Source organism: Bos indicus x Bos taurus, chromosome 13 (genome assembly GCF_003369695.1).
Source record: "Bos indicus x Bos taurus breed Angus x Brahman F1 hybrid chromosome 13, Bos_hybrid_MaternalHap_v2.0, whole genome shotgun sequence".
Taxonomy (NCBI): domain Eukaryota; kingdom Metazoa; phylum Chordata; class Mammalia; order Artiodactyla; family Bovidae; genus Bos; species Bos indicus x Bos taurus.
The window spans coordinates 19,794,116-19,935,976 of NC_040088.1; the positions used below are offsets into that span (position 1 = coordinate 19,794,116).

Below are 141,861 nucleotides of genomic sequence, written 5' to 3' on the forward strand. Positions count from 1 at the left end.
CTGCACAATTGCACTCATCTCACATGCTAGTAAAGTAATGCTCAAAATTCTCCAAGCCAGGCTTCAGCAATACGTGAACCATGAACTTCCTGATGTTCAAGCTGGTTTTAGAAAAGGCAGAGGAACCAGAGATCAAATTGCCAACATCTGCTGGATCGTGGAAAAAACAAGAGAGTTCCAGAAAAACATCTATTTCTGCTTTATTGACTATGCCAAAGCCTTTGACTGTGTGGATCACAATCAACTGTGGAAAATTCTGAAAGAGATGGGCATACCAGACCACCTGACCTGCCTCTTGAGAAATCTGTATGCAGGTCAGGAAGCAACAGTTAGAACTGGCCATGGACCAACAGACTGGTTCCAAACAGGAAAAGGAGTACGTCAAGGCTGTATATTGTCACCCTGCTTATTTAACTTCTATGCAGAGTACATCATGAGAAACGCTGGACTGGAAGAAACATAAGCTGGAATCAAGATTGCCGGGAGAAATATCAATAACCTCAGATATGCAGATGACAGCACCCTTATGGCAGAAAGTGAAGAGGAACTAAAAAGCCTCTTGATGAAATTGAAAGTGGAGAGTGAAAAACTTGGCTTAAAGGTCAACATTCAGAAAACGAAGATCATGGCATCTGGTCCCATCACTTCATGGGAAATAGATGGGGAAACAGTGGGAACAGTGTCAGACTTTATTTTTTGGAGCTCCAAAATCACTGCAGATGGTGACTGCAGCCATGAAATTAAAAGACGCTTACTCCTTGGAAGGAAGGTTATGACCAACCTAGATAGCATATTCAAAAGCAGAGACATTACTTTGCCAACAAAGGTTCGTCTAGTCAAGGCTGTGGTTTTTCCTGTGGTCATGTATGGATGTGAGAGTTGGACTGTGAAGAAGGCTGAGCGCCGAAGAATTGATGCTTTTGAAGTGTGGTGTTGGAGAAGACTCTTGAGAGTCCCTTGGACTGCCAGGAGATCCAAACAGTCCATTCTAACGGAGATCAGCCCTGGGATTTCTTTGGAGGGAATGATGCTGAAGCTGAAACTCCAGTACTTTGGCCACCTTATGCGAAGAGTTGACTCATTGGAAAAGATTCTGATGCTGGGAGGGATTGGGGGCAGGAGGAGAAGGGGACGACAGAGGATGAGATGGCTGGATGGCATCACTGACTCAATGGACGTGAGTCTGAGTGAACTCCGGGAGGTGGTGATGGACAGGGAGGCCTGGCGTGCTGCGATTCACGGGGTCGCAAAGAGTTGGACACGACTGAGCGACTGAACTGACTCCTACTCCAAGGAATCATCTTCCCTACCAGGGACCATCAAATCGACGTCTCTTGTGTCTCCTGCATTGGCAGGCGAGTTCTTTACCACAGCGCTGCCTGGGAGGCCCAGTAGTTCCTTAACGGTTGCTTTCTGCCTCCCTGGTTTTGGAGGCAGCTTCGGGTGTCTGGAAGTCCCTGCAGGCTACAGTCCATGGGATTGCAAATAGACGGACACGACTGAGCGACTTTACTTTCTGCCTCCCTGATTTTGGAGGCAGCTTCGGGTGTCCTGGCTCAGCCGGTAAAGCGTCTGTCTGCAATGCAGGAGACCTGGATTCGATCCCTGGGTTGGAAATATCCCCTGGAGAAGGAAATGGCAGCCCACTCCAGTATTCTTGCCTGGAAAATCCCATGAATGGCGGAGCCTGGTAGGCTACTGTCCATGGGGTCGCAAAGAGTCGGACACGACTGAGCGTCTCCACTTCGGGTGTCCCTAGGGTTAAAGGTAGGGGGCAGCACTGTCTCTGGCTGCCAGATCCAGAAAAGCGCTTACCAGGAGTGCAGCCTCAGGGCTAAGTAACCGCGTTTCCCTAGGCCTGGGAGACAGCAGGTGCGCAGCTCGCGTAACTTCTGCGGTGCAGGGGACTAGGCGAAGGGAAAAGATTGGTTCGGGTTCCTTAAAGAAAAAGCCACACATTTTCGAGAAGATTACATGTATTTGGATTTTAGCCCAGCCCTAGCTGAGACTTCCTGAAGCCCCGCCCCAACGTCAATAGCCACGCCCACCCCTTTTTCGGAAGCCCCTCTTACCAGAGCTCTCCCACCCCAGAAAGGGCCCAGGGCCCCGGGAGCCCCGCCCCGCCACCCTGAGGCGCGTTCAGCAGGTGGGGTTGAGCACGCGGCAGGAGCAGGCGCTGCGGAAGAAGCGGCACTGGCAGAAGGCGCACGGGTCGCAGCAGGCGGGCGCTGGAGGCTTGCAGCTGTCGCGGGTGGCCACGCAGGGGGTAGGCGGCGGGGGCCGGGTCCGTGCCACGTTCTTCATCGGAGCCTTTCTCTGCGGGGAAACGCCGGGGCTGCCCGAGCCATCTACGTCCTCCCCACTCGTCCTCACCCCTGCCTGGGAACTCCTCGGACTAGACGTCCCCACCTGCTGTCCACCATGCCCACAGAGCACCCTAGCGGGTCCCAGCCTGCTCCGCCATCAACACTTTACTGGCTCGGGGCTGGCCTCTTCTCTCCCTACGGGATCCCACTCAGCTGCACGGTTTTAAACTACCGTCTCTGTTGTCTTCCCCTTCCAGTGTATCCGCAATCCCTGTTGGTACTGCCTTCACGGTAGGTTCGGAGTCTAGCCACTTCTTCGCTACCGCTGAAACCCTGGGCTTGGCCCCTGTCTGCTGCCCTTGCCCCCTTACTGTCCAGTCTCCAGCGCACAAAGGACTAAGCACGTCCTCCTTCCCCTTACTGGGATCCCTGAGGCCCTCTGTGGTTTGGCCCGCCTACCACTCCCACTGGTCTTAAACACACTGCCCCACCCACTCGCCCTCTGTGCACCGAACACAGCAAATGAGTTCTTGTTGCAGGCGCTTTGTTTTGGGGCTTCCTTTCCTGGGGACATTCTTTGCTATGCTGTCCAGTGCAGGCAGCCACCCACCATATGTGGCTGCTGAGTACTTTAATAAATGTGTCTAGGGCAACTGAGGAACCAAGTTTTCAATTTTTATTTAATTTTAATTAAAATTTAAAGATGAAGTAAAATGTTTCCCATTAAAGACAACTACGTCAAGGCTGTATATTGTCACCCTGCTTATTTAACTTCTATGCAGAGTACCTCATGAGAAACGCTGGGCTGGAGGAAGCACAAGCTGGCATCAAGATTGCTGGGAGAAATCTCAATAACCTCAGATATGCAGATGACAGCACCCTTATGGCAGAAAGTGAAGAGGAACTAAAAAGCCTCTTGATGAAATTGAAAGTGGAGAGTGAAAAACTTGGCTTAAAGGTCAACATTCAGAAAACGAAGATCATGGCAACTGGTCCCATCACTTCATGGGAAATAGATGGGGAAACAGTGGAAACAGTGTCAGACTTTATTTTTGGGGGGCTCCAAAATCACGGCAGATGGTAATTGCAGCCATGAAATTAAAAGATGCTTACTCCTTGGAAGGAAAGTTATGACCAACCTAGATAGCATATTCAAAAGCAGAGATATTACTTTGCCAACAAAAGTCCGTCTAGTCAAGGCTATGGTTTTTCCATTGGCATGTATGGATGTGAGAGTTGGACTGTGAAGAAAGCTGAGCACCGATGCTTTTGAAGTGTGGTGTTGGAGAAGACACTTGAGAGTCCCTTGGACTGCAAGGAGATCCAACCAGTTCATTCTAAAGGAGATCAGTCCTGGGTGTTCTTTGGAAGGACTGATGCTAAAGCTGAAAAACTCCAATACTTCGGCCACCTCATGCAAAGAGTTAACTCATTGGAAAAGACTCTGATGCTGGGAGGGATTGGGGGGAGGAGGAGAAGGGGATGACAGAGGATGAGATGGCTGAATGGCATCATCGACTCGATGGACATGAGTTTGGGTGAACTCCGGGAATTGGTGATGGACAGGGAGGCCTGGAGTGCTGCAATTCATGGGGTCGCAAAGAGTCGGATGCAACTGAACTGAACATTGTTTTGTTAGGACTGTATTTCACTAGTGTTAAAAACTGGGCATTGGAATTGAGAGTGTAAAAGTCAAAGACTTAGCGCAAAAAAAGTAAAATATCAATAACTTTTTATGTTGGTTACATATTAAAATTATAATATTTGGGATCTACTGAGTTAAATAAAATATTAATATTAATTGCACCTGTTTTTTTTTCTTTTAAAAATCTGGCTACTAGAATTTTAATTTATATGTGTCTCACATTGCATTTCCATTGAACACTGTGGCTCAAGATTACAGAGTTTCTCAGTCTTTTAAGTGCTGCCTCCTTCTAGAGAACTTCCCCTGACCACTTTCCCTTTCTTCTGTCTCACTGCCATGCTTTCATTCCTTCACAGTGTTTATCATTATCTGAACGGCACTGGTTAACGTGCTGTTCTGTTTCTCCCAGAAGAGTGTAAACTCCATGAGAGCAGTTATATATCTCTCTGTTCACTACTGTATTCCCAGAATCTAGCATGTAAATAGATTTTACAGTGCTGTCAATCATCTGATCTGCTTGTTCACTTTACAGAAGGCTCAAAGAGAACAGGGAACTTTATTGTGCAAACAGTGCCAGGTCGTGTTCCAATGCCTAGTACAGTATTCTGGCTCTGTTTGCCATGATCTGATCAAATGAGGCACACTAAAATAGGAACACTGTGCATTTCAACAGTGCCTTAATCTAGTATTTCTCCAAGTGTGGGAACCTGTATCATGGTGGTACAATTTTAGGCAGTACATGAATATTAAATGACACTGAATCACACAGTGAGAGAGGATTCTTTTTTCAGTCTCTTTCAAATGGAAAGGCTCAGTTTGATGTCAATATATCCTTAGTGTTTCCCCAACACTTTCTAATCCTTCTTTGTTAATGCAGAGAGCAAGTCTAAGATTTAGAACGTGGCAAGCAACACCAACCGCTAGAACCAATTCGCTAGAATTTGCGAACAAGGTTTTATTTTCATTTTACTTATTTTCATGGTTACTTCCTATTTATGCCAAGTGATACTGGTTTTCTATCATGATTATATAGTTGTTTTTCTTTTAATTTATTTTTGTTTTTGGCTGTCCAGAGTCTTGGTTGCTTCGAGGGCTTTTCTCTAGCTGTGGTTAGTGGGGTCTACTCTCTAGGTGCAGTGTTTGGGCCTCTCGTTGCAGTGGCCTCTCTTGTCGCCTTGCATGGGCCCTAGGGCGCACAGGGTCAGTAGTTAGTTGCAGCTCCCCGGCTCTAGAGCACAGGTTCAATAGTCGGGGCGCACAGGCCTAGTTGCTCCGAGCCGTGTGGTGGTCTTTCCGACCCAAGGATCCAACCCATGTCTTCTGCACTGGCAGGAGGATTCTTTACCATAGAGCCACCAGGGAAGTCCTGTTACATAGTATTTTTGTTTTTAAGTTTTAAACAAATATTAAATAAGTGGAACTCAGATGTGGTAAAAGTTGTAGAAATGGTTCTGAAATGACTGAGGTTTGGGAAACATTGCTTTCATCCAAAAGAATGAATGACAGTGAAATTTCACGCAGGGTTCGAGCTAGTTTAGGAAGTTTGAGCTAGTTATTTTAGGCAAGGTTCAAGCTAGTTTAGTGTAGATAAGCAATTTTACTCAGCATCCTGGACCTCAGCTGTTGGCTGTCTGTTTCAGTGCTTGAGGTCAGGACGGTTTTGGTAGCTTTCAGTTTCTCTGGGGCATGCAACCCTGGAAATCTTTCATTTATTTTCTAGCCAGAGCTTAGGTGTCCTCCCGCTTTAAGTCCAGTCCCATCCCGACAATGTGAACTCCCAGGCCTACCTTGGAAGGTCTTTTCTTCTTTTCCGCTTCATTTCTGCTGATCTTTTTGGATTTCTTGTTCAGCGCTTCAAAGAGAGACAGAAGGAACAAAGCCATTTTCTGAGGGTCCTTAACTTCAGTGAAGTGCAAAGAGCAGAGAGGGCTCTAGGAAGCCCCAGGGTTGGGGAGAGGATGAAGGTTTGTTTGGATAGATCATATCTTGGGACTTAGGCCAGCAGCTTCTGCAGCCTGGCTGCAGACCTGGAGACAGAGACTGAGAGCAAAGAGTTCTCTGAAGGAAAGCAAAAGGGAAAATCCAAGAAGGCCCTGGAAAATGGACTCAGTGTCTCTACAAGGATGGTCTTGTGTTTCCGGTATTCCTATTTCCTATTTCTCAGAGCTTTGGAGCCAGGCAGACCTGATTTGAATCCTGACTGCCACATAACAGCTTTGTGGTTTTGGACAACCTACTTAATCTCCTTAAGACTCAGTTTTCTCATATGCAAGTAGGTACTGTAATACCTACCTTCAAGAGTTGTGAGGATAAATGAGGTATGTTTATATAGTGGAAAATCTGACACAGACCAATGTTAATGTGCTTCAGTCCCTTCCCATATATCTAGAATATCCTCTTTTTGAAGTGAGAGGCAAGTCAGTAAGGAATATTAGTTTTGAGCTTAGATTCTGGAGTTAAACAGAACCTAACCCAGAACCTGGGTGTGTATTCAGTTCAGTCAGTTCAGTTCAGTCGCTCAGTCTTGTCTTACTCTTTGCGACCCGTGGACCGTCTCTGCCAATTACAAACTGTATGTTAATTACTTAACTTTTCTAACTTTTAATTTACTTAGCTGTGGAATAAAATAGGAATAAAAATAGTATTCACTTCAGAGTGCCTATCAGAAAATAAATATATATTTTATTATAATTATTGTCAGATGAATTTAAACCAGAAATTTTCCAATGCTAGGCTCTAATACCCCTGATATTTTCCTCTGAGCAGTCATTTTCAATTCTCAACCCTGGCATGAAAGAACTAGTTTGTCCCAAATTTGGTTATATTCTGCAGCATTTTCTAAAAATTTTACCACTGATAGGAGTTATGTGATTTAGTAAGTTTCAGAAACACCAAGTTAAACCAAATTCACCAAGTGCCTTGACTTTGTGGTTTCTTAGAGCCTCTATCATGCTAAGCTGCATATTAGATTGGTGAGAGGCAGAGCTTTCTTAACCAAATGAGTTAAGGGGCACTTGATTCCTCCAGAATTGTTCTGAGGAATGAGCATAAAGGAGCTCTGACCGATGGCAATGGATCCTGATATCGGCTTGGGGAGTGTTTGACCCCCTGCAGCCCCTTCTCACGGGCCAGAGCCCAGAGGCTGGGCCGCAGGCCAGGCAACTCACCCACGATAGAGACTGAAGGGAAATCCAACAGGTTCATGGAAGAGTTGTTCTTCAGGTTCCTTTCATCTCTGGGCTTTTCCTCAGGTGCCAGGTGGCTGTAGGCAGTGAGGAAGCACAGGCAGACCAGCAAGGTAGCCAGGAGGAGGCGGCTGACATCCATCCCAGGAGGCCTGAGAGTAACAGAGAAGGCAGTCAGGTGGGCCAGGGGTTCTGGCAGATGCATGTGCCCTCCTGCTTTCTTCATGTTTCTTTGGGCTGGTACTCTGACCCCCATCCCACAGCCCAGTGTCCCAGTGGAGCTGGAGGACCAGCAAGGCTTAGGACAGGGAAGGAGAACTCATGAAGGAAAAAGAGAGGAACGGAGAGATGGGAGAGGAAGAAAGACAAGGAAGGGAGGGAGATTGCAAAAAGAAAAAGAATGCATTGCAATTGGTCTCTGCCTTCCAGAGGGTGGGGTGCTGTTTTTGTTTCATTTTATGTCAGTAGCTCCAGGAGATCCAAGGCCTAAGCAGAATTGTTGATAGGTCCCCAGTAATGCCTCACAGTGGCAGAGGTCTTATTAAAGTACAGAGAATAAAGCTCATGAGTTAAGACTCAAGAGAAGGTGCATGGATAAATGACTCCTTTGGATAAATGTGTAGGTCATTGTATATGCTATATTCTGACATCCAGAGGAAATGAATGCGGGTATGTTTTGTGTCAGAAGGATAGGATGGACCTGTTCACATAGGCTAGCTAGATTTACTGATTTATTGCTAGCTGGGTTTTGATGAAGAAGACAGATCCCAGAGTGGGTTTCTTCCCACAAATGTCTGTTTGTCTCAATCAGGGCTCACAGTTTCAGCATCATCTTATCGTCTCTGAATGTGCGATCCCCACTCCTCACCCACCCTGTGCATGTTCTTGCTATCGTATCTGGACTTATTAGTTAGGTGGCACTAGAGGTGAAGAACCTGCCTGCCAATGTAGGAGATGTAGGAGACCTGGGTCGGGAAGATCCCCTGGAGGAGGGCATGGCAACCCACCCCAGTATTCTTGCCTGGAGAATCCCATGGAAAGAGGAGCCTGGAGGGCTCCAGTCCATAGGGTTTCAAACAGTCAGACACGACTGAAGTGACTCAGCACACACTCAAGCCAATATATTCCCTTTATTTTCTTAAGATTTTTTTTTTATGTGAACCATTTTTAAAGCCTTTATTTGTAATAATATTGCTTCTGTTTTATGTTTTGGTTTTGGGCTGTGGAGCATGTAAGATCTTAGCTCAAACTCACACCCCTTGCATTGGAAGGGGGAGTCTTAACCACTGGACCACCAGGGAAGTCCCCCCTTTATTGTTTTAAACTAGTATGAGTGGAGTTTTCTGTTACTCTCAACTCAGGGCATTCTAAAGGATATTTTCCCTTGCAAATAGTCCTGTTGTTACATTTTCAGGTGTAAAGTTAGACTCTAAAGCAAAAATCGCAGAGTACAGTTTCTCTAGCTGGCAAATGATGGAATTTTTTTTTTTAATTTCACACTGGAATAAGTAATTGGCTTGCCTTTAGGGATCATATTGTATGAAAAAAATCTTTTTCTTTGAACACCAGGATCACCATCAGCATAATGAAAGGTTCATACTATGAGAGGTGTACAGGAACTGAGACCAGCTGAGGGAAAAGCATATCCGCAGCTCTCAATTCTGGAGTGGCTGTCTCCTTCTCACAGAACAGGGGCTCTTTGGATAGGAGGTTGATCAGAATCGCCTGCATATTTATTTATTTTTAAAACGTATTTATTTTGGCTGTGCCAGGTTTTCGTTGCTGCACACAGGCTTTCTCTAATTGCGTGAACAGGGGCTACTCTTCCATGTGGTGTGCAGGCTTCTCGTTGCAGTAGCTTCTCTTGTTGCAGAACACATGCTCTAGGCATGTGGGCCCAGTGGTTGTGGTGCATGGGCTTAGTGGCTCCATGGCATGTAGAATCTTCCTGGACCAGGGATCAAACCCATGTCCCCTGCATTGGCAGGTGGATTCTTATCCAATGTGCCAGCAGGGAAGTCCTAGCCTTGCCTCACCTGCATATTTAAATTGTTTCTCTCCCCTCTCTCACCCACTCACTAAGTACATATGGTTGACTTTGCATAAGTTAACTGCGAGCATGATCTGGCTTCACTGTGCTTTCTATCTTTGTCCAATCACCACCCTCCACAGTCAAGAATGTTGGTTTTAATTTTTGACTCTTTCTTCCCTGATCTTTACATCCAATCTCTTACCAAGTTTTACTTTATGCTCTCTTTAAATAATCTCATATTTTCCACTTCCTCTTCACTCCAGCCCATACCTTCTTCTCAGTGGAACCAGTTACACTACTCCTCCATCAGGAGGCCTTTGCTCTGACTTCAACAACATTATCTACCCTGAGCTCCCCCAATCACATTTTATCCTTCCTCCAGGGCCCAGCTCAATGCCAGTGTTGGCACATTTCTCTCTCAGTTTCAGGTCAGCCCCAGTAGTTCTCTCCTTTTTCTGAACTCTTCCAGGTCTTAAACTTAATACCATATCACTTAGTACTTCATTATTCTTTTAAGTGTTCATGTGGGTCATCTCGGAGAAGGCAATGGCACCCCACTCCAGTACTCTTGCCTGGAAAATCCCATTGACAGAGGAGCCTGGTAGGCTGCAGTCCATGGGGTTTCGAAGAGTAGGATACGACTGAGCGACTTCACTTTCACTTTTCATTTTCATGCATTGGAGAAGGAAATGGCAACCCACTCCAGTGTTCTTGCCTGGAGAATCCCAGGGACGTGGGAGCCTGGTGGGCTGCCATCCACTGGGTCACACAGAGTCGGACACAACTGAAGTGACTGCAGCAGCAGCAGCAGTGGGTCATCTCATCAGTTAGACTGGTTCTTTGTTTCAAGAGCCTCATGGTTGCCTTCCAGCTGCTGTAGCTCTGCTGTCATACCCACCTATTCCAATTGGCCTCTCTGCCTGTTTTAGATGCCACTTGAATTCTAAATTCTTGGCCAACCAAAAGGTTCTTCTAGCCAAGTTCAGTCTAACTAGAGCCATCAGGGTTGCCTGGTATGGCTAGTTGGTTAGGACTGAGGAAAACTATATTTGAACGATTTCCTCCATTCCTTCCTTCTCAACTCCTGGACCATCTCTTCATCGTAGGACTCCCTTCTCTCTCTGATGCTGCTGCTGGGCTCTTAGATTGGAGAGCAATTTCCTTCTCTCTTGTTCCCCACATCCAATCAATCAGTCATTTGAGTTCTAGTGATTTTCATTCCTCCCATTTCTCACAACCATTTCTCCCTCCCTTTCCATTCCATCTGTCCCTAGTGGTCTAGTTCCTCCCACTTGGTCTTCCATAAAAGCCTCCTCATTGGCCTTGACTTTAGAACATATAACCAGATTAAGCTTCCTTTTAAATAAAGTCCAATTTCCATTCATTCATACACACATATTCATTCATCTCGTTGACAGATACAGAGTAAAGGGACAAAAGGCTTCCCTGGTAGCTCAGCTGATAAAGAATCTGCCTACAATGCAGGAGACCCCAGTTTGATTCCTGGGTTGGGAATATCCACTAGAGAAGGGATAGTCCACCCACTCCAGTATTCTTGGGGTTCCCTGGTGGCTCAGCTGGTAAAGAATCCACCTGCAATGCAGGAGACCTGGGTTTGATCCCTGGATTGGGAAGATCCCCTGGAAAAGGGAATGTCTACCTACTCCAGTATTCTGACCTGGAGAATTCCAAGCACTGTATAGTCCATGGGGTCACAAAGAGTCAGACACGACTGAGCAACTTTCACAAAGGGACAAAACAGGTCATTAAATAGTTAATCCCACTAGGGGATTGTAAGTAGAAAAAATACGGGAGACCCTTGTATTACTCAGATTAAAAAAACCAATTACTCAGATTAAAAAAAAATCAGGTTTGCTTAACCACAAAACCAAGCGGGCTTGCTTAGCAACAAACCATACAACAGAAGTATGAGATATGCCTACAAACAATAAAACAATGCTGGCATGAGACATCTTGTCCAGTGAGCTCAATAAGTTAATGATTCCCTAGGACATGCTCTCTGCACACATAAAAAACAGTAATTTGTGGACCTAGCTTGGCCACGTAGAACAAGAAAATTCTCTTGTTCAACCTACAGGAGGAGCTGATGATGGAAGGATGACGTCTATTCAAGAAAAAGAAATTTCTTCTCCCTCTCTCTACTTTTACTTTGGTTATAAAACTGCAGCCCACTAAATTCTTGGGGTATGGCACCCTGTCACCCTCTGGCTTGTAAGCCTCACAAGCAGCCTATTCAAATAAATCATTTCTTAATCTATCACTTTGTCTCTTCCTGAACTCTTTCTTTCTGCACTGAAACATAAAGGACTGTGGTACCAGAGCTCTTCGGAACCCCCCAAAATGACACCAAATGCTTTCATAGTGAAAATTATTAGTTAAGTACCTACTATAAATCAGTGCTATGCTAGATTTTTGGGTTACAATAGTGATCAAGATACAAAATGATGCCTGTCCTTACAGAGCTTAGCTACCTCCTGGTCCCAATACAAAGCTCCCCCTTTACCATTTCTTATGCCTGACCACTTCTGACCTAAGCATAGTACTTAGCTTGTTACACAAGCATTTATTTACTTATCACTGAAGCTGAATCTGTGGCCTTTAGTGACTGCAGTATTCATTTTCTTTTTCCATATTTTGTGCAGCATTTGTATGGTCTTCAAGCTAAGAATGGTTTTGACATTTGTAAAATGTTCTATTAAAAAATAAAAAACAACAGGGAATTCCATGATAGTCCAGTGGTTAGGACTCTGTGAAGGCCAGGGTTCAGTCCGTGGTTGGGGAACTAAGATCCTGCAAGCCTTGAGGAGTGGCCAGACAACAACTAGAGACCCTATGTGGTCCATAAAGCATAGAACATTTAGTATCTAGCCTTTCACAGGAAAAGTTTCCTGACCCTGTCTAGAATGTGAGACTCACAAGGGGCTGTCAAGCAAGCATGAAAAATCTCGCATGACACAAAGAAGATCCCATGTGCTGCAACTAAGACCCGACACAGACAAATAAACAAATAAATATTAAAAAAATAATACTGAGAATTCCTGCACTGAAGTGAAAGGAGAGTTGGGAAATGTGAGTCAGAAAAGAAGTGACTGGAGTTTGGGGGAGATGAACTGAGACCCAATGTGCATCACTTCCTCTGAACACCTGATAATGCAGGAATTATCACCAGCACAGCAACCAGCAGTTTAATATACTAGCCATTGCACAACAGGCAGGCAGGAGAAGTCACCAGGTACCATCTCTAGACTAATTCAGATTATAGTGAATTCCAAGGTTTAATTTTTTTGTTTCCTTTGTTGTACAAGCAACTCTTAAGGAATAAACTGAAAATACAGTTTCTTTTATAGTTACAGAATCTATAAAACTAGACTGAGCCTGGGAAGGGTATAGTCTCAGTGAAATCAATCTTATTTATGTATTGGGAGAGGGTAAGAACCAATATTTCTTAAACCAATCCTGTAAGAGACTGTATATTCTAAATATAATATACATCCACAATACCTAGATGTATTGTGATCCTTGGGGTCAATTTTCTTTTTTTTAATTCAGGATTTTGTGGATTTTAGAAAAACAATATCTTCTATATACTATATTAAACCACATATATGGGGTCTAGAAGCACCCATTACAAATATATTGATGCTTCTGAAGCAAAAAGGTGTGAATATACAAAGGATAAACAAAGACTGAGAATTGATTTGCATCAGTTCAGGACAGATTTTGTTGCCAAATGAGTTAGCAAAGAAAAAAAAAACAAACAGTTTTCAGAGTTGGGGGACTTTGCCATTTCAGGCGACGGGTTGGGAACCTATACAAAGCCTGGTGCTATTACTCCTCAACAGGGGACACACACTCCATCTGCTAATACAGGATCATAACACTGACAGCAGTGACCTGTGTAATTGCTTTTCTTAAGAGTAATCTGTCCTTCCACTCCATAGTAGTGAAGAATGTCCTCTGATCGGTGGTATCACTGGTGGTAATTCTTCCTCTTAAGCTCATCATCTGCTTTAAGTTACTGCTTAGGACTTAAGATGAGTTTCTCTTCAGTATGTGGATATAAAGAATCCAGAAAGGGGAGTGAGGTTTCATGGATATACCTGCCATTTAAGAGACTGTGTGCACCCTCAGCTCACCTGGGCCTCTGCTTTCTTATCTGTGAAACAAAAGGAGAGAACCATACAACCCGGTACACATTACAAGGCACAGAGTACAACCTGAATACAGATTTGTTTAATGGATGAAAGAGTGGAAAGACCTATTTTAACATTCAATGAATCCATAACTTCTGATTCCTGCTTCTTGATCTTTGGGGAGGTTAAGTAGTCGCACAAAGAAGGATTTTGTAAAGGCTACTTGTGTACCCTTAAGAGCTGAGGCATTTATAAGTGTATTAGTGGGACTGAATCTGATTAAAGTCTGAAAAAGAGGGCATGAAAAGTCATGGCTAAACGCGAGTAGTTTATACACCTCAGGAGCGTTGATCTGTTTGTGCGTGTGTGTGTGCACGCACGTGAGTACTAATGCGTAAGGGTTGATTGAGGGGCTATGGGAGACTGTGTCCAGAGTATCTCTGTAAGGTAGGGAGATGGTGTATCAGTATTCAGTGGGCACTGAGTGTATGCCACAGACATCCCCTTAGCTATGACACTGGGGATAAGCTGACACCTTCATCCTTTAGGTCAAGGCCTTGGTCCCCAAAGGAAAGGAAAGAATTGTCATGTCCCAGTGATGGGGGATGGCTAACCACCTATTGGGACAGAGGTATAGTGAAAGATGAGAACTGAAGAAGAGGTAAAGGCAGCAGAATCTTCTTGAAGACTGCAAACAATATTAGCTGCTGACCTAACTAGGTGTTTATGAGCTGAAGTCCTGACAGCCTGCTCTGGGCTGTGCTGGTGGCACCTGGGAGGGGAGCCAGGATTTTTTTTTTTAGATGCTTCCTGCATGGTTTGTCTTCTCAGTCATTGTCCATAGGACTCTGAGAAGCTGTAGGAATATGCAGGTGCAGTTGCAATGCCCGGCTTCACCCCCAACATTGTGGAAAGGGATTGCACATCACGCTCCTGTACACCACTTAGAGCCTAGGTAGAGTGACCTCCTGGGGTATCCATACTGGATGTATTTGAATATTTTTACAAGCATGTTATCACTTTGTAATAAGAAACACTTTGATGCTTTCATACTGTGGTGTTGGAGAAGGCTGTTGAGAGTCCCGTGGACAGCAAAGGGATCAAACCAGTCAATTCTAAATGAAATCAATCCAGAATATTCATTGGAAGGACTGATGCTGAAGCTCCAATAATTTGGCCACCTGATGCAAACAACCAATTCACTGGAAAAGACCCTGATGCTGGGAAAGACTGAAGGCAAAAGGAGAAGGGAGTGACAGAGGATGAGATGGTTAGATGGCATTATCAACTCAGTGAACATGAATTTGAGCAAACTTTGGGAGATGGTGAAGGACAGGGAAGCCTGGTGTGGTGCAGCCCATGGTTGCAAAGAATTGAACACAATTGAGTGACTGAACAACAACAAGAAAAAATAAAGGAGGATAGAAATAAAATATTAGAAGCTGTTTGACATAACACCAAAGGATTTTAAGAAGCTGGACAGAGAGTTATATTTGTTGTGTGATAGTGAGCCTGGGGAATTTGCAAGACCCTCCTCCCCTTTTGTACCTTAAATTCAGCATGCAATTTGCTCTCAGTACCTACTGCCTCTGTCAGTAAAATGTAGGGTTTTCTCATGGCATACCTTCCTATTACCTGGGGTTCTTGCTCTGCCCTGGAACACTCTCAAAGCCTGTTACTCTTCTGGCTCATAGCCACAGTTTCTGACATGCCAAAAGCTGGAAGAAGTAACACTTAATTTTTGTTCTGGTTTAGTTTCTCAGCCAAACTAGCTGTACCAAATACTGAGGGTCTGGACCAGAGGAGTAATGTCTCTCATTCACAGTTACCTAGATTCCTCACACCAGATGTTCAGCAGCTGCAGAAGGATCCCGCTGCCTTACACATGTTTCATCCACCTGGGCGGTTGGTGATATGCCTGGCTGGGCTGAGCATGGGAGGCTCCAATGGGGCTACTGACCCATTCCTTAATGTCCACCCAGGCTTATTAGTGATGAAAATTTCTAATTTTCATCACACCAAATTAGAAATTTACCCCACTCTCCTGGGGTAGCAGGAGAGTGACAATATGCTTTACCTACTTAGTTAACAAGAAGAACAGCCAATCAAGCAACAAATACTTTTTGAATGCCATGGGACTTGACATGAATCCCTGTCACTTCTCTCCAGGGAAGTTTAAGTAGTGTCTCCTCCCTAGACACACTGTATTGTAATAATTTGTTCATTTGTCTGTCTTTTCTAGGCTGAAGACTCATTAAGGGCAGAGCCTTTGCCTTACTCATCTCCATGCCCATCGCCTCCCTACTACCCCTAGCCCTAATGCCTAAGCTCAGCACAAAATAAGCCCTCAATAAATGTTTCTCTCAATTGAGTCTATTTACTATATGGTCAATATAAATGAATATGGGAATTCCCTGTCAGTTCAGTGGTTAAGACTCAGTGCTTTCACTGCCATAGGCCTGGGTTCAATCCCTGGTCAGAGGAACTAGGATCCTGAAAGCTTGCATGGTGCACCAAAAAAAAAAAAAAAAACAAAAAAAAAAAACGATGAATAAAGGGTCCCTAGAAAAACAAGTCCCTGACTTTAGATGGCAAACAAACAAATAACTAACAAAAAAAGGAGGAGAGAAGAAGAGCTAGAGTTGAGGTACAAGTGAAATAAATGCCTCAGGTAGGCAGAAAAAAGAGTGTGGTTAAACTGCTCAGGGTCTTGGGTGATTTCATGGATTATTGTTGACCTCTGATTTCCTCAGCCTCCTTCCAGTTTTGGGCTGTAGCTCCTGGAGTGCTCAGACATTCTGTGCTGCTCTTGCCAGTTCTTCCCTCTTTCGCATGGTTCTTTTTAGCACACAGCCTCTGCTGTTCTTTCCCTTTGGCAGTCTCCTTGAATTTCCTGCCCTAGAGGGAGGCTTCCTTTTATAGCCATCAGGCCACTGGTAGCCAAATGTGCACTGCCAAAGCCAATTACTGAGATTTCCATTCTATTTTAATCAATTATTTGGCTAGAGCTTTAAAAAAAAAAATCCTTATTAGAGCATAGTCGCTTTACAATGTTGTGTTATTTAGGTTGGTGCAAAGTAACTGCAGTTTTGCATTGTCGAACTGTGCTGTTTGATATTGGAATACATTCTTAAATAAATGTGATTATGTTACATATCATTTTAATGCACATTTCTTGCTTTTTTTTTGGCTAACGACTTATTACTTGCTGTTTATTTTATTTTTATTTTAGACTAGGGAAATGATGTCTAGATAAAAAGTAAGTTCAAGCGATGTTCTTATTTGAGTTCAAAATGGTGTGTAATGCAGCAGAGACAACTTGCAACATCAACAGTGCTTTTGGCACAGGAATGGTTAACGAACGTACAGTGCAGTGGTGGTTCAAGAAGTTTTGCAAAGGAGACAAGAGCCTTAAAGATGAGGAGTGCAGTGGCTGGCCATCAGAAGTTGACAATGACAACTGAGAGCCATCACTGAAGCTGATCCTCTTACTACAGGAGAACTTGCCAAAGAACTCAACATCAACTGTTTTATGGTCGTTCAGAATTTGAAGCAAATTGGAAACGTGAAAAAGCATGATAAGTGGGTGCCTCATGAACTGACCGAAAATTTTAAAAATCGTCATTTTGAAGTGTCGTCTTCTCTTATTTTATGCAACAATAACGAACCGTTTATTGATTGGGTTGTGACGTGTGACAAAAAGTGGATTTTACATGACAACTGGCAATGACCAGTTCAGTGGTTGGACTGAGGAGAAGCTCCAAAGCACTTCCCAAAGCCAAGCTTGCACCAAAAAAAGGTCACGGCCACTGTTTGGAGATCTGCTGCCTGTCCGATCCACTACAGCTTTCTGAATCCCAGCAAAGTCATTATATCTGAGAAATATACTCAGCAAATCTATGAGACGTATGAAAAACTGCAATGCCTGCAGCCAGCATGGTACAGAAAGGGCCCGATTCTTCTCCACCACACATGGCACAACCAATGATTCAAAAGTTGAATGAATTTAGTTTCTTCCAGGTATAGGCCTAGTAGTGGGATTGCAGGGTCATATGGTGGTTTTATCCCTAGCTTTTTAAAGGAAACTCAATCTGGGTTTCTGTAACAACTTAGAGGGGTGGGATGGGGAGGAAGGTGGGAGGGAGGTTCAAAAAGGAGGGGACATATGTATACCTATGGCTGATTCATGTTAACATTTGGTAGAAACCAACACAATTCTGTAAAGCAATTATCCTTCAATTAAAAAATAAATAAAGATTTTAAAAATTCAAAAGAAACATTGAATACATTGGGCTACAAGTTTTGCCTCATCCGCCATATTCACCTGACCTCTTGCCAACTGACTATCACTTCTTCAAGTATCTGGACAACTTTTTGCAGGGAAAAGGCTTCTACAACCAGCAGGAAGCAGAAAATGCTTTCTAAGAGTTTGTCGAACCCCAACAGATAAATTTTTTATGGTACAAGAATAAACTTTCTCACTGACAAAACTTACTTGTAATCATCCCAATTTTGATTAATAAAGATGTGTTTGAGCCTAGTTAGATTGCTGGGAGAAATATCAATAACCTCAGATATGCAGATGACACCACCCTTATGGCAGAAAGTGAAGAGGAACTCAAAAGCCTCTTGATGAAAGTGAAAGTGGAGAGTGAAAAAGTTGGCTTAAAGCTCAACATTCAGAAAACGAAGATCATGGCATCTGGTCCCATCATTTCATGGGAAATAGATGGGGAAACAGTGGAAACAGTGTCAGACTTTATTTTTCTGGGCTCCAAAATCACTGCAGATGGTGACTGCAGCCACGAAATTAAAAGACACTTACTCCTTGGAAGGAAAGTTATGACCAACCTAGATAGCATATTCAAAAGCAGAGACATTACTTTGCCAACAAACGTTCATCTAGTCAAGGCTATGGTTTTTCCAGTGGTCATGTATGGATGTGAGAGTTGGACTGTGAATAAGGCTGAGCGCCAAAGAATTGATGCTTTTGAAGTGTGGTGTTGGAGAAGACTCTTGAGAGTCCCTTGGACTGCAAGGAGATCCAACCAGTCCATTCTGAAGGAGATCAGCCCTGGGATTTCTTTGGAAGGAATGATGCTAAAGCTGAAACTCCAGTACTTTGGCCACCTTATGTGAAGAGTTGACTCATTGGAAAAGATTCTGATGCTGGGAGGGATTGGGGGCAAGAGGAGAAGGGGACGACAGAGGCTGAGATCGCTGGATGGCATCACTGACTCGATGGACGTGAGTTTCAGTGAACTCCGGGAGTTGGTGATGGACAGGGAGGCCTGGCGTGCTGCGATTCATGGGGTCGCAAAGAGTCGGACACGACTGAGCGACTGATCTGATCTGATAATGATTTAAAATTCATGGTCCAAAACTGAAATTGCTTTCTCAGCAACATAAATGGTTTCCATTGTACAGCAAATGGAAGCAGCCCTACATATACATATATCCCCTCTTTTTTCGATTTCCTTCTTACTCAGGTCATCACAGAGCACTCAGTAGGGTTCTCTGAGTTATACAGTTGGTTCTCATTAGTTATCTATTTTATACATAGTATCAACAATGTATGCATATCAATCCCAATTTCCCAATTAATTCTACTCCCCCTTCCTCCCCTTGTTGTACATGTGTTTGTTCTCCATGTCTGTGCCTCTATTTCTGTTTTTCAAATAAGATCATCCATACCATTTTTCTAGATTCCACATATATGCATTAATATGTGATGTTTGGTTTTCTCTTTCTGACTTACTTCACTTTGTATGACAGTCTCTAGGTTTATCCATGTCTCTACAAATGACCCAATTTTGTTCCTTTTTAAGGGCTGAGTAATATTCCATTATATATATGTCTTGCTCTACTTTATCCATTCCTCTGCTGATGGACATTTAGGTTGCTTAGAGCTTTTCTTAAGAAGCCAAATCGCATAGTGGGAAGATTATTAGGTCCTGCACATCCAAAATAGGTTGGTGGCCTGGGGTTGTGGGAAGTAGTCAGTGATCTGAGTCAGGAGTACAGGTGCGAAGTTCCTGATCCTCTAGGCATTTCATTACAATCTCCTAACAAAATGGGGAGACCATTTTCTTTCTCATTTCTATCTCAGGGGGTGTAAGTTACCAGTATGCTGCCTAATTTGTGGGGTTCTGTGCAAAATGAACATGTGGACCCACTTGCTAAAAAGTTAAGAATTTCAAGGAACACCTTAAACTAAGCAAGCATGAGGCCCTTTGCAATTGCTCACATGAATACTCATGAAGCCATTTCTGGTTATAAGAATGAGAAAGCTGATACTAATAGTGTGACATGTGGCTATAAAGAAGTTTCTGAGGAAAAAATTAAGTTTGTGGATTAGGGGAAACATTAAATTACACTCAACAGTTTCAACAGTAAGTTATATAATGATAAGATTGCTTCTAGATGTTCCCTGCAGCTGTCTGTGCTCCAGGCATGATACATCTTAATGGAGCAGGTTCAAAAATGGACCTAGGTTCTAGGCCTGGCCCTGCCAGGAATTCACTGTGGGACTTCTGGAAAGTTACTTTCTCTCTATGGGCACTTTTTCTTCACCTGTACAAAAAAGGATTTGAATTAGATGGTTAAGGTCTCTTCTAACTCTGACTGTAAGCATCTATGGAGGAGGCCCATTTTGTCTTGTCACTTTGGCAAAGCTATACTGTAACTAACCTTAAGCCAGGCACCACCACCACCATGCTCTACTCATCTCCTGCCCAAGCATACTTTTCACATCTTTTGATCACATAATATCTTCCCTCATCTGTTGATTCTTTCTGTAGATCAAAACACCAGAAATGAAGAATAAGTAATTAACAGATGACCAGACCTCTTTCCCCAGTCTTCCCTTCAGTAATCTCACAAACAAATTATATGAACAAGATATTATCTAAAGAAAGATCACAAGTAGTCAACAAACCTGCACACAGGGGATATGGCGATAAGTGTGGTCCCCTGTCTCAATGATTAACAGATTACTTCCCCTTTTCCCTTAAAAAACTTCCATGGCCTAGCAGAATCTTCAGAGTTGGTTTTTGGGGACATGAGTCCACCTTCTCCCCAGAAAGCTGGCTTTCTGATTAAAAGCAACATTTTCTATTTCTACCAACACTTGCCTCTCAAATATTAATTTCTGAGCAACAAGCAACCAGACCTGAGTTCAGTAACATAACCTGCTGTGATTCCATATGAGCAGCATCCCCTTCAGAGAGGCTGCAACACACTCTGTTGAATATTCCTTTTGATGGTAAGAATTTGCCTTCTGAAAATAAATCTGATTTCAGGAAGCAGACAATGATTTATAGCCAAGTCTAGTAAGGATAGTAATACATGGCCTAAATCAAGAGAATTTATAATTAAAAAACAATTTTCATTTTAAGCTGACATATTGGAAGGACTGATGCTGAAGCTGAAACTCCAATACTTTGGCCACCTGATGTGAAGAACTGACTCATTGGAAAAGACCCTGATGCTGGGAAAGGTTGAAGGTGGGAGAAGGGGACGACAGAGGATGAGATGGTTGGATGGCATCACTGATTCAATGGACATGAGTTTGAGGCCTGGCGTGCAGCAGTCCATGGGGTCGCTAAGAGTCAGACACAACTGAGCGACTGAACTGAAGTTGACACAACCAGAATTAAGATAGCCTGTTAAGTGTTTTTACTCAAAATTGTAATTCTGAGAGGCCATAAATTCATTCTAATGCTGCAAGTTGCTTAAAATATCTTTAGAATTCTAAAGGCAATTTAAAAGTTACACAAGAAGAAGTACCATATAAGTTAATAATCACAACTTTTATCTTGGAATGGAATCCTGTTTCAAATAAGGACCAGATATGCACCCAAAAAGTAATCAAGATCCTTAAAGAAGCCTCCTTTTAAACTGGTCTTCTATTTTGAAAAACATATTTAGAAGAGTGTATAAAATATTAAACTCACTAGGTTTTAGAATTAATGAGAAGAGGGAAATTCCCTGGTGGTCCAGTGGCTAGGACTCTTGTGCTATCACTGATGAATGCAAGGGTTCAATCTCTGGTTGGGGAACTAAAATCCCACAAGCTGCGTGGCATGGTGAAAAAAGAAAAAAAAAAAAAAAGAATTAATGAGAAGAAAATTAAACAGGCGGGGCTTTCCAGGTGGTGCTAGTGGTAAAGAACCCAACTACCAATGCAGTAGACTCAGCAGATTTGGGTTTGATCCCTGGGTTGGAAAGATCCCCTGGAAGAAGACATGGCAACCCACTCCAGTGTTCTTGCCTGGAGAATCCCATGGACAGGAAAACCTGGCAGGCTGCAGTCCATAGGGTTGAAAAGAGTCAGACACGAATGAAGCGACTTAGCATGCAGCACACACAAAATAGTCAGAAAAGGAAAGTGCGGAGGAGAAAGTTAAGTAGGGAGGAAAAGTTGAAGAAATATAAAAGTTATGGGGATTGGAGCAAGAGGGTTAAGTGAAACTCTAACTTTATCTGTAGTTTTTTTTTTGGAAGGATGGAGTCCTAACCACTAGACCTCCAGGGAGTTCCCTCTGTAATTTGTTTTTTTTTTTTTTTTTTTTTTTTTTTTTTCCTCTAATTTTATTTTATTTTTAAACTTTACATAATTGTTTTAGTTTTGCCAAATATCAAAATGAATCCGCCACAGGTATACATGTGTTCCCCATCCCGAACCCTCCTCCCTCCTCCCTCCCCATACCATCCCTCTGGGCCGTCCCAGTGCACCAGCCCCAAGCATCCAGCATCATGCATCGAATCTGGACTGGCAACTCGTTTCCTACATGATATTTTACATGTTTCATTGCCATTCTCCCAAATCTTCCCACCCTCTCCCTCTCCCACAGAGTCCATAAGACTGTTCTATACATCAGTGTCTCTTTTGCTGTCTCGTACACCGGGTTATTGTTACCATCTTTCTAAATTCCATATATATGCGTTAGTATACTGTATTTATGTTTTTCCTTCTGGCTTACTTCACTCTGTATAATAGGCTCCAGTTTCATCCACCTCATTAGAACTGATTCAAATGTATTCTTTTTAATGGCTGAGTAATACTCCATTGTGTATATGTACCACAGCTTTCTTATCCATTCATCTGCTGATGGACATCTAGGTTGCTTCCATGTCTTGGCTATTATAAACAGTGCTGCGATGAACATTGGGGTACACGTGTCTCTTTCCCTTCTGGTTTTCTCAGTGTGTATGCCCAGCAGTGGGATTGCTGGATCATAAGGCAGTTCTATTTCCAGTTTTTTAAGGAATCTCCACACTGTTCTCCATAGTGGCTGTACTAGTTTGCATTCCCACCAACAGTGTAAGAGGGTTCCCTTTTCTCCACACCCTCTCCAGCATTTATTATTTGTAGACTTTTGGATCGAAGCCATTCTGACTGGTGTGAAATGGTACCTCATAGTGGTTTTGATTTGCATTTCTCTGATAATGAGTGATGTTGAGCATCTTTTCATGTGTTTGTTAGCCATCTGTATGTCTTTTTTGGAGAAATGTCTATTTAGTTCTTTGGCCCATTTTTTGATTGGGTCGTTTATTTTTCTGGAGTTGAGCTGTAGGAGTTGCTTGTATATTTTTGAGATTAGTTGTTTGTCGGTTGCTTCATTTGCTATTATTTTCTCCCATTCTGAAGGCTGTCTTTTCACCTTGCTAATAGTTTCCTTTGATGTGCAGAAGCTTTTAAGGTTAATTAGGTCCCATTTGTTTATTTTTGCTTTTATTTCCATTATTCTGGGAGGTGGGTCATAGAGGATCCTGCTGTGATATATGTCGGAGAGTGTTTTGCCTATGTTCTCCTCTAGGAGTTTTATAGTTTCTGGTCTTACGTTTAGATCTTTAATCCATTTTGAGTTTATTTTTGTGTATGGTGTTAGAAAGTGGTCCAGTTTCATTCTTTTACAAGTGGTTGACCAGATTTCCCAGCACCACTTGTTGAAGAGATTGTCTTTAATCCATTGTATATTCTTGCCTCCTTTGTCGAAGATAAGGTGTCCATATGTGCGTGGATTTATCTCTGGGCTTTCTATTTTATTCCATTGATCCATATTTCTGTCTTTGTGCCAGTACCATACTGTCTTGATAACTGTGGCTCTGTAGTAGAGCCTGAAGTCAGGTAGGTTGATTCCTCCAGCTCCATTCTTCTTTCTCAAGATCGCTTTGGCTATTCGAGGTTTTTTGTATTTCCATATAAATTGTGAAATTATTTGTTCTAGCTCTGTGAAGAATACTGTTGGTAGCTTGATAGGGATTGCGTTGAATCTATAAATTGCTTTGGGTAGTATACTCATTTTCACTATATTGATTCTTCCAATCCATGAACATGGTATATTTCTCCATCTATTAGTGTCCTCTTTGATTTCTTTCACCAGTGTTTTATAGTTTTCTAGATATAGGTCTTTAGTTTCTTTAGGTAGATATATTCCTAAGTATTTTATTCTTTCCGTTGCAATGGTGAATGGAATTGTTTCCTTAATTTCTCTTTCTGTTTTCTCATTATTAGTGTATAGGAATGCAAGGGATTTCTGTGTGTTGATTTTATATCCTGCAACTTTACTGTAGTCATTGATTATTTCTAGTAATTTTCTGGTGGAGTCTTTAGGGTTTTCTATGTAGAGGATCATGTCATCTGCAAATAGTGAGAGTTTTACTTCTTCTTTTCCAATTTGGATTCCTTTTATTTCTTTTTCTGCTCTGATTGCTGTGGCCAAAACTTCCAATACTATGTTGAATAGTAATGGTGAAAGTGGGCACCCTTGTCTTGTTCCTGACTTTAGAGGAAATGCTTTCAATTTTTCACCATTGAGGATAATGTTCGCTGTGGGTTTGTCATATATAGCTTTTATTATGTTGAGGTATGTTCCTTCTATTCCTGCTTTCTGGAGAGTTTTTATCATAAATGGATGTTGAATTTTGTCAAAGGCTTTCTCTGCATCTATTGAGATAATCATATGGTTTTTATTTTTCAATTTGTTAATGTGGTGTATTACATTGATTGATTTGCGGATATTGAAGAATCCTTGCATCCCTGGGATAAAGCCCACTTGATCATGGTGTATGATCTTTTTAATGTGTTGTTGGATTCTGATTGCTAGAATTTTGTTAAGGATTTTTGCATCTATGTTCATCAGTGATATTGGCCTGTAGTTTTCTTTTTTTGTGGGATCTTTGTCAGGTTTTGGTATTAGGGTGATGGTGGCCTCATAGAATGAGTTTGGAAGTTTACCTTCCTCTGCAATTTTCTGGAAGAGTTTGAGCAGGATAGGTGTTAGCTCTTCTCTAAATTTTTGGTAGAATTCAGCTGTGAAGCCGTCTGGACCGGGGCTTTTGTTTGCTGAAAGATTTTTGATTACAGTTTCAATTTCCATGGTTGTGATTGGTCTGTTAAGATTTTCTATTTCTTCCTGGTCCAGTTTTGGAAAGTTGTACTTTTCTAAGAATTTGTCCATTTCTTCCACGTTGTCCATTTTATTGGCATATAATTGTTGATAGTAGTCTCTTATGATCCTTTGTATTTCTGTGTTGTCTGTTGTGATCTCTCCATTTTCGTTTCTAATTTTGTTGATTTGATTTTTCTCCCTTTGTTTCTTGATGAGTCTGGCTAATGGTTTGTCAATTTTATTTATCCTTTCAAAGAACCAGCTTTTGGTTTTGTTGATTTTTGCTATGGTCTCTTTTGTTTCTTTTGCATTTATTTCTGCTCTAATTTTTAAGATTTCTTTCCTTCTACTAACCCTGGGGTTCTTCATTTCTTCCTTTTCTAGTTGCTTTAGGTGTAGAGTTAGGTTATTTATTTGACTTTTTTCTTGTTTCTTGAGGTGTGCCTGTATTGCTATGAACTTTCCCCTTAGGACTGCTTTTACCGCATCCCACAGGTTTTGGGTTGTTGTGTTTTCATTTTCATTCGTTTCTATGCAAATTTTGATTTCTTTTTTGATTTCTTCTGTGATTTGTTGGTTATTCAGCAGCGTGTTGTTCAGCCTCCATATGTTGGAATTTTTAATAGTTTTTCTCCTGTAATTGAGATCTAATCTTACTGCATTGTGGTCAGAAAAAATGCTTGGAATGATTTCTATTTTTTTGAATTTACCAAGGCTAGCTTTATGGCCCAGGATGTGATCTATCCTGGAGAAGGTTCCATGTGCGCTTGAGAAAAAGGTGAAATTCATTGTTTTGGGATGAAATGACCTATAGATATCAATTAGGTCTAACTGGTCTATTGTATCGTTTAAAGTTTGTGTTTCCTTGTTAATTTTCTGTTTAGTTGATCTATCCATTGGTGTAAGTGGGGTATTAAAGTCTCCCACTATTATTGTGTTATTGTTAATTTCTCCTTTCATACTTGTTAGCATTTGTCTTACGTACTGTGGTGCTCCCGTGTTGGGTGCATATATATTTATAATTGTTATCTCTTCTTCTTGGATTGATCCTTTGATCATTATGTAGTGACCTTCTTTGTCTCTTTTCACAGCCTTTGTTTTAAAGTCTATTTTATCTGATATGAGTATTGCTACTCCTGCTTTCTTTTGGTCCCTATTTGCATGGAAAATCTTTTTCCAGCCCTTCACTTTCAGTCTGTATGTGTCCCCTGTTTTGAGGTGGGTCTCTTGTAGACAACATATGTAGGGGTCTTGTTTTTGTATCCATTCAGCCAGTCTTTGTCTTTTGGTTGGGGCATTCAACCCATTTACATTTAAGGTAATTACTGATAAGTATGTTCCCGTTGCCATTTACTTTATTGTTTTGGGTTCGAGTTTATACACCGTTTTTGTGTTTCCTGTCTAGAGAATATCCTTTAGTATTTGTTGGAGAGCTGGTTTGGTGGTGCAGAATTCTCTCAGCTTTTGCTTGTCTGAAAAGCTTTTGATTTCTCCTTCATACTTGAATGAGATCCTTGCTGGGTACAATAATCTGGGCTGTAGGTTATTTTCTTTCATCATTTTAAGTATGTCTTGCCATTCCCTCCTGGCTTGAAGAGTTTCTATTGAAAGATCAGCTGTTATCCTTATGGGAATTCCCTTGTGTGTTATTTGTTGTTTTTCCCTTGCTGCTTTTAATATTTGTTCTTTGTGTTTGATCGTTGTTAATTTGATTAATATGTGTCTTGGGGTGTTTCTCCTTGGGTTTATCCTGTTTGGTACTCTCTGGGTTTCTTGGACTTGGGTGATTATTTCCTTCCCCATTTTAGGGAAGTTTTCCACTATTATCTCCTCAAGTATTTTCTCATGGTCTTTCTTTTTGTCTTCTTCTTCTGGAACCCCTATGATTCGAATGTTGTAGCGTTTAATATTGTCCTGGAGGTCTCTGAGATTGTCCTCATTTCTTTTAATTCGTTTTTCTTTTATCCTCTCGGATTCGTTTATTTCTACCATTCTATCTTCTAATTCACTAATCCTGTCTTCTGCCTCTGTTATTCTACTATTTGTTGCCTCCAGAGTGTTTTTAATTTCACTTATTGCATTATTCATTATATATTGACTCTTTTTTATTTCTTCTAGGTCCTTGTTAAACCTTTCTTGCATCTTCTCAATCCTTGTCTCCAGGCTATTTATCTGTGATTCCATTTTAGTTTCAAGATTTTGGATCAATTTCACTATCATTATTCGGAATTCTTTATCAGGTAGATTCCCTATCTCTTCCTCTTTTGTTTGGTTTGGTGGGCATTTATCCTGTTCCTTTATCTGCTGAGTATTCCTCTGTCTCTTCATCTTGTTTAAATTGCTGAGTTTGGGGTGTCCTTTCTGTATTCTGGCAGTTTGTGGAGTTCTCTTTATTGTGGCGTTTCCTCACTGTGTGTGGGTTTGTACAGGTGGCTTGTCAAGGTTTCCTGGTTAGGGAAGCTTGTGTCGGTGTTCTGGTGGGTGGAGCTGTATTTCTTCTCTCTGGAGTGCAATGAAATGTCCAGTAATGAGTTATGAGATGTCTATAGTTTTGGGGTGACTTTGGGCAGCCTGTATCTTGAAGCTCAGGGCTGTGTTCCTTTGTTGCTGGAGAATTTGCTTGGTATGTCTTGCCCTGGAACTTATTGGCCCTTGTATGGTGCTTGGATTCAGTGTCGGTATGGAGGCATTTGATGAGCTCCTGTCAATGAATATTCCTTGGAGTCAGGAGTTCCCTGGAGTCAGGGTTTGGACTTAAGTCTCCTGCTTCCGATTATCGGTCTTATTTTTACAGTAGTTTCAAAACTTTCTCCTTCTATACAGCACCATTGATAAAACATCTACATTAAAGATGATAAGTTTCTCTACAGTGAGGGTCACTCAGAGAGGTTCACAGGGTTACATGGAGAAGAGAAGAGGGAGGAGGGAGTTAGAGGTGACCCAAATGAGATGAGGTAAATCAATAGTGGAGAGAGTGGGCTAGCCAGTAGTCACTTCCTTATGTGCACTCCACAACTGGACCACTCAGAGATGTTCACGGGGTTATACAGAGAAGAGAAGAAGGAGGAAGGTAACAGAGGTGGCCAGAAGGATAAAAGGGGGGAATGAAAAGGAGGGAGACAGTTCCAGCCAGTAATCAGTTCCCTAAGTGTTCTCCACCGTCTGGAACACACAGAAATTCACAGAGTTGGGTAGAGTAGAGAGGGGTTAGGGAGGAGACACAGGCGACCTGGTGGAGAAAAAGGAGGGTCCAAAGGGAGAGAGAGCAGTCAAGCCAGTAATCTCACTCCCTAGTGAAAAATGGGTCCTGAAGATTGGGTCCTTATAGGTACAAAATTGGTAACAAATACATAAAAGCAAAAATTAAAAATCTAGAGTAGAGTTTGGAATTTCAAAAATACGATGTTAAAGAAAAGAAGAAGGAAAAGAAAGAGAGAAAGAATGAACAAACAAAAACAAACAAGGTCGCGAAAATTATAGAGAAAGTACAGGTACAAAATTGATAACTAATACCAGAAAGCGAAAATTAAAAATCTAGAGTAGAGTTTGGAATTTCAAAAATACGATGTTAAAGAAAAGAAGAAGGAAAAGAAAGAGAGAAAAACGAACAAACAAATACGAACAATGTCACAAAAATTATAAAGAAAATACAGGTACAAAATTGATATCAAATACCAAAAAGCATAAATTAAAAATCTAGAGTAAAGTTTGGAATTTCAGATATACAATGTTATATAAAAGAAGAAGAGAAAGAAACAGAGAAGAAGAAAAAAAAAAAAAAGTCACAGAAATTATATAAAAAAAAAACTATAGGTACAAAATTGATAACATATACCAAAAAGCGAAAATTAAAAATCTAGAGTAGATTTTAGAATTTCAAAAATACAATGTTAAAGAAAAGAAGAAAAAAACAAAAACAAACAAAAAAAAACAAGGTCAAAAAGTTATAAAATATATATATATGAAGTTTGCTGAAGAAGAAAAAAATAGGGTCTTTTTTTTTTTTTTTTTGCAAAGTACTAGGATATAAAGGTGAAAATTAAAGGAACAATAGAGGACTTAAAATTTATTTTTTTTTAATTAAAAAAAAAGAAAGAATGATCGTAAAAATAATAAAAATATATCTAGGACTTTTTTTTTTTTTTTTTGTGGGTGTTGTGGGTTCAGTTCATTTTTGGCTAGTTCCTTCGTCAGATTTATATTTCTCAAGATCTATAGGCCCCTTCCTATGTAGTCTGTAGTAACCACAGGGTTTTGATCTATTGCCTGTAGCTTCCAAGGCGTTTCCCTCTGTTATATCTTCTTCTGTTTGCTAGTCTCTTCAGTATCTGGTTTCCGCCCTGACTCAAAGGGCACGGTGGAGGACACTTTTTTTTTTTTTTTTTTTTAGGCTTACTTGTTCAGTCGCGCTGTGGGGAGAGAGGGAGGGATGCTGCAAACAAATAACACTGGCGTGGGCTCGCAGTGCCTCAGCCACCCTGGGTCTGCCCCCGCTCACGGCGCGTGTAGCCTCCCTGTCCACACTGCTCGGACTCTAGGTTGTTCCGCCGGGAACAATCCGAGGCTGGCCCTGGGCTGCATGCACCTCCCAGGTCCAAGCCGCTCAGGTTCAGGCACTCGGGTAGTCCTCAGAGGTGCAGACTCAGTTGGGCCTGCGTTTTGTGCTCTTCCCAGGTCCGAGCGCCAATTTGCTCTTCCCAGGCGAGCGCCAATGCTGCGACTTATCGCCTCCCCACCGCTCGGTTATCTGGATGTAAAACCGGCGCACCTTCTCAGGCAGATGTTGACCGTCCAGACCCCCAAGAAGTTTTAGTTAGCAAAGAAGCCTGCTTACAATTTTATAGATAATGTCTCTCTGGGGCTGCGATTGCCCCCTTCCGGCTCTGGCTGCCTGTCACCGGAGGGGGAAGGTCTGCAGCCGGCTATCTCTGTTCAGTCCTTTGTTCCGTGCGCGGGCCTGGCGGTCTTAGGTTAGGGCTGGCTTTTCGCGTGGTAGGTATCCCACAGTCTGGTTTGCTAGCCCAAATTATTTCGCTCAGATAGCGCTCAGGGTATTCAGGCCAGATTCTTACTCTCAGCGATGCAGCCCGCGCCGCGCCTCCCTGCCCAGCCCCGGTTTGCTAATGGCGGATGCAGGCGTCTGCGCTGCTTCTCTGCTGGGGGAGTTATCGTAGGGCTCGCAATCTGCGAGTTTTAAATTGTTTATTTATTTTTTCTCCCTGTTATGTTGCCCTCTGTGCTTCCAAAGCTCGGCACAGATTCGGCAGTGAGAAGGTTTCCTGATGTTTGGAAACTTCTCTCTTTTTAAGATTCCCTTCCCGGGACGGAACTCCGTCCCTCCCTCTTTTGTCTCTTTTTTTTGTTGTTTTTAATATTTTTTCCTACCTCCTTTCGAAGAGTTGGGTTGCTTTTCTGGGTGCCTGATGTCCTCTGCCGGCATTCAGAAGCTGTTTTGTGGAATTTACTCGACGTTTAAATGCTCTTTTGATGAATTTGTGGGGGAGAAAGTGTTCTCCCCGTCCTACTCCTCCGCCATCTTGGCTCCTCCCCTCCTGTAATTTGTTTTAAATAAAAAGGACTTGAAGCAAATATAGTAAAAAATATGGATGACTCTGGGTGGAGGTTACATGAAATTCTCCATGTTGAAAAATATTCTCACAATACTGAAAAAAAAAAAAAGGAAGAGATAAATTGTACTGTGGTCTGGTCTCTCTCTGTATCTGGTAGATCACAGCCCTTTGAGACGCTGATTAGATTCAGAGCTCTTAGGTCTTAGACTTTCTAAAGAGTGGGGCAATTATTTATAGCCAAGCCGAGATGTTGATTTTGTTTCTCTCTGAATGGGCTGTTTCTCTTTAAAAAGAATAAAGCATGGCTCATCCAACTTACAAGACCAGGGTTGTGACTTAGTGTTGCCTATCCCTAAGAGGACTCCAACTTGCCCAGGTCGGGAGAGAAGAGAAGGAAGGAAAAGTTAGCACCATCAGCATCAATGAGAATCAGTCATTGTCAGATATGGATTTATGCTTGACTTCCAGCTTTTCTCTCTACAACCTTGGGTGAAAAATAGGGAGCAAGTTATGGGGAGAGTTGTGGACTTGTACCTTCTAATCTGAAAACAAGGGCTTCATTCCCCTTGTTTATTTTATGCTATTTCTTTCATTTTTGGCTATGCCACATGACTTGTGGGATTTTTAGTTTCCCGACCAGGGATTGAACCCAAGCCCTCGGGAGTGACAGTACAGATTCCTAACCACTGAATCACCAGGGAATTCCCCCATTCACCTTGTTTAGAATGTCATGGCCATTCATCATCTCCTTCTCCAAATCCTATACTTCCCTTCGGAAGCCTGTTTAAGTCTTGCCTCCTCCAGGCCCGTTGCACTGGCCTGTTTCTGGGTTCTTGCCTTCAGCCAAGCAAGATGGCGCCCTCTACTTGGGGACTGCCTGGATTGTCCTCTCTTAAGATTTCTATGGAAAGCCAGTCCCACCCTCTGTTGCTCTGAATCCCTCTAGCTGATCCAGGCCTCAGGGTCCACAATCAATGGTGTCTCCAGTTAACGTTTTCCTTCAAACAACCTCTGTCAACTAGTCTGAATTCCATGTGAAAACAGAGAGGGATAATTCACAAAACAGAATTTAAGCCACAGTCTTCCTCAAAATATCTTCCCTTAACTAGTCAGATTCCATAGCATGTCTTATGGGCTGTAAGGATCAAATGCAAATGCTGTTGGTCATGGTTAAGTTGGTAGTAATTAGTACTACTGGATTAGTTTTCTACTTTCCTATCTAAGGGCAGACCTCTGAAGAAAGGAAAGGAGAAGCAAAGAAAGAAGGGTTTGAGAGAGTTTTGGGGCACTGTGTTAGGAGGGTAGATTCTGCTGAGGGTGAGTGTGAGACCCTAAAAGAGAAAAAGAAACTTATGAAAAGCACCTGGAGAGCCTTGGTCACAAATTTGGCTCACTTCTCAAGATTGCCTCTTGTGAATGAGTTTGAAGAAAGGTACTTTAGGGACTGAACCCCACCTTCTGAGGTATCCTTTAATCAGCCTCATCTAGACATGTGGGCAAAACATTAGAAAGACAAGGCTAATTGAGCATGAGGAATTCACTAACTTCTTAAGTTGTTTGCTCTTGTTCTCTGTCTTTGGTTAACTGAGTTACCAAAGCTAGGGTAGCTTTGATTAGCAATTCAGCAGATTCTGAACCTCTGGGACTGTTGCCTGGACAACTGTAAATGTCTTTTAATTAACATCCTGTCTTCATTCTTGTCCTGTTTCATCCATTTCCAAAATAGTAGAGAGATTTTTTTTTTTTTTGAGGGGTAGGGAGAGGGGGAATTAAAATCACATATCATCCCCTGCTTAAAGACTTTAATAGTTTCCCATTGCTCTTTAAATAAAATCACAAATTCTTGTAAGGCCCTGTTGTTACTCTCTCTGCCTTCATCTGATAGACTCTCCCACTCAATTACTAGATTTTAGACATATTGTACTCCTTCTACCTTGGCCCTATGTTCATTCCCTGGTCTTGAACTTGATTTTTTTAGTTCTTCACCTGGCTGGATCATTGGCAATCTTTGGATCTCTGTACAAATATTGTTTGTACAAATGGTGGTCCTCCTTTGACCACTCTATCTAAAAAGCATCCTTCCTTGGTATTTATCTGTCTCATCATCCTATTTCTTTCATAGCACTTACCCACAATGTAACAATTAATAGTTGTTAATAATAAATATTTATTTTGTATGGGCTTTCCTTTTCTTATAGAATTTAAACTTCCTGAGGGCAGGGACCTTGCTATCATATTCGTTTTGTTGCTCCCACTACCCAGCAGTACTTGACACAAAGCAAGGCACTCAATAAATATTTGGTAAATGAATGAAGAAAAAATAAAACCAGCAACAGAAAGTCCTCAGATTTGTTGGTTCCTTTGGGCCAACAAGACTAGAGAGATGTGAGATTTCATATCATATCAGATTTCAGTCAGATAGTGGTTTCATATTTTTTTCCTCGGCCTTTGTTCTGTCATACTGGGGCTTAGACAACTCTTAAATTGCATTAGCATCCCTTAGAAACCTGGATTCAACCCCTGGGTTGGGAAGATCCCCTGGAGAAGGGAATGGCTACCCACTCCAGTATTCTTGCCTGCAGAATTCCATAGACAAAGGAGCCTGGCGGGCTACAGTCCATGGGGTCACAAAGAGTCGGACATGACTGAGAGACTAACACTAACACACTATGGCTTTTCTTAATATCTTTGATCTTGCATTTGATCAAGAAAGGGAAAAGAGGGATTTCCTGGCTGTCCAGTGGTAAAGAATCCACCTGCCAAAGCAGGGGACACTGGTTCGATCCCTGGTCTGGGATGATCCCATGTGCCGCGGAACAACTAAACCTGTGTGCCACAACAAAAGAAGCCATCACAATAAGAAGCTGTGCACCACAACCCGAGGAGGCCCGTGCACAGCAACCAAGACCCAGCACTGCCAAAAGTAAAATAACTAAACAAAAAATTTAAAAAGAAATAATCTAATTTGTGGACAAAAATGACTAAGTGAAAAGTGAAGTCGCTCAGTCGTGTCTGACTCTGCAACCCCATGGACTGGAGCCCACCAGGCTCCTCAGTCCATGGAATTTTCCAGGCAAGAGTACTAAGGGGACCTGAAATGAGGATTTAAGAACCACAGTGCTTTCGCACTGAAAGAGATCTTAGGAATCATCTTGTCCAGGAAACTTAAACCTGGCTGTGCATTAGGGTTGTTAGGAGAACATTTTGCTCCTTTGCTAACAGTACTTTGTTAAGATATTATTTCTATACAGTAAAATGCACCAATTTTAAGTATCAAGGTTGATGAATTCTAACTTTATACACTTGTGTAACCACCACTCAGATCAAGGCATAGAACATTTCTTCCATTCCTGAAAGTTCCATTGTGTCTCTTTCCAGGCAATATCCATTTTCACCCATCAGGGGTAATGTCTATTCTGACTCCTACCACCATAGATTGATTTTTCTGGGTTTTGTACTCACATAAACGGAATCCCAGGGTGTCCCAGGTGGCTCAGCGGTAAAGAATACACCTGCCAAGCAGGAGATGCAGGTTTGATCCCTGGGTTGGGAAGATCATCTGGAATAGGAAATGGCAACCCACACCGATATTCTTGCCTAGAGTATTCCACGGACTGAAGAGCCTGGTGGGCTACAGTCCACAGGGTCACAGAAGAGTAGGACATGACTGAACGACTGAGCACACAAATGGAATCATACTGAATGATGATTCAGCTTTTGTATCTGACTTCTTTTGCTCAATATAATGTTTTTGAGGCTTCGTTCATTTTTTTGTATGTTTAAGTAGTTTGTTCTTTTTTTCAATAGCTGATTAGTATTCCACTGTAAATATACCACATTTGTTCATCCATTTGCTCGTGGAACTTTTACAAAATGTAAATGCCAAAGCCTGTCCTCGGCCCACTGAATCTAAACTTCCAGGGATGGAGTTTGGGAGACATACTTTCAATAAGTTTCCAGGCAATTGTGATGTACAGCCATGTGTGAAAACACTGATTCTGTCTATTCACTCTGGTTCTACAGATAAGGAAACTGACAGCAGGAAAGAGATTTCCCAGACACTTGAATCAGTTGAGTCAAGCTTAGAACATTTTCCACTGTGCTACTCTTTTCCTTGGAAGATAAGTCAAGTTGCTAATTACTGACAAGGGCAGAGACATGAGTCATAAGACCTTCCATTTATCAAGCACCTGTTATACATTAGGCTCTGCTCTAGGTACATGAGTCCAGCTCTTTGTGACCCTATGGACTATAGCCGGCCAGGCTCCTCTGTGCATGGGATTCTCCAGGCAAGAATACTGGAGTGGGTTGCCATTTCCTTCTCCAGAGGAATCTTCCTGAACCAAGGACAGAACTTGAGTCTCTTATCTCTCCTGCATTGGCAGGCAGGTGCTTTACCATTAGCGCCACCTGGAAAACTCCTATAGACACATTATGTACATTTAATCCTCTTAACAATTTGTGTATCACAGCTGAGGACACTGAAACCCAGAGCAGCCCAAGGGACAGAGGTAGCATGTGATAGAGAGAGGAGTTGATCCCAAGCCTTCCTAACTCCAGAGTCATACAAGAAGGTTGGTACTTTAGCCTGAAGTGAAAAGAAGGAAAATTACAAACTCCTTGGTTTGGTGGTCTTCCATTCTGGCCCAGTCCAGCTTGCTACAGTAGAAATAAAAACAAAACAGTGTTCACCCCATTTCTCAAACTGGTTTTAGAATTCCTTTAGTTCTGTACACTCAGTTCTCTATCAGTTAAAGTGGTTGACTGTCCAATTGACTAAAAATGCGGCCACTAAAGGGAGGGTGATGTATTTGCTTAATCACTAGCTCTTCCTCCTCTACTGTCCCTGGGGGTGGGGACTGCAAATGCTGCCAGCAGGTCTGTCAGAGATGTTCTCCACAAATGGAAAGCTAGTTTCCCAAAGTGGGGAGGGCCTTGATTCTTTCATCAGGGAGTAAATTGACCCTAGCAATCAGAGACAAGAATGAGTCAGAAATACATTTGCTAGTTGAGATGCTGAACCTTGAGTCCTGAGAGACTCCAGGACTCCAGAAACTGGAGTTTTTCAACAACACATTGTGTTTTTCAATAATGAGGGAATCTGGAAAGTCTAAGGGATGACTGGCTGAGGAAAGTGGAGACCTGGCTTTTGTAGCTGCTATGGTTGGGGGAAGTAGGATGCGAATAGAGGGGAGGAAGAGAAAAAAGCTTGTAGGTACTTACAAAGACTCTCCCTGACCAAACTTTAGTTAGGTTTCTCTGAGCCCTCTTCTTAACTAGGCCTTGGCTTTGGCCCTCCATTCTTTGACCTGCATAGCTCAGATTTTGCAAGAATCCTGTCAATTTAGTGAGAACTCCCCCACCCTTGATATATGATCATTCGATATCTAATCAAGTTTCTCATCCCCACCTTTGATGTATAAGCCTACCTTTAGCAAGAATCCTGTTAGGTTAAGTTAGCAAGAATCCCCTTATCCTTGATGTCTCCTCTTAGTAATTTTCCATCCTCTAATCCTCTCAATGTCCTCACTGGCTAAAAATTCCCAACTGTCCTTGTTTGTATTCTGAGTTGAGCCTGATCTTCCTCTCCTATTGCAACATCCCTATGGCAACAGTCTTGAGTAAAGTCTTCTTTACCATTTTAACCAGTATTAGAATAAACAATACCAAAATGATTTGATCTCTTGGGCTATATCTATACACATAGACTTATTTGATTATTGTGACTGAATTGACTAGTTTAATTCTTATGCCTTATGGATGACAAACTGAACAATATTCTAATAATATTCTAGTATTAGAATAATAATATTATAATATTATTCTATATTATTATATTATATTATAATAATATATAATAAAATATAATATAATAATATATAATAAAATATAATAATATTATTAGAATATTATTCAGTTTGTCAATGAAGATCATGGCATCTGGTCCCATCACTTCATGGGAAATAGATGAGGAAACAGTGGAAACAGTGTCAGACTTTATTTTGGGGGGCTCCAAAATCATTGCAGATGGTGATTGCAGCCATGAAATTAAAAGATGCTTACTCCTTGGAAGGAAAGTTATGACCAACCTAGACAGCATATTCAAAAGCAGAGACATTACTTTGCCAACAAAGGTCCGTCTAGTCAAGACTATGGTTTTTCCAGTGGTCATGTATGGATGTGAGAGTTGGACTGTGAAGAAAGCTGAGCGCTGAAGAATTGATGTTTTTGAAGTGTGGTGTTAGAGAAGACTCTTGAGAGTCCCTTGGACTGCAAGGAGATCCAACCAGTCCATTCTAAAGGAGATCAGTCCTGGGTGTTCTTTGGAAGGAATGATGCTAAAGCTGAAACTCCAGTACTCTGGCCACCTCATGAGAAGAGTTGACTCATTGGAAAAGACTCTGATGCTGGGAGGGATTGGGGGCAGGAGGAGAAGGGGACGACAGAGGATGAGATGGCTGGATGGCATCACCAACTCGATGGACTGAGTTTGAGTGAACTCCGGGAGTTGGTGATGGACAGGGAGGCCTGGCGTGCTGTGACTCATGGGGTTGCAAAGAGTCAGACATGACTGAGCGACTGAACTGAACTGAACTGATATTATATTATTATTATAGAATATTCTAATATTCTAATAATATTCTGGTCTGGGTTTTACATGGACAGCCTGCTTCAGGACTCTTCTTCTGAGACCAGGAACCATGTGGCAGGCCCAGGCTCTGCCCAAGAGGCTCTGCATTAGAATTCTAAGAAGGCTTCATGCTGTGCTCCTCCTCATGAAGCAAAAGGACACAAAGCATCCTGGCAGCTGCATGTCAATGTGAAGTCTGTCTGCTGTTCTACTGAAACAGGATTCAAGAGTCCCAATCCCCAGATATGCATTCCCACAGTGTATAAGGAATGCAATGCTGATAGGAGCTGCTAAAATGATTAATCTCCTGACATCATTCCCTTTGGCTTGATTTAGTTCTTATCACTCAACAAAGATCACTGTGGGGACATTACTGGTTACGGTTTTATTGTCCAGAAACTACTTCTCTCTCTTTTCTCTGGCCCAGTAATCATACTGTCTTCTAATGTTCTGAATTCGTGTCACTTGGGTATTCTTTACTTGTTGAGTGTAGCCTGAAGCTGGATGGATGGTCTTCTACAGCTCTCAACAACTTTTCAGCAGAAGGAAGGGAAGAGGCTTTGATGTCAGAGAAATTTTCTGCAGAAAAGGATCAAGGCAGACCAAAGGGAATATAGCCGAGCAAATCTTAAGACCATGTGTGAATTAGAGAAACTTTGTGTTTAGACAAAGTAGAAAAGGTTTTGAGACAAACAACTGTGAAATTGTGTTTTAGAATGGGTCAAGATCTCTCACTCTCACAAAAGCCCCTAAAATAGCCAAAGAAAATCCAAAGTGACTCCAATGTTTCATCTCTTAAGCCTCCTAGAGCCTCTCCAATGAAACTGGCAGAAAATCCAGTGTTGCTGAAACAGAACAAATGCATCCACAATTGAAAATATTAATCCAAGCTTTCCTCTGAAGGGCATTAAAATGTGCTGAAACAGGCATTCCACCCTGAAAAACCAAACACTTGGAAAGGAAAAGGAAGATTTCCAACAAATGGAAGTTTGGTTGTCTGGTTTTGCTCTAATAAACATGAAATGAACCAATTCTTCACATGAAGACTGATCTGAAATCCCAAATTCTACTCTCTGAAAGCCATTAGAAATCTGATACTACTGGTGACTTCCTGAAGACATTAAAGAAGCGCTGAAATGTGATTCTGACATCAGGGCTGAGATTTTAAAGTATGTCTTTCTAGGGAATTTTTTTCTTTTGCTGCTAGAAAGTGGAAAAAGCAGGGTATAGAGTAATAAGAAGCTACTAGCCCACAAAAGGTAGACTGCTTTCTTTGTGCTAAACTACTCTGATCCACAAAAGTGAAACAAATAAATCTGTTTAGCTTTCCTGAAAATGAAGAAATGAAGGATGACCCACAAAGTTCTTTAAACTTTCAAAAGTAACAGCAGCTTTACCACACCCTCCTCCAAAGCATATTTAAATTGATAATGCTTCCCCTCAGAAAGTGGAGGCCAAAGGAATCTGGTTCTCACCTTGTAACAGAGCAGGCTGGGGGCTAGCTCAACCCTCATTTCAAGGACAAGAACAAGAAAACAAACAACCCTACTGCAAACATTATTTTAAACTTCACTCCATCTCACAGGCAGGAATAGTCTCACTGATCCGCAATGCAAAGAAAAAAACGTTTCAGCATCAGAAAAGCAGCAGTAAATGGAACAGCAGAACAGGTGTTTGTGTTTTTTTTTACAAAAGTAGAAAAAGTAAAGGGCAGTGCTTATTTTACAGAGGGGCTCTCTAGCCATTTGAAACTTAAACACAGAGAAGGAGATAGGATCTCTGTAGGCAGCAGAAGAAAAGAAAAATTTTTTTTCCTACTTACAGTGTCTTTTATCTCTAAGGGAAGCCAGAGCTGAGCGTCTTCCCTGTCCTTATGCAGCAGAGGCAAGATGTGTTGCTGTGAGATTTTTAAAAGACCCCAGGAACTCCCAGTAGCTGGCTTCCTCATTGCATCTCTGCCATCAGCCAAGTGAAGACTGCCTTCATACCCATTCTGATGGCCGCAAGCCTTGTGGTCTGGTCTCCCTATTTTTCTCCCCAGTCTTTGGAATTAGAATTGGTGTTGACACTGAGGTTGTAAAGGGTTGGAAAAGAAGTGGCTGCACTGAGGTTACCCATGGGCAGGATTTAATGAGATTTTAATTCAGAATCGATCCCAGGACAGAGAATGAAACTAATGAATTGCCATAACGAGTTAACCTGGAAAAACACATCCTGCCAAAGAAAGGTTTAATTTAGCTTCTTTCAGAAATTCTGGGTGTTGGGGGCCAGAGTGAGGTACTCCACCCATGGCAAAGGTCATGAGGAAGGAGGCTCGACATACGCAAAGGCGGGATCGAGCCTCAGGAGTCCCCCTGGAAATCCTCGAGCGTCTACCCCCATAACCAGAGCCTGCCTACTTTACTACTTTGTGCTCTTACCTATACCTCTGACTTTACGGGGGGCTGTCCCCCACCACCTCTTTCAGAGAAGGAGTTAACCTAGAGCTCCAGTCAATAAAAACTCTTGGGTGTGACAAGAGTGTTTTAACCTACAAACTCCTCTGAAGTTTCTCTAGCCTGCCTGACAGGCTCGTCGGGCCACATGTGATTGCTCACAGCCTCCCAACCGTGAGAGGCACGAGATGCTTTAAACCCTCTAAAAACAGGTTCTTTAGAGAAGTTAGAAAACTATAAGTATAGTGGGCTAATTAGAAATTGTGTTGGTGAAGGGTTTTTCATTTGTTGAGCCAACGTTTGTTGCTAAGTCTCCATATCCCCTGCCCTTACACACATTAATGAATATATAGAAGGAATAAGTATTAACCTTTGATATTAATCACGTTAGACCTTAGGCTAAGTAAATTCTTTCCTTAACTAAAACCCACTACACCCTCACCCTGTAGGAATGTAACTTTATTTGGGTGGCATCTGTTTTGAGACTAATCAGCCCTGGAGAAATAAGTGTCCTGACTGACTGACCGCTGTCACAAGGAGAGGGTTGTAAATTGTCAGCAGGCCCCCCTGGCCAGAAGATGATGTAACACCCCTAAGACCTCTGTATACATTTGTGTGAAGCACCTGACTTTAATAAAAGTCAGGACTGCTGTCCCCACATGACTTTTGTATAACATCTCAGTGTATAAAAACAGACTCTGGAAAATAAAGAATTGGGATCAGTTTCTCGAAATACTGGTCTCCCCATGTCGCTCTCTCTCTCACTCTGGTTGAGTCTCCATCTGGAGCGCGGAACCCACCATGCTTACTAATTATGCCTGGGCTTCTAAGATCCGACCGGGGAGGCCTCAGCGTCTCCTCTCCTTCGGGAGAACGGAAGGACGCCTGCGGCCTACGTAAGTGGTGCAAGCTTCTTGTCTTGAAGTTTTATTGGTCTCCCGCGTAAACCAAGCTACTCAGCCTCTTTTCTCCACTGAATTTTCCTACTGAGCTATCCTCATCCTATTACTCTTTATATCTTTGATAAAATATTTAAATAAATAGGTCGCCGACGCCGTCCCCGCTTCGAATACCCTGGATCAGCCGGGGCAGGACCCCGGCATCTGGGTGGGCTAAGCAGCATTCACTGGAGAAGTTAAACTCTAGGTAGGCAGATTGCTGAGGCCTAGCCTGCCTTATTAGTAAAATCTCTTTGGGAACTTTCAATATTGGTCTCATAATTTTAAACATTTCTACATAAATTTTCAACAGTTGAAGGGTTGCCCTTCTGCTGACATGATAAGTGATTAGTCTGTGGTTCACCTCTTCTTGCTCACTTGAGCTTATTTGAACAAACTGGAATTTACAGGGTCACAACTTATGACCCCTGGGTGATGTGAAGTTTTGAGGTTCTGCAGAGAAGAGCAGCTTAACATAAGGACATGCAGCAAGTATTATCTGTTTTGCTGGGGATGGTGGTGAAAGAATGTGACAGGTAGTGATGATCTCTAGTCCTTCATTGATTTATCCTCATTTGTAGGGACCAACTTCTTTTTGGTGGTTTATGGAGACAGGGACAATTGGAAAGAGAAGTAAATACAAAGTCAGAAGATGTGGATTCTGTTCAGGTTTTGTTACTTTCTGTTTGCGATCTCGGGTAAGTCATATAAACTGTCTGAACCCACTGTCTCATTTGCCTCCCACCCTGGGCCAATCAAATGAAACCATGTAGACACCTTGGGACCTGTGGAGCCCTCCACAGATGTGCCGCTTTTCTAAATTTTCATTCCTTGTATGACCCACCAAGTAAGCTGTTCAGATAAATCAAGAGTTCAAATATGGAACCGGGAGGAGACAACATCTTGAGTCTGATTGATACTAGATGATGGGAATCAACGGCTGTGGAAGATAGAGCCAAGGGAAAAAAATAAGAAGAAGGAGTTAAAAAGGAGAAAAGACATAAAATTCCTAGGGAAAGGCTTGGCTCTGGTGCTGATTGGGCCTTATGACTCTAAAGTAAAAGTGAAAGTTGCTCAATCATGTCCAACTCTTTGTGACCCCATGGACTATACAGCCCATGAAATTCTCCAAGCCAGAATACTGGAGTGGGTAGCTGTTCCCTTCTCCAGGGGATCTTCCGAACCCAGATCTCTCACATTGCAGGCAGATTCTTTACCAGCTGAGCCACAAGGGAAGCCCTATGACTCTAAAATATAATCCTATTTGAATATGGAACAATGGAATATAAGTGAGCAATCAAAAATTATTTCCTTAAAAGAAATTAACCAACAGGACAAATACAAGTTGTCCAGCAGGAAAAACCACGAAACTTTGGGGGTAAATCAGGAGGTAAGACAGAATGTAGGATGTAGGAAAGAATGGCAGGATGTAGGAAAGGGTGGTGGTGAGAGTCAAAAGTGCTCTGAAGTCTAGGGACTTGTTTTCTGCCACTGACTTGCAGTAGGCCCTTGAACAGATTACTATCTGGTTGGTTTCCTAATCTATACAGACTGTTCTCAAATCCTAAATGGGAGAATGAGACTCAGTGATCTATTAAAAAAATTCCACCTGGGGACTTACTGTGTGGGCCAGTGGTTAAGAATCCGCCTTCCAGTGCAGGGACTACAGGTTAGATCCCTGGTCGGGGAACTAAGATCCCACAGCAGGGCTATGAAGCCTGCGTGCCTCAACTGGAGAGCCTGCATGCTCTACAGCCTATGCTCCACAACAACAGCAACCTTGGCACTGCAACAAGAAGCCCGTGTGCCACAGATAGAGAAGCCCCAGTATGCTACAGCTAGAGAAAGCCCATGGGCTGCAACAAAGACCTCAGTTCAGTTCAGTTCAGTCGCTCAGTTGTGTCCGACTCTTTGCGACCCCATGAATTGCAGCACGCCAGGCCTCCCTGTCCATCACCAATTCCCGGAGTTCACTCAAACTCACGTCCATCGAGTCGGTGATGCCATCCAGCCATCTCATCCTCTGTTGTACCCTTCTCCTCCTGCCCCCAATCCCTCCCAGCATCGGAGTCTTTTCCAATGAGTCAACTCTTCGCATGAGGTGGCCGAAGTACTGGAGTTTCAGCTTTAGCATCATTCCTTTCAAAGAACACCCAGGACTGATCTCCTTTAGAATGGACTGGTTGGTCTGCTGCTGCTAAGTTACTTCAGTCGTGTCCGACTCTGTGCGACCCCATAGACGGCAGCCACCAGGCTCCCCGGTCCCTAGGATTCTCCAGGCAAGAACACTGGAGTGGGTTGCCATTTCCTTCTCCAATGCAGGAAAGTGAAAAGTGAAAGTGAAGTCACTCAGTTGTGTCCGACTTCTAGCGACCCCATGGACTGCAGCCTACCAGGCTCCTCCATCCATGGGATTTTCCAGGCAAAGTACTGGAGTGGGGTGCCATTGCCTTCTCTGACTAGTTGGTCTAGTGTAGCCAAAAAAAAAAAAAAATTGTTACTTTTATGTGACTTTGGACAAGTCACATAAACTGTTAAATTCACCCATGAGCATGTTCAGTTGTTAAGTTGTAGCTGACTCTTTGTGACCCCATGGACTGTAAGTGGCCAGACTCCTCTGTCCATGGGATTTCCCAGGCAAGAATACTGGAGTGGGTTGCCATGCCCTCCTCCAGGGAATCTTCCCAACGCAGGGATCAAACCCGGATTCTTTACTACTGAGCCACATGGGAAACCCATATTCAACCATGTGTTAACCCCCTATTTGTTTCAGAGTTTTAAACAAAGAAATAGAATGTTATAATATGGCTCCCCATTCATTTCTCCTTCTTCTCCCAGAGGTAAACACAATCCAGCCTGAGTTGGTGAGTACCACTCCCATGAATATTTTTATACTTCTAGATACACGATTTTGTAAAAAAGACAACAAAAAAAACCCCACAGAAATGTTTTGAGGGTTTTAAACATTTATATAAATGGTTTCTACTATATGTATCCTACATCTTAATTTTCAGCAATATAATACTATTGAGAAGTAGTATAGCCTGATGGTCAAACACTAAGATTCCAGGGCAGATAGCCTAGGCTCATATCCTATTTCTACCATGGCTATCTGTGTGATCTTGGGTAGGTTGCTTAACCTCTGTGAACCTCAGTTTCCCATATGTAAAATAGGGATAGTAACTGTACAAACCTCATAAGGCTTCTGTGAGAATTAAATAATTTAAAATATCTAAAGCTCTTACTATATACACAGTGCATATAGTAAGCACTATGTGTTCACTATTATTACTTGAGATTTATCTATGCAGATAATTAAATCATTAGAAGTATAGATAATTACTATGTGTGTAATGCACTGTGTATATAGTAAGTGAAAAACTTATTAGTACACATACTAATAAATATTTAAGACCATTTGGAAATACTATGATTCTTGATTCTGACTACAAGCTATAAACATTCTTTTCAAGAGGAAACATTCTATTTTCTCTCTGTATGATTCCAACTCTTCAAAAGCAGTGGGGTATGTTGAAAGATGGGCACAATAAAGGACAGAAATGGTATGGACCTAACAGAAGCAGAAGATATTAAGAAGAGGTGGCAAGAATACACAGAAGAACTATACAAAAGAGATCTTCATGATCCAGATAATCACGATGGTGTGATCACTCACCTAGAGCCAGACATCCTGGAATGTGAAGTCAAGTGGGCATTAAGAAGCATCACTATGAACAAAGCTAGTGGAGGTGATGGAATTACAGTTGAGCTATTTCAAATCCTAAAAGATGATGCTATGAAAGTGCTGCACTCAATATGCCAGCAAATTTGGAAAACTCAGCAGTGGCCACAGGACTGGAAAAGGTCAGTTTTCATTCCAATCTCAAACAAAGACAATGCCAAAGAATGCTCAAACTACCGCACAATTGCACTCATCTCACACGCTAGTAAAGTAATGCTCAAAATTCTCCAAGCCAGGCTTCAATCAATACATGAACTGTGAACTTCCAGATGTTCAAGTTGGTTTTAGAAAAGGCAGAGGAACCAGAGATCAAATTGCCAAAATCTACTGGATCATTGAAAAAGCAAGAGAGTTTCAGAAAAACATCTACTTCAGCTTTATTGACTATGCCAAAGCCTTTGACTGCATGGATCACAATAAACTGAAAAATTCTTAAAGAGATGGGAATACCAGACCACCTGACCCGCCTCTTGAGAAATCTGTATGCAGGTCAGGAAGCAACAATTAGAACTGGACATGGAACAACAGACTGGTTCCAAATAGGAAAAGTAGTACGTCAAGGCTGTATTGTATATTGTCACCCTGCTTATTTAACTTCTATGCAGAGTACATCATGAGAAACGCTGGGCTGGAAGAAGCACAAGCTGGAATCAAGATTGCCGGGAGAAATATCAATAACCTCAGATATGCAGATGACACCAACCTTATGGCAGAAAGTGAAGAGGAGCTAAACAGCCTCTTGATGAGGGTGAAAGAGGAGACTGAAAAAGTTGGCTTAAAACTCAACATTCAGAAAACTAAGATCATGGCATCCAGTCTAATCACTTCATGGGAAATAGATGGGGAAACAGGGAAAACAGTGGCTGACTTTATTTTTCTGGGCTCCAAAATCACTGCAGATGGTGACTGCAGCCATGAAATTAAAAGATGCTTGCTCCTTGTAAGAAAAGTTATGACCAACCTAGACAGAATATTAAAAAGCAGAGACATTACTTTGCCAACAAAGGTCTGTCTAGTCAAGGCTATGGTTTTTCCAGCAGTTATGTATGGATGTGAGAGTTGGACTATAAAGAAGGCTGAGTGCCAAAGAATTGATGCTTTTGAACTGTGGTATTGGAGAAGACTCTTGAGAATCCCTTGGACTGCAAGGAGATCCAACCAATGCATCCTAAAAGAAATCAGTCCTGAATATTTGTTGGAAAGACTGATGTTGAAGCTGAAACTCCAATCCTTCGGGCACCTCATGCGAAGAGCTGACTCATTTGAAAAGACCCTGATGCTGGGAAAGATTGAGGGCAGGAGGAGAAGGGGATGACAGAGGATGAGATGGTTGGATGGCATCACTGACTCAATGGACATGAGTTTGAATAACACTGGGAGTTGGTAATGGACAGGGAGGCCTAGTGTGCTGCAGTCCATGGGGTCGCAAAGAGTTGGACGTGACTGAGAAACTGAACTGAACTGAACTGATGTTGAAAGAAAAGAGCATATGCCAGAAAACCTGGGTTTGATACCGAGCTCTGCCATTTATTAGCTAGCTGTGTAATTTTGAACCTAAACCTCTCTTAATCCCTCATCTGAAAGGGTGTTATCTCACAGTGTTATTGTGAGAAATTCATTCATTCATTTGACAAACACTTATTAAGTACCCATAAACAGGACTTCCATGGTGGCTCAGGGTAAAGAATCCTCCTGCCAGTGCAGCAGACATGGGTTCAATTCTCAGGACAGGAAGATCCTCCGGAAGAGGAAATGGCAACCCACTCCAGTATTCTAGCCTGGGAAAACTCATGGACAGAGGAGCTTGGCAGGTTACAGTTCATGGGGTTGCAAGAATCGGAAACAACTTAGTGACTAACCAACAACAATCCATAAACAGCTGCAAACACAGTGCCAGGTACATAATAGCTGCTTAATATTAATTTCCTCTTTCTCAAAGTTGGCTCAGTTCAGTTCAGTCGCTCAGTCATGTCCAACTCTTTGACACCCCATGAATCACAGCATGCCAGGCCTCCCTGTCCATCACCAACTCCTGGAGTTCACCCAAACTCATGTCCATTGAGTCGGTGATGCCATCCAACCATCTCATCCTCTGTTGTCCCCTTCTCCTCCTGCCCCCAATCCCTCTCAGCATCAGAGTCTTTTCCAATGAGTCAACTCTTCGCATAAGGTGGCCAAAGTATTGGAGTTTCAGCTTTAGCATCAGTCCTTCCAATGAACACCCAGGACTGATCTCCTTTAGGATGGACTGGTTGGATCTTCTTGCAGTCCAAGGGATTCTCAAGAGTCTTCTCCAACACCACAGTTCAAAAGCATCAATTCTTCGGCACTCAGCTTTCTTCAAAGTCCAACTCTCACATCCATACATGACCACTGCAAAAACCATAGCCTTGACTACGTGGACCTTTGTTGGCACAGTAATGTCTCTGCTTTTTAATATTTTTAAATTAAAAATTTTAATATTTTTAAAAGTTGGCTAGGTCTTATGAATAGCTTCTAATGAATTCCAAGTACAGATAATTAAGATCTCTTTCCAAGAATATTGACATTTCTGTTAGTTTTGCAGACCCACAGGGTTTTCCGACATTGGGTAGAGTTGAGTAACTCACCTCTCAAGAGCCCTTTGGCTGGTTTTCACAAAAGGGCTATAATATAGGTGAGCAGGGCTATAATATGGGCTTCCCTTGTAGCTCAGCTGGTAAAGAATCCGCCTGCAATGTGGGAGACCTGGGTTCGATCCCTGGGTTGGGAAGATCCCCTGGAGAAGGGAACAGCTACCCACTCCAGTATTCTGGCCTGAAGAATACAGTCCATGGGGTTGCAAAGAGTCAGACATGAGTGAGTGACTTGCACTTCACTTCACTTCAGTGGTATAATACAGGTACTTTGAAGTGTGGGATTTGGGAAGTTTTCCAAGGTCAAGGGGCATGTCACAGGGTTGTGAAGATCTGATGAGAAGATGCTTGTGAACTATTTCTAAAAACTCTGTAATACTGACCTAGTACATAATATTTCCAGGAAAGAGTCTGAATAGGCCATTGGGCTCAGGTTTCAGTTTCCTGTGTGGGGTGAGCTGGGCAGGGGGGTCATGTGGTTTGCCTGGAGTGGTGATGGCATGCTTTCTGCACCACATCTGGAACTTATTAGAATAGTTTTTCTGGGTGCAGAACTGCCTCTGAGGGCTGTATGCATCTCTGCTGATTGGAAGAAAGTGACTTTGAGGGACCTCCCTGGCAGTCCAGTGGTTAAGACTTCATCTTCCAATGCAGGATGTACAGGTTCAATCCCTGGTCAGGGAGCTAAGATCCCTCAAGCCTGTTGACCAAAAACCCCAAACATAAAACAGAAGCAATACTGTAACAAATTCAATAAAGACTTTAAAAATGATCTACATAAACAAAAAGAAAAAAAAAAAGTGGCTTTGAGAGGTGAGGCCTGAACCACACTTTCAGAGACAAGAGCCTAACTCCCTCTGGTGTTATTTGAAAAAAATTAAAAGTGCTAGTTGCTCAGTCACGTCCGACTCTTTTCAACCCCGTGGACTGATGAACCCAGAAACTGAACCCATCTTAGCCCTCCTTAGAATTCCTTAGAATTCCTTTCCATGGAATTCTCCAGGCAAGAATACTGGAGTGGGTAGCCATTCCCTCTTCCAGGGGATCTTCCTGACCCAGCGATTGAACCCAGGTCTCCCTCATTGTAGGCAGATTCTTTACTGTCTGAGCCACCAGGGTGCTATCTAAGAGGCTTCAGATCCTTTTATCCAAAAATATCTTCCTTAATGAAATCTTACTTCTTCTGGAATCAGCACCACTCTTTAAGAGTCTTCCAGAGACTGGAAATTGTTGCCTCGAATTTCAGCTGAATAATGCCCCTGGCTTGCTTTCATGTTCTACCACACCAGTTGTTGCTCAGTCGCTCAGTTGTGTCTGACTCTTTTGAGACCCCATGGACTGCAGCATGCCAGGCTTCCCTGTCCATTACCAACTCCCGGAAGCTTACTCAAACTCATGTCCAATGAGTCGGTGATGCCATCTAACCATCTCATTTTCTGTCATCCCCTTCTCCTCCTGCCTTCAATCTTTCCTAGCATGGGAGTCTTTTAAAATGAGTCAGTTCTTTGCATCAGGTGGCCAAAGTATTGGAGCTTCAGCCTCAGCATCAGTCCCTCCAATGAATATTCAGATTGATTTCTTTTAGAATTGACTGGTTTGATCTCCTTGCAGTCCAAGGGACTCCCAAGAGTCTTCTCCAACACCACAGTTTAAAAGCATTAATTCTTTGGTACTCAGCCTTTTTTATAGTCCAACTCTCACATTCAAACATGACTACTAGAAAAACCATAGCTTTGACTATACAGACCTTTGTTGACAAAGTAATGTCTCTGCTTTTTAATACACTGTCTAGGTTTAATCTCTAAACAATAAATAGTCTAATTTAGCCTGATTTTGAACTTTATTTAAATAGAGTCCCATAACTTTAGCTTATGTGACTTGCTTCTTTTGTTTTACCTTTTAATGTGTGAAGTTGTGGTTTAGTTACTTTTCCTGCTATATGGTATTCAATTGTGTGACTATCCCACAATTTATTTATCCATATTTTACCGGGATGATCATGTGAGTTGCTCCCAGTATGGACAATTAATAACAGTGGGGCTCTGAATATTTTTTTTTTTTCTCTGAATGTTATTGAGTAAGTCTCCTTGGCACACACAGTGGTTACATACTACTCACTTAGAAATGGAACTGATTGGTTTTAAAGATGTATGCATGCTCAACCTAATTAGATAATGCCGAACTGTGTTCTACCATGATTTTACCAATTTAACACTCCAGTCAGGAGTGAATATGGACTGTTCTTGCCCCATTATTTTACCAATATTTGGTTATTTTTTTACTTCAAAAAATTTGCCCATTCTGTATAAAACAGTACTTCATTACAATGTGAATTTACATTTTCTTGACTACCAAAGAGATTGCGCATTCCCTTCATATTCTTATGGGCATTTGAATTTTCTTCTTTATTAAATTCCAGTTCATGTCTCCTCCCCACTGTTCCATTGATTGTCTTTTTCTTACTCATAAGTATCTTGTGTACTAACCCTTTGTCGGTTACATGTATTGCAAATATTTTCTTTCAATTTGTGGCCTGTTCTTTTAATCTCTTTATGGTATTTTAGATGAATAAATTATTAAGTCTAATGTAGTAAAATTTATTTTTCTTTCTGTATGTTTAAGAAATCTCAATCTTTTCCCTCCCATGGTCATGAAGATATTTTTCTATATTGTCTTCTAAAAGTTTTATAGTTTTACCTTTCACATTAAAATCTCTTTAACTTTTTATAGTGGGTAATTTTAAATATATGCAAAACTAGGACTTCTCTGGTAGCTCGGTGGATAGGAATCTGCCTGCCAGTGCAGGGGACACTGGTTCCATCCCTGCTCTGGGAAGATTCCACATGCCTCGGAGCCACTATGACCATGCACATCTACTAGCCTGCATACTGCAACTACTGAAGCCCAAAAGCCCTAACGCCCATGCTCTGCAACAAGAGAAGCCACTGCAATGAGACGCCCATGCCACAACTGGAGAGTGGCCCTCACTCACTGCAACTAGAGAAAGCCCACACAAAAGCAAGGAAGATCCAGCAAAGCCAAGAAATAAAATAAAAGACAATCTTGTTTTATCCATACTCCCATCCTCTACATTCACTTCTTCTTGTTCAGTCGCTCAGTCATGTCCAACTCTTTGAGATCCCATGGACTGCAGCACGCCAGGCTTTCCGGTCCTTCACCATCTCCCAGAGTTTGCTCAAACTCATGTCCATTGAGTCAGTTATACCATCCAACCACCTCATCCTCTGTTGTTCCCTTCTCCTACTGCCCTCAATCTTTCCCATTATCAGGGTCTAATATTTATTTATTTTTTTTATCATTTATAAAAAATGTTATAGTTTATTTTTATATTTTCTTTTGTCTACTTAATTTTATCAATGGCATTTCCAAAACACCAAACTTTGGCTTTGTTCATTTTCTTCAGTGTATATTTGCTTTCTTTGTCATTAATTTCTGCTTCTTTTCCTTTTGCTTTCTTAGAATTTATTCTGCTGTTTTTTTCCTTTTTTCTTTATTTTTAAGACTTTCTTCCTTTTTTTCTTTGCGTGTGTCCTCAGTTGCTCAGTCGTGTCCGACTCTGTAACACTTTGGACAGGCTCCTCTGTGCAGGGGATTTTTCAGGCAAGCAAACTGGAGTGGGTTGCCGTTTCATTCTCCAGGGAATCTTCCCAAAACATTGCAGGTGGATTTTTTTTACTGCTGAACCATCAGGCAAGCCCCATTTTTCCCTTTAAGGATATGAATTGCCCTCTAAACAGTGGCTGATTGCATCTCGTCATTTGGATGCATAGTAGTTTTACTACCGTTCAGTTATAAGTATTTTCTAGTTGCCAGTATAACTGCCTATGAGTTAAGTTTTAAATTTCATAAATACGTGAAGTTTTTAAAATTTTTGTTATTGGTTACTAAACTAATTGCGTTGTAGTTTCAGAATGTGGTCTGATACTAACCACTTAAAATAAGTTTAGCCTCACGTTATGGCCTAGCATTTGTTCAGTTTTCATAAATAAATATTCCAAGGGTATTTTAAGAATGTTTTGTGCAGTTGTTAGGTGCAATGCTCTTTTCCCCCCTGTCCTAGAGAGTGTTCCCTTGATCTCCAGCAGCTTAGAGATCATTTAAGAGAAGATGAGCCTGTTTTTTCTGATGCCAGGGACTCTTTGGCACTTAACTCTAGAAAGAATATTTCCTAAAGATGCACCAAGCACCATTTTGCCAGACATGTTACAGTGTCAACAAAGTCTCCTTCATACCTCACTTCTGCCTTAGCACGTATTTACACTGTCTCCTTCTCTGTGTTTGCAGATTTCAGACTTTACCTTGCCTCACTCATGATCCGGTTCTTTCATCACTCCTCAGTGGCTTTGGAGGAAGCAGATTTTCACAAAAACTTTTGTGGTTATTGATTTCCAAGGAAATAATGTGTGACAGCTAGCCCTATGCCAGCTAACTAGGAGGTGTCCAATAAAATTTTTTGAATGGAAAAACTAAAAATATAATACAATGTCAAAACTGAAGTTCATTTACTAAAAATTATAATCAAGGCAGAAGATCTCATTTAAATGCTTAAGAATTAGAATACAAGCTAATATAAATTTAGAACATAATTCACAAATTGCTTAATTATTCTTTTTCCACTGAAAATACAAACTAGCTATCATTCCATCTGTAGTCATAGAATGCACACATGTGTGACACACACACACAGAAGTGACAGCAGATTAAAATGAATATAGTGAAGGCATATCGTATACCAGGGGTTAGATTTTAAAGTCAGTTTATATAGCAAAAATTGCACATAGTCAAAATTGCCCTTGAAATCCCATAACAAGATGCTGTGTTGTCTTCATATAGTTTACACAGCCAGTTTTTCTTCAATGTCAGAATAGACTGCTGTTACTTCAGCAAATTTGGAAAATTCAGCAATGGCCACAGGCCTGGAAAAGGTCAGTTTTTATTCCAGTCCCAAAGAAGGGCAATGCCAAAGAATGCTCAAACTACCAGATAATTGCACATAGATCACACACTAGCAAGGCAATGCTCAAAATGCTTCAAACTAGGCTTCAGCAATACATGAACCAAGAATTTCCAGATGTACAAACTAGGTTTAGAAAAGAAGACAGGAAACAGAGATCAAATTGCCAACATCTGTTGGATCATAGAAAAAGCAAGGGAATTCCAGAAAAACTTCTGCTTCATTGACTATGTTAAAGCCTTTGACTGCGTGGATCACAACAAACTGTGGAAAATTCTTAAAGAAACTGGAATACCAGATCACCCTACCTGCTTCTTGAGAAACCTGTATGCAGGTCAAGAAGCAGCAGTTAGAATGGACATGGAACAACAGGTTGGTTCAAAATTGGGAAAGGAGAACTTCAAGGCTATATATTGTCACCCTGCTTATTTAACTTAAACGCAGAGTACATCATGAGAAATGCCGGGCTGGATGAATCACAAACTGGAATCAAGATTGTTGGGAGAAATGTCAATAACCTCAGATATGCAAATGATGTCACCTTAATGGTAGAAAGTGAAGAGGAACTAAAGAGCCTCCTGATGAGGGTTAAAGAGGAGACTGAAAAAGCTGGCTTAAAACTCAACATTCAAAAAACTAAGATCATGGCATCCAGTCGCATCACTTTATGGTAAAAAGATGGGAGAACAATGGAAACGGTGACAGACTATTTTCTTGGGCTCCAAAATCACTGCAGATGTTGACTGCAGCCATGGAATTAAAAGACGCTTGCTCCTTGGAAGAAAAGTTATGACCAATCTAGACAGCATATTAAAAAGCAGAGACACTACTTTGCCTACAAAGGTCCATCTAGTCAGAGCTATGTTTTTCCAGTAGTCATGAATGGATGTGAGTGCTGGACCATGAAGAAGGCTGAGCACCGAAGGATGAATGCTTTCAAACAGTGGTGCTGGAGAAGACTCTTGAGAGTCCCTTGGACAGCAAGCAGATGAAACAAGTCAATCCTAAAGGAAATCAACCCTGAATATTCATTGGAAGGTCTGATGCTGAAGCTGAAGCTACAATATTTTGGGCACCTGATGTGAAGAGCTATCTCATTGAAAAAGACCCTCATGCTGGGAAAGAATGAGGGCAGTAAGAGGAGGGGGCAACAGAGGATGAGATGGTTGGATGGCATCACTGACTCAATGGACATGAGTCTGAGCAAACTCTGGGAAATGGTGAGGGACAGGAATGCCTGGCATGCTGTAGTCCATGGGATCTCAAAGAGTTGGACACGACTTAGCAATTGAACAACAACTTCAGTTAAGCACCAGATTAAAGAGTTGGTTTGCATTTAGGGGTCATGGTTCTTTAATCATCAGACTCAGTTAGTTTAGGTAAGAAGCTCATCAAAAAGAATTGAGAGAGCCTGAGCAGATTCTTCCCTCTCATTTAACACTCATAATAACAGTATTAAGTGGAACAATGGAGAAATCCCCAGCACTATTTAAGTCCCTCCCTCTCTTCCTTCTTTCCTTTCCTTTTTGCTTGCAGTATGAAGGAGTTCTATAAGGTTCTTTGGAAAGAGGCATCTTTAGGCACCTTTAATAGTCTTTTTATGATATAAAGTCTTAAAAGAACAGATCTTAAGTGAGAATGTTTCTGATACGAGAGCAGGTAATGAACTAGCAATTTTGGGACAGGGTTGACTTTCCTGATGGTAAAATCACACAAAGTAAACATCTAGGTTCTTGATGAGCTTCCATATATTAATTCACTCAATTTCAATAATTTCACCAAATTAAAATATTTGTTGAGCATCTACTTTATGTCAAGTATCATGGGCACTGGAGAAACAATTCAGATAATTGATCACTGAGATGATCATTCAATCTTTTTGGCAACTTTTGCTTAATCCTTAGTACTCAGTCACTCAGTCATGTCCAACTCTTTGCAACCCCATCAACTGTAGCCTGCCAGGCTCCTCTGTCCATGGAGTTTTCCAGGTAAGCATACTGGAGTGAGTTGCCATTTCCTACTCCAGCTTAATCCTTTAGTGCTCTGTAAACCCCTCCTTTCTTACATTGCTCAAAGTGAAAGGGAAATTAGTTAATGGCAGCCTAAGTGATATAAATAGCAACCCAAGACTCAGGTTACCAGCTTATAATCCTTATTAGCTTTTTTACTTTCTAGAAAGATATGGATATGGCCTAGCCCAGCAGTAATAATAGTAACAGCTACCAAATAGTGATTTCTTACCATGTACCAGCCATAGTGCTAAGAACTTTATCTTATCTCAGTTAACTCTCACAATGACTATGTGTGTCTCAGTCACTCAGTCATATCTGACTCTTTTCGAGCCCATGGACTATAGCCCAATAGGCTCCTCTGTCCATGGGATTCTCCAGGCAAGAATACTAGAGTGGGTTGCCATTTCTTTCTCCAGGCAATCTTCCAAACCCAGGGATCGAACCAAGGTCTCCTGCATTGCAGGCAGATTCTTTACCATCTGAGCCACCAGGGAAGCCCCCACAATGACTATAAACTAGGAATTATTCTCGTTTAACAGTTGAGAAGACAGAGGCACAGAGCAGTTTAATGGTTTGTTCTGAACTATTTCAATATACTGCCTCTCAAATTTCCCTTATACCACACACAGGGAAATGTAGTTGTTAAAAGCTGTATAGGTGTGCAGCCTAGTGGTGATCCTATAGGCAAAAAAAGTTACAAAAGATAAAACAAGAATATAGATCATTATAGATTTTAGAAGATTTTGTTCCTGATTTCAAGAAGCTCATCTCCTATTCTCCTAAGATGAGTCAAGAAAATATTTCAATGAAGAAATAGGTTCTATGTGATCCTGGAGTCAGACTGCAGGTCAGGGCCAGAGTTCCCAATGCTAAAGTGGTGTTGCTCTTCTCTCTCTCTCAGAGACCCCAATTCTGTCCCAACTACATATCTTCATTTTTACCCACAGCTCCCATGGCCATTCTATGAACTCCAGAGACACCACAGAGACCCCAGTCTGATTTTCTCCAGGAAACAATGGGACAGAGTTTGGGGAACTTCCCTTGTTGTCTCTGTAATCTCAGGTTTAGGAGAGTTTGGATTGAAACTGGGAGAAAGAGAAAAAATTTCATTTCTAGTTATGAAGGAAAATCTTTAGGGAAAGGTGTTATGACATCTCAGTCACAACTGGAATGAAAAGCCATCTATTTGAGGCACAGACCACTTGACAGACTTCCACCACAGACATTTCCTTGTTTTTACAGAACTAACTGGCTCATAAATTGTTGAAAGTTTCAGAGTTATATAATCATGAAAATAGGAGCAAATTTTACCACTGGGTTTCATGGGTATTACGAACTTTTGAACTTATTGGAGATGCCAGAAGGCACTGTGGTTTAAAGCTACTCTTTACTGCTTCAATTCCTATAGTAGTTACACAACGAGATGGTATTCAGTTCAGTTCAGTCACTCAGTCATATCTGACTCTTTGTGATCCCATGGACTGCAGCACGCCAGGCTTCCCTGTCCATCACCAACTCCTGGAGCTTGCTCAAACTCATGTACATTGAATTGGTGATGCCATCCAACCATCTCATCCTCTGTCATCCCCTTCTCCTCCTGCCCTCGATCTTTCCCAGCATCATGGTCTTTTTCAAAGAGTCAGTTCTTTGCATCAGGTGGCCAAATTATTGGAGTTTCAGCTTCAGCATCAGTCCTTCCAATGAATATTCAGGACTGATTTCCTTTAGGTTTGACTGATTTGGTCTCCTTGCAAGTCTGAGGGACTCACAAGAGTCTTCTCCAACACCACAGTTCAAAAGCATCAATTCTTCAGTGCCCAACTTTCTTTATGGCCCAACTGTCATATCCATACATGACTACTGGGAAAACCATAGCTTTGACTAAAAGGACCTTTGTTGGCAAAGTAATGTTTCTGTGTTTTAATATGCTGTCTAGGTTGGTCATAGCTTTTCTTCCAAGGAGCAAGTATCTTAATTTCATGGCTGCAGTCACCATCTGCAGTGATTCTGGAGCCCAAGAAAATAAAGTCTGCCACTGTTTCCACTGTTTCCCCATCTATTTGCTATGAAGTAATGGGACCAGATGCCATGATCCTAGTTTTTTGAATGCTGAGTTTTAAGCCAGCTTTTTTCACTCTGCTCTTTCACCCTCATCAAGAAGCTCTTTAGTTCCTCTTCACTTTCTGTCATCTGCATATCTGAGGTTATTGATATTTCTCCTGACAATCTTGATTCCAGCTTGTGCTTCATTCAGCCCAGCATTTCATATAATGTACTCTGAATATAAGTTAAATAGGCAGGGTGACAATGTATAGCCTTGACATACTCCTTTCCCAATTTGGAACCAGTCCATTGTTTCATGTCCGGTTCTAATTGTTGCTTCTTCACCTGCATACAGATTTCTCAGGAAGCAGGTAAGGTGGTCTGGTATTCCCGTCTCTTTAAGAATTTTCCACAGTTTGTTGTGATCCATACAGTCAAAGGCTTTGACGTAGTCAGTAAAGCAGAAGTAAATGTTTTTCTGGAACTCTCTTGCTTTTTCAATGATCCAAAGGATGTTGGCAATTTGATCTCTGGTTCCTCTGCCTTTTCTAAATCCAGATGGTATTAGTCTCAAATAATTTTGCCTGTCTGTTGCTTTTTTTGTTACCTACTTAATACATCTTCTGACCCCCTAAACTGGATAGTGTGTGTGTGTGTGCACGCATTAGTCGCTCGGTTGTGTTCAACTGTTTTCGATCCTGTGGACTGTAGGCTACCAGGCTCCTCTGTCCATGGAATCCTCCAGGCAAGAATACTGGAATGGGTTGCCATTCGCTTCTCCAAGGGATCTTCCTGACCAAGGGATCGAAACCGGGTCTCCTGCATTGCAGGCAGATTCTTTATCATCTGAGCCACCAGAGAAGACCCAAACTGGGTTAGGGCTCACCAGTGTACATTCTCACAGCAACCTGTACTTTTCTTTCTTAGAGTGAATAAAATTACAGTTATTTGTGTAATGTGTGTAGTGCCTGTATTTCTCTTGTAGAATGTAAGCTCCATGAGGAAAGGCATCTAAATACATTGTTTGCCACAATATCCCCAGGTCCTAGTGCAGGGCCTGACTCCAGAGATGCTCAATTAATGTCCAGTGAGAAGTGAATGAATTCATAATTTAAGAATCACAGAATTTAAGAACTGAGAGGGATGTTATGAGTCTGTTTAGTGCAACCCTCTCAGTTTATATAATAGAAAACTGAGTTCCAGAGAAACAAAGAGACTTACCCATTGTTACATACTGTTGTGTGGCATGGTCACAACTAAAACTGGGCCTCTTTAATTACCCTTCCTCTACCTTATTGCATTTATGGTTAGTTAAAAGTTTTAGACTGAAGGCATCGACCAGAAATTATGGATGTAGTGTGTTGAATAGTGTCCTTCTCAAAATTCATGTCCACCTGAAGCCTCAGAACATGACCTTATTTTTTTCTCAACTATTTCCTGAAAAACTGTACTTTTTTCCTTTTGATTCACCAAAGACCTTATGTAAATATAGCCTTTTCTCTAAGATGTAAGCATATCCTGTGTTTAATATAGTGCTTTGAGATTTACACAAATGTCAGGCAATTTGCTTGTTGGAACTCAAGATAGTAAGAACATGTTAACTAAAAATAAATTGACAGTTACTCTGTGCCAGGTGGTGCTGAGCACTTTACATGCTTTATCTCATTTAATCTTCACAATTCTAGGTTCTATTATTTTATAATGGGTAAACTGGAGTTTAGCAAGATGAAGAAAATCATTCACAGTTATACAACCATAAAATTGATGGAATAGTTAATCTTACTCCAGAGACTTTTCCCTTAAACAGTATACCACAAGAAGAGAAGCTCCATGCTATCATTTCTATTACCTCAAATGAAATTTGCTTTTTTTTCGCTTAGGCATCCACCTGGGCCCTCCTTGTGACCACCATAATACTTATGAGAACCAATGTAAACATGCTTCATGTTGTTTGCTATACAGTGAGCAATAACGTACTCTGTTTATGACTCAGGAGTCTTGAGTCTCTTGCCAGCAACATGCTAACGTTAGTTTGTGTAAGATAAAAGAAAATATCTATATTGGTCTCTGCATGCTCCCCTCCCCAACTTCCTGGTGCAGAGTTCTTAAAACCCTTATAATTTCCTAAGTGATAAGAACACTAGTTGGACCCTAAAAAAAGGCTGAGTGCTGAAGAATTGATGCTTTTGAATAGTGGTGCTGGGGAAGGCTGTTGAGAGTCCCTTGGACAGCAAGGAGATCAAATCAGTCAATCCTAAAGGAGATCAACCCTAAATGTTCATTGAAAGGATTGATACTAAAGCTGAAGCTTCAATACTTTGGCTACCTGATGCAAAGAGCTGACTCATTGGAAAGGACCCTGATGCTGGGAAAGACTGAAAGCAGAAGGAGAAGAGGGTGGCAGAGGATGAGATGGTTAGATAGCATCACCGATTCAATGGACATGAATGTGAGCAAACTCTGGGAGATAGTGGAGGACAGGGGAGCCTGGTGTGCTGCAGTTCATGAGGTCACAGAGTTGGACATGACTGAGCAACTGAACAACAAAGAATACTAGTAGCATCTCTTGTTCTAATATATGGTCTCTGACACAGGGTTCCTAAAACCCTTGGCAATTCCGAAGTGGTAAGAGTGTTAGAAACATCTTTTTTTTTTTTTTTTTTAATGAGGTGACTGGGCATGCTCCTGGTTGGTCCCTGGATGAGGGCTGGTCACTAGAAAGATTAAATCATTATTTAGATGCTTGAAATGTTCAGTCTCCCCCAATCCCCACTTCTCCAGAGAGGGAAGAGGGGCTGGAAAGGCAGTTAATAATTTATTACACTTACACAAGGAAGCCTCCATAAAAATCCCAATAGCTTGGGTTTGGGGAAGTTTCTGGTGGTGAACATATCCACATACCAGGAGGGTGAAGCACCCCAACTCCACAGGGACTGGCATTCCTCTGTTTGGATCCAGCCTTGGTCTACGTAGCTCTTCATTTGGTTGTTCATCTGTATCCTTTATCATACCCTTTAATAAACTGGAAAACTTCAGTAAGTTTTCGCTGAGTTCTGTGAGCCACTCTAGCAAATCAATCAAACCCAAGCAGGAAGTTGTTGGAACTGACCAACCTTGTTGTTCGGAAAAACAGGTAAAAATCTGAGCTCTTGACGGTGTCTTAAGTGGTGTACCAGGGTGTACTTTGTGGCATTGACCTCTTTCTTTGTGGAAAATGCTGCTCTTTTTGGGTAGATAGTGTCAAAATTGAGTTGACTTGTAGAACAATAAGCTGGTGTTGCAGAAAATTGCTTGGTGTGGGGAAAGAGCCCCACATAAATGCTGTCTGTAGTGCTGTGAATGTGGCAGAAGTGTGAGATGAAAGTAAAGAAGGCACATAGGAGAGAAAGGCAAGAGGAAAGAACTCAGTTTTTCTCTACTCAGGAAGACCAGTAGGTTTTTATTACATAGCTGGTAAAGTGAAAAGCGAAGTCGCTCAGTCGTGTCCGGCTCTTTGCAACCCCATGGACTCTAGCCTACCAGGCTTCTCCGTCCATGGGATTTTCCATGCAAGAGTACTGTAGTGGGTTGCCATTTCCTTCTCCAGGGGATCTTCCCGAGCCAGGGATCGAACCTGGGTCCTCCCCCATTGTAGGCAGACATTTTTACCACTTTTACTGTCTGAGCCACCAGGGAAGTCCTACACAGCTGGTAAGCAGGATAAAAATCACATCTCAGCCTTGAGAATTCTGATGATGGGATGCTGACAGAGACATGACTCTTTGGAAGACAAAGGATCTGGACCCCATAGGCAAAGACTGGGGTTATGAGGACGCTGTTTGGGATCTGGTAGTGAGTAGTGTTATACAAGTGGTGGGTGAGAGATGGGGGCAAATGGTCTCCCAGTGCCCTTCCTGTTAATGTAGTTGAGCAGTCTGAGGAAGGACTGAAACAAACCATCAAAAAATGGTGCCTGAATGGTGGCTGCTCATTCTCCTCAGGGTGGGAGAAGGAAGGGATGACAATGGACAGAAAGCCCCAGGGGCCCTGTAAAAGGACAATGTGGCAACAGCTAATGAGTCAGGAGTCCCCGAAGCTGAATTAAACAACAGCAATGAGGATGTGAGTTTTGGGGGAAGTAAGGACATTACAGGTTCGGTTGAACAGAGAACAAGAGGTCCAGTAGAAACAATATAGATTCCTAGAAGGAAAAGGAAATCAGAGCATGAGTTATAGGTTAGAGGCCATTTCCTACTATACAGCACTACCTGCCTGATGCAGCTACCAAGTACAACCCTTAAATTAAAAAAAAAAAAAAAGGCAAGTGTTAACCTGCTACTAAACCCTTGTTGAAGCTGAATGCCTGACACACGAGGCTGTGTAACTCTTCAGCCTGATAGTCCCATTTTGGATGGATAAACAAGAACTCTACAGTCAACCAGGGAAGATTCAAAAGGCCTTGCTAGTCAAGTGGAAATGGTATATTTAAGTGCATAGCTGGGCTGGCTTTAGTGATAAGCCAACTTTATGTGAAAACTTTCTCCCCTCACTAGCTCACTTGGGCCCTTGATTTGCAGAAGTTCTCCTAAATGCCTAAGACTGGTTCACTGATGGTTTTATTAAAGTGAAAACTGATGGTGTTCACTGGCTGGCTGGCTCCAACAATTCCAGAAGACCGCCTGCAATAGGACCAATTAGCACAATGAGCTGAAGTGAAAGCAATCACCTTTACCTTAAGACTAGTCATGCTATATATTTTAACTGACTCTTTGGCTGTTCCCATTCTTAGCTGTCTGATTTGCTGCTTGGAAGACGACAGACTGACAGATTAAAGGAACCCCTCTTTGGGTCATGAACTCTGGGAACAAACTGCAGATGCCAATCAGTCTGGATCACTCACGTGACAGACAAAATAAGGGCTCATTTTTTTATAATACCAACTGGAATCAAGCTGCTGATCAGGCCGCTTGCATCATTCAGACTACCACAACTGCTATCTAGATCCAACATCACATTAGACATGGTAGCACATCATACACGCACTGGGCACACATTTCTACGTAGATTCTATGTTTCTGATGTAGAAGCTGCCACTGCACGCCAGACTTATGACTTCTGTCAGAAGCTGGCTTATTTGTCTCATGGTGAAAACAGGCCATATTGCAGTGAGTATTGACCCTACTGGTTCCTGAGGAATTGAAGAATCAGAACCATTGAACCCATCTGAGGGTTTCTCATTGCTGTCGATTCATTCTTAAATTATGATTTTGCTGTTTTAGTCTGATCAGCCAATTCTGGCCACATCAGTGTGGCCCTTAAAACTAACATGATTTTGGCTTTCTGGATGATGATAATAATGCACCTTTTATTACAAAAACTCATTCAACAATGGAATAATAGTCAAAGTATTTGATGGACATTTCATTCCCCCTATCCTCGGACTGCTGGCATCATTGAGGGATGGAATAAAACATTTTTAAAAATAATGGCTTTACAGAGACATAACTCACATATATAAAATTCACTCTTTTGAAATGTACAATTTCAGTGGTTTTAGCATTTTCACAGAATCATGCAACCATCATACAATATGTAGATTTTCATGACTGGCTTCTTTCATTTAGCATAATGTTTTCAAATTTTATCTGTGTTGTATCATGTATCAGTACATTCTTTTTCAAGGCTAAGTAACATTCCATTTTATGGATATGCTACATTTTCACTTATATATTCATTTGTTGGCAGGAATTTGGGTTGTTTCATTTTTTGGCTAGTTTGAATAATACTGCTATGAACATTTGTGTAAAAATTTTTGTGTGGATACATGTTCATTTATTTTGGGTATATACCTAGGAGTGGAATTATTGGGTCATAGAAGGCAATGGCACCCCACTCCAGTACTCTTGCTTGGAAAATCCCATGGACGGAGGAGCCTGTTAGGCTGCAATCCATGGGGTCTCTAAGAGTCAGACACGACTGAGCGACTTCACTTTCACTTTTCACTTCCATGCATTGGAGAAGGAAATGGCAATCCACTCCAGTGTTCTTGCCTGGAGAATCCCAGGGACGGGGGAGCCTGGTGGGCTGCCGCAGTCTATGGGGTCGCACAGAGTCGGACACGACTGAGGTGACGTAGCATAGCATAGCATAGCATGATAACCCTTAACATTTTAAGGCACTGTCAAAACTATTTTCCAAACTGCCTGTACAATTTTGCAATTATGTCCAGCAATGCACAAGTGTTCCAACTTTTCCATATCCTTGCCAAATTTGCTACTTTCTTTTTGATTTACAGTCATCCTAATGGGTGTGAAATGCTACCTTTTGGTTATTTCCGTAATGAGTAATGACATTGAGCATCTTTTCATGTGCTTATTGTTCATTAGTACATCTTCTTTGGAGAAATGTCTATTCAAATCCTTTGCTCATTTTAAAATATGATCATTTGGTTTTCTGTTGTTGAGTTGTAAGAGTTATTAATATTTATATATTCTGGATACAACATCCTAACCAGATAAATGATTTGCAAATATTTTCTCTCCTTTTGTGGGTAATCTTTTTACTTCCTTGATGGTGTCCTTTTTTAAAATTTTGATGAAGCCTAATTTACCTATTTTTCTCTTCATTTGTTGTTTTAGTGTCATATTTAAGAAACATTGCCTAAACTAACATCACAAAGATTTATTATGTTTTATAATTTTAAATCTTATATTTAGGTCTATGATCTACTATGAATTAACTCTTGTATGTGGTATGAGGTAGGGGTCTGATTTCAATCTTTTACCTGTGGCTGTTCAATTTTCCCAGCACTATTTGTTGAAAAGACTGCTCTTTCCCCCACTGAATGATCTTGTCATGCATGTCAACAATCAACTGACCATAGATGGATGGGCTTATTTACAAACACTTAATTCCATTCCAGGGCTTCCCTCATAACTCAGTTGGTAAAGAATCCACCTGCAATTCAAGAGGCCCGGGTTCAATTCCTGGGTCCAGAAGATCCCCTGGAGAAGGAAATGGCAACCCACTCCAGTATTCTTGCCTGGAAAATCCCATGGACAGAAGAGCCTGGCAGGCTACAGTCCATGAGTTCGCAAGAGTTGGACACAACTTAGTGACTAAACCACCACCACCAATTCTATTCCATTGACTTATATATCTATCCTTATGCCAGTGCTATAATTGTTAATTTTATGCATCAACTTGACTAGACCACAGGTGCCTGGAAATTTAACTCAACTTTATTTCCGGGTATGTCTGTGAGAGTGTTTTAGGTTATTCGTGGACTCAGCAACATGGACTTCCACTCCCTCAGGGCAATCTGGCTACAGCCACCACTGGGTCCCTGATCTGCCAGCAGCAGAGACCAATATTGAGTTCTCAATATGGTACCATTCCCTGGTAGCAGGTTGACTACTTTGAACTACCTCCATCATGGAAGGGGTAGCATTTTGTTCTTACTGGAATAGGCACTTAATCTGGATACAGATTTGCCTTCACTGCACACATTGCTTCTGTCATAATTACCATCCATGGATTTACAGAATGCCATTTCCAATGCAGTATTCCACACAGCATACTTCTGATCAAGGAACTTGTTTCACCAGGGGAAAAAAGCACAGAAATGAGCCCACTCTCATTGAATTCACTGGTTTTATCATGTTCCCCAATATCCTGAAGAAGCGGGATTGATGGAATGGTGGAATGGGCTTTTGAAGACTCAATTACAGAGCCAGCTAGGTGGCAATATCTTGCAGAGTGGGGTAAGGTTCACCAGAAGGCTTTAGGCAGCCTCTTGTATCCACAGGTTCTACATCTGTGGATTCAACCACTGCGGGTCAAAAATATTTTTTTAAGATTCCAGGAAGTTCCAAAAAGCAAAACTTGAATTTGGCATGCACTAGCAACTATTTACATAGCATGGCTCTAGCGGTAAAGAACCTGCCTGCCAATGCAGAAGACACAAGAGACCTGGGTTTGATGCCTGGGTCAGCAAGATCCCCTGGGGGAGGAAATGGCAACCCACTCCAGTATTATTGCCTGGAGAATCCCATGGACAGAGGAGCTGGGTGGGCTACAGTCCATGGGGTCGCAGAGAGTTGGACACAACTGAAGGACAGCATGCACGCACATAGCATTTACATTGTATTTGGTTCAGTTCAGAGGCTCAGTCATGTCTGACTCTTTGTGACCCCATGGACTGCAGCATGTCAGGCTTCCCTGTCCTTCACCAACTCCCGGAGCTTGCACAAACTCATGTGCATCAAGTCAATGATGTCATCCAATCATCTCATCCTCTGTCCTCCCCTTCTCCTCCTGCCCTCAATCTTTCCCAGCATCAGGGTCTTTTCCAATGAGTCAGTTCTTTGCATCAGAACATCATGGTATTGGAGCTTCAGCTTCAGCATCAGTCCTTCCAATGAATATCAGGGTTGATTTCCTTTAGGATGGATTGATTGGATCTCCTTGCTGTCCAAGGGACTCTCAAGAGTCTTCTCCAACACCACAATTCAAAAGCATCACTTCTTTGGCGCTCAGCTTTCTTTATTGTCCAACGCTCACATCCATACATGACTACTGGAAAAACCATAGCTTTGACTACAAGGACCTGTGTCAGCAAAGTAAATAATCTAAGAGACGATTTCAAGTATACCAGAGGATGGGAGTATATAATATGCAAACACACCATTTTATGTAAGGGATTTGAGAAGCTGCAGATTTCGGTATCCACAAGGGAGGAGATGTCTGCAAATACCAATCCTCTGCAAATACCCAGGGACGACTCTACAGTTGACCCTTGAACAACTTGGGAGTTGGGGCGCCTACCCTCTGAGCTTCCCTCATAACTTAGTTGGTAAAGAACCCACCTGCAATGCAGGAATTTGCCTGTGATGCAGGAGATCTGGGTTCGATTCCTGGGTCTGGAAGATCCCTTGGAGAAGGAAACGGTAACCCATTCCAGTATTCTTGCCTTGAAAAATCCCATGGACAGAGGAGCCTGTTGAGCTACAGTCTGTGGGGTCGCAAGAGTCAGACACGACTTAGTGACTAAACCACCACCCTCTGAGCAATTGAAAATCTTCATGTAACTTTACAGTTGGCCCTCCAAATCCACAATTCCATGGATGGTATAGTACTGTAATGCCTATTTATTGAAAAAAATCTGTGTATAAGTGGACCTGCGTAGTTCAGGTCCATGTTATTCAAGAGTCAACTGTAAAGGCTCTGAATCAGTGTCCTCATTTGCTTGTGCTTCATTTTATTGCTGTTTAAAGATATTGCATTTTTTTTTTTTTACAAATTGAATGTTTGTGGCAACATTATGTGGAACAAGTTTGTTGGCACCATTTTCCCAATAGCATCATTTTTTAGTTAAAGTATGTACATTGTTGTTTAGGCATAAAGCTATCACACACTTCAGTAGACTACAGTGTAATGCAAACGTAACTTTAATAAAATTATTTGGCTGTGCCAGGTCTTAGTTGCAGCACGCAGGATCTTTTTTTTCTAGCTGCGGCATGAGGGAACTTTAGTTGCAGCATGTGAACACTTGGTTGTGGCATGTGGGATCTACTTCTCTGACCCGAGATTGAACCTAGGCCCCCTACATTGGGAATGCAGAGTCTTAGTGACTGGACCACCAGGTAAGTCCCTAAATGTAACTTTTATATGCACTGGGAAACCAAAAAATCTGTGTGACTTGCTTTATTGCAATACTTGCTTGTTGTAGTGGTCTGAAACAATCTGCAATATCTCCAAAGTATGCCTATGTGTGGGCTTCCCTGTTGGCTCAGACAGTAAAGAATCTGTATTCAATGCAGGAGACCCAGGTTCCATCCCTGGGTTGAGAAGATCCCCTGGAGAATGGAATGGCAACCCACTCCAGTACTCTTGCCTGGAGAATCCCATGGACAGAGGAGCCTGGTGGGCTATAGACCATGGGGCTGCAAAGAGTTGGACATGACTGAAGCAGCTTAGCACATATATAAAAGTTATGTTTACTCTATATTGTAGTCTATAAAGTGTGCAATAAAGTAAAAGTGAAGTCGCTCAGTCGTGCCCGACTCTTTGCGATCCCATGGACTGTAGCCTACCGGGCTCCTCTGTCCATGGCATTTTCCAGGCAAAGGTACTGGAGTGAGTTGCCATTTCCTTCTCCAGAGGATCTTCCTGACCCAGGGATCGAACCCAGGTCTACCTGCATTGCAGGCAAACGCTTTACCCTCTGAGCCACTAGGGAAGCTAGTATGCAATAGTATTATGTTTAAAAATGTACCTTAACTTAAAAGTAATGCTGTTGGAAAAATGGCGCCAGTCGATTTGCTCCATGCAGGATTGCCACAAACCTTCAATGTGTAAAAAAGAGTAAGTAGGGTAAAATGAGGTATGTCTGTATTATATATTTTCAGTCATTTTTCTGTTTCACTTTTTATTTGTGTATTCACATTCACTAATCTCTTCTGCAACAACTAATATGCCGTTAATCTCATCCAATATATTTTTCATCTCTATAAATTTGACTTGGGTTTTTTATATCTTCTATGTCTCCACTTTACATGCTGAATCTTTTCTTTAGCCTCTTATATATAAGGCATACAAACAACAACTATTTTAATGTCCTTGCTACGAATTCTGATGTATGTATCATTTCTGGGTTGATTTCTATTGATCGACTTTTGTCCAAATTGTAAGTCCTACTTCCCTGCTTCTTTGAATGTGTGGTAAGTTTTGTTTGGATAGCCAGATACTGCAAATTTCACCTTGTTGTGTGCCATATATTTTTTGTATTCCTGTAAATATTCTTGAGCTTTGTTTTGGGTACTTGGAAACATTTTTATTCTTTCTGGTCTTGATATTAAACTTTGTTAGGCTGGACCAGAGCAACCTTTAGTCTGAGCCTAATTTCTTCGCAGTATTAAGGCAAAACTCTTCTGAGTACTCATCCTGATGCCATGTGAATTATGAGTTATTCCACTTTGAATGGTAGGAATAGGCAATAGTTCCAGCCCTGTATTATCATGGTGTCGCCTCCTGACTAATCCTTTTCAGTAGTTCTCTCCTCAGCCTTGGGTAGTTTTTATCATATTCTGCACTATACTCTAGGAGGGATCTTCTGAAGATTTCTGGCATTCTTTCTCTATGCAGCAATCTCTTCTCTAAAACTCTGCCCCCAAAGCTATATGTGCTTTGATCTCTAAATACTCCCCACATTTTCTCTACTCAACTTAAAGTGATTGCCAGTTTGCCTGGTTTCCCCCATGTTGCACAATGGCCTGGAAACTTTCCAGTCGTTAAGCTAAGAAAACTGTAATGATCATTTGTTTCCCACCTTTCAGGAATCACTGCCTTTCATAACATGATATCCAATGAAATTTTTTTTTCAAATTTTTTGTTACTTTTTAAAGTTGTTTTAGGTGTAAATTCAGTCCAGTTATTCTAGCTTGGTTGGTTGTGTTCATTCTATTTGAGGTTAATAAAATTAAGGCATTGTGCTCTTAAACATCTGTGAGAGTCAAGTATGTGCTGTATTAAACTTACAGTATTTACTATAGTAAATTTACAGTATTATACCTCTTAGGGTAAGTAATCAAGTGTTAAAAGCATGCCTTTGGAGTTAAAGTCAGACAACTTGAATTTAAATTCTATCTTTATCATTTACTAGCTATGTAACCATAGAAAGGCAATTTTAGCTCTTTGAGCTTCAGTTTTCTCATCTGTAAAATGAGAATATTAATACCCACTTATTGGAGTTGTTGTGACCATTAATTGAAATAACCAATACAAAATATCTATCCTAATGGCTGCTGCTGCTACTAAGGCTCTTCAGTCGTGTCCGACTCTGTGCGACCCCATAGACGGCAGCCCACCAGGCTCTGCTGTCCCTGGGATTCTCCAAGCAAGAACACTAGTGGCTAGTAATAGTAAAATCTCAATAAATGGGAGCTGTACCTCAATAAAAGGTACTTACTAGTACCACTAGTTTCTGCGTGCGTATTCAAATTTAGTAAACTAAACTATAAGCCAAGTGAGGACATTGCTCAAATGTTGCAAAGCTTGTTACTTGCTTTAAAATTAAAATTTGTGCTACGGCATAGCACAGGGAACTCTATTCAATATTTTGTAATGACCTAATGGGAAAGAATCTAAAAAAGAGTATATACATGTATATGTACAACTGATTCACTTTACTGTATAGCAGAAACTAACAACATTGTAAATTAACTATATTATAATAAATTTTTTTAAAAAAATTAAACTTTGTGGCTTTCTTGAATGGCACTATCTTGCAGACAATGTATGATTAAGTTTTTAATAGCACTTCTGATTAAACCTAATATACATTCATAATGGCTCAAGAAAATACACTAGGTAATTAATGTAAATTATGTACATAATACACAGGTAAAGTGTTTTTGCCAACATGATCCACAGATATATAAGACACGTGATCTAAAATAGTTGTAGATCTAGTTACTAAATAAATATTTAAAAATCAATGGTGTTTGTATATACCAATAATAAAGACTTAAAAACTATTATAATGGCAAAATAAAAAAGATCTAATTCACAGCAGAAAGAATTACAAAATAATTAGGAATAAATTTAAGCAATTATGAGGATTTAAATGAAAAAAGCTATAAACTCTACTGAGAGACAGAAAGAAAACTTAAATAAGTGGAAAGACAAGCTATTTTCCCTGAGGCAAGAATTATTACAGTTAAAAAAAATTTCCCCTAGATTAATGTATAAATTTAACATGATCTCCACATGAATCCCAATGTAATTTTATTTTATTTTTTTGTAAATTGCCTCTGAGCTTCATTTGAGAAAAACTGTGAGAACACTAAGAAAATATCAAAAGGGAATTCTCTGGTGGACCAGTGGTTAGGACTTGGAGCTCTCACTGCCAGGTGCCTGGGGCTGATCCCTGGTCAGGGAATTAAAATCCCACAAGTTGCAGCCAAAAATTAAAAAAAAAAAAAAAAGGAAAATATTGAAAAATAAGAATAATAATCCTATGAGATATTAAAATATATTATAAAGCTATATTAATTTTAATTATGTGGTACTAAAACCAGAAAGGTCAGTAGAATCAAATAAAGTCTGAAAAAATAAACTCATAATATATAAGAATTTTCAATATAACAAAGATGACAGTATTTCATGAAGCCTAGTGGAAGTGTTGTGGGGGGTGTAAAGATGAAAAAGATGCAGCATCCAATCTAAAAAGATGGTTGAGATAAGAGAACAACTTTTAATACAAAAAAAGGTGGGGGTTTAAGTGACATAAGGGACATTTTTTGCTGTCACTTCAGTCGTGTTCGACTCTGTGCGACCCCGTAGACGGCAGCCCATCAGGCTCCCCCGTCCCTGGGATTCTCCAGGTAAGAACACTGGAGTGAGTTGCCATTTCCTTCTCCAATTCATGAAAGTGAAAAGTGAAAGTGAAGTTGCTCAGTCGTGTCCGACTCTTAGTGACCCCATGGACTACAGCCTACCAGCCTCCTCCATCCATGGGTTTTCCAGGCAAGAGTACTGGAGTGGGGTGCCATTGCCTTCTCCGTTCTAGCCGTTAGGAAACCTTAAGGGACATATAATTAAGGAACTATATAAATTCAAAGGCAGGAGAAAAGAGTCTTGGTCAGGTCTGCCTAGCTGTGAATGTTGGACCTTGCTCTGTGTCCCAAAGATTGTCAGCTCACCCTGGTTGTGCAATGTCAACCAGAATTAGGCCAATGGGGGCGCCTTAGAGGCTACTCTACAGTTAACACTTGTAAGTCATTTCATTAGACTTGCCTCAGAAGTTCTGGTGGGGTAATCCCAAGAGTCCTCTTCAGTTGTCTTGCTGGATTTTCTCAACCAAGTCCATTCTGCTAGACCCCCGAATCTGAACAGCCCCTTCCTTCTTTTAACTCCAGTCCCTCCGGCTCATTTAAGCACATGTCTGCTTGTTTTTGATTCATTACTATATTATGATGATTATTCTTAAAAACCCTTTTGGTGTCTACAAGTCTTTAGAGTCACTCAGTAGGCCTGTCTGAGCCAATGTCCTGGAACATGCATCTCTCCTTCTCCTTCACAGCCAGTGGAGCAGAATAATTTTGATGGGATAGAATGCTCGTGCTGTCCTGAGGCCAGGTGTGGTAAAGTCACGTGGATCTGGAGAAGGCATACATGCAGATATCAGTCCAGTCTTCCCTGAGCAGGCAGTTTCTTTCTCTAAATGTTTCTCCAAGGGTCTCCTGAGCATCTTTTTTATTAGCATCACCTTAAGAAACACTGGTCCCACTTCAGTTCTACAAGTTATGACTCAGAATCTAGGTCCTTAAAGCTTCTTTTTCACAAGTTCCTCTGGACACTGTGTGAGTTTAGTTGCTAAGTCATGTCCGACTCTTTGTGACCCCATGGTCTGCAACACACCGGGCTTCCCTGTCCTTCACTGTCTCCCAGAGTTTGCTCAAACTCATGTCCATTGAAATGGTGATGTTATCCAACCATCTCATCCTCTGTCATCCCCTTCTCCTCCTGCCTTCAGTCTTTCCCACCATCAGGGCCTTTTCCAATGTGTCAGCTGTTTGCATCAGGTGGCCAAAGTATTGAAGCTTCAGCATCAGTCCTTCCAATGAATATTCAGGACTGATTTCCTTTATTTATTTATTCATTTTTTCTCCAGATATTTTTTTTCTAGTATAAATTCATTTATTTTAATTGGAGGCTAATTACTTTACAATATTGTATTGGTTTTGCCATACATTGACATGAATCTGCCATGGGTGTACACGTGTTCCCCATCCTGAACCCCCCTCTCACCTCCCTCCCCATACCATCCTTCTGGGTCATCCCAGTGCACCAGCCCTGAGCATCCTGTATACTGCATTGAACCTGGACTGGCGATTTGTTTCACATATGATAATATACATGTTTCAATGCCATTCTCCAAAATTATCCCACCCTCGCCCTCTCCCACAGAGTCCAAAAGACTGTTCTATACATCTGTGTCTCTTTTGCTGTCTCGCATACAGGGTTATTGTTACCATCTTTCTAAATTCCACATATATGTGTTAGTATACTGTATTGGTGTTTTTCTTGCTGGCTTACTTCACTCTGTATAATAAGCTCCAGTTTCATCCACCTCATTAGAACTGATTCAAATGTATTCTTTTGAATGGCTGAGTAATACTCCATTGTATATATGTACCATAGCTTTCTTATCCATTCATCTGCTGATGGACATCTAGGTTGCTTCCATGTCCTGGCTATTATAAACAGTGCTGCGATGAACATTGGGGTACACGTGTCTCTTTCAATTCTGGTTTCCTCGGTGTGTATGCCCAGCAGTGGGATTGCTGGGTCGTATGGCAGTTCTATTTCCAGTTTTTTAAGGAATCTCCACACTGTTCTCCATAGTGGCTGTACTAGTTTGCATTCCCACCAACAGTGTAAGGGGGTTTCCTTTTCTCCACACCCTCTCCAGCATTTATTGCTTGTAGACTTTTGGATAGCAGCCATTCTGACTGGAGTGATATGGTACCTCATTGTGGTTTTGATTTGTATTTTTCTGATAATGAGTGATGTTGAGCATCTTTTCATGTGTTTGTTAGCCACCTGTATGTCTTCTTTGGAGAAAAGTCTGTTTAGTTCTTTGGCCCATTTTTTGATTGGGTTGCTTATTTTTCTGGAATTGAGCTGCAGGAGTTGTTTGTATATTTTTGAGATTAATTCTTTGTCAATTGCTTCATTTGCTATTGTTTTCCCCCATTCTGAAGGCTGTCTTTTCACCTTGCTTATAGTTTCCTTTGTTGTGCAGAAGCTTTCAATTTTAATTAGGTAATTGACTGGTTTGATCTCTTTGCAGTCCAAGGGACTCTCAAGAGTCTCCTCCAGCACCACAGTTTGAAAGCATCAATTCTTTGGGGCTCAGCCTTCTTTATGGTCCAATTCTCACATCTATACATGACTACTGGAAAAACCATAGCTTTGAGTATATGGACCTTTGTTGGCACAGTGAAGTCTTTGCTTTTTTAATAGGCTGTCTAGGTTTGCCATAGCTTTCCTTCCAAGAATCGAGTGTCTTTTAATTTCGTGGCTGCAGTCACCATCTGCAATGATTTTGGAGCCCGAGGGAAAAAAATCTGTCACTGATTCCACCTTTTCCCCTATTTGCCATGAAGTGATGGGACTGGATGCCATGGCCATAGTTCTTTGAATGTTGAGTGTTAAGCCAGCCTTTTCACTCTCCTCTTTCACCTTCATCAAGAGGCTCTTTAGTTCCTCTTCGCTTTCTGCCATTAGAGTGCTATCATATTCATATCTGAGGTTGTTGATATTTCTGCCAGCAATCTTGATTCCAGCTTGTGATTCATCCAGCCTGGCATTTTGCATGATGTACTCTGTTATGTTATTGTTATTAGTCACTCAGTTGTGTCTGACTTTTTGTGCCCACCAGGCTCTTCTGTCCATGGGGGTTCTCCAGGCAAAAAAAGTGGAATGGGTTGCCATTCCCTTCTCCAGGACGTACTCTGCATATATTTAAATAAATAGGGTGACAATATACAGCCTTGTCGTACTCCTTTTCCAATTTTGAACCAGTAGGTTGTTTCACCTAAGGTTCTAACTGTTGTTTCCTGACCCACATTCAGGTTTCTCAGGAGACAGGTAAGGTGATCTGGTATTCGCATCCCTTTAAGAAATTTTTCACAGTTTGTTTGTGACCCACACAGTCAAAGGCTATAGCATAGTCAATGACTAACAGAAGCAGATGAGATTAAGAAATGGTGGCAAGAATACACAGAACTGTACAAAAAAGTTCTTAATGACCGAGTTAACCATGATGATGTGGTCACTCACTGAAAGCCAGACATCCTGGAGTGTGAAGTCAAGTGGGCTTTAGGAAACATTACTAAGTAGTCAATGAAGCAGAAGTAGATGTTTTTCTCCAATTCCGTTGCTTTCTCTATGATCCAATGAATGTTGGCAATTTGATCTCTGGTTCCTCTGCCTTTTCTAAATCCAGCTGTTCATCTGGAAGTTCTCGGTTCACATACTGCTGAAGCCTAGCTTGAAGGATTTTGAGCATAACCTTACTAGCGTGTGAAATGAGCGCAACTGTCCCATAGTTTGAACATTCCTTGGCCCTGCCCTTCTTTGGGACTGGAATGAAAACTGATATTTTCCAGTCCTGTGGCCACTGCTGAGTTTTCCAAATTTGCTGGCATATTGAGTGCAGCACTTTAACAGCATCATCTTTTAGAATTTGAAATAGCACAGCTGCAATTCCATCACCTCCACTAGCTTTGTTCATAGTGATGCTTACTAAGGCCCACTTGACCTCACACTCCAGGATTTCTGGCTCTTGGTGAGTTACCACACCATCATGTTTATCCTGGTCATTAAGACCTTTTTGGTATAGTTCTTCTTTGTATTCTTGCCACCTTCTAATCTTTCTTGCCTCTGTTAGGTCCTTACCATTTCTACCCTTTATCATGCTCATCCATGCATGAACTGTTTCCTTGATATCTCCAATTTTCTTGAAGAGACCTCTAGTCTTTCTCATTCTATTTTTCCTACTACTTCTTCGCATTTTGTATTTCAAGGCCAAACTTGCCTGTTACTCCAGGTATCTCTTGACTTCTTACTTTTTCTATTTTTATTATAAATTTATTTATTTTAATTGGAGGCTAATTACTTTACAATATTGTATTAGTTTTGCCATAGATCAACATATACTGGAGTGGGTTGCCGTTCCCTTCTCCAGGAGATCTTCCCGACCCAGGGATTGAACCCGGGTTTCCTGCATTGTAGGCAGATGCTTTACCGTCTGAGCCACCAGGGAAGTCTTGGCTTCTTACTTTTGCATTTTAATCCCCTATGATGAAAAAGACATCATTTTTTGATGTTAGTTCTAGAAGGTCTTGTAGGTGTTCATAGAAGCATTTAACTTCAGTTTCTTCGGCATCGTGGTTGCAGCATAGACCTGCATTACTATGATGTTGAATTGTTTGCCTTGAAAATGAACAGAGATCATTCTGTTGTTTTTGAGATTGCATCAAAGTACTATATTTCAAAATCTTTTGTTGACTATGAGGGCTACTCCATTTCTTCTAAGGGATTCTTGCCCACAGTAGTAGATATAATGGGTTATCTGAATTAAATCTGCCCATTCCTATCCATTTTAGTTCACTGATTCCTAAGATGTCAATGTTCATCTTGCCATCTCCTGCTTGACCATTTCCAGTTTATTTAATTCATGGACCAAACAGTCCAGGTTCCTATGCAATATTGTTCTTTACAGCATTGGACTTTACTTTGACCATGAAATACAGCCACAATTGAGCATCATTTCTGCTTTGACCCAGCCACTTGATTCTTTCTGGAGCTATTAGTAATTTCCCTCCTTTCTTCTCCATCAGCACCCTGGACACCTTTGAGCTGGGGGGGGGGGGGGGGGGCTCATGTTCCTGTGTCATATCTTTTTGCTTTTTCATACTGCTCATGTTAATGGGGTTCTCACAGCAAGAATACTGGAGTGGTTTGCCTTTCCCTCCTCTAGTGGACCACGTTTTATCAGAACTCTTCACTATGACTTGTCCATCGTGGGTGGCCCTGCACAGAATGGCTTATAGCTTCATTGAGTTACACAAGCCCCTCTGCCTTGACAAGGCTGTGATGCATGAACGGGCTCTGCACACTAAGCCTTCTAAAATGACCCCTTCTCTGTCTCTAGTTTTGGAGTTGCTCAATATCATAAATAGTGTCCTCAAAACAAGGGTTCTTAGAGACTGTACCTGTTTTTAAAAAGGTACTTCAGGGAATTCCTTGGGAGTTCAGTGGTCTTTCGCTGCCAAGGGCATGGGTTCATATTCTCCTAGCTGGGGAACTAAGATCCCACAAACCAACAGGCATGACAGGACCCTCCCTAAAAAGGCACTTCACAAACTCTGAACCCTAAATCTCACTGGAAGACACCTAAGACCTGGGCTGTTTACTAGTCACAGATCATAGCAGTTATAACTTCATTCTCAGTCAGCAGACTTTTTTTCAATTCCTTTCCTCTTTGTAGCCTATCATTCCCAACCTAACTTCTTTAAGGATTCACAGCCTGTAACTAGACATTTCCTGAGATTAAAAACTGAAATCCTGGAAGTACAGATTCTCTATATCCTCAAGCCCTGTCCATTCTTTCTTTCAGTTTTTTAAAAAACTTTTTATTTTGTTTCAAGATATAGCTGATTCACAATGTTGTGACAGGTTCAGATGAAGAGTGAAGGGACCTAAGCATACATATGCATGTACCCATTCTCCCCCCACATCCCCTTCCAGCCAGGCTGCCACATCCATTATTTCCTTAAAATGTGCCTTGCTTCTTTCTTCCCCTTCCTTCTGCCATACCCTAGAGACCCTTACTATCAGAATCGGGCTCACACAAAGCCTCTGGTTAGCCTATATACCAGTCTTCCCTCTCTCAAATCTTTCCCACACACTTACCCGCCCCTCACCCCCACCGCCGCCACTCAAAAGCCTAAAAGGACTCTTGATATCAAACTGTATCAGGTCTAAACTCCTCTGTTTATTTTCTAGGCCCTTTTCAATCTATCCCAATTTGCTTATTAGACTTAATGTCCCAGTATTCTATATATGCTTTCCGTTTACTGCCCATAAACACGTACTGCTTATTTCAGCTCATGGGTCAGATTCATCTCAGTGTTCCCAGAACATGCTATAAGAAGGCAGGGAAGGGGTTGACTAAATGTGAGTTGAAGGACTCAATAGTTGGCATTTGGATACCTTTCAGTGTCCTCCCTTTTTGTATTTTATATTTAAATCCCACGAATCCTTCAAGTTTCACACTCTGTTGAAGACTTCCCCAGTTTCTTCAGTTCTTATAATCTCTCTATTTTTGGAGGAAAAAATCAAAAGACAGGAAGGAAGGAAGGGAAAAAGGGAAGGATGGAGGAAGAAAAACCCCCCAACAACAAGAATAGGCTTTAGGAGTTGCAAAAGCAAAAGGAAGAGGAGGAAAAGTTTACAGTCTGAGAGTTCCCACTCTGAATTTTTAAGGAGCGGCTCAGTCATGCAGTGTTTATTGGCTTTCTGTAGTGCCGTGCCACCTGTATCCCTCTGTTCAGAACACACATACTGTAGTATCGCTTGCTAAGCGTTTCAGATGCGTTCTTTCTGCCTCCCACATGTTAGTTCAAGAATCATTTCTTCCTGCTTCCCTGATCCCCCATATTGAACTAAATGCTTCCTCTCCACGCTCCTATGACAATCTGTGTTTGTCTCTAACTCAGTATCTTACATTGAAAGTGCCTCTTTGTGAGTCTGACTCACCTTTAGACTGTGAGTTTCATGACAGAAGGTCCAGGCTTATTTGTCTTTGTATTCTCTATGTCTTTTATAGGTATGTGTAGATCCTGTACAAGATACAACACAAATTACATTTGAAGTAACTAAGCTGTAAGTGTTGGAGAGTGAGGACCATGTATTATACTCCTTGTCTTTATATTCTGAGTAACCAGTTCAGTGCTTATGTGTTCAGAAAAAGCTTGTTAACACTAACTGTTCTGCTCTCTGTTCCTCTCATTGTTCACACATAACACAACCCTTGCTCATCAAATCCTAATAACTGAGCATTTAGTAAGTACTCAATAGACTCTTATTCACTGAAATTGATGCTGATTGTTACTGTGAGAGAGAAATAATAAACAAAGTCATTAATTATATTTCTATTTGGAAACTCTATTGCAGACTCTAATTATTTAAATAAATTCTGCCTCTTTTTCATACTTTCAGGGGATAGGCCAAATAAAATTAGATTTGAATCTTGGCTCTGCAAATGCACTGGCTATTTGATCTTTGTTAGGGCCCTCGAGGGCCTTAAATTAAAAATGGGGATAACTTACCTATTCTGTAGGATTACATGAGGATTGAATGTGATAATATATACAAGATGTCCTAGCACCATATGGCACATATCAAGCATCAGCCAAAGTTAGCTCTTGCTTCTTGATCCTGTCCTTCCTCAAGAGGGCAAGAGGTATAGCACAAGAAACTGTTTTCAATATCTTATAATAAATCATAGTGGAAAAGAAAAAACACAAATAACAAATGTTAATGAGTACATAAAGTAAGGGAACCCTTGTAAACTGTTGGCGGGAATGTAAATTGTTACAGCCACTGTGGAAAACAGTATGGAGATTTCTCAAAAAACTATAAACAGAACTACTATATGACTTAGCAATTCCACCCCTGGGTGTATATCTGAAAACAAAACAAAACAAAACAACAACCTAGTTTGAAAAGATACATGCACCCCAGTGCTGCTGCTACTGCTAAGTAGCTTCAGTCGTGTCCGACTCTGTGTGACCCCATAGACGGCAGCCCACCAGGCTCCCCCGTCCCTGGGACTCTCCAGGCAAGAACACTGGAGTGGGTTGCCATTTCCTTCTCCAATGCATGAAAGTGAAAAGTCAAAGTGAAGTTGCTCAGTCGTGTCTGACTCTTTGCAACCCCATGGACCGCAGCCCACCAGGCTCCCCCATCCATGGGATTTTCCAGGCAAGAGTACTGGAGTGGGGTGCCATCGCCTTCTCCAGTGCAACATTATGTAAAACTGCCAAGATAAGGAAGCAACCTAAGCATACATCAGCAACAGATGAATGGATAAGGAAGATGTGGTGTATATATACACAAATGGAATGCTACTCAGCCACAAAAAAGAATTAAATTTTGTCATTTGCAACGTCATGGATGGATTGGAGGGTATTCTGTTAAGTGAATTAAGTCAGATAAAGAAAGACAAACAAATACTGTATGATATCACTTATATGTGGAATCTAAAAAAATAAATTAGTGAATATAACAAAAAAGAAACTGACACACAGAGAACAAACTAGTGATTTTTATAGGAAGGGGGAGGGATACTATAGGGGGAGGGAGTACTATAGAGGTAAGAGGTACAAACTGGATGAATCTAGAGCCTACTGTCCAGAATGAAGTTAAGTCAGAAAGAGAAAAACAAATATCATGTATTAATGCACATATATGGAATCTAGAAAGATGGTACCGAGGAACCTATCTGAAGGGCAGCAATGGAGACGCCGACATACGGAACAGACTTGTGGACACAGTGAGAGAAGGAGAGGGTGGGATGAATTGAGAAACATTAAAACATATACATTGCCATATGTAAAACAGATAGCAAGCGGGAATTTGCTGTATGATGCAGAGTTCAAACTGGGTGATCTGTGACAACCTAGAGGGGTGGGGTGGGGTGGGAGGTGGGAGGGAAATTCAAGAGGGAGGGGACATATATATACCTATGACTGATTCATGCTGCTGTTTGACAGAAGCCAACACAATACTGTATAGCAATTATCCTCCAATTAAAAATAAATGAATAAAAATGATAAAGCATTCAAGTAAGTGGAAAAAATAAGTAAGCTGTAAGAATATATTGTACAACATATGGAATATAGCTAATATTTTCTAATAACTATTAAAGAAAAGAAGGCAAGAGGGTCATTTGAGTCACCTCTTTCCACATAGTATCCAGTGGATTATATGGTATTATCTAGTTTAGCCTGAGGTTAAACTTCCTGTTCTCACAGTACCTGTTCCACAGGAGCTATTAGTCTATGTCTATATACATTTGAGTGTGTAATATGTATGTACTTGGGAGTGTGTGTATGGAGGTCTAAATAGCTGCTGATATGTGTACACCTGTGTACAAGAGCCATAGGTTTCCAGTTATGCTTACATTTGATTTGAGAAACTTCAGAGGCTTAAATTAAGATTGTTGAATTGGGCACATTCTCCTTTCCTCATGCTGCTTTCAGCTCCACCACCGTGATTTGCCTGTCAACTGACAGCATAGTGAGAAGTACCAGGGATTAAGTTAGAGTGAGCAGATTCCACCACCAACATCTAAAAGCAGTTGGAGGAATGCTCACCCGTATTATCCAGCTATTAAACTCACATATTGCTACAGCTCATGCATGCATGCTAAGTCACTTCAGCTGTGTCTGACTCTTTGCGACCCCATGGACTGTAGCCTGCCAGGGTCCTCTGTTCATGGGATTCTCCAGGCAAGAATACCGGGGTGGGTTGTCATGCCTTCCTCCAGGGGATCTTCCCGACCCAGGGATCAAACCCAAACCTGTGTCTCTTATGTCTCCTGCATGGGCAGGCAGCTTCTTTACTACTAGCACCACCCGGGAAGCCCTGCTACAGCTCAGTAATGGGAAAATGTTGAAGGGGTAATACCACTCTGCTTCAGTGGGACTGGATGAAGGTAGGAAGCAAAGTGATATTATCTCTAACCTCTCAATTTTGAGTGGAAATTGGGAAGTGGAAAATTTATAAGGCATACCAAGTAACCTTGGTGAGCAGTTCCAAACATCACATTCTGTTTGCAGCCTCTCTTATTCTGGTATGAGGTCTATGGTATCCCCCCCACCCCCCTGCTAAAATGCTGAAGCAAACTTCCATGCTAACAATTTCCACCCCTCTAGATAATTGTCAATTATCTCCGTAATCATTAGGAAAGTCTGAAAATATTGTCCAAAACAAAGTTAATTTTAATTAACTTATATTAAAAAAAATTTTGTCAGAGAGTTCCATTTGTGGCAATGACTGACTAACTAGGCTGTTACAGACAAACCTCTTGCTGAGAACAATTAGAAAAGCTGGACAAATCATTACTTTTAAAACACCAATTTGAAGGCACTGGAAAGCTACCAAAACAGTGAGAATTTGCTGATTTAAGATCTGAAAGAAAATAAAAGCCCAAAAAAGTGAGTCTGATGTTTGGGGAAACTTTACCCTGCAGATAATTACTGTCTCTGAAAACAAAAGCAGCACTGAGAAGCTGAAAAGAGCTTTCAGCAATTTCCCAGTCATGAATGGTAAGAAAAAAATTATAGTATAGAACCGGAAAAGGAGGAAGGGCCCTGAAAACACCAGGCTTCTAATTGGGACCAAGAAGCACTTCGCACTTGGAATAGGATGAACTGGAAATAGACCAGTCCTCAGAAGGACTGAGACCCAGCTTTGAATTTCTTAGACATTTATTAGATAGAGGTATTCATCCCATAGGCTATCTGCTTGACAAAAAAAGTAAGTCTTCTCTGAAGGTAGAAAATATATGGAACCTCAAATTATCTCTAAACTTCAGGAGACTTTTAAAGAAAGTAACAAAGTGGGTCTAAGATTTATATGAAAATTCAAAGGATCTAGGACCTAGAACAACCAAAACAATTTTGAAAAGAGAATAACAAAGTTAGAGTATTTATGTAAATTCCTGAGTTCTATATTTACCATAAAGTTACATCAGACTTACTTTTATTGTATTCTAGATCAATTAATAACCAGAATCGAGCCCATAAACAGACCCAGACTTATACAGTCAATGGATTATTAACCAAGTAAGATCACTGAGGAAATGACAATTCTAATCCCTACTGCACTCCATACACAAAAATTAATTAAAGATGGATCACAAACTTAAATGTAAAAGCTAGAACCATAAGGCTTCTAGAAGAAAATCTTTGCAACCATGGAATAGGCAAAGCTTTTTTAGGCATAACATAACATATACTAACCATTAAAGTAAAAAGTGAAATATTGGACTTCAAGAAAATTAAAATATTTTCCCATCAAAAGGAAGCATTTTGAAAATTTGGAGATGATGCTGTGAAAGTGCTGCACTCAATATGCCAGCAACTTTGGCAAACTCAGCAGTGGCCTCAGGACTGGAAAAGGTCAGTTTTCATTCCAATCCCAAAGAAAGACAATGCCAAAGAATGCTCAAACTACTGCACAATTGCACTCATCTCACATGCTAGTAAAGTAATGCTCAAAATTCTCCAAGCCAGGCTTCAACAATACGTGAACCGTGAACTTCCAGATGTTCAAGCTGGTTTTAGAAAAGGCAGAGGAACCAGAAATCAAATTGCCAACATCTGCTGGATCACTGAAAAAGGAAGAGAGTTCCAGAAAAACATCTATTTCTGCTTTATTGACTATGCCAAGTCTTTGACTGCATGGATCACTGTGAAAAATTCTTAAAGAGATGGGAATACCAGACCACCTGACCTGCCTCTTGAGAAATCTGTATGCAGGTCAGGAAGCATCAGTTAGAACTGGACAGGGAACAACAGACTGGTTCCAAATAGGAAAAGGAGTACATCGTCACCCTGCTTTTTTAACTTATATGCAGAGTATATCATGAGAAACGCTGGGCTGGAAGAAGCACAAGCTGGAATCAAGATTGCTGGGAGAAATATCAATACCCTCAGATATGCAGATGATACCACTCTTATGGCAGAAAGCGAAGAAGAACTAAAAAGCCTCTTGATGAAAGTGAAAGAGGAGAGTGAAGAAGCTGGCTTAATGCTCAACATTCAGAAAACCAAGATCATGGCATCTGGTCCCATCACTTCATGGGAAATAGATAGGGAAACAGTGGAAACAGTGCTGACTTTATTTTTTGGTGCTCCAAAATCACTGCAGCTGGTGACTGCAGCCGTGAAGTTAAAAGACGCTTACTCCTTGGAAGGAAAGTTATAACCAGTCTAGACAACATATTAAAAAGCAGAGACATTACTTTGCCAACAAATGTCCATCTAGTCAAGGCTATAGTTTTTCCAGTAGTCACGTATGGATGTGAGAGTTGGACTATGAAGAAAGCTGAGCACTGAAGAATTGATGTTTTTGAACTGTGGTGTTGGAGAAGATTCTTCAGAGTCCCTTGGACTGCAAGGAGATCAAACCAGTCAATCTTAAAGGAGATCAGTCCTGAGTATTTATTGGAAGGACTGATGTTGAAGCTGAAACTCCAATACATTGGCCACCTGATGTGAAAAAAAAAAACTGACTCATTGGAAAAGACCCTGATGCTGGGAAAGATTGAAGGTGGGAGGAGAAGGGGACGACAGAGGATGAGATGGTTGTATAGCATCAGTGACTCAATGGACATGAGTTTGGGTAAACTCCAGGAGTTGGTGAGGGACAGGCAGGCCTGGCATGCTGTAGTCCATGGGGTGGCAAACAGTTGGACACAACTGAGTGACTGAAGTGAACTGAACTGAACTGAAAGAAGGCAAGGGTATACAATGGGGGAAAAGAGAGCTTCTACAATAAGTGATATTGGAAAACAAGATAGTTGTATGCAAATGAATCAAACTGGATCATTTTCTTATACCATATACAAAAATAAAGTCAAAATGGATTAAAGACTTACCCGAAACCACAAAATTCCTAAAAGAAAACACAGATGATGAACTCTTTGACACTGAACTTAGTAAGATTATTTTTGGATCTGCCTCCTCAGGCAATGGGGATTCCCTGGTGGCTCAGATGGTAAAAAAATCTGCCTGCTAATGTGGGAGACCCGGGTTTGTTCTCTGGGTCAGGAATATCCCCTAGAGAAGGGAATGGCTACCCAGTCCAGCATTCTTCCCTGGAGAATTCCATGGACAGGGGAGCCTGGCGGGCTACAGTCCATGAGGTCGTAGAAGAGTTGGACAGGACTGAATGACTAACACTTTCACTCTCCTCAGGCAAGGAGAACAAAAGCAAAAATAAACAAATCAGACTACATCAAACTGAAAAGACTTTTCCTTTGTACAGCAAAGGAAGCCATCAACAAAGCAAAAAAGGCTGCCTACTAAATGGGATAAGATATTTGCAAACAGTATATCTGATAAGGGGTTAATATTCAAAGTATACAAAGAACTCAAACCACACAATATCAAAAAACCCAACAACCCAATTATTAAAAAAATAATAATACTAATCAGTATGGACCTAGTGGTCCAGTGGTTAAGAATTCACCTTCCAAAAAAAGAGAATTCACCTTCCAATGCAGGGGATATGGGTTCAATCTCTGGTTGAGGAACTAAGATCCCACATGCCATGGGGCAACTAAGCCCATGCATTGCAGCTGCTGAACCTGTGCACTCTAGAGTCCATGCTCTGTAACAAGAGAAGGCTGCGCGCTGCAACCAGAGAAGTCCCTGTGAGGTGCAATTGGAGAAAGCTCATGCACCGAAACAAAGACTCAGCTCAGCCAAAATAAAAATATATACAAGTAAAATAAAATAAAAAATGGTCAGAGGACCTGAGTAGACACTTCTCTAAGAAAGACATACAGATGGCCAAAAGATACAGGAAAAGATGCTCAAAATCACTAATCATCAAGGAAATGGAAATCAAAACCACAGTGAGATACACCTCACACTTGTCAGAATCACTGCCATCAAAAAGACAGCAAATAATGATTGGTAAGGATATGGAGAAAAGAGAACCTTGGTGCACTGCTAAGTGGGAATATAAATTGGTACAGTCACTATGGAAAACAGTATCAAGGTCCTTCAAAAAATTAAAAATAGAACTACCATATGATCTAGCAATTCCACTTCTGGGTGAAAAACAAAAGAAAACAAAACCACTAATTCAAAATGTATATGAACAATATATGTTTAATGAACAATAATATTCACTGTAGCATTATTTACAACAGCCAAGATATAGAAGCAATCTAAATATTCATTGATTTATGAATGGATAAAGACCATATGGTATATATACACAATGGAATATCACTCAGCTATAAACAAGAATGAAATCTTACCATCTGCCACAACAGGGAGGGTATTATTGTAAGTGAAATAAGTCAGACAAAAAAAGACAAATACCATATATTTTCACTTACAAGTGGAATCAAAAAAACAAAACAAGGGCTTCCCTGGTGATTTAGTGGTAAAGAATCTGCCTGCTAACAAATATATACTTATGGCTGATTAATGTTGATGTATGGCAGAAAGCAAAACAACATTGCAAAGCAATTATCCTCTAATTAAAAATAAATAAATTAAAAAAAACCAAAACAACAACAACAAAAGAGAATACACTCCAGTAAGAAGCCTGTGCACCAAAACTAGAGAGTAGTTTCTGCTCACTGCAACTAGAGGCAAGTCCACGCAGCAACAAAGACCCAGCACAGCCAAAAATAAATAAAATTATATAAAAAATAAGAAAACAGAAACAGATGTGGATACAGAGAACAAACTGGTTATTACCATAGGGGAGACTGTTAGGGGGGTTGGTGAAGTAGATGAAAGAGATTAAGAGGCACTAACTTCCAGTTATAATATAAATAAACCACAAGATATAATATGGGCTTCCCAGTAGTATGACACTAGTGGTAAGGAAGCTGCCTGCAAGTGTAGGAGACATAAGAGACTTGGGTTCAATCCCTGGGTCAGGGAGATTCCCTGGAGGAGGGCATGGCAACCCACTCCAGTATTCTTGCCTTGAGAATCCCATGGACAGAGGAGCCTGGCAGGCTACAGTCCACAGGGTTGCAAAGATTTGGAGACAGCTGAAGCAACTTAGCATGCATGCATGAAAGATGTAATATAAAACATAAGAAATACAATCAATAATACTATAATAACTTTGTATGGTGACAGATGGTTATTAGACCTATCACAGTGATCATTTTGTAATGTATTTACATGTCAGATCACTGTGCTGTCAAATCATTATGTCAGCTGCTGCTGCTGCTAAGTCACTTCAATCGTGTCCGACTCTGTGTGACCCCATAGATGGCAGCCCACCAGGCTCCCCCGTCCCTGGGATTCTCCAGGCAAGAACACTGGAGTGGGTTGCCATTGCCTTCTCCAATGCATGAAAGTGAAAAGTGAAAGTGAAGTCGCTCAGTCATGTCCGACTCCTAGCGACCCCATGGACTGCAGCCTACCAGGCTCCTCCATCCATCTATGTGGAAATGCAGAACAGAAGTTCAAGAATAGTCAAGATAATCTTGCAGAAGACCAAAAATATGAAAAACTTATTCTATTATGTATTAAGTTCATTATAGTAGCTACAGTATTTGAAACAGCATGGAATTGGTACAAAGACAAATTTTAATAGATAAATTTAAAAAATGGACATTCCAGAACCAGATTAACCAGACTCATAGAAAATTGTCTAACTATAAAAGGAATTAATAGTCTTTTCAGTACACAATATTGGGTCAATTGGCTATCCATATGGAAGAAAAAAAAGGAAATATGACCTTACAGCCTATCCTGAAATCAATTCTAGGTGGATGATGTTTTCAGATTATATTGCAACTATTCATATTTAATAAAATAATTAAAAGTAAATAAAATTTAAAATTCAATACATCAGAAATACTGGCCACATTTCAAGTGCTCAATACCTGCATCATATTGGCTGCCTTATTGAACAGCATAGCTGGAGAATAGTTCTATCACTTCAGAAAGTTCTATTGAACAGCACTATGCAAAACAATATTATAGAAGAATATTTTTATGATTTTAGGTAGGAAAAAAATTTTTAAACAAAATTTTTAAAAAAGATGCTAACCATGAAAGAAAATCTTGAATAATTTAATCAATTTAAATTTAAATTAGGAACTCCTTTTCAACAAATAACACAATAAAGACAGTGACAATGCAAGCCACAGAATGGAATAAGAGCCAGGCCTAGGGTGAGGCAAGTTGAAGCCTCAGGTGAAGGTCTAGTAAAGCGTTAAGCTTGGACACAAATTTTTAAGGGGGCATCAAAAAAAAAAAAAAAAAAAAACCCTCAGCAATCAAAACAAGATACTTGCAGTATTTTTAAAAATCAAAATTAGTTTTTTAAAATCCATGATGAATAAAATGTCATAATTTTAAATCAAGATAGGTATCTACTGATTTTCCCTTTGCCTCAGGGTCCAATATGCTTAGGCAGCATTTGGGAAATGATATTTGAAACTTGTACACAACCAATGTCTACAATTAAAGAATATAGACAAATAAAAATATCAGACAACCCCACAGAATAGGTTCAAGATATGAAAGGTATTTCACAAAACAGGATATCCAAATGGCCAATGAATGATAAAAGGTGCTCAACTTCATTAGTATCAAGGAAATATAAATTAAAATAGAAAGGCATTCCACTATTCTGTCACCAAAATAGTTAAATATAAAAGACAGACAATACCAAGTATTGATGAAAACTGAAAGTGAAAGTGTTAGTCATTCAGTAGTGTCTGACTCTGCGACGCCACGGACTGTAGCCTGCCAGGCTCCTCCATCCATGGAATTCTTCAGGCAAGAATACTGGAGTGGGTTGTCATTTCTTACTCCAGGGAATCTTCCTGACCCAAGGATCAAACCTGGGTCTCCCACATTAGCAGGCACATTTTTACCGTCTGAGCCATGAGGATGTTAAAAAAACCCAGAAACCTCAGACACGGCTGGTAGAAGTGTAAAATGATACAACTAATTTGGAAAACTGGCAGTATCTGTTAAAGCAGAACTCACATGTCTTACAATTCAGCACTTCCATTTCTAGATATACCCAATAGAATTGCATTCATATGTTCAGCAAAAAACTGTTCACAAATGTTCCTAATAGAACTGTTCATAATAGTCCCCAACTGGAAACAATCCAAATGCCCATCAATAAGGCAATTAATACATAAATTGTGGTATATAAATTCATGAAATACCATATAGCAATGCAAATAAAATATTACTACATGCAGAAATTCCCTGGAGGTGCAGTGGTTAGGACTCTACCCTTCCAATGCAGGGGCCACAGGGTTGGATCCCTGATTGGGGAACTAAGATCCCACAAGCTGCGTGATGCAGTCAAAAAACAAAATCCCAAATATTACTACATGCAATAGCATAACTAAATCGTACAAAGCAAAAGAAGTCACACATCAAAGTACATACCACCCCCTCCACCCCCACTACCACCACCACCCCTGCCCACCACCACCAACAGGCAAAACTTAATTATGGTGTTAGAAGTCAGGTTAGTGGTTACCCTTGGGAAGAAAGAGACTTAAAGAGGGCACCAGGGGGTTCTGGGTACTGGTAATGTTCTGTTTCTAGATCTAGGTTCAGTTTTCCTGGGTGTGTTCATGTGGTGAAAATTCATCAAGCTGTAGACATTTTTGTTTAATAGAAACAGACAAATGTCAAATAAAAATTTAAAATATTGTGGTCTGTGTCCAGACCATTCAGGATCCCAGGGAAGAGGGAGATCAAGATTTTAAAAATTAGGCAATCAAGTGAAAAATGCAGCTGTCACAACTTTCTCTCTTTGACCTGGCTCCCTGTCACCCCACAAAGGCCGGTACTTTGAGCTGTCGTCTTATTCACAAATAGGAGAGGCTAGACTTTGTCTTCTCCTTTGATACACAGGAAGATGGCAGCCCTGAGCAAGTCAATGAGGAGATTAAAGCCCCACAGACTGTTAGAAGTAGATGCAGGATTAGAAACTGGTCTCCTAATTCTTGCTCCTGATCTTTGTGCACCAGGGCCTCCCGAGAATCAGGCCACTTGACCACCCTGAAGCTCCAATCAGTGTAACTTCACTAAGGTCTAGGGATTTTTTTCCTCTGTGTCCCTAACTTACAGTGGTGCTATGGATGGGGATGACATCACTTCTCTGGAAGGGAATGTCAAAGGGTGCAACTATAGGACATAAGGAGGCAATTTTAAATAACCACTTTTATCCCTCTGAAAGTCCAATCACTGACTGTATTGAATGAGGGCTGATGGCACTTGAGAGAGGAACAAACCAAGGAAAGAGTGAAACATATACTGGATGGGATCCAGTCAGAAAGGACTATTTCTAAACGAAAAAAGCCACACTTTTCATCCTTTTGTCTTTTAAATAAGATTTAAATTGTGGTTTAGAATGTTTCGAATTTAGTACTTTTGTTCCAAGCTGATTCTTCTTAAAAACACCTGAATATAAAGAATCTGTAAGCACAGGTTTGGGGAACAGATGGAGACAGAACTGGTGGTTGTCTAGCAGACAATTTATGGCTGTGTCCTAATTTTGTGGGGGCTATCAGAAGGACCTTAAGAACTCTCACCCACTGCAACAACCCCCTTCTTTTTCCTCAAGAGAGCTGCCCTGTGAGCAAAATGCAGACCTCTTGGGGCTCTAGGGACTACTTTGGCCCTCAGACCCAGCTGCACAGGTATTTAAATTGGATACAGACTTTAGCTTTACAGTTCTTTCCAATTTCCTCACCAAAACCTGAATAAATCTTCCCTACCCAACTGAAGTCAGTTTTCTCTCAAGCCACAGTCTATTTCTTTGTGTACATTTTCCCTGAGCCATATTCTTCCTTATCTCAATCAAAGATTACACTCTGCTACCATCCACCTTCCTCCCAACCCCAACACACACATTGATATGTGATCTTTTTGATTTCTATTTTCTGTTTTGCTTCTATAAGAACTCTTCTCTCTTTTTGACTAGCATCCTGGCTGTTTCATCGAACTCTGAACACTAGGCTCCTTTGCTTTCCCATGCTGGACTGTAACTGCATCTTTGCTGGAATGCTTACCCATATGCAGAAGTGCTTGGAAGAGAAAAACATTTGCGGTGTAACAGAAAGATGGCAAGTTTCATGTTATTTTAACTTTTGAGATGCCTTCAGACTGTCTTGAAGAACCAGAAACAGCCCTTTTCCCAGACTGTATTTCAACCCCGAGCCACTTACACAAAATGGGTTTACCGTACTCGAGAGTAAAACTGCCAATTAAAAACAATTGTCTCAAATTGAGTTATACATTTCCTTATATCCTTGAATACTCACCGGACTCCAAAGCAACTGAATCCTGTATGTGGTTTCCTAGACCCACAGATCTGTTTTTCAAAGCCTCAACCTGATAGAGACTGAAACCAAACACTTCAACCTACAATTTACTTCTTTTGAGGTAAAGATTGATCTCCTTTCTACATCTGTCTGACAGGATATTTGAGAGACCAAATTAAAAGGCTATAATGCCCACCCACCCCCCAATTCCTTGTAATTACCTTTGTATGGGGCTTTCCTGCTGAGAGTTGTGCCCAAAATGAAGCCATCAGTGTTAGTGTCCCGATCCTTAATGAGATCCCTGTGGCTTAAGCAGAGAAAATGCAGGCACATGCCCTACCTTCAACATGAGAATCTTTTCCTTTATTTTCAGAGCAGGTTGACCAAATGAACCACTGTAACTTCAAGCTTCCAGGGTATGGTTCCATTTCTTCCTGGATTTGTTCTTTATATTATTGGTGTTGTCGGTTCACTGCAACATGGCTGCTCCCTCCCGGAATGTTCTTCTCCTACACGTATCTCAATAGAGCGCCACACTTTGATACTGGGAAGGGCACAAACCTGTAGCCTTCCCTTCTCTGGTACTATCTCAGCTACCTGTTCACAAAGCATGGGCAGTGGCCAACTGCTTTTACAAAAATTTAGGTGCTCAAATATAGGAAGATTCTGCACCCAAGTAAGAAACTGTAATTAGGAAACTCCAATCAGTGGAATGTACCGGGAAAAAAAATTATCTAGGCACCGAGGGCTTGGTGAATTTTTTCAGTACAGAAGAAACAAAAAAGTAGACGGAAATGAGGAGGAGGAAGAAAGGGAAAGGAAAGAAAAAGGAGAGGAAGAAAAGGAAAAGAAATTGAGCTCGTAGATATCCTATTAAGCACAGATATGGCTCTGTACCGAAACACTCGTTGACAAAGAGAAAGAAATTTCTTCTTCCCGCACTGGGCTTACCTCTCACTCAACAGGGCCCTGTCCCAGGAATTATCAGTAGCAGCTGTCTGTGGTCAGTAACAGATAATTCCAGATCAAAAGAAGGGTTCTGAAATCAAGATGTCTTTTTAGATTAATGGTTCTCCAAGTGGAATCCGGGGATCTATAGTGGGTCTGCAGAGATTCTTCCAACCGTTCTGTGGGCTGAGTCAAAACGCAAGGCACAGAAGTGTGTTGATTCCCCCCCCCCTTTTAAAACATATTTTCTGCTGTGGATTTCAATCAAAACTTAAAAGCATCAAAACAAATATGTTTAAAGGGACCTACAAATAATCACAGGGATTCAGCAAACACACCTGCAAAGTGGTTTTTTTTGTTTGTTTGCTGGCTTGTTCAATCTAGTAAATGGGTGAGACTTTTGTCTAGCTCAAGTTGTCTAAAGACTAAAAATTTTGAAACTCACCAGTCCAGATGAAAAGACGAAAATTGCAAAGCACATCTTTGTGAGGGGAAGAAAGTCAAGTCCTTTCTCCCCTGAGTTTCCCATTTCCCGGCGTCACTTACCTCCTGGCCCTCCCTCTGTACTGCTTTCTAGCTCAATGCCCACAGCTCTGAAGTCAGAATCAGCCACTACCAAGAAGAACCCTTCTCTGCAGCTACGGCTGTCGTTACTCGGGTTTCTCTTCCAGGGAGCAGGAGCTCAGGTATGGGGTGAAGGAGATGTCAACTGCAGCTGCAGCTTGAGAAGATCTGCTTTTCCTCATCCCAGCCCCACAGCAAGAGTTAACCCCGGCCGAGCCTGGACTGCTGGAGAGTTTTGTGAATTATCTCATGACCCAATTGTTAACCCATATAGCATAACAAAGCTGTCAGGCCATCGAGGTTGCTCAGATGCCATGAGATAAAATTCAGTCCTTACACCTACATCTGCCTTTCCCTCTCAGATGGAGCTATGTGTACATTCAGCTGTCAGCTGAACAAATTTGCAACATCATAGTTTCTTAGAAGCATTTCAAAGCAGAGGGGCTGCCTATACAGTATACAGTGTAAACAGTGTGGGAGTTTACAGGGTAAACTGTGAGCAGTAAATTATAATGGACTTGGAGGCCTGTAATTGGATTTTGCTGAAGTATTTGCAGCACCATTTACCTTTCAGTAAATGTCACATGTACAAAGTGCTCTCAGATAACTCAGATGCTACCCTTAATTACTCAGATGCTGTTAGCACTCTTTTGGCAGAGACCCACTCAAGAATAAAGGAAGCAATGTTCTTCTCATCTTGCTTGATAAGGTGAAAACAACTTGTTAGCTCTTTGAATGTGACTGAAAAAAAAAAGACAGACAGAAAGAGGAAAGAAATCAATCTCAATATCTGAATGGAATTTATCACATACCTCTCAGGGACCCCCTGGTTCTTAAATGTTTCAGCTAAAGATTCCAACTTCTGCAGAAGCTCAATGACTCAGCCTGTCAGAGAATGGATACTTTGTTGCCAGTTCATGCAAGTTGGTTTAAATAGGTTGTCAAGATGCTGTAGCTGTGACCAAACCTCTGGAAGAGGGAGGCGGGGCAGCACATGCCAGGTAAGCACACTTGCCTGTATCGCCTGTTTCTGTGAGGATACCCCGTGGGAAGGGTATTTGCCACATCGGCGGAACTGGAGGTTGTGTATTGTATTACATGGTATCCCAGACTTAGAATCTGCCTCCTGCAGGAACAGTCCACAAATTGGCTCATGTTTTGAGATCTACGTTTGATTCCTACATGGCTCATGTCTCTGGATTCCTTGGGTATCACAGAAAGGGATCAGGGTATCAGAAGACCTGGTTTCAGCTCCTGACTAACACTTATAAGCTCTACAATTTTAAACTAATGTATCTGCCTTTTCTGAGCTTCAGTGTATTGGTCCTGTGGGTAAATAATATCCTCAATGGGGATACTGGGGAATGAACTGAGACAATGGTATGCAAAGTGCCTGGTAGTGTTGCATGCATATGACCTGTGTGTGAATCTGGGGGAGCATATGGTGGCAAAGGATGAATCAGCTTTGAAAGAGGAAGACCCCATAATTATAAGAGGGGCCCAGGGAAGGAGTTCAATGATTGTGAATACCCTGTCTTACTGTAACTTTTGGAAGACGTTTGTTCTTAAGGTGAAATGATGAAAAAGGCACTGAACTGCAAGTTAGGAAATTCGTGTTCTAGTCTTGACTCTGGTGACAAGAGAGCTAGTTTGGGCAAGTCAGTTAATCTCTTCGTGTTTGTTTCCTACATAATAGTGATATTCATACTCTCTCTTTCCTAAATGTAGTTTATTGTGATGCTTGAATAAGACAGGGTCTATATAAATATATATATATATATATATATGTCTGCCTACAATACGGGAGACCCAGGTTCAATCCCTGGGTCAGGAAGATCTCCTGGAGAAGGAAATAGCAACCCCCTCCAGTATTCTTGCCTGGAAAATCCCATGGACAGAGGAACCTGGTAGGCTATGGTCCAGGGGGTTGCAAAAGAGTTGGACGTGACTTAGTGACTAAACAGCAACATTAAAATATAATTTATTTTAGTCAAAAGCTTCCTGCCTTCAATCTTTCCCAACATCACGGTCTTTTCCAATGACTTATAGAGGAATGAGTCAGGCAGTCCGGGAGGCAGGAACAGGATCATCCTTGCAGCTTTGGGAAGCTTAAGATAAAAATCCTACCCTCAAATCCCTGATCATACAACCTTGTCAACACTTACTTTCAACAGTAGTCAAGAAGGAGAACCATCCTCTCTATCAAACTTTTCATTTCCCTTTCTGTCCAAGAAAATACCTGCAGAAAAAAGTTAGGAAAACTCAGTTTATTTGTTCTGTCTTCTTGTTTGCTTTTTCTTCCATGACCCAGCATACTGCAGACCTGCCCTGGGTGAACAGATTACGGGAGAGGCTTGTGGCACAGGCACTCAACTCTGAAACACTGAGGCTCTATCTCTTTCTTATAATAAAGGGCTGCCTGGAATCTTCCTCCCATTTATGGGTCAGCCTGGGCCCTAAAGTAAAGGCAGCTGCCCCAGACTCTTCTGCATGGATATAGAGACTTGTGGACACAGACCTCTCCCCACAAATGCTGCCGTTTACAGGGAGCCACTGAAGTAGTGGGTTGGACAGCGAGAATTAGGATTCATTCTTTCCTGGGGTACCTTGGCCTTGGTCTGCAGAGCAGAAGACACGGCAGGCTATCCCAGTTTCAGGCATAGAGCACCTCCTCCCCAACTTGTCCTTAAACAATCCTGGCTCATGTAGCAGGAAGGACAGGAACCTGTTGGAACTAGCAGAGCTCTGATGTTTCAAGCCCAAAAGCACATCTAAATCCAGGCTCCCACATTATGACCATATAGCTGGTACTTTGGCCTGGTGGGAGGCCATCTATGGTGTCACACAGAGTCGAACACGACTGAAGTGATTTAGCAGCAGCAGCTTATCCTTTTAAAAGGAGTCATTGAGTATGAATTTCTTTTTAATGCTTATGGATCTACCTCAGGAGAACTTGGGAAAAACCTAAGATAAGTTTAAAAATCTGAGAAAAATCTTAGAGACCCTGTATCTATTTAGATTCACAGGAAACAACCAGATAAAAGACTGCTAGTTTAATATGTTTAAGGTGTGAGGTATGTTGGCTCCTTAGAGATAAGAGTAAACGGGGACAGTTTTCATTTGAGGGGCATCTGGTCAGGAGGACTTTAAGAGACCAAGATGTTCCAGGGAGAGGATATAATCTCATTCTTCTGAACTTTATTGTTAGAACTTCTGTCAATCTGGGCCTGAAGAAAGTCCAAATGGGCCAGGAGTCCAAGGACAGAAGTACCCTTAGGTGGCAGGGTAGGGGGCTATACTAGTGAGTGTAGGGTTGCTAGGAATGGGATAGGTGCACCCACCTTACTCCCAAAACTTGTCCCCTGGCTGGCCCTCCTTCCTCTAATTTTTCAGGCCCTGTGATCTTTTCTGCAAAGCAAACCATATGGTTTTGATTCTGGCTCCTGGCTTATTGAGAGTGTTTCATGTCTCTAGCAGCAGGAAGCCCTTCGGCTTTTTTAAGCAGCTGCTCTGGCATCTAAGAGAGGAGGCCAGCTCTTTTGGACTCCCTCACCAGCTGGACTTGGCAGCCCAGTGGAAGGCAACACACAGTTTAGAGAAAAGGTAACAAAGGGGATGAGGAGACACTCCTGGGATTCACAAAAGTGGATGCCAGGCTCTCCCACTTGTGGATGTCTGTCCAGAGAACTGACCTTTCCTCCTTAATGCTGCCCCCGATCCCCACCCCCGGATTTCTGTTTGAGTGTTCCTGTGAGGTAAACCTTTCCTGGAGATGGGAGAGCAGCACTTAGTGCTTCTGGAGGTGATGGAGGAGAGAAGTGCCTCAAAAGGGACCACACAAAGCATCTAATACCATGGGTTGGTACTTCAGTCAGATGAATTTCAATGGGATTCAGTGGAAGAAAATTCTGTGATATGAGTGGTAGAAAAGGTGGAGGTTAGGAGAAGTCAACCACTTCTCAGAAGGGACTGAAGCTACTCTGTTGTGAAAGGAATGAAAGGATACTGACAGTCTAAGGAAAGCCTTAATCATTTTGTTCTTTATATAATGCTTTACAATTTTCAGTCATTTGATCTTGTCTCTAGGCCTGTGCACTTACTGATATTTCTAACTTGAAATTTTTTTCTGCAGATACCCCTATTGCCTTCTTCTTTCCTCCAGATTTCAGTGTCTCCTCGTCAGAGAGGACTTACCTAACTTCTCTTTACACCCTGTCACATCACTTTACTTCCTTTCTAAACCTCATCATTATCTGAAATTATCTTGTTACTCGTTTTAGTTCAGTTTTTCAATAACGTAAGCTCCATGGAAGTACCCCATCTATCTTGGTCACTGCTGTATCCTCAATGCCTAGAATAGTGCCTGCAGAAAAGCAGGTGTTCAATAAGTATGTGCTGACTTGCAGAATAAATGGATGGAGTGGGTTGGGAGAGCTAGCTCCAGAAAGCTAGGTAAAATTGGGATGGGATGCATACGGTCAGAAAGAACAGAAATGATCAGAGGAGGAAATTGAGAGCAGTAACCAAAATCTCCTGAGAAGTGGAAATAGAAAGTGAAAATAAAGGAACCACATTTTGCCTTGCAGCTTTCATCATATGTTTAAGTATTTCCTACGTGCCAAGCATTATGCTAAGTGCTGTGGATACAAAGATGAATGAAGTTATAGGACAGGGAGAATGAATGAAGATGAGGGGGAGAGGAAGCAACCTCAGGAGTCACTCTTTCAAGTCATTCACTAAGTTCATCATCTTATAAAGAGACATAAAAAACAGATACATGAAATTGGGATGGGGGCTATCAGGAGCGTGCTGCTGCTTCTGCTAAGTCGCTTCAGTCGTGTCCGATTCTTACGACCCCATGGACTGCAGCCCACCAGGCTCCTCCATCCACGGGATTTTCCAGGCAAGAGTACTGGAGTGGGGTGCCATTGCCTTGCCTATGAAGCGTGTGAGTGAACTTCAATAAGGGGAACATATTAGTGGAAACTACAGAGGAGATGACATTTGATTTGGGCCTTGAAGATAAGTAAAGAATTTATCAAGGAGAGAGGAAGGAAAAAAAGGTATTCCAGGCAAGGAAACAGCATGAGCAAAGGCATGGAGGCGTGAAAGTACTTATGCTTGGAAAACAACAAGCAGACCAAACAGCTCCCTGTGACAAGAATATAGTATACATGGGGGAATGGCTAGATATGAGGCAGATGAGATGCAGTGGTGAAGGGCTGGCCTTCTTATGCACCACATTAAAGAATGTGGACTTAAATCAGAGCAACCTAGATTTTCTGAAATTCTTAGATCCTCATATGACCCCTGATGAATAGTGGTATATTAATAAATTCTCTCTATCTATGATAAAAAAAAGAATCACAGGACTCTTGGCTCAATGCCCAGAGGTCTCATTGCACCTTACAGGTGTCACTTCAATACAGTCCAGCTGAGAGTCTGGGAGAAATATTAGCCAAGGATGCTAGGCCCCTTACTCTCACCCAAGGTCAGAGTGAAATGCCAGGGTCCCATCCTTGGTCTCACACATAGCTAGGCTCAGGTTACATCCCATGAATGAACTACAAGGGCTCAAGGTGGCTCAGGCAGGGGCAGCTGCCAGTAGACAGGCCAGGGTGAGACAAGCAGGGCATGCATCTAAGGTGTTAAATTTACGGGGGTTCCAAAAATCTCAATAATCAAAAATAAGGATATTTTAATTAGATATCAAAAAATAAAAATTTACACAAAAGAAATCAGTAATCAAGACTGCTCTGTTATTCCATTATGCAGTTCATTATTCAAGGGTTAGATGTGGCCTTAGGGTAATTCTCTCATAGGTTATTCAAACCCCTTCCAGAGATCAGGAAATGGGAAGGTCCGAATGAGGCCAGTCCAGGGAACTAGAACTTGGGAGTGCCAGCTCCATCCTCCCTAGTTAACCTGGGACCTACGCAGAAGATGAGGGAGCCCAGATTTGGTGCTTACTTTCAGCCTAAAGCACTTCCCAGTCTGAGGTCTGTCGTGGTCCATGCACAGGTTGGAAAAGAATTTCCAGACATGAGACAGAATGAGAGGGAAATAAAGTTTATTAGAGTGGGAGACGCTGTTAGAACAGTGGGCCAGCTCAAGAAGTATTTTTATCTGCTCTTGCATTCCAAGACTCCTTGGTCTCATCTGCTGTTTTGTCCTTGGGTCACCACAAGGCCAGTACATGTTCAGTGTGGATCTCTACCTGCCAAACAACCTACTGCCTCTTCTCGGAGAGGCTCCATACTCCAGGAACAAAGAATGAAGTAAGCAATGCTTTAGTGTTTGACAGGCTAACCTGCTTGAGGAATTAACTATCTTATTTTCCGTGGTGTCAGCCACTTCGGTTCTTTGTGGAAGAATGAACCATTCCTATCTTCTCCTACGCTTGCCACCCCCAAAGAATGACTCAGGGCCTTTTGTGCTGGAGCTTCATTTGCCTTAGAAAAAATAAAATCTAACAGACTTTTGTTTTTGAAATCAGCCCAGGTCTCAGAGGGGATCAAGTTGTTTTTTTCTGACACAAAGAAGGGCTCTTAGGATTAGAGGAGAGAGAATTTCCTGAGCCTGGCGCTTAAGCTAGGGAGCACCATGGTCTCCTTGTGTGGCTAGGTCCTACTCCCGCCCTCCCACAGACCCCTGGCACAGCAGGACCTTGAATGGGGATGACTGTGTGCTAAGAGGTGACCAGAAGCACTGCTCTTTGGGAGTCTCATGCCCCAATTAGGCCTACAGAAAGGGTCCTAGAATAGACAATTGATATGGGCAAAGAACTCCAACGGTGAATGGCACTGACTGAGAGACGTCTCTGAAATACCTGTGAGCTCCTGAAAAGAGGACCAAGACTGGGTTTTCTGCCCACTGGTAGATAGGAGCCAAGAATATTTTAGAGAACTAAAGAAATGTGACATTTTTATGACCTGCACATCATGGAACAAAGTTATACCTGTTAGACAGTGTTTAACACCAGCCTCCACACTTTCCTGGTTCCCTGGCTCAAAGAAACCTCCAGCTTGATTTGTTTAACCCTGCCTCTCAGGAGTTGGAGAGGCTCTGTGAGTGCGTCTCACACCTGATCACCTATTCCAGTCCCCTCCTCAAGTCCCCTCTCAAGAAGAAGTGAGATTTGAGTTGAACCTTACATGATGACTAGGATTTAGCTATGTGGGGCTGGGGCACTGACAAGTCAGTTCAGTGGAAGCCTGAGTCAAAGTGGGAGGAAAAGAAACTGGGCAGAGTGGCGCGCAAGCACTGCTCAGCACTAGGACTCAAGGCGCCTCTCTGTGAAGTCCTTCCACAAGTCTGCATTGCCCCCAGGTGGCCACATCAGAGCTCTGGTTTGGGGAGAAGAATATCTGAGGTGCATGTGTCTCAGCTGGAACTCTTTGGGAACCCAATAGAGGGGAGACAAGGAGAGAACCCAAGACAGCAGTCATCAAATTGGGCACTAGAATGTTTAAGGAATACCTTTTTTCAATATCAGTATGTAATTTTTAGCATAAAATTAAAATATATTCAGAGAAATCGATTCAGTTCACTACCTAAAATGCAGGCACTTAGTGCAATAGAATGCTAAGTACCTGAGGTTAGCTAAAATACTTTTTCAGTTTTTACCGTTGAAAACTTAAAAAAAAACCAAAGCTCGGGGACTTCCGTCATGTTCCAGTGGTTAAGAATCGGACTGCCAATGCAGGGAACACAGATTTGATTTCTGGTCTGAAAAATCCCACATGCTGCAGAATGATTAAGCCATGCTGGAACTCTGAGCCCACATACACAACTACTGAAGCCCACATGCCCTAGAGCCCTGCTCCGCAACAAGAGAAGCCACTGCAACTAGAGAGTAGAGACCCCACAGGCCGCAACTAGAGAAAGCCCGTGCGTAGCAGCAGAGACCCCAAAATAAATATACATACATACATATTTTTTTTTAAACTGAGACTACTTTTCTGATATTCAGTCATTCAAACAATTATTGGAGGCTTAGTTTATGCCATGACCTATACTAGAAATGGTGAATACAAAGACATTGTCTCTGCCTACAAAGAGCTTACAGTCCAGAAGAAGAGATAAATATAAAATAATTATAGAAATAATAAATGAGGTTTATGTATTGACAGAGGTATTCATAAGGTATGCCAGCACCTAACAGACCAAGGGTTGGGGCTAGTCAGGGAAGGCTTCTCAGAAGTGAGATCTGAGTTGAACCTTACATGATGACTAGGATTTAGCTATGTGGGGTTGGGGCACTGACAATAGAAGGAGAGCACAGTGCAGACAGAAAGGCCAGTGATAGCAAATATGTGGAGGGAAACGTGCAGGCAGAAAGGGCCGAAAGGTCAGGAGAAACAGACAGAGAGCGCCTTATAAGTATCAGATTAAGGAACCTGGACCATATCCTGCAGTGTTGCTGAAAGGTTTTAGGAGAGACATATGGTCAGATTTAATTCCCAAATATTGTGCTAGCAGAGGGTAGATTGATGTGACACATTTGGAAACAAAGAGACCAGAGAAAACAATCTAGGTTAAAGCAGAATCATACAGAGGAAAGATGAATGAGCACTTGGAGTAGTAAGTTTGGGGAAGAAGCAACAGAACCAAGGGCCTTGGATGCAAGGGGATGAGTAAGGGCAAAAGGGAAATCAAGGAAGGCTCTCCAGTGTCTAGTTTAGGTGACTGCGTAGCTGATGGTATCACCAATTATTAATAGATGCTAAATTCCAGAGCAAGAGCAAGGAAGGGGGGTGCATTCTTTTTACTCTACCATATCTGTGGAATACACTGAAATAGAGATATCTAGGAATCTATTAGAAATAAAACTAAAATTCTGCTGAACTTAGATGCTTAGTCATGTCTGACTCTTTGAGACCCCATGGACTGTAGCCCATAGCCCACCAGGCTCCTCTGTCCATGGGGATTCTCCAGGCAAGAATACTGGAGTGGGTTGCCATTCCCTTCTCCAGGGATCGAACCCAGGTCTCCCGTGCTGCCGGCAGATTCTTTACCATCTGAACCACCAAGGAAGCCCAAAGTTCTGGGGAGGGCTTTAAGCTAGACATGCAGATTTGGGTGTCACTGGTATATAGCTTATAAATAAAACCAGGGAAACAGATGAGATCACTCAGATGAGATGCCTCTGTATATCCTGAAGGCAGGAGTCCATTAGTCCCACCTGAGGAAGACCTGCAGGCGAGGAGGAAAGGCATCCTTTCCAGAGGCAGAAACAAGGCAGTAACAGCATTTTCTTCTTCCTGAATGCCTGGGTCAGCAGGAGGCACCGAGGCTGGCCTGGACCCAGAAAGAGGGCTGTAGAGCAAAGGCAGATGGACAGTGGAAATGCCATGCACTGAAAGAGTAGAATCACTTCTAAGGTGATTTTTTTCTTCTCTTAGACTTAGGATCCGGCTTTTGATTATTGATTTTTATTTACTTTTGCAATGGTCCTATCTCATTTTCAAGTGGTAAAACTACTCCAAGGTAGCTTCCCCTTGCAAAGTCATTTACAGTAAGTGATGTGCTCCAGCTAGGTCTCGCACTGAAAACAAACCAACAAGGGACTTCCATTACCTTTCATATCTAAGAGACTGGTATGCTAAGCTTGTACTTCTTGATTTTGCACAGATGATATGAGTGATGGATACATAAAGTCTGTAACTACTATCTGTAAAATAAAATAAAGTATCTGAATCTCTCCAAAGCAGTTTGGGAAATTTGGGACAAAAAAAGTTTGTCCTTTTTGATACTGAGAGAGTCAATTCCTAGGCAGGTTGACAAGAAGTCCGGGGATCCCCAAGGAGAGAGGGGTCTGGGGTTCTAGAGGAGGAGATAGGGGTCTGGAATTCTCAAGAAGGAGGAAAGGACAAACTTTTTTTTCCCTCTGCATTCCTTAGAGTTAGTCACATAAAACATTTTTATCTTTAAGCCTGGAACTGATGATTACACAACAAACAACTCAGTTTAAACTCTGTACTAAGGATTATATAACAAGGTATCCTGCTTGAGGACAGTTTCTCCTTCCTGAAAACCTTCTGGCCAATCCTGTTATCTTAAAAATGTAAATTATGGGCACCTGACCTTCCTCTCAACCAGTAACGCTGAAGGAGCTGAAGTTGAATGGTTCTATGAAGACCTACAAGACCTTTTAGAACTAAAACATCCAAACATAAAACATCCAAAAAAGATGTCCTTTTCATTATAGGGGACTGGAATGCAAAAGTAGGAAGTCAAGAAACACCTGGAGTAATAGGCAAATTTGGCCTTGGAATACGGAATGAAGCAGGGCAAAGACTAATAGAGTTTTGCCAAGAATATGCACTGGTCATGGCAAACACCCTCTTTCAACAACACAAGAGAAGACTCTACACATGGACATCACCAGATGGTCAACACCGAAATCAGATTGATTATTTTCTTTGCAGCCAAAGATGGAGAGGCTCTATATAGTCAGCAAAAACAAGACCAGGAGCTGACTGTGGCTCAGATCATGAACTCCTTATTGCCAAATTCAGACTGAAATTGAAGAAAGTAGGGAAAACCACTAGACCATTCAGGTATGACCTAAATCAAATCCCTTATGATTATACAGTGGAAGTGAGAAATAGATTTAAGGGCCTAGATCTGATAGATAGACTGCCTGATGAACTATGGACAGAGGTTCATGACATTGTACAGGAGACAGGGATCAAGACCATCCCATGGAAAAGAAATGAAAAAAAGCAAAATGGCTGTCTGGGGAGGCCTTACAAATAGCTGTGAAAAGAAGAGAAGCGAAGAGCAAGGGACAAAAGGAAAGATATAAGCATCTGAATGCAGAGTTCCAAAGAATAGCAAGAAGAGATAAGAAAGCCTTCCTCAGCAATCAATCAATGCAAAGAAATAGAGGAAAACAACAGAATGGGAAAGACTAGAGATCTCTTCAAGAAAATTAGAGATACCAAGGGAACATTTCATGCAAAGATGGGCTCAATAAAGGACAGAAATGGTATGGACCTAACAGAAGCACAAGATATTAAGAAGAGGTGGCAAGAATACACAGAACTGTACAAAAAAGATCTTCACGACCCAGATAATCATGATGGTGTGGTCACTCACCTAAAGCCAGACATACTGGAATCTGAAGTCAAGTGGGCCTTAGAAAGCATCACTATAAACAAAGCTAGTGGAGGTGATGGAATCCAGTTGAGCTATTTCAAATCCTGAAAGATGATGCTATGAAAGTGCTGCACTCAATATGCCAGCAAATTGGAAAACTCAGCAGTGGCCACAGGACTGGAAAAGGTCAGTTTTCATTCCAATCCCAAAGAAAGGCAATGCCAAAGAATGCTCAAACTACTGCACAATTGCACTCAACTCACACGCTAGTAAAGTAACGCTCGAAATTCTCCAAGCCAGGCTTCAGCAGTATGTGAACTGTGAACTTCCAGATGTTCAAGCTCCTCAACATAATAAAAGTTATATATGACAAACCCACAGCAAACATTATCCTCAATGGTGAAAAATTGAAAGCATTTCCTCTAAAGTCAGGAACAAGACAAGGGTGCCCACTTTCACCATTACTATTCAACATAGTTTTGGAAGTTTTGGCCACAGCAATCAGAGCAGAAAAAGAAATAAAAGGAATCCAAATTGGAAAAGAAGAAGTAAAACTCTCACTATTTGCAGATGACATGAGCCTCTACATAGAAAACCCTAAAGACTCCACCAGAAAATTACTAGAACTAATCAATGATTATAGTAAAGTTGCAGGATATAAAATCAACACACAGAAATCCCTTGCATTCCTATACACTAATAATGAGAAAACAGAAAGAGAAATTAAGGAAACAATTCCATTCACCATTGCAACGGAAAGAATAAAATACTTAGGAATATATCTACCTAAAGAAACTAAAGACCTATATATAGAAAACTATAAAACACTGGTGAAAGAAATCAAAGAGGACACTAATAGATGGAGAAATATACCATGTTCATGGATTGGAAGAATCAATATAGTGAAAATGAGTATACTACCCAAAGCAATTTATAGATTCAATGCAATCTCTATCAAGCTACCAATGGTATTCTTCACAGAGCTAGAACAAATAATTTCACAATTTGTATGGAAATACAAAAAACCTCGAATAGCCAAAGCTATCTTGAGAAAGAAGAATGGAACTGGAGGAATCAACCTACCTGACTTCAGGCTGTATTACAAAGCCACAGTTATCAAGACAGTATGGTACTGGCACAAAGACAGAAATATTGATCAATGGAACAAAATAGAAAGCCCAGAGATAAATCCACGCACATATGGACACCTTATCTTTGACAAAGGAGGCAAGAATATACAATGGATTAAAGACAATCTCTTTAACAAGTGGTGCTGGGAAAACTGGTCAACCACTTGTAAAAGAATGAAACTAGAACACTTTCTAACACCATACACAAAAATAAACTCAAAATGGATTAAAGATCTCAACGTAAGACCAGAAACTATAAAACTCCTAGAGGAGCACATAGGCAAAACACTCTCTGACATACATCACAGCAGGATCCTCTATGACCCACCTCCCAGAATATTGGAAATAAAAGCAAAAATAAACAAATGGGACCTAATTAAACTTAAAAGCTTCTGCACAACAAAGGAAACTATTAGCAAGGTGAAAAGGCAGCCTTCAGAATGGGAGAAAATAATAGCAAATGAAGCAACGAACAAACAACTAATCTCAAAAATATACAAGCAACTCCTACAGCTCAACTCCAGAAAAATAAATGACCCAATCAAAAAATGGGCCAAAGAACTAAATAGACATTTCTCCAAAGAAGACATACAGATGGCTAACAAACACATGAAAAGATGCTCAACATCACTCATTATCAGAGAAATGCAAATCAAAACCACTATGAGGTACCATTTCACGCCAGTCAGAATGGCTGCAATCCAAAAGTCTACAAATAATAAATGCTGGAGAGGGTGTGGAGAAAAGGGAACCCTCTTACACTGTTGGTGGGAATGCAAACTAGTACAGCCACTATGGAGAACAGTGTGGAGATTCCTTAAAAAACTGGAAATAGAACTGCCTTATGATCCAGCAACCCCACTCCTGGGCATACACACTGAGGAAACCAGAATGGAAAGAGACACGTGTACCCCAATGTTCATCGCAGCACTGTTTATAATAGCCAGGACATGGAAGCAACCTAGATGCCCATCAGCAGATGAATGGATAAGAAAGCTGTGGTACATATACACAATGGAGTATTATTCAGCCATTAAAAAGAAAACATTTGAATCAGTTCTAATGAGGTGGATGAAACTGGAACCTATTATACAGAGTGAAGTAAGCCAGAAGGAAAAACACCAATACAGTATAATAACGCATATATTTGGAATTTAGAAAGATGGTAACAATAACCCTGTGTACGAGACAGCAAAAGAGACACTGAGGTATAGAACAGTTTTATGGTCTCTATGGGAGAGGGAGAGGGTGGGAAGATTTGGGAGAATGGCATTGAAACATGTAAAATATCATGTATGAAATGAGATGCCAGTCCAGGTTCGATGCACGATACTGGATGCTTGGGGCTAGTGCACTGGGACGACCCAGAGGGATGGTATGGGGAGGGACGAGGGAGGAGGGTTCAGGATGGGGAACACATGTATACCTGTGGTGGATTCCTTTTGATATTTGGCAAAACTAATACAATTATGTAAAGTTTAAAAATAAAAAAAAGGAATATATCTACCTAAAGAAACTAAAGACCTATATATAGAAAACTATAAAACACTGGTGAAAGAAATCAAAGAGGACACTAATAGATGGAGAAATACACCATGTTCATGGATTGGAAGAATCAATATAGTGAAAATGAGTATACTACCCAAAGCAATTTATAGATTCAATGCAATCCCTATCAAGCTACCAATGGTATTCTTCACAGAGCTAGAACAAATAATTTCACAATTTGTATGGAAATACAAAAAACCTCGAATAGCCAAAGCTATCTTGAGAAAGAAGAATGGAACTGGAGGAATCAACCTACCTGATTTCAGGCTCTATTACAAAGCCACAGTTATCAAGACAGTATGGTACTGGCACAAAGACAGAAATATTGATCAATGGAACAAAATAGAAAGCCCAGAGATAAATCCACACACATATGGACACCTTATCTTTGACAAAGGAGGCAAGAATATACAATGGATTAAAGACAATCTCTTTAACAAGTGGTGCTGGGAAAACTGGTCAACCTTATCTTTGACAAAGGAGGCAAGAATATACAATGGATTAAAGGCAATCTCTTTAACAAGTGGTGCTGGGAAAACTGGTCAACATTCTTGTAAAAGAATGAAACTAGAACACTTTCTAACACCATACACAAAAGTAAACTCAAAATGGATTAAAGATCTCAACGTAAGACCAGAAACTATAAAACTCCTAGAGGAGAACATAGGCAAAACAGTCTCCGACATACATCACAGCAGGATCCTCTATGACCCACCTCCCAGAATATTGGAAATAAAAGCAAAAATAAACAAATGGGACCTAATTAAACTTAAAAGCTTCTGCACAACAAAGGAAACTATTAGCAAGGTGAAAAGGCAGCCTTCAGAATGGGAGAAAATAATAGCAAATGAAGCAACGGACAAACAACTAATCTCAAAAATATACAAGCAACTCCTACAGCTCAACTCCAGAAAAATAAATGACCCAATCAAAAAATGGGCCAAAGAACTAAATAGACATTTCTCCAAAGAAGACATACAGATGGCTATCAAACACATGAAAAGATGCTCAACATCACTCATTATCAGAGAAATGCAAATCAAAACCACTATGAGGTACCATTTCACGCCAGTCAGAATGGCTGCAATCCAAAAGTCTACAAATAATAAATGCTGGAGAGGGTGTGGAGAAAAGGGAACCCTCTTACACTGTTGGTGGGAATGCAAACTAGTACAGCCACTATGGAGAACAGTGTGGAGATTCCTTAAAAAACTGGAAATAGAACTGCCTTATGATCCAGCAACCCCACTCCTGGGCATACACACTGAGGAAACCAGAATGGAAAGAGACACGTGTACCCCAATGTTCATCGCAGCACTGTTTATAATAGCCAGGACATGGAAGCAACCTAGATGCCCATCAGCAGATGAATGGATAAGAAAGCTGTGGTACATATACACAATGGAGTATTACTCAGCCATTAAAAAGAATACATTTGAATTAGTTCTAATGAGGTGGATGAAACTGGAACCTATTATACAGAGTGAAGTAAGCCAGAAAGAAAAACACTAATACAGTATACTAACGCATATATATGGAATTTAGAAAGATGGTAACAATAACCCTGTGTACGAAGCAGCAAAAGAGACATTGATGTATAGATCAGTCTTATGGACTCTGTGGGAGAGGGAGAGGGTGGGGAGATTTGGGAGAATGGCATTGAAACATGTAAAATATCATGTATGAAACGAGATGCCAGTCCAGGTTCGATGCACGATACTGGATGCTTGGGGCTAGTGCACTGGGACGACCCAGAGGGAGGGTATGGGGAGGGAGGAGGGAGGAGGGTTCAGGATGGGGAACACAAGGGAATACCTGTGGCAGATTCATGTTGATATTTGGCAAAACTAATACAATATTTTAAAGTTTAAAAATAAAATAAACTTAAAAAAAAAAAAAGAAAAGGCAGAGGAACCAGAGATCAAATTGCCAACATCCGCTGGATCATAGAAAAAGCAAGAGAGTTCCAGAAAAACATCTATTTCTGCTTTATTGACTATGCCAAAGACTTTGAGTGTGTGGATCACAATAAACTGTGGAAAATTCTTCAAGATATGGGAATCCTAGACCACCTGACCTGCCTCTTGAGAAATTTGTATGCAGGTCAGGAAGCAACAGTTAGAACTGGACATGGAACAACAGACTGGTTCCAAATAGGAAAAGGAGTGCGTCAAGGCTGTATATTGTCACCCTGTTTATTTAACTTCTATGCAGAATACATCATGAGAAACGCTGGGCTGGAAGAAACACAAGCTGGAATCAAGATTGCCGGGAGAAATATCAATAACCTCAGATATGCAGATGACAGCACCCTTATGGCAGAAAGTGAAGAGGAACTAAAAAGCCTCTTGATGAAGGTGAAAGAGGAGAATAAAAAAGTTGGCTTAAAGCTCAACATTCAGAAAACAAAGATCATGGCATCTGGTCCCATCACTTCATGGGAAATAGATGGGGGAACAGTGGAAACAGTGTCAGACTTTATTTTTGTGTGCTCCAAAATCACTACAGATGATGATTGCAGCCATGAAATTAAAAGACGCTTACTCCTTGGAAGGAAAGTTATGACCAACCTAGATGGCATATTGAAAAGCAGAGTCATTACTTTGCCAACAAAGGTCTGTCTAGTCAAGGCTATGGGTTTTCCAGTGGTCATGCATGGATGTGAGAGTTGGACTGTGAAGAAAGCTGAGCGCTGAAGAATTGATGCTTTTGAACTGTGGTGTTGGAGAAGACTCTTGCGAGTCTCTTGGACTGCCAGGATATCCAACCAGTCCATTCTGAGGGAGATCAGCCCTGGGATTTCTTTGGAGGGAATGATGCTAAAGCTGAAACTCCAGTACTTTGGCCACCTCATGTGAAGAGTTGACTCATTGGAAAAGACTCTGATGCTGGGAGGGATTGGGGGCAGGAGGAGAAGGGGATGACAGAGGATGAGGTGGCTGGATGGCATCACTGACTCGATGGACGTGAGTCTGAGTGAACTCCGGGAGTTGGTGATGGACAGGGAGGCCTGGCGTGCTGCAATTCACGGGGTCGCAAAGAGTTGGACACGACTGAGCAACTGAACTGAACTGAAATGAATCCTGTTATCTTAAAAATGTAAATTATGGGAGTGGGTCTAGTAAGATCTTTACAACCTCCAGACATTCTTTTGATTCATTGTAATAACTAATTAAAAAGTTATTGCTAACACTAGCAAGTGGGCACTCTTTCTGCCCCCTTCTGAGGTCTATGTCAGAAGCTTTCTCTATCTCTTTTCAGATCAGATCAGATCAGTCGCTCAGTCATGTCCGACTATTTGCGACCCCATGAATCGCAGCACGCCAGGCCTCCCTGTCCATCACCAACTCCCGGAGTTCACTCAGACTCACGTCCATCGAGTCAGTGATGCCATCCAGCCACCTCATCCTCTGTTATCCCCTTCTCCTCCTGCCCCCAATCCCTCCCAGCATCAGAGTCTTTTCCAATGAGTCAACTCTTCACATGAAGTGGCCAAAGTACTGGAGTTTCAGCTTTAGCATCATTCCCTCCAAAGAAATCCCAGGGCTGATCTCCCTCAGAATGGACTGGTTGGATCTCCCGGCAGTCCAAGGGACTCGCAAGAGTCTTCTCCAACACCACAGTTCAAAAGCATCAATTCGTCGGCACTCAGCTTTCTTCACAGTCCAACTCTCACATCCATGCATGACCACTGGAAAACCCATAGCCTTGACTAGACAGACCTTTGTTGGCAAAGTAATGACTCTGCTTTTCAATATGCCATCTAGGTTGGTCATAACTTTCCTTCCAAGGAGTAAGCGTCTTTTAATTTCATGGCTGCAATCACCATCTGTAGTGATTTTGGAGCACACAAAAATAAAGTCTGACGCTGTTTCCACTGTTCCCCCATCTATTTCCCATGAAGTGATGGGACCAGATGCCATGATCTTTGTTTTCTGAATGTTGAGCTTTAAGCCAACTTTTTTATTCTCCTCTTTCACCTTCATCAAGAGGCTTTTTAGTTCCTCTTCACTTTCTGCCATAAGGGTGCTGTCATCTGCATATCTGAGGTTATTGATATTTCTCCTGGCAATCTTGATTCCAGCTTGTGCTTCTTCCAGTCCAGCATTTCTCATGATGTACTCTGCATATAAGTTAAATAAACAGGGTGACAATACACAGCCTTAACGAACTCCTTTTTCTATTTGGAACCAGTCTGTTGTTCCATGTCCAGTTCTAACTGTTGCTTCCTGACCTGCATACAAATTTCTCAAGAGGCAGGTCAGGTGGTCTAGGATTCCCATATCTTGAAGAATTTTCCACAGTTTATTGTGATCCACACACTCAAAGTCTTTGGCATAGTCAATAAAGCAGAAATAGATGTTTTTCTGGAACTCTCTTGCTTTTTCTATGATCCAGCAGATGTTGGCAATTTGATCTCTGGTTCCTCTGCCATTTCTAAAACCAGCTTGAACATCAGGAAGTTCACGGTTCACATATTGCTGAAGCCTGGCTTGGAGAATTTTGAGCATTACTTTACTAGCGTGTGAGATGAATGCAATTGTGCGGTAGTTTGAGCATTCTTTGGCATTGCCTTTCTTTGGGATTGGAATGAAAACTGACCTTTTCCAGTCCTGTGGCCACTGCTGAGTTTTCCAAATTTGCTGGCATATTGAGTGCAGCACTTTCACAGCATCATCTTTCAGGATTTGGAATAGCTCAACTGGAATTCCATCACCTCCACTAGCTTTGTTCGTAGTGATGCTTTCTAAGGCCCACTTGACTTCACATTCCAGCATGTCTGACTCTAGGTCAGTGATCACACCATCGTGATTATCTGGGTCATGAAGATCTTTTTTGTACAGTTCTTCTGTGTAGTCTTGTCATCTCTTCTTAATATCTTCTGCTTCTGTTAGGTCCATACCATTTCTGTCCTTTATCGAGCTCATCTTTGCATGAAATGTTCCTTTGGTGTCTCTGATTTTCTTGAAGAGATCTCTAGTCTTTCCCATTCTGTTGTTTTCCTCTATTTCTTTGCATTGATCACTGAAGAAGGCTTTCTTATCTCTTCTTGCTATTCTTTGGAACTCTGCATTCAGATGCTTATATCTTTCCTTTTCTCCTTTGCTTTTCGCTTCTCTTCTTTTCACAGCTATTTGTAAGGCCTCCCCAGACAGCCATTTTGCTTTTTTGCATTCCTTTTCTATGGGAATGGTCTTGATCCCTGTCTCCTGTACAATGTCACGAACCTCTGTCCATAGTTCATCAGGCACTCTATCTATCAGATCTAGGCCCTTAAATCTATTTCTCACTTCCACTGTATATCATAAGGGATTTGATTTAGGTCATACCTGAATGGTCTAGTGGTTTTCCCTACTTTCTTCAATTTCAGTCTTAATTTGGCAATAAGGAGTTCATGATCTGAGCCACAGTCAGCTCCTGGTCTTGTTTTTGCTGACTGTATAGAGCTTCTCCATCTTTGGCTGCAAAGAATATAATCAATCTGATTTCGGTGTTGACCATCTGGTGATGTCCATGTGTAGAGTCTTCTCTTGTGTTGTTGAAAGAGGGTGTTTGCTATGACCAGTGCATTTTCTTGGCAAAACTCTATTAGTCTTTGCTCTGCTTCATTCCGTATTCCAAGGCCAAATTTGCCTGTTACTCCAGGTGTTTCTTGACTTCCTACTTTTGCATTCCAGTCCCCTATAATGAAAAGGACATCTTTTTTGGGTGTTAGTTCTTAAAGGTCTTGTAGGTCTTCATAGAACCGTTCAACTTCAGCTTCTTCAGCCTTACTGGTTGGGGCATAAACTTGGATTACTGTGATACTGAATGGTTTGCCTTGGAAACGAACAGAGATCATTCTGTCGTGTTTGAGATTGCATCCGAGTACTGCATTTCGGACTCTTTTGTTGACCATGATGGCCACTCCATTTCTTCTGAGGGATTCCTGCCCACAGTAGTAGATATAATGGTCATCAGAGTTAAATTCACCCATTCCAGTCCATTTCAGTTTGCTGATTCCTAGAATGTTGACATTCACTCTTGCCATCTCTTGTTTGACCACTTCCAATTTGCCTTGATTCATCGATCTGACATTGCAGGTTCCTATGCAATATTGCTCTTTACAGCATCGGACCTTGCTTCTATCACCAGTCACATCCACAGCTGGGTATTGTTTTTGCTTTGACTCCATCCCTTCATTCTTTCTGGAGTTATTTCTCCACTGATCTCCAGTAGCATATTGGGCACCTACTGACCTGGGGAGTTCCTCTTTCAGTATCCTATCATTTTGCCTTTTCATACTGTTCACGGGGTTCTCAAGGCAAGAATACTAAAGTGGTTTGCCATTCCCTTCTCCGGTGGACCACATTCTGTCAAATCTCTCCACCATGACCCGCCCATCTTGGGTTGCCCCACGGGCATGGCTTAGTTTTATTGAGTTAGACAAGGCTGTGGTCCTAGTGTGATTACATTGACTAGTTTTCTGTGAGTATCGTTTCAGTGCGTTTGCCCTCTGATGCCCTCTTGCAACACCTACTGTCTTACTTGGGTTTCTCTTACCTTGGGCGTGGGGTATGTCTTCACGGCTGCTCCAGCAAAGCGCAGCCATTGCTCCTTACCTTGGACAAGGGGTATCTCCTCACCGCCGCCCTTCCTGACCTTCAATGTGGGATAGCTCCTCTATCTGTTTTATACTTTAATAAAACTTTATTACTAAAAGCTCTGAGCAATCAAGCTTTGTCTTTGGCCCCAGATTGAATTCTCCTCCAGAGGCCAAAAATCCCAGCTACTTTCGTGGTTCAGCAACAACCTTTCCATATCCTTATATCAGCAAGGCAGAATTAAATTATCGGATTCCTAAAGCAGTTCCCCTTTGGACTTACCTGTGGAAATTGCTGAATGGGAAGGGTCAGGGAACTGAGGGTCCATGATTTGGTTCAGTAACTTTTGGCAGGCTGACCAAAACCCTCCCCTGCCTTCCCGCTGCTTTTCATGCAACCCTGTTAATGACCACCAGCTGTGGGGCCACTCCTCTGACCACTTTGCCTGGCCTCCTGGGTCTTCAGTGCTTTCAGGGCTAAGGGGCCTCTATAGTCTCCTGCTCTCTGGCTTCCCCCTGCCTCAAGGATCTCCACCTCCCAGAGCATTGCCAATTCAGCAGGAGCTTCCCTGGGGTGAGTTATTTTGCTTTATGGCAACTGAGCTATCACATATCTAATCTGGAAGTATCCTAAAATTAAGGTGCAAAAAAACTGGATTTTGGAGACCAAAAGGATTTGGTGAAACTGACTTTCAGATGTTGTCTGGAGTAGAGTGTGCTATGTGGCAGCTTCCTGTCTGTGGCTTTGGAGCAGTTTGATAATTTGAAATATCACTTAGCCATGACAGATTCCTGGCAGAGCCAGGACTCAGCAGATTTCTGAATTATGTCTCCATCCAGGGCCATTCTCCAAGTTGAATCAACACTACTTACTAGCTTTGTGGCCTTGGGCAAGTTATTTAACCTCTTTAGGCCTCAGTTTCCTCAGATATAAAATGGGGGCAATGATACTCTCAAGTGATAACATGAACTTTAAATGAAATATATGTGTAACATCAATATATGATAGATGCTCAATGAATTTCAGTTCCCTTAGCTGAAAGGGAATTTCGGCTTCCTGTGCATTTTAGAGAGAATCTATTCACCTGCCTCACCTCTTGCTTAGCTGGCAGGGTGAAGTTTGGGTTGGTACCTCAGGGGTACCTCTGGGAAAGAAGTTGGGTAATACGAAATCACAGGGATTCATCTCTTTTTCTTAGATCCTAGGTCACAATGATAAGACTAATAGATCCTGTGTCTGAATTCAGTCCCACTTCAGAGAACACTTGCAGGTTCATTTCTGGGAAAACCCTATTAGTAAACATGACTAGGACTCTTCATTAATATAACCCAGCCCAGAACCTTGGAGATAGCAGTGATTTTAATCTTAAGGGGTAGAATGTACTAGACCATGTATCTGGCTTCCCTATATAGCTCTTACTTGTCACAGAACACGACATTACCAGGTCTATAGCCTAGATAATAATTTACATGACTCTCAACTCTTTGAAGGAATCCTTTCTTATTCATGTTTATTTCCTTTAAGTAACAACCATATTGTTTTGCATATTGAAAGTGCTCATTAAATTAAATTGGAATAAATTAACTCAGTATCCCAGAGTATGACACTGAAGAAAAAAATATAACTTAACATTTCTAGAGAGAAAGATCCAGACTGACTACAAGAACCAGGAAGAAACCAAAGCAGAGGAGAATCTTTTCTATGTACCAGATTCTGCTTACATAATTTTTATCTGTGGACTTTCCCCATTTGTCAGAAAACTGTCATTGCACTCAAGAAGACTACCTTAGAAATACATTGTCAGTGGTGAAACTGGCTAGAATGTTGGCTGGAATAGATAGTCTTGATCCTAAAGCCATGCCTAGGCAATAGATAAGATCCTTGCCCCTACCCCCACCACAGAGATGTGTTAAGAAGACAGCAGTGTGCTACCAGTCATTCTGGATTGCCACAGGACTGGGAGCTTGGCTCACATGCATACCCTCTGCCTGGGAAAAGTGCTACTGCTTCGAATTTAAGTTTCTCAGTCAATTATTACCACTTCTTTGTTTTGCTCTCGATGCTTATGGAATATTTGCTATTGTAATTCAGTAATTAAAAATTCCCCTTGTTACTTTCAGCCTCATCAGTGGTATGTCTGTTTGTTTTATAGAGAAAGTGATTTACTCTTAAAATGGATCAGGGTGTTAATAGATTGCTGATTGTCTCCTTCACTAAATTTTAACTCTTGAGGGCAGGGACTGTGTCTTACTTATTTGTGGATCTCCACTGCCTAGCGGAGCTTCATGGTGGCTGTTCAATAAATGCATACAGATTAATAAGTGAGTCAAATATAACCAACCCTGCATAAAGTTATAGGTGTGAAATTGGAAGTATGGGTGATACATACAGAGAAACTCTGAAAAAGAAGAAATCACCCTGGACCAGGGTGGTCAAGGAAACATCTGTGGAAGGAATAAGAAAAATCCATGGAAGAATTTGATTCCCTAGACAAAGATGAGATAGGATGGGAAAGGAATATGGGCTTCCAAATCACATAGACTCTGTGAGCTTCAATTTCTCCTCTATATAACTATTTAAATTTTAAAAATGGGAACATTAAATTTACATCATAAGAGTAAATGAGATAGCTTTGTAAAGTAGTTAGTACAGAGTGTGATGCACACAAAAGACTTTTCTTTCCTTTGTAAGTTATCTTTCTTTTCTGACCTGTACAGTCATCCCACTGAATTTGAAATCACCGATTCAATGGACATGAGTTTGAGCAAACTCTGGGAGATGGTGAAGGACAGGAAAGTCTGGCGTGTTGCAGTCCATGGGGTTGCAAAGAGTTGGACACGACTTAGTAACTGAACAACAACTACCTCATGGAACTTTATTATTGGAAGAGCTTGTGGAGATAATTCAGTGTATATCTTTAATTTTACATATTAAAAAACCCCTCAACCCAGAGCAATTAAGTGATTTACTCAGCAGTAGTGGCAGAATTGTGAATTATTCTTGGGAGCTTTTGATTTCTTTCCCAGTGCTCTTTACAGCATATCTGGCTAGTTTACATTTTCATGAACACTGGCAAACCACATTGTTTTTTTTCAGTAGGGACAGAATTCAATTAAATCATTTTTACATTCCCATCAGCAATTTATGAAAGTTCTATTTGCTGCACATCCTCACCAGCATTTGGAAATGACAGTTTTTCTTGTTTTTTGTTGCTGTTATTCTAGTGGGTGTAAAATGGTATCTCATTGTGGTTTGTTTTCTTGATGCATAATAATGTTAAGAATTTTTTCATATGTTAATTGTCCACCTGTACATTTTCCTTTATGAAGCACGTATCTCATTTTTCCCCCCTTTTCAACTGGGCTTGTTTGTCTTTTTATTATTGAGTAGGAATTATTTATATACAAATATATACGCTGAATATTTTCTAGGATCAGACTGTAGAGTCCACCTGTAATCGAACCTGGACGATCCCTTGGTTGGGAAGATCCTTTGGATAAGGGAATGGCAACCCACTCCAATATTCTTGCCTGGAGAACTCCATGGACAGAGGAGCCTAGCGGGCTACAGTCTGTAGGGTTGCAAAAGAGTCAGACACAACTGAAGTGACTTAGCATGCACACACGTAAGCCACACAATAGCCACCTAACCCTTATTGGTGATGTTGTAATCACCAGGTCAAATTGTTTGATTTCTCCACTGAGAAATTACTAATTTTTCCCTGGTAACCATCTATGGGACACACTATAGCAGTGCTGCTGCTGCTGCTCAGTCGCTTCAGTAGTGTCTGACTCTGTGCGACCCCATAACCGGCAGCCCATCAGGCTCGGTCTTCCCTGGGATTCTCCAGGCAAGAACGCTGGAGTGGGCTGCCATTTCCTTCTCCAATGCATGAAAGTGAAAAGTGAAAGTGAAGTCGCTCAGTCGTGTCTGACTCTTGGACTGCAGCCTACCAGGCTCCTTCATCCATGGGATTTTCCAGGCAAGAGTACTGGAGTGGGTTGCCATTGCCTCTTCTGATGGGACACAGTTAGATCATGCAAATATCCTGTACCTCATAAAGATTTACTCCTAGATTTAATATTCATTGATAGTCTTGCCTGAGTCAATCTTTGTTATGCTGACTGCAAAATAGGACTTCACAACCTCAGCATTCGCTCTATATTTAGCCAAAAGTGTTAAGACATTCTATTGTAAGCAATAGTATGTACTTATGCATGTATAAATGTATGTATTTATTTGCTGTAAGTTGAGATTCATAAATTTCTATTTTTAATGGTTTATAATTATTACCATCTTTAATTATTTTGGTGCTAAAATTTCAAGATATGGTCAGTAGGAACTCCTTCAAACTAGCTCATTTGCCCTCAAGACACATGCCCATTTTTATTTTGAGTAATTCCTTACTTTATAGCACAAGAAGATGTTCCAGGCTCATCTTGTACCTCCTGTGCCCCAGCTCTGGAATCAGCCATTTGCCCAAGGAGTCCTAATTAAATGAAAAAAAAAAATTGTTTTAAGCAAACATACAGTAAAATTGACTTTTTTGTGTATACAGTTCATTTTAACACATGTATAGATTCATAACTAGAATACAGAACAGTTACATAACCCCAGAAATGTCCCTCACACTATCGCTTTGTAGTCACGTTCTCCACCCTGCCCTCACCCCTAATTAACCCCTGGCAACCACTCATTTTTTCTTTACCACTATAGTTCTTGTTTTTTTTTTGAAAATGTGATGCAAATGGAATAGTACAGTATGTAAGCTAAAACGTTTGGGAGAAGAGATTCCTTTCAATCAATGTCTTTAATAGTTACGGAAATATTGAGGTTATCTATTTCATCTTGAGTGAGTTTTGTGGTTTTCAAGGAATGAGTTCATTTCATCTGAGGTGTCAAATGTATGTGCATAGTGTTGTTCATAGTCTTCCCTTACTATCTTTTAAATGTCTGCAATTTTTATTATTTTTTAAAAGTATATAATCCCAGGCTTCCCTGGTGGGTCAGTGATAAAAAATCCTCCTGCCAGTGTAGGAGACACAGGTGATCCCTGATCCAGGAGGATCCCATGTGCCACAGAGCAACTAAGCCCAAAACTATTGAACCTGTGCTCTAGAGCCCGGGAGCCACAACTACTGAGCCCATGTGCTGCGACTACTAAGCCCATGTGCCATAGAGCCCTTGCTCTGCAGCGAGAGAAACCACCACAATGAGAAGCCCAGCCCCACAACTAGAGAGCAGCCCTCGCTCACTGCAACTGTTAATAGAGAAAAGCCCCCACAGCAACAAAGACTCAGCACAGCCGAAAATAAATAAATAACACTACTGTAAAAATGCACATAACCCCTTTCACTACTGATTATGGTAATTTGTATCTTTTTTTTGTTGTTGGTATCGCTAGAAGTAGATCAATATTATTGCTCTTTTCAAAGAACTAGCTTTTTATCTTGCTTTTTCCTGTTTTCAATTCCATTGATTCCTGCTCTTATCTTTATTGTTTCCTTCCTTTTACTTGCCGTGGGTTTAGTTTGTTCATCTCTGGTTTCTTAAAGTGAAAGCTTAGTTTATTTATTTGAGCCTTTCCTTCTTTTCTAATATAAGCATTTAATGCTATAAATTTCCCTCTAAGTACTGCATTCTAAAATCTTTGATTTGCTATATTATTTTTGTTCAGTAAAAATATTTTATAATTTCACCTGGCACTCTTTGACTTTCTGATTATTTAGAAGAATGTTGTTTACTATCTAAATATTCGAAGATTTTCCTGTTATCTTTCTGGTTTGGGTTTCTAATCTAATTCCATTATGGTCAGAAGATATACTTTGCATGATTTAAATTCTTTTAAGTTTCAGTTCAGTTCAATCACTCAATCGTGTCCAACTCTTTGTGACCCCATGGACTGCCACATGACAGGCTTCCCTGTTTATCACCAACTCCTGGAGCTTGCTTAAACTCATGTCCATCGAGTTGGTGTTGCCATCCATCATGATTGATGCCAACTTTAAAGTTTAGATCAGATCAGATCAGTCACTCAGTCATGTCTGATTCTTTGTGACCCCATGAATCGCAGCACGCCAGGCCCCCCTGTCCATCACCAACTCCCGGAGTTCACTCAGACTTACGTCCATCGAGTCAGTGATGCCATCCAGCCATCTCATCCTCTGTCGTCCCCTTCTCCTCTTGCCCCAATCCCTCCCAGCATCAGAGTCTTTTCCAATGAGTCAACACTTCACATAAAGTGGCCAAAGTACTGGAGTTTCAGCTTTAGCATCAGTCCTTCCAAGGAAATCCCAGGGCTGATCTCCTTCAGAATGGACTGGTTGGATCTCCTGGCAGTCCAAGGGACTCTCAAGAGTCTTCTCCAATAACACACTTCAAAAGCCTCAATTCTTCGGCACTCAGCCTTCTTCACAGTCCAACTCTCACATCCATACATGACCACTGGAAAAACCATAGCCTTGACTAGATGGACCTTTGTTGGCAAAGTAATGTCTCTGCTTTTGAATATGCTATCTAGGTTGGTCATAACTTTCCTTCCAAGGAGTAAGCGTCTTTTAATTTCATGGCTGCAGTCACCACCTGCAGTGATTTTGGAGCCCAGAAAAATAAAGTCTGACACTGTTTCCACTGTTTCCCCATCTATTTCCCATGAAGTGGTGGGACCGGATGACATGATCTTCGTTTTCTGAATGTTGAGCTTTAAGCCAACTTTTTCACTCTCCTCTTTCACTTTCATCAAGAGGCTTTTGAGTTCCTCTTCACTTTCTGCCATAAGGGTGGTGTCATCTGCAAAGCTGAGGTTATTGATATTTCTCCCGGCAATCTTGATTCCAGCTTGTGTTTCTTCCAGTCCAGCATTTCTCATGATGTACTCTACATATAAGTTAAATAAAAAGGGTGACAATATACAGCCTTGACGCATTCCTTTTCCTATTTGGAACCAGTCTGTTTTTCCATGGCCAGTTCTAACTGTTGCTTCCTGACCTGCATATAGGTTTCTCAAGAGGCAGGTCAGGTGGTCTGGGATTCCCATCTCTTGAAGAATTTTCCACAGTTTATTGTGATCCACACAGTCAAAGTCTTTGGCATAGTCAATAAAGCAGAAATAGATGTTTTTCTGGAACTCTCTTGCTTTTTCCATGATCCAGCGGATGTTGGCAATTTGATCTCTGGTTCTTTGCCAACAAAGGTTCGTCTAGTCAACGCTATGGTTTTTCCTGTGGTCATGTATGGATGTGAGAGTTGGACTGTGAAGAAGGCTGAGCGCCGAAGAATTGATGCTTTTGAACTGTGGTGTTGGAGAAGACTCTTGCGAGTCCCTTGGACTGCCAGGAGATCCAACCAGTCCATTCTGAAGGAGATCAGCCCTGGGATTTCTTTGGAAAGACTGATGCTAAAGCTGAAACTCCAGTACTTTGGCCACCTCATGCGAAGAGTTGACTCATTGGAAAAGACTCTGATGCTGGAAGGGATTGGGGGCAGGAGGAGAAGGGGATGACAGAGGATGAGATGGCTGGATGGTATCACTGACTCGATGGACATGAGTCTGAGTGAACTCCTGGAGTTGGTGATGGACAGGGAGGCCTGGCGTGCTGTGATTCACGGGGTCGCAAAGAGTCAGACACGACTGAGCAACTGATCTGATCTGATCTGATCTGATCCTCTGCCTTTTCTAAAACCAGCTTGAACATCAGGAAGTTCATGGTTCACATATTGCTGAACCCTAACTTTAAAGTTTGTTAAGGTTACTTTTATATCCCAGCATATGGCCTATCTTGATTATCCTTTCTATGTACATCTGAGTAGTTTTTTTTTTTTTTTAAAGAAAACATATTAATCTTACAGTACAGTACCTCAACAAGTACAGTGGTCAGTACAACAGTTGGCTTACAGGGGCTGCCATCGAGTGAACAGGCAAGAAGAGTTACTAACTGGAGGAGGGAGAGGAGATGGGAGGTGGTAGAGCTGAAGGATCATCAGCAATAGGAGACAGAGGGCAAGCTGCAATTTCACTCATACTTGACGTTGAGAGCACAGGTTCTGGTTCCTTCCAGGAACCAGATGCACGTTCACATCTTTGAAAGTTCACACCGTGAAGGTTTGCATGTAGGAAACTTAATGTGTTCCCAAAGAACACAGCCATGTCCTCTTAACAGCTTTGTCAGGATAAAGATAACATGTTTCTCACTCCTGTTCTCTCAACTGATTATAAAGTGACCTTTTTAAAATGCAAAAAATATCAACACATTCTCTCTTAGAATGTTATAAATCAGTAAAGAAAATGGCACAATCTTTCCCTGATATCCATTTCCAGGCAGGTGCTCAAAACAGAATCTGAAGCACAGCCATAGGTAGAACATGGCCCAAGCACTCCTATCATATCTTCTTTCTTCTGGTTTTGGAGGCTGTACACCACCCTGCACAAGTTCCAGTGTTCAGCTACAAAGCCAATGGTGATGCCAGGAGGACACTGCACCTCCAGTTTCCAGAGGCTCAAAATGCTGAAGAACATATATACATATAGCCCAATTGGCAAAAGGTACAAGCCAGGCTGGTACTGTATAGGATGGGTGCCACCAGTTGGCAGGTATGAAGGAAGCGTCCTGAGTTGCTGTGGGCTGTAGTATCCCACAGGCAAGTCTCCTGGAGTGTATGCAGGTGGAGGGACAGCTGGTCCAGGGGGCCCAGGTACAAAATGGGAATTGTATTCTGGAGGGGCATCAGAATTTGGATCTGATGAATTTAAATGGCAGTTGTAGGCAGGAGGAGCACCAGGCATTAGATCCAAGAACTCTTTTATTTTCCATTTCATCCACAGGTTGATCAAGGCTTGTGGTAATAGGCCTTAGAGAGAGGTGAATTGTGATTTATGCACTGAGTTCTCTGGCTGATGGTTCATATGACCTGATACTGCTCTTATTTATACATCCAAATTCCTTCCAAGATAATCAACGTTCTTTGTCCTCTAATCCAGTATGAAGAACTTGGCATACATGACATGAATCTGATTTTTTCCCCCCATATTCTTTTTGGAAAGTGGCTGCGAGTCGACCCGACCCGGGTCCCCAGCGCTGTGCGGAGCGAGCGCCTGCCTGAGACCCCAGCGGAACCCCGTCCGGCCTGATTCGGCTTGCCGGCCAGCGGCCCCTAGGAGCAGGCTCAGGCAGAAAAGTCTCGCCAACAGAGCCTCCGTCCCCGGGCCACCGCCGCCGCCTTCAGAGCCAAATCCCTCCCGGTGGAACCACCTGAGGATGCGGCGCGGGGCGTTGCCGACCTCGAACCTCTGTTCGCAGGGGCCCGGCCCCACTTACCACCAGGCCAGCGGTCCCCTCGGCACTCGGGACACCGGGCCTGGGGTCTGATTTCATCCGCCGAGGATCGAGAAAGCGGATTAGTTTTTCCATGCACACTTAAAAAAATATTTATTTTGCTGTTGTTGGATGAAGTAGTCTATAAACAGCAATTAAGTCCATTTGGTTGAGTTCTTTATGCTAATTTTTTGTCTAGTATTTCTATCAATTACTGAAAAAAGTGTTGATACTTCAATTATAATTGTGGAGCTACCTGTTTTTCTTTTCAGTTCTATCAGTTTTGCTTCACGTGTTTTGAAACTCTTCTATTAGGTATATACACATTGAGGATTATTATTATTCTTGGTGAATTTACCTTTTTATCATTATGTAATGCCCCTCTTAATCCCGGGTAATTTTCTTTACTCTGAGGCGTCACAGTTCTTAGCTATTATTTCACTGAATGATAATTTGTCTGATATGAACATGGCCACTGGGATTTCTTTGGAGTAGTGTTTGCCTGTTATCTATTTTTCATTTTTTTACTTTTAAACTAGCTATATCATTATATTTGAAATGAGCATTTTTTTGTAGACAGCATATGTTGTTTAGTCGCTCAGTCGCGGCTGACTATTTTGCGACTCCATGGACTGTAGCCCACCAGGCTACTCTGTCCATGGGATTTCCCAGGCAAGAATACTGGAGTGGGTTGCCATTTCCTTCTCCAGAAGATCTTCCTGATCCAGGGATTGAACCTGCGTCTCCTGCTTGGCTGGTGGATTCTTTACCACTGAGCCACCAGGGAAGCCCAATTATTTCTTCAGATAATAACTTGTCTGATATGAATATGGCCACTGGGATTTCTTTTGAGTAGTGTTTGCCTGTTATTTTTTTCCCATCCTTTTTCTTTTAACCCAGTTATATCATTATATTTGAAATGATTTTTATTTGTAGACAGCATATTGTGTTATGTTAGTTGCTCGGGCGCTCAGGCGTGTACAACTCTTTGCAACCCCAGGGACTGTAACCCACCATGCTCTTCTGTCCATGGAGTTCTCTAGGCAAGAATACTGGAGTGGGTTGCCATTTCCTTCTCCAAGATAGCATACAGTTGAGCCATTTAAAAACATACATTCCAAGAAACTCTGTTTTAATTGGTACCTTTGAACTTTCTACATTTAAGGTAATAATATATTTGGACTTAGATTTATCATTTGTTTTCTACTTGTTTCCTCTTTTTTCTGTCCCTCTCTTTCCCCTTCCCTGCCTTCTTTTGGGTTATTTGAATTTTTTTCCAGTATCCATTTTATCTATTGTAGGCTTTTTAAAAAACTGTGTAGTTTTTATGTACATGTATGGTTGCTATAGGGATTCAGTTCAGTTCAGTTCAGTTCAGTCGCTAGTCGTGTCCGACTCTTTGCGACCCCATGAATCGCAGCACACCAGGCCTCCCTGCCCATCACCAACTCCAGGAGTTTACTCAGACTCATGTCCATTGAGTCAGTGATGCCATCCAGCCATCTCATCCTCTGTCGTCCCCTTCTCCTCCTGCCCCCAATCCCTCCCAGCATCAGAGTCTTTTCCAATGAGTCAACTCTTCACATGAGGTGGCCAAAGTACTGGAGTTTCAGCTTTAGCATCATTCCTCCCAAAGAAATCCCAGGGCTGATCTCCTTCAGAATGGACTGGTTGGATTTCCTGGCAGTCCAAGGGACTCGCAAGAGTCTTCCCCAACACCACAGTTCAAAAGCATCAATTCTTCGGTGCTCAGCTTTCTTCACAGTCCAACTTTCACATCCATGCATGACCACAGGAAAAACCATAGCCTTGACTAGACGGACCTTTGTTGGCAAAGTAATATCTCTGCTTTTTAATATGCTATCTAGGTTGGTCATAACTTTTCTTCCAAGGAATAAGTGTCTTCTAATTTCATGGCTGCAGTCACCATCTGCAGTGATTTTGGAGCCCCCCAAAATAAAGTCTGACACTGTTTCCACTGTTTCCCCATCTATTTCCCATGAAGTGATAGGACCAGATGCCATGATCTTCGTTTTCTGAATGTTGAGCTTTAAGCCAACTTTTTTACTCTCCTCTTTCACCTTCATCAAGAGGCTTTTTAGTTCCTCTTCACTTTCTGCCATAAGGGTGCTGTCATCTGCATATCTGAGGTTATTGATATTTCTCCCGGCAATCTTGATTCCAGCTTGTGTTTCTTCCAGTCCAGCGTTTCTCATGATGTACTCTGCATAAAAGTTAAATAAGCAGGATGACAATATACAGCCTTGACGTACTCCTTTTCCTATTTGGAACCAGTCTGTTGTTCCATGGCCAGTTCTAACTGTTGCTTCCTGACCTGCATATAGGTTTCTCAAGAGGGAGGTCAGGTGGTCTGGTATTCCCATCTCTTGAAGAATTTTCCACAGTTTATTGTGATCCACACACTCAAAGGCTTTGGCATAGTCAATAAAGCAGAAATAGATGTTTTTCTGGGACTCTCTTGCTTTTTCCACGATCCAGCGGATGCTGGCAATTTGATTTCTGGTTCCTCTGCTTTTCCTAAAACCAGCTTGAACACCTGGAAGTTCACGGTTCACGTATTGCTGAAGCCTGGCTTGGAGAATTTTGAGCATTACTTTACTAGCGTGTGAGATGAGTGCAATTGTGCAGTAGTTTGAGCATTCTTTGGCATTGCCTTTCTTTGGGATTGGAATGAAAACTGACCTTTTCCAGTCCTGTGGCCACTGCTGAGTTTTCCAAATTTGCTGGCATACTGAGTGCAGCACTTTCATAGCATCATCTTTTAGGATTTGAAATAGCTCAACTGGATTCCATCACCTCCACTAGCTTTGTTTATAGTGATGCTTTCTAAGGCCCACTTGACTTCACTTTCCAGGATGTCTGGCTTTAGGTGAGTGACCACACCATCGTGATTATCTGGGTCGTGAAGATCTTTTTTGTACAGTTCTGTGTATTCTTGCCACCTCTTCTTAATATCTTGTGCTTCTGTTAGGTCCATACCATTTCTGTCCTTTATTGAGCCCATCTTTGCATGAAATGTTCCTTTGGTATCTCTGATTTTCTTGAAGATATCCTTAGTCTTGCCCATTCTGTTGTTTTCCTCTATTTCTTTGCACTGATTGCTGAGGAAGGCTTTCTTGTCTCTTCTTGCTATTCTTTGGAACTCTGCATTCAGATGCTTATATCTTTCCTTTTCTCCTTTGCTTTTCACTTCTCTTCTTTTCACAGCTATTTGTAAGGCCTCCCCAGACAGCCATTTTGCTTTTTTGCATTCCTTTTCCATGAGGATGGTCTTGATCCCTGTCTCCTGTACAATGTCATGAACCTCCGTCCATAGTTCATCAGGCACTCTGTCTGTCAGATCTAGGCCCTTAAATCTATTTCTCACTTCCACTGTATAAGCATAAGGGATTTGATTTAGATCATACCTGAATGGTCTAGTGGTTTTCCCTACTTTCTTCAATTTCAGTCTGAATTTGGCAATAAGGAGTTCATGATCTGAGCCACAGTCAGCTCCTGGTCTTGTTTTTGCTGACTGTATAGAGCTTCTCCATCTTTGGCTGCAAAGAATATAATCAATCTGATTTCGGTGTTGACCATCTGGTGATGTCCATGTGTAGAGTCTTCTCTTGTGTTGTTGAAAGAGGGTGTTTGCTATGACCAGTGCATTCTCTTGGCAAAACTCTATTACCTTTTGCCATGCTTCATTCTGTACTCCAAGGCCAAATTTGCCTGTTACTCCAGGTGTTTCTTGACTTCCTACTTTTGCATTCCAGTCCCCTATAATGAAAAGGACATCTTTTTTGGGTGTTAGTTCTAAAAGGTCTTGTAGGTCTTCATAGAACCGTTCAACTTCAGCTTCTTCAGTGTTACTGGTTGGGGCATAGGCTTGGATTACTCTGATATTGAATGGTTTGCCTTGGAAACAAACAGAGATCATTCTGTCATTTTTGAGATTGCATCCAAGTACTGCATTTCGGACTCTTCTGTTGACCATGATGGCTACTCCATTTCTTCTGAGGGATTCCTGCCCACAGTAGTGGATATAATGGTCATCTGAGTTAAATTCACCCATTCCAGTCTATTTTAGTTCGCTGATTCCTAGCATGCCGATGTTCATTCTTGCCATCTCCTGTTTGACCATTCCCAATTTGCCTTGATTCATGGACCTAACATTCCAGGTTCCTATGCAATATTCTTCTTGATAGCATCGGACTTTGCTTCTATCACCAGTCACATCCACAACTGGGTATTGTTTTTGCTTTGACTCCATACCTTCATTCTTTCTGGAGTTATTTCTCCACTGATCTCCAGTAGCATATTGGGCACTTACCGACCTGGGGAGTTCCTCTTTCAATATCCTATTATGCCTTTTCATAATGTTCATGGGGTTCTCAAGGCAAGAATACTAAAGTGGTTTGCCATTCCCTTCTCCAGTGGACCACATTCTGTCAGACCTCTCCACCATGACCCGTCTGTCTTCAGTGGCCACACACGGTATGGCTTAGTTTCATTGAGTTAGACAAGGCTGTGGTCCATGTGATTGGATTGGCTAGTTTTCTGTGATTATAGTTTCAGTGTGTCTGCCCTCTGATGCCCTCTGGCAACACCTACAGTCTTACTTGGGTTTTTCTTACCTTGGACGTGGGTTATCTCTTCACGGCTGCTCCAGCAAAGCGCAGCCGCTGCTCCTTACCTTAGACGAGGTCACCCCTCCCGACCTTGAACGTGGAATAGCTCCTCTTGGCTCTCCTGTGCCCGTGCAGCCTCCACTGCTTGGACTTAGGGTTGCTCCTCTCGGCTGCCACCCCTGACCTCGGGCGTGGGGTAGCCCTTCTTGGCCGCCGCCCCTGACCTCGGATGTGGGATAGCTCTTCCCTTGACCAGTATTAATTACAACTCCCCTGAAAACCTTAAATCCCTTTTCTTTATCAATTGAAATATGCTGCCTATGTTGCCACTTTTCTCTTTTCACGTACAGATCTTCTTTCTCATCGTAGAGTAGGGATTTGCAAAGTGAGATCCAAGGACCCCTTGTGGTCTCTGAGAACCTTTCAGTGGGTACATGAGGTCAAAACTATTTTCAAAATAATTCATTATTTGCCTTTTTAACTCTGATTCTCTTACAAGTGGAATTTTCTCAACGCTATATGACAAGTGATATCATGACAGGCTAAGTGCAAAATCAGATATGATAATCCAGTTGTCTTTTATTAAGTCAGACATTAAAGAGATCCACATAAATGTAAAATAATTCCAATATTTTCATTATTTTTTTTGGACATCTTGGTTGCTTCCAAGATTTTGCAATTATGAGTATAACTGCTATATTTGCATTGAATGGCACATATAAACTTAGTCTTCTTGTTGAAATATACAACCCTAATATTATTGGAAGAGAAAACTTCTAGTGGTTAAACTAAGTATATTTACAAATTCTGCCTTCTAAATTGATCCTAAAATTCACATTCCAAGTTTTGCAAGATAGTCAAGTGTGCAGAATGTAAAGTCATTATGCTGATGTCTCTCTATTGAAATACATGATGAAAATGCCTCCTTAAGACCATCTTCACAGTCCATGCTGAGTATGGATGCATTCTTGGTGCAGTTTATTCTTCTGCTGCAGGGTTTCTCAAGATAGAGGAATTTTAAAAGAGATTATGTGTAGTTTAAGAAAAATATTCAGTATATTGAAAGAGACATGGGTTTTTAAAAACCTGAGATATATGGTTTTCCTGAATGACTGTGGCCATTTTCTACTACCTTGTTTGTTTCAGCAACATAGTTTTCATAAAAATAAGGTATTTTTGTCAAGTTGTGATAGGTATAATATTGTTATTTTTAAGTGAAAAAAGAAATATTTAAACATTTTTCTCATTCTTAATTTCCAATATGGAAAATATTAATAGATAAAACACACATAAACAAAAGCCTTTTGGGATCCTCAAATTTTACAAAGTGGAAAAGTTTGAGTTGTTGATCTATATGAGATCGGGAAGCAGATATTATATTTCTTAGTGTCTCCATTGCCATGTACATTTTAAGATTTCAATAAATGTTAATTGTGGAAGTGTGGAAATTTTAGGCACAGATGACAATAAGTGAAAGTAATTTTTTAGGGGGAACATTCTGTTTTCTTAAATGTTACATTTTTATTTCCTAGGTGCAACTCCTAAGCTAGGATAACCTTAACCTGTTTCATCTGCTGCATGTTTGTGACTATAAAAGCAGCACTTTACTGAATCTAAGGGTGCTCCTGGGCTGTCACCATAGGGGAGAAGATATTGTTCAGAAAAATCTGAAGCCTATAAAACTTTTGCTGGGAATGTTAATTTGCAAATGCCACCACCATAGAATGAGAAAGCTTTAGGAGGGAAAACAGTGTCATAAAAAATGCCCAAGATTAAGGGGAAACAGCTGCACTAAAGAGCAGCATGGCACAAACTATTTGGTTTTAATTGCATGGAAGATAATTGGCTCCAGTTGGTTTGTGAAAGATTCAGAAACAAAAGAACAGCAAGGAAAAACAATGGTTCAAGAACTGTTTTAAGGCAAGACAATGAGGTTCATTTCAACCTAAATTATTCCTTAAGGCACATTTTCCACAAAGTGGGAAAATATTTCAATTAAAGTTTTCTAAACCTGCCATGGAGCTTTAGTTAAGAAGCTGTAAATATATTAGACTTTTAAAAAATGGTCTCCAATACAATCTAAAACCTCTTCTTTTTCAGAGGATTTTGTATTTCTCTGTTCTTCAACCTAAGATTCTCATCATCTAGGTATGAAATCTTTTGAAAATGCCTTAAGTCTTGGATCAGTCTTGGCATACAGTCTTAAACTGGTAGAGTCTTTCCTTAAAATCCCACTTTCATCAAGTTTTTGTGATTGACCTCAGGGACTGACTTTTTATAAAGGTTTTGTAGGCCATAAGGTTTCTGTAACAGAAAGAAGAGATTAAGAAGAGGTGACAAGAAGGCACAGAAGAACTATACAAAAAAGGTCTTAATGACCTGGATAACCACAATGGTGGGGTCACTCATCTAGAGCCAGACATCCTGGAATGTGAAGTCAAGTCGGCCTTAGGAAGCATTACTTCGAACAAAGCTAGTGGAGGTAATGGAATTCCAGCTTAGCTATTTCATATCCTAAAAGACAGTGCTGTTGAAGTGCTGCACTTAGTATGCCAGAAAATTTGGAAAACTCAGCAGTGGCCACAGGACTGGAAAAGTCAGTTTTTATTCCAATCCCCAAAAAAGGTAATGCCAAACAATGTTCAGATTACTGTACAATTGCATTCATTTCACATGCTAGCAAGATTTTACTCAAAATCATTCAAGCGAGGCTTCAGCAGCACGTGAACCAAGAAGTTCTAGATGTTCAAGCTGGATTTAGAAAAGGCAGAGGAACCAGAGATCAAATTGCCAACATCCTCTGGATCACAGTAAAAGCAAGGGGAGTCCAAAAAAAACCCATCTACTTCTGCTTTGTTGTCTACCTAAAGACTTCGACCGTGTGGATCACAACAAACTGTGGAAAATTCTGAAAGAGATGGGAATACCAGACCGCCTTACCCGCCTCCTGAGAAACCTGTATTCAGGACAAGAAGCAACAGTTAGAATTGAACATGTAACAATGAACTGGTTCAGAATTGGGAAAGGAGTACGTCAAGGCTATATATTGTCACCCTGATTATTTAACTTATATGCAGAGTATATTATGCGAAATGCCAGGCTGGATGACTCACAGGCTGGAATCAAGATTGCTGGGAGAAATATCAACAACCTCAGATATGCAAATGATGCCACTTTAATGGCAGAAAGTGAAGAGGAACTAAAGAGCTTCTTGATGAAGGTGGTGCTTTCAAACTAGGGTGTTGAAGACTCTTGAGAGTCCCTTGGACAGCAAGGAGATCAAACCACTCAATCCTAAAGGAAATCAACCCTGAATATTCCTTAGAAGGACTGATGCTGAAGCTGAAGCTCCAGTACTCTGGCCACCTGATGTGAAGAGCCGACTCATTGGAGAGGACCCTGATGCTGGGAAAGATTGAAGACAGGAGGAGAAGGGGATGACAGAGGATGAGGTGGTTGGATGGCATCACTAACTCAATGGACATGGGTTCAAGAAAACTTGAGGAGATAGTGAAGAACAAGGAAGCCTGGCATACTGCAGTTCATGGGGCCACTGTCTAGGTTTGTCATAAATTTTCTTCCAAGGAGCAAGCTAATTTTTATACAACATATATTTTTTAAGTTTTGTGCTGTATTCGAAAACAAGAAGAGGAAAGATATTCAAGGACCAAAAAATGGGGAAATTTCCCTCAAACAATAACAACAATTACCCAGGAATCCACAGTACCAAAACTCTCAGAAGCCATAGAAATCAGGACTGAACACAAGCCATGGGCAAACGGAAGCAAAAGCAGAACACACTGTGGTGAAAGCCAGAGGCTCAGTCAGCATTGCCCACTCATGAACAGAATCTCAGAAGAAAGGTACATACTCAGAGCTTAGGCAGAGACAAAATCACCTACCTAATGACTCTCAGTTCAGTTCAGTAGCTCAGTCGTGTCCAACTTTTTGCAACCCAATGGACTGCAGCACACCAGGCTTCCCTGTCCATCACCAACTCCCAGAGCTTGCTCAAACTCATGTCCATCGAGTCAGTGATGCCATCCAACCATCTCATCCTCTGTCGTCCCCTTCTCCTCCTAATAACTTTGTTAGGAAGAAAACAGAACAAGGTAGTGAGATAGACTGTAGGGGTGAGGAGGAACAAATTAGATTGCGAATTTAGGAAGGGCTAAATGATATTTGACTTGTTGCCTGCCAAATGAAGATTTAGGGGCAGAGGAAAGACCTATTTGAAACGCCCTAAGGCAGAAAAGAAATCAGTGTGGCTAAAATTTACTGAGAGAATAAAGGAGTAATAAAAGGTGAGACTGGAGAAAGAGACAGGGACTTAGCATATATGTGACTTTTGGTCAGTTCGGCAGTCTAAACTGAGGCAGGAAGTCTCCTCTACATTTCTAAGCACAGGGAAGTAATGGATAAAATACAAAAATACATTTAAAATCTATGGCTGAATTCTAAAACAAGAGCAAGAAATCTCCAGTGCTAAAAATGAATGTCAGAATAGTAATAAAAACTTAACGCCAGAGCTGAAACCAGATAGCTCTTGCAGTAGCATTGTTAAAATTACAGTGTACGACCTACAACTGGTTCCAATAACTCCATGACTTAAGCTCTTTCTTCACACTGTAGCTTAGGTGTTAGCAAACTGCAGCCCACAGGTCAAATCTGGCCCACCATCTTTTTTTGTTTTTTTTTCCTTCGTAAAGTTCTGTTGGAATGCAGCATGCTCATTCATTTTCATCTTGTCCATGGCTGCTTTCATTCTACAGTTGTTATGTTTAACAGCTTTGTTGAGATATATTTTATCTACCATAAGGTTCACCAGTTTAAAGTGTACAATTCAATGGTTTTTAGTATATCTACAGTTTTGCAGCAATCACCATAATCTAGTTTTAGAATATTTTTATCACCCCCAAAAGATAATACTACTTTATACCTATAAATAAACATTCTCATCCTCCTCACCCTTCTGTCCACTCCTCAACCGTAGGCAATCACTAATCTACCTTTGGTCTCTGTAGATTTGTCTATTTTGTATATTTCATAAAAATGAAATCATACAACATGGCACATAGCCTTTATGTCTGGATACTTTAACTTGCCATAATTTTCAAGGTTCATCAATGTTAGCATAAATCAGTACTTATTTCTTTTTATGACAGAATAATATTCTATTACATAAATGTACTACACATTGTATATCGATTTATCAGTTGGTGAAATCTGAGTTGCTTCTACTTTTTTAGTATTATGAATAATGTTCCTATGCACATTCATGTACAATATTTTGTGTGGGCATGTGTTTTCACTTCTCTTGGGTAGATACCTAGGCATAGAATTGTTGGTTCATATGATAACTGTATTTTTAACATTTTGAGGAGTTGCTAAACTGTTTTTCAAGGTAGCCACACCTGTATCTCTTTCTTCTGATACCTTAGGTTCACAAGGAAATTATGACTTATTTGAAAAGACCTTGATGCTAGGAAAGATTGAGGGCAGGAGGAGAAGGGGATGACAGAGGATGAGATGGTTGGATGGCATCACCAACTCAATGGACATGAGTTTGGGTAAACTCCACAAGTTGGTGATGAACAGGGAGGCCTGGCGTGCTGTGGTCCGTGGGGTCACAAAGAGTCGGACATGACTAAGCTACTGAACTGAACTGAACTGAGTCAGTACTATGGATAGAAAACAGATATTGGAGAGAAACTAGATTTCCAAGTTTGCACTGAATTAGCCATATGGTTCACATTCATACTACCCACGTAGTTCAGGACCATTGAACTGAGAAATTAACATAAAGGAGGTTCAGAATTGATAGAATCCAGAGGGCTCCATGGACTGGGTGAACCTAAAAGGCTATACCTAGATAAACTATACTTTAGGAATTAAAGTAAGTGTTTTTAATGAAGAACATCTCCATTTCAAAGTATCACTTGAAATGAAAGACATTCTATTAGAGTGTTTCTCAGAGTGTGGTCTGAAGAACAACTGAATGGGGAGGGAGATGCTTAGCGGGTAAGAACAGGCAAGGATAGAAGAGATTAATGTTGCATTTTCTTGGATTCCCACATCAGATCTGCTAAGTTAGAATATCTTGGATGGGGCCTTAAACCTAAATATTTTACAGATGTTCCAGGTAATTTTAAAAATGTTTTACTATGGAAAACTTCAATCCAGTACAAAACCATTATCATGCTTAATAATTCTTGGTTACACTAAAGACCTATCTATTTCAGTTGCTGGGAATTATGAACATATGCACACATTTCCATCCAAGGTTCCAAGGCTGTATGTATCTCACTGATATATCATTCCCCCAGAGTTTCACACGTTAGTATTAACATTTTACATTAGTATAAACAAGGGCAGATAGGTGTTTTAAATTGTGAATGGGTGTGGAATTTAATTTTTTGATACATATGCAATAAAGTTTTTAATGTAGAAACATTTCTGTGATAAAAAATTCTTTTTGGTAGTGAAATTTAATTTGATTCTTTTAATATTTAATTTGTGATTTTTGCACCTATGTTTGTAAGATTGGCCTGTAATTTTTCTTCTGTTACTGTCCTTGTTGGATTTTAGCTTCAAGGGTATGGTAGGTAGTCTCATAAACTAGCACAATTTATCAACATGTTTTAGCAACTTTTTTTTTTCACCATTGCTTCTTATATCCCCCTGTTTCCTTCTTGGTTCATTTTTATTTTGTTTTGTTGTTTTTTTAAACCAAGAGTTGCTTAGCTAATTCATTCAGCAAACATTGTTTGCTCACCTCCTATGAAAAACAGTTTAGTTCTGACAGTACAGTGGTAAATCAGTTAAAGTATCACTTTCACTACTTTTCTTCTATTTCTTTTGACTTGTTTCACCCATTTCTCTTACCCCCACCCCCCAGCTTTGGCAAACACCAGTCTGTTCTCTGTATGTATGAGCTTCTTATTGTTGTTTTTAGATCCCACATATAAGAGAGATCATAAGGTATTTGTCTTTCTCTGTCTGACTTATTTCACTTAGTATAATGCCCTTGATGTCTACCCATGTTATCACAAAATGGCAAGATTTCATTCTTTTTGATGGCTAAACAATATTTGTGTGTGTGTGCTTCCCTGGTGGCTCAATGGTAAAGAATCCGCCTATAATGCAGGAGATGCAGGTTCAATCCCTAGGCTAGGGAGATCCCCTGGAGAAGGAAATGGCAACCCACTCCACTATTCTTGCCTGGGAAATCCCATGGACAGAGGAGCCTGGTGGGCTGCAATCCATGGAGTCGCAAAAGAGCTGGACACAACTTAACAACTGAACAACAATGTGTGTTTATCACAATTTATTTATCCATTCACCCATTGATGGAAACTTGGTTAATTTTTTTTTGTTTGACTACATGACTCGTTCAGCAAGATTATTTTGATGGTAAATGTTCTAAATCTCTGCAGTTCTTTAAATGCATTTATTTTGCTTTTACTCCTTTGTTGTTATTGTTGTTCATTGAAATGAGTGAAAGAGAAATGGGTAAAAGAAGTCAAAAGATAAATAGAAGAAAAGTAATGGAAGTGACACTTTAACTGATTTACCACTGTACTGTCAGAACTAAACTGTGCCTTTCATAGTAGGTGAGCAAACAATATTTGCTGAATGAATCAGCTAGGCAACTCTTTAAAAGAGTTTTTGTTTAAAAAAACAACAAAACAAAAATGAACCAAGAAGGAGACAGAGTGATACAAGAAGCAATGGTGAGAAAAAAAAGTTGCTAAAACATGTTGCTAAACTGTGCTAGTTTATGAGCCTATCATACCCTTAAAGCTAAAATCCAACAAGGACAGTACCAGAAGAAGAAAAATCACAGGCCAATCTTATTCATGAACATAGGTGCAAAAATCCCAAATAAACATAAAAAGAATTAAATTAAATTTCACTACGAAAAAGAATTTTTATCACAGGAGTGTTTCTACATTAAAAACTTTACTGCATATGTATCAATATGTATCAAAAAATTAAATTCCACACCCATTCACAATTTAAGACACCTATCTGTCATTGTTCATAAGAGTGAAAAATGTTAACACTAATGTGCGAAACTCTGGGGGGATGATGTATCAGTGAGATACATACAGTCTTGGAACCTTGGATGGAAATGTGTGCATAAGTTCATAATTTCCCAGCAACTGAAAATAGACAGATCTTTAGTGTAACCAAGAATTATTAAGTGTGATAATGGTTTTGTATTGAAGTTTTCCATAGTAAAACATTTTTTAAATTACCTGGAACATCTGTAAAATATTTAGATTTCCGGCCCCATCCCAGAGATTCTAACTTAGCAGATCTGATCTGGGAATCCAAGAAAATGCAACATTAATCTCTTCTATCCTTGCCTGTTCTCACCCCCTAAGCATCAGTTGTTCTTCAGACCACACTCTGAGAAACACTCTAATAGAATGTCTGTTTCATTTCAAATGATACTTTGAAATGGAGATGTTCTTCATTAAGGACACTTAACTTGTTATTAGACATTTTGCTTTAATTTCTAATAACATCCTTGGAGGGAACACTGCTGCTCTCTAAAGATGACTGTTAGCTATAGCTCCCTCCCAATGCTCCAGAGCTAATTAATTTTCTAAGAAATTTGTCATTGGACACATTTAGAGTGCATCCTATCCACTGTCCACACTTAGGGTTTGAGGAAAACACAGGGGTTTGGGCTATATTAATTACATTCTGTGCATTTCTGAAATGTGTATACCTTCTCTTGAGCACTCTTCACATTCTGTCCCCTTCCTTCACTCTTACATACTACTTTTTTCAATTCCCTTCCACAGGGAAAATCCCATGCCCCAAATCCAAGCCAGGGATCTACCTAGAGAGTCTGGGAACATGGTTTTTTACAAAAGAGGAGGACCTGTTAGGATATACCTTCTCCTATTTTTCAACTCTGCTTTAAAGTCTTGAGCAGATAAAGTCTTCAGCAGATTCAATTCAGTTCAGTTCACTTGCTCAGTCGTGTCCAACTCTTTGTGACCCCATGAATTGCAGCACGCCAGGCCTCCCTGTCCATCACCAACTCCCGGAGTTCACCCAAACTCATGTCCATAGAGTCGGTGATGCCATCCAGCCATCTCATCCTCTGTCGTCCCCTTTTCCTCCTGCCCGCAATCCTCCCAGCATCAGGGTTTTTTCCAATGAGTCAACTCTTCACATGAGGTGGCCAAAGTATTGGAGTTTCAGCTTTAGCATCAATCCTTCCAATGAACACCGAGGAGTGATCTCCTTTAGAATGGACTGGTTGGATCTCCTTCCAGTCCAAGAGACTCTCAGGAGTCTTCTCCAACACCACAGTTCAAAAGCATCAATTCTTCGGCACTCAGCCTTCTTCACAGTCCAACTCTCACATCCATACATGACCACTGGAAAAACCATAGCCTTGACTAGACGGACCTTTGTTGGCAAAGTAATGTCTCCGTTTTTTAATATGCTATCTAGGTTGGTCATGACTTTTCTTCCAAGGAGTAAGCATCTTTTAATTTCATGGCTGCAATCACCATCTGCAGTGATTCTAGAGCCCACAAAAATAAAGTCTGACACTGTTTCCACTGTTTCCCCATCTATTTGCCACGAAGTGATGGAACCAGATGCCATGATCTTCGTTTTCTGAATGTTGAGCTTTAAGCCAACTTTTTCACTCTCCTCTTTCACTTTCATCAAGAGGCTTTTTAGTTCCTCTTCACTTTCTGCCATAAGGGTGCTGTCATCTGCATATCTGAGGTTATTGATATTTCTCCCGGCAATCTTGATTCCAGCTTGTGCTTCTTCCAGCCCAGTGTTTCTCATGATGTACTCTGCATAGAAGTTAAATAAGGAGGGTGACAATATACAGCCTTGATGTACTCCTTTTCCTATTTGGAACCAGTCTGTTGGTCCATGGCCAGCTCTAACTGTTGCTTCCTGACCTGCATATAGGTTTCTCAAGAGGGAGGTCAGGTGGTCTGGGATTCCCATATCTTGAAGAATTTTCCACAGTTTATTGTGATCCACACACTCAAAGGCTTTGGCATAGTCAATAAAGCAGAAATAGATGTTTTTCTGGAACTCTCTTGCTTTTTCCACGATCCAGCAGATGTTGGCAATTTGATCTCTGGTTCCTCTGCCTTTTCTAAAACCAGCTTGAACATCAGGAAGTTCACGGTTCATGTATTGCTGAAGCCTGGCTTGGAGAATTTTGAGCATTACTTTACTAGCATGTGAGATGAATGTAATTGTGTGGTAGTTTGAGCATTCTTTGGCATTGCCTTTCTTTGGGATTGGAATGAAAACTGACCTTTTCCAGTCCTGTGGCCACTGCTGAGTTTTCCAAATTTGCTGGCATATTGAGTGCAGCACTTGCACAGCATCATCTTTCAGGATTTGAAATAGCTCAACTGGATTCCATCACCTCCAATAGTTGTGTTCGTAGTGATGCTTTCTAAGGCCCACTTGACTTCACATTCCAGGATGTCTGGTTCTAGGTGAGTGATCACACCATCATGACTATCTGGGTCATGAAGGTCTTTTTTGTATAGTTCTTCTGTGTATTCTTGCCACCTCTTCTTAATATCTTCTGCTTCTGTTAGGTCCATACCATTTCTGTCCTTTATCGAGCCCATCTTTGCATGAAATGTTCCCTTGGTATCTCTAATTTTCTTGAAGAGATCTCTAGTCTTTCCCATTCTGTTGTTTTCCTGTATTTCTTTTCATTGATCACTGAAAAAGGCTTTCTTACCTCTCCTTGCTATTCTTTGGAACTCTGCATTCAGATACTTATATCTTTCCTTTTCTCCTTTGCTTTTCACTTCTCTTCTTTTCACAGCTACTGGTAAGGGTTCCTCAGACAGCCATTTTGCTTTTTTGCATTTTTTTTTCTTGGTGATATTAGAGTTCAGTTCAGTTCAGTTCAGTTGCTCAGTCGTGTCCAACTCTTTGCCACCCCATGAACTGCAGCACGCCAGGCCTCCCTGTCCATCACCAACTCCCCGAGTTCACTCAGACTCACGTCCATCGAGTCAGTGATGTCATCCAGCCATCTCATCCTCTGTCGTCCCCTTCTCCTCCTGCCCCCAATCCCTTCCAGCATCTGAGTCTTTTCCAATGAGTCAACTCTTCACATGAGGTGGCCAAAGTACTGGAGTTTCAGCTTTAGCATCAGTCCTTCCAGAGAAATCCCAGGGCTGATCTCCTTCAGAATGGACTGGTTGGGTCTCCTTGCAGTCCAAGGGACTCTCAAGAATCTTCGCCAACACCACAGTTCAAAAGCATCAATTCTTCGGCACTCAGCTTTCTTCACAGTCCAACTCTCACATCCATACATGACCACTGGAAAAACCATAGCCTTGACTAGATGGACCTTTGTTGGCAAAGTAATGTCTCTGCTTTTCAATATGCTATCTAGGTTTGTCATAACTTTTCTTCCAAGGAGTAAGCGTCTTTTAATTTAATGGCTGCAGTCACCATGTTAGAGTTAGGTCTTCTTAAATATCTTTCATATCTCTACTAACATTTTCAGTCTTTCCTATAGCTTCTTGAACATATGGAATACAGTTATAGAAACTGTTTTAATATTTTATCTACAATTATATCTTCTGTGTAATTCTTGATTTGTTCCTTTTGATTGTTTTTTCTCCTCATTATGGGTCATGTTCCTCCTCCTTTCCATGATTCATAAATAAATGGCTCCTCTGTTCTGGAGCCCATACCCTGGTTACACTAACTGGTGCTAACCTTGTAGCCATAAAACACTTAACCTCTTAATCTAAATGTGATGCTCTTATTAATTCTAATCTTGTCTTTCAAAAGTGACCAATTTCATTCTCATGTCTCACTATTTGCATCAGAAGAAGAAAAGATTTTTCTTGTACCTCTGAAGAGTATTTGCAATTAAAATATTACTCTTAAATCTACATTTTTGGTAACTTGCCAGGTATCATTTCATTAACAAATATGAGTGCACAGATTCCTTAATTTTGAACTTCTTACTAAAGGAAGAGAGTATGGAAAAATATAAACTATTTCTGTAATATGATAAGTAAACCTTTCAAATCAACATACTCTTTCAGAGCCTTCTTTTTTTCCTAAAAGAGCAGTTAATCAACCCTAGAACATTTTAAAAAAGAGTTTAATAGTAGAAGCTCCAAGTTACCCTATATTTCATGCACTACATTTAACACCAGAGTGGTCAGATTCCAGCAAGCCTGAGGAGGGAAGATAAGCCACGACAGCTTAGAAAGTAAGAAAAACCCAAACTTTATATTGAGACTTCTTTGGGTGGACTTTTTGGGGACTGTTTGTTCTTTAATGCCTGATTCATTCAGCTTCAGGAAGAAAAAGGAAGTTGTCAATAGCTCAGAGTTACCCCATAGGAAGCACAAGAACATCTGACAAATGTTCTTCCAAACTTGAAGACCAGCTGTTCTCTCCTCAGATGTTTTCCAGTCAAAGTGAATTTCTAAATCCCTTTAAAGAGCAGCAGCCTTTCTACTGGGAGAAAACTGGTACCAGCTTCGAGAAAGGAAAATGTTTAAATCTTGTAGAACCTAATACATCAGGAGAAAGAATATGGTCTGCACTTTGAAGTGTTTTGTCTCCAGGCCTTCCCATACTCACTTAGAAATTTTACTCCATCCAAATCTCCTCTCCAAAGCAGATGTCTGTGAAAAAGAAGAGGGAGAGCACAAAGACATTTTTCCAATGGTAATTCCCAGATGTGAGCTGCCCAGAGTGACAAAGTGCAGACCTGCTGTCAGTTCGAGAACAATCATGCTCTGAGTACTCTTGACACATGTTTTTATGCAGTTTTCCCAAAAGAAGCCTACATTAGGAACAGGTGACAAAATTCCATTCTTTCTACTACTACCTCTAGTGCTAGAACAACCTCATTCTCCCCATCATACATGATCTGTGTATGGGTTGTGGCTGATTCTAGTCTAAGGTTAAGATAATCAAAATACAACTGAGTTTTAGGTTACTGTCCTAACTTGTAGTTTATCCTAATATTTGAACATAGGTGACTATAAGAACAATAAAATATATATAGGTCTGTGCTTCCTGTGATATGAAGGGGCATTTCTAGAAAAAGTTGTAAGAAGGTAAAACCAGGGTCTTGCAGATATGACTAGGGTTCTGTGGGGTCCCTTGCTTAGCTTCACAGACATTTCAGAGCCCCTCTGAGGACTGATTTGTAATCCAGCTCTGTGACCTGCTAGCTTTGTAATCTTTGGCAAGACCAGTGGGTTCCTCATCTGTTAAAATCAGGAGACTGAATCGGGATTTCTAAATTCAGTACTGTAATTTCAGGCTTCGTAGTGTGCAGGAGCTGGAATGGTAATCAAAACCTTTCTAATCTAAACACTAAGATGACTTACAGAGAAAGACACTTCATTCTTCAGTAACTCCACATCAGAGGATTCTGCAGATAATTCAGTGTACACATTCAGAAACCCTTTTCTTGGAAAGCCCCCAACATTTTTGATAACTGTATATACTAATTTATTACCAGTTTAAACTATTAGCATGCTGAATAAAGTCAGATTATTCACAAAAAAAAAAAAAAAAAAAAAGAATTGAAAAGGGACTAAGTATGGTGAAAACCCACTGGAGAAGGAAATGGCAACCCACTCTGGTATTCCTGCCTGGAGAATTCTGTGGATAGAGGAGCCTGGCAGGTTGTGGTCCATGGGGTAGCAAAGAGTTGGACACCACTGAATGACTAACACATGATGAGAACATATGTGACAAGTTGTATGACAGGGAAGGAAAAAGGCTAGTTTGGACATGTTTTCAGGCAGATTTCAAGGTGGCACCTTAGTATTTCAGGTTCAAGAGGATCTTAAGAGTGCATTTTAAACTCAGATGTTAGGTATACCAAAGGAACATGGTTTGCGGAAGTACAACTTCTACCATGACTAGAAGAGTTGTATGTGGGAATCCTGGTATGTGCTGAAAGGAGACAGGAAGTTGTTTGGAAATAACCATAAAAGCATAATGTGTTGTAAACCCATACCAATCTGAAATAATATGACTGTGTTCATAACTAATTGTCTATAGGTTCAACAATACAATGGAGCTTCCCTGGTGGCTCAGATGGTAAAGAATCTGCCTGTAATTCAACAGACCCGGGTTTGATTTCTGGGTAGGGAAGATCCCTTAGAGAAGGAAATGGCTACCCATTCCAGTATTCTTGCCTGAAGAATTCCATAGACAGGGGAGCCTGGTGGGCTACAGTCCGTGGGGGTCACAAAGAGTTGGACACAACTGAGTGAAAATTTCAATACCACTTCTTATAAAGAAAAAGGACTAATTTCAGTATGGTTCTTTCAAAAATCTTTTTGCTATTGCCTAGGTAATTTAGGAGGCAAAGAGATACTGTCATAGATTGTCAGTTAAGAAGGATTATAGTTTGTACATGTCATTAAGTGTTAATTAAAATAGCAGAGGGAGGAAAGGGCATGTGAAGACCGAGGGAGAGCTTTTCCTGGGCTTCCTTCTCAGAGGAGTGACTGGAAGGGGCCTGAAGGAAGGGTTTAATCCAGAGAAAGCAGAAAGGGCCAACAGATACAGAGAAGACTATGAGGACATGTGGTCCTCTAACTCCAGTGGTTAGGTTCCAGTTTGGTCTGCCTGGGAAGAAGATGAATATGGAGCTTTATGGCTTGTCTTTATGATTTCCGACATTTCTTTTGCCTCTGATCTCACTATTAGGGGGAAAAAACATGTAAAGTTATAAAAACTGGCTAAAATGCAAATATTAAAAGAAACAGCCTAAAGTGGAGGTCATTAGTAAATTCATCAATCTTCTCCAGTTTTGTTAAGGAAGGCTAGGCATGAAGAAAGTTGGCAGTTCTTTAGAATTTGAATTTTAAAAAGGGGATAGAAAAAGTGAATGCCTTCTCAGTGTCTATAAACTGTTTAAAACTCATTAGCCTGGTATGCAAGGCCCTCCATGAACTGGTTTTAACCTCTCCAACCTTATTTCTCTCTACTACCTTACACTATACTGATGATGAGTAACTTTTGACCCACTAGCTTCCCAATCTAGTTTCAAATGTAGTTTTTCAGCTTGAAGGGTCTGAGGAACTTATTCAAACTGCTGTAAGGAAAATGTGCCTGTTTTATTCTGGCTTGTTATATTTCTTTGATTGAATTTTTACCATCCCTTTGTGAAAAAGTGGGCTCCACAAGGGCAGGGACCGTATCTATCTTGCTCACTGTGTATCTTGGGTGCCTAGCGCATTTCTTGAGATGTAATAAACATTTCATAAATATTTATTGAATGAATGAATTAATAAAAGAATGGCTTAAAGGACTGGAAGACTGTTGGATTAGAATGGCCAAATAGTGAGTAGGAGATAGGAGCAGAAGTACTCTAGACTGAACAAGAACAAAGGTTGAGGTAATCTTAAAGATCACACTTTCTGACCCTTAAGGGTAAATGAGTTTTATGGGCTTTTTGTTTTTATTTTACAGAACAAATGGTCTGAGCTAAGAAAGGGGAAGAATTAGAACAGTACTCTGAGGAAGATTAATATGGCAGTAACCTGAAGGATGGATTAAGTTGGATGAGGCTGGAGTCAAGGAACTGAGCAGGAGAGCCTGGGCATAGTCAGTGGCCATGAGAATGGATCAGAGGCAACTCATTGCCTCATTGGAGACACTGCAGATATGTAATCTATTGTTCCTGGCAAGTGACAGAAGAGTCAAATGTGGCTCCAAGTTGCCTGGCCTGGGAAATTGTCATAGGGATAGTGAGGAAGAGGAGGAATAGCAATAACAGAAATAGGGAACATAGGAACCACACAGGTCACCAGATCACCAGGGAAATTCACATAATTAAAAAAACACAAAACTATGGTGGAATGTCAAGAAGAATCAACACCTAATTTTTAAGTAGTCCATCTATAATGATATAATAAATAAAGCCTCTTCAATCCCTAGGTTAGATTCTCCCCCATCCCCTGAATTGCTTGTCCTCACCAGAGACAGAATTAGCCACGATCTCATGAGTTTCAACTGTTAGCAGTTATTTTAGCCTTGACCATACCCAAGGCACAACTTAGTAAGTGTCTGTGGTTCCTATTAACTATAAGGACAGGAGAAATCGGTCAGTCAGTTCAGTTGCTCAGTCATGTCTGACTCTTTGCGACCCCATGGACTGCAGCACGCCAGGCTTCCCTGACCATCACCAACTCCCAGAGCTAGCTCAAACTCATGTCCATTGAGTCGGTGATGCCATCCAACCATCTCATCCTCTGTCATACCCTTCTCCTCCTGCCTTCAATCTTTCCCAGCACCAGGGTCTTTTCCAATGAGTCAGTTCTTCACATCAGGTAGCCAAAGTATTGGAGTTTCAGCTTCAGCATCAGTCCTTCCAATGAATATTTAGGACTGATTTTTTTTTAGGATTGACTGGTTTGATATCCTTGCAGTCCAAGGGACTCTCAAGAGTCTTCTCCAACATCACAGTTCAAAGGCATCAATTCTGCACTCAGCTTTCCTTATAGTGCAACTCTCACATCCATACATGACTACTGGAAAAACCATAGCTTTGACTAGAAAGACTTTTGCTGGCAAAGTAATGTCTCTGCTTTTTAATATGCTGTCTAGGTCGATCATGGGAAATAGATGGGGAAACAGTGGAAACAGTGGCAGACTTTATTTTTGGGGGCTCCAAAATCACTGCAGATGGTGATTGCAGCCATGAAATTAAAAAACACTTACTCCTTGGAAGGAAAGTTATGACCAACCTAGATAGTATGTTCAAAAGCAGAGATATTACTTTGCCAACAAAGGTCCGTCTAGTCAAGGCTATGGTTTTTCCAGTGGTCATGTATGGATGTGAAAGTTGGACTGTGAAGAAAGCTGAGTGCCGAAGAATTGATGCTTGTGAACTGTGGTGTTGGAGAAGACTCTTGAGAGTCCCTTGGACTGCAAGGAGATCCAACCAGTCCATTCTGAGGGAGATCAGCCCTGGGATTTCTTTGGAACGACTGATGCTAAAGCTGAAACTCCAGTACTTTGGCCACCTCATGCGAAGAGTTGACTCATTGGAAAAGACTCTGATGCTGGGAGGGATTGGGGGCAGGAGGAGAAGGGGATGACAGAGGATGAGATGGCTGGATAGCATCACTGACTTGATGGACGTGAGTTTAAGTGAACTCCTGGAGTTGGTGATGGACAGGGAGGCCTGGCATGCTGAGATTCATGGGGTCACAAAGAGTCGAACATGACTGAGCGACTGAACTGAACTGAACTGAGGTCGATCATAGCTTTTCTTCCAAGGAGCAAGTGTCTTTTAATTTCATAGCTGCAGTCACCATCTGCAGTGATTTTGGAGCCCAAGAAAATAAAGTCTCTCACTGTTTCCATTGTTCCCCTATCTATTCACCATGAAGTGATGGGACTGGATGCCATGATCTTAGTTTTCTGAATGTTGAGTTTTAAGCCAAATTTTTCACTGGAGAAATATAAAAAGTTGTTTGTTTTTTTTTTTTTTTTAACTGAGCTTTACCTGAGATTGGCTACATGAGCCTGCTTTAATGAACTCGATGATGAACTCTTTCCTCTTTCAGTACTAAAACATGTTTCCTCTGCCTAGACTAGTTTCTTCCCATTCTTCTTAGGACTAATTCCTACTCATCTTTCAGGTTTCAATGTCATTTCTTTAGCAACCCAAATCTAAAGTCTTCTTTAGATGTGGAGATTATTCTCGTTACTC

General features: G+C 41.2%; 1 protein-coding gene and 1 non-coding gene across 5 annotated transcripts; both read right to left on the reverse strand.

The window, feature by feature from the left end:
- Positions 1–1,958: 1,958 nt before the first annotated feature.
- ASIP (agouti signaling protein) lies at positions 1,959–90,247 on the reverse strand. Of its 4 annotated transcripts, XM_027558766.1 has the most exons (5): positions 89,800–90,247; positions 89,257–89,344; positions 7,119–7,288; positions 5,739–5,803; positions 1,959–2,316 (listed from the first exon to the last, which is right to left on the reverse strand). In XM_027558766.1, the coding sequence occupies exons 3-5, from the start codon at positions 7,276–7,278 to the stop codon at positions 2,140–2,142; spliced, it is 402 nt and encodes a 133-aa protein (XP_027414567.1). In that variant the 5' UTR covers positions 7,279–7,288; positions 89,257–89,344; positions 89,800–90,247; the 3' UTR covers positions 1,959–2,139. The 4 variants fall into 4 exon arrangements, 3 of the variants coding, with proteins under 3 accessions (XP_027414567.1, XP_027414568.1, XP_027414565.1); XM_027558767.1 differs by lacking the exon at positions 89,800–90,247 and having other exon boundaries at positions 89,257–89,473; XM_027558764.1 differs by lacking the exons at positions 89,257–89,344; positions 89,800–90,247 and adding an exon at positions 30,104–30,261.
- Positions 14,124–14,308, reverse strand: LOC113903786. Its single transcript, XR_003514319.1, has one exon. It is a non-coding gene; the product is annotated as a small nucleolar RNA SNORA73 family (small nucleolar RNA).
- Positions 90,248–141,861: the final 51,614 nt, after the last annotated feature.

Excerpts from the sequence above, each read along its gene's own strand:
- ASIP (XM_027558766.1), bottom strand. The coding sequence starts at position 7,278 with ATGGATGTCAGCCGCCTCCTCCTGGCTACCTTGCTGGTCTGCCTGTGC. Across the intron at positions 5,804-7,118 it reads CCCTTCAGTCTCTATCGTGG|CGCTGAACAAGAAATCCAAA; the intron begins GTGAGTTGCCTG and ends CTCTCTTTGAAG. Across the intron at positions 2,317-5,738 it reads AGAAGAAAAGACCTTCCAAG|AGAAAGGCTCCGATGAAGAA; the intron begins GTAGGCCTGGGA and ends GTTTCCCCGCAG.